Here is a 116,254-nt window from a genome sequence, read left to right on the forward strand (position 1 = left end):
TTCCTTCCTTCCTTCCTTCCTTCCTTCCTTCCTTCCTTCCTTCCTTCTTCTTCTGCAATAAAATTTTTTCATCTTGAAATAAAATGTTTTGAGTTAACCACAATGTATCGTTGTTAGTATCTTTAACTTTTAGTCCTTCTCAATTTAAGATTTGGTCAATTCTGGGATAAAATGTAGTTCCAAGGGAAGCTTGTCACTTCTTAGAAGTCAAGATTGAAAACCAGCATTATAAAACGTTGACAAATGACTCATCTAAAAGAAAAAAATTTACAAGGAGCATGGACTCATTCACACATACATCATGGACTTGTGGCTGCTGTGGTTGACCTAAATTTGCATTCGGGAGTACAGAAAGCATGCAACACAAAGCACCTTCCTGCTCTGGTGTGAGATGGAGGAGGCCCAGGGCAGGGCAGGAGAGCGGAGGGCAGCTCCAGAGTGGTCAACAGCAGCATCAGCTTCTGTTCTGCAGGCACAAATATTTCCCATTTGTGGCGCGTGCAGAGAGAGCTAAATGCATGCAAGGTCCATTTAATGGATCCGGTTTATAAAATTGGCTGCTACTTTCTGACCAGCATTTATTTTGACGGTTGAATGACTTACAGTTCCAATTAAAAGCAGCTAGATGTCTAACTCCAGGACTGCGGCTATAGAAAATAGCATGGCTGTGTGCTGTGTTCATTTGTGCTTGTATTTAAAAGTACATATTCCTCAACTGGAGCTCCCAGGAATTATAGTGAAGCCAAATTTACCCATTTGTGGTTGGGGCAAACTGAGATTTGTTCCCTGCTCTGAGAGGGGAGTGGGCCAGCACTAACTGCACCCACAGCTGTAAGGATCCATGCTGGGGTCACAAAATTCTGCTTTGGTCTGGTCACCCAGACTCCAGAGGGGATCTGTTTTATGAAGAGAGGAGGAAAAGCTCTGTAATTCATAAGAACAGGAGGAAATTTAAAAAAAAAAAAAAAAGTATAAGACCCTGAAATTTCCTTGATAAATAACGGAGATGGAGCAGCTCCAGCGGGCAGAGTGGTGGCAGTTGGTGTAATGCCATTCACAGCACTTTCGGCCACTTCCTCATGCTGCTGCTTCGAGGTGCTGCAGGAGGAGGGCTCTGGTGGTGCAGCCCTGCTGCAATCACAGCACTAAGTCCAATGGTCTTCACTGCAATGCCATGTACTGTACTTTGCTGAAATCAATGGGACATGTAAATGAGCGCAGGCAGAATGCCTTCCACAGGCAGGAACAAAGCAGCAGTGCGATGCTAAGCAAATAAAAGGATCAACTCGCACAGGGTGCACAAAGAGCTGTGACCGCGCAGTGCCACGCGGGTCTGATGCAAAGTGGGATATGAGCAATTTCCTAGCGGCATGGGAGGCGCGAGGGGAGCTTATACAAAGCCAGCAAGGTGTTTGCACGCTTCCAGCAATGAATGTTAGGGGAGAGGCATAAAACAGAGGTTTGTTGGAAACCTCTGTGAGAGGAAAGCAAAATCTTTAATGGGATGGAAGAAAAGAAAGGTTGCATATATACAACTACTGAATAAACAAATTATATGTTGAGTCTAAATGATTAATTGCCCTGAAGAAATATATGGAACGGGCCAAACTGGAGTGCAAAGAAAAAGCATATTTCAAGGACAAGACAAAACCAGACCCTAAAAGAGCCGTGGCTTTCAGAAATCCCCCCCGTGAAATAAATGTCCTCCTAAACACCCACATGTCCCTGACTAAACAAAATTCGAATAATAAAATAAAACAAAAACAGTGACTTCAGGGGGAGAGGAGGGTAAGGAAGAGGGAGGGAGGGAAGAAATACACCAGATAAAGAGAAAATATACAGTGTAATATTTCATCTGCTGATATACCACAGTGAAGCATAAACTAATCCTCATTCATATGGGAATATTCACTCAGAATTTACTTGTGGCTTTGCTACTTTTTCTTGACTAGTGAGATTCCAAGTCTTCTGGAAGACCTGGAAAATTTTAAAACACAAATGTAGATAAGAATTAATTGCGTCAATTCGCCGCTGAGCTGCCAGTTCCTCCCTCTCCTATAAAAATCCCACACCTTGAGCACTGCATACCTTTGTGCATGTATATAATAAAATAAATATGCTTAATGCTATCTTGCAGCTAGGGGTCATATGGATATGGTTATATACATTCTCACACAATACTCATTGCTCGGTTAAGTACAAGGAGAAAATAAAAAGATTTTCTTTGAAGACCAAAAGTCAGACCCAAGGTAACAAAAGTAAAGCGTAATTTACCCTGTAGTTAAAAACCAAAGGAGTCTTTTTACTAGGGTGCTGCTGTTTCTATTCATGCCATTCCAGAAGAATATAAAAGAGACGCTTTGGGATTTTGAAGTAAAAATTCACAACAGTATGTCTTTACTTTTTTTTCCCCTTCAACCAAGACATCTTTTGCTGGAGTCCTTTATCTAGAGCTTTGTATACATATTTTTAATCCTATACAAAAATGATAGGATGTCAAGAAGGATCTATAATAACACCATTTTTTTTATTTCACTTCAAAGACTTGGCAATTTCTGATCCATGTGACATTCACACTCCTTCAGGGTCAAACAACATCTTGCAGCCTTCATAAAATGATTAAATATTTTAAACAGCTCCTGCTTATACCTCCATCGCCCCTCGAGACTGATACTGTTATCGTTTTTGTCAAAGCCAGTTTCCATCCGCATTTGTCATTCCTGCTTGCATTTATGAGTTATCAATCGCCACGTCAAAATGCAAAATAACTGATGTTCTCTGGGCGGGATTGGATGGTCTATCTGGGGCTTTTAATCAATGCTGATTTTTATTTTCCATACCCATACATAAATCTTTACCATTCTGGGCCACATATAATGCGTTTGTACAAAACGCAGTGACAGAAGCAGTAGTTATATTATCAAACATTATACCTTGGGGCTAACTGAGTATCAAGGGCTTTCAAAAGGGAACACTGGGAATTACTGTGCAGGAGAGATGACTGCAGGAGAGAATATAAGGGATTGGTTGTTGCCATTTATAAATCAACATCATGCAAGCTAATCCTTCTCACTTAAATGCAGCCCAAATACTTTTCCTGATACTTTGAAACTCAGCCCTATCTATTTTTTTAAAGCTTGCATAATGCACACAAACAATGGTTATATGCATTTTCTTATTTCTTGAACTTTTCCCTAGGGATGTATATAGAAACTGCGCTGCCGTGTTGTTGTTTTTTTTCTCCCCAAGGTCTACCAGACAGTAAATATCCTCTTTTTAATCATACCTGAATTATCAGAACTCTCTCCAGCCCCGTTTTTTGTGGGTTGTTTGGTGTTTTTTTTTGTTGTTGTTTTGTTTTGTGTGTTTGTGTTTTTCTTCCTTTTTCTTTTTTCTCTTTTTTTTTTTTTTTTTTTTTTTTTTTTTTTTTTTTGCATGAGCAGCTGTAATGAAAGGCAGCATGTTTCATTCATTCAGAGGGTGTCTGTCTGGTTTGCTCAATGAGGATGGCAGCCTAAGGGCCCAGCGCACCAGTGGTATCATGCAGGCTCCAGGGGCCAGGTGGGGACAGCCAGAACCACAGAAGGGCTGGGAGCTGCCCATGGCCATGTACATCTCAGAGCTGAGAGCTGGAAAGTCCTGGGTTGCCTCTGGAGGCTTCCCTGTGCTTGGTGCTGCGAGGGCAGGCCTGTAGCATTGGCATCCTCAGTGAGATAGTGGCTGTGACTGGTGACCAGTGTCTTTTCCTCTTTTGAACTAAGCTTTCTGCCACAGGGCCAAAACCTTCTTATCAAGTTTTTAGCAAAACATTTTTTTTTCTAAATAATACATTCTGTTTTGTGATTCCCCTATTGTGTACACAGGCTTAGAGAAAACGTGCTGATAAGCCTTTTTTTACTGAACTGCTAAAGGACATTCACTGCGGGTATCTCCTGAGGGAAGGTGACCAAAACTCTCCCCATTACAGGCTAATATGTTTTAGTCCTCATTAGCTAGGACAAACAGGAGAGTCTTTGAATTGCTGCTCTACTATCTCAAGGGTCACCTTATTTTATATTTGTGACAAACCACAGTGTTTGCACTATGGTGAAGTAACCTTGATTGCCCATTCCTGCTCTCTGTCAGGGTCAGAGGGGCAAGTGTAATGCAAAAATTAGGTTAAGGTGACTGGAAGAGAGGTCTCTGACAACACTGTGGGAGCCCAGCATTACTTAGGACCCTTTTCCAGTGTGGATAAAACTTTTCCAGGGGAATAAAAGAGAGCAGTAACATATTGAAGCACACTAATATACTGACGCACAAGAAAAGGTACAAAATCAGGAATGTGGTTCAAAGTACATTCTGTTAATCTTTCAGAATATCTGTGCCAAATGCGAGAAGTACCCAGCTGCAAAGCATTCAAATTGCCCTGATTCCGTTCTTCAAATATGAGTAGAATCTTATTGTATCTTACTCTAGTGCATACACACAGCTCCCACAGCCACCTCTTGAAGCTGGAGAAGATCCTGAGGTGGGTGGGGAGGGCACATTCGTTATGCCCCAGGAGTGATGATGAAAATGGTAACAGTGAAGAGGAAGCAGTGAGCAAAATCCTTGCACTTGTTTACGTAGAATGATAGAATGGTTTGGGTTGAAAAGAACCACAATGATCATTGAATTTCAACCCCCCGCTATGTCTAGGGTTACCAATCACTAGACGAGGCTGCTGAGAGCCACATCCAGCCTGGCCTTGAGACCACATAGTGGTCTGAAGTCACAAACATATCTTTTTTGAGTGAAAAAAGTGTAATGAAAATTAAAATATAGTCTAAGAACAAATAGTTTGTAGGACTGAGTAGTGAACAGAAATGAATTATACATGGGTGTTTTATAGAACCATGGAATCATAGAATCACCAAGGCTGGAAAAGACCTCCAAGATCATCCACTCCAACCATTCACCTATCACCAATATTTCCCCACTATACTATATCCCTTAATTAAGGGAAAAGAGGCTATCTTTTCTGTAAGTTTCAGGAGGACTGCTTACTGATACCATCCTTCAGACTTAATGAATAGAAGTCCCTCTGATTATGACACAGTAGCACTCACTATACAGTCAAGTTTTAGGCCTCCATGCAGTAAAGAGTTACAACATTGGCTTATCTGCCCTTGAGAGAGCAAATAGCTACCCAACAACACCAGTGTCTTTTGCACTACACTTCAGCTAGGTGCCAGAACTTGCAGTGAAGCTAGCTTCAAAAATGAGAGTGCTATTATTGGACTGAGATCAGTTTTCAGAAATGCATGTGCAACAGATTTTCCAAGGCAAGACCCACAGAACATTTGTTCAGATGCTTCATTAGTGCACATTTGCTGACAATGTGAAAAAATTAGTGCAAACCAAATGAAGTTCATCATGGAATAAACAGCCTTGCTGATCTGGCACTGAGTAGAAGTGAAGTTATGCAATATCTTGCCTTGAAACTTACTATGTACCTTAGTGTGCAGGTATGAGGCTCAGGAGACTTTCTGTGCTGCCTTGAGAGGCTTTTCAATTGTGGCTTTTTTTGAGAAAGCCCTCTGGCTGGTAGGGCTGCAGAAACTGGAGGGTTTCCTGCAGCTATACTGGGTTAAGGTACCTGCCCAAAGTTGTTGGTCAGTGAGAGCTGGGAGAATATGTATTCCAGATTTGGGCTATTCCCTTCATCTGTCTTATTTATGACTTTTCTTAGCAGCAGCACAACTCTACTAAGTCTCGAAGGTGGTGGGAGAGAAGGTATGCTGCCCAGTGTGTACTGTGCATCTGAAACCACTGTACATGGGGGGAAAACCAGGAGACGCCTCTTGCCCCAAGAAGGGATGGCGATGGGTTGAGCTTTGTTGTGCAGCTCAGGATCCAGCCATACCCACTATGCGGTCCTCTTGGTGTCATTCATTCTCTCTCCAGACCTGTGTTTAGACAAATAATTTAAAAGGGAATTACCACACTTGGGACCCAAATCTAGAGCATCAATTAATTCTGAATAGGACTTATGACTCCTGTAGCCTTCTGAAGTGAATAGCATCTTTCATATAAGAAAACTACTTGGTGTGAATAAGAATATTGGAATTCAGCCTGTACTATTTTGCTTGGATTCCTGGTGTAATCTCGTAAGTTTGTTTAACTTAAGCAGTGAATCTTAACTTTTAAATCAGAACTAAATTCTCTGCACAGATGTATTTAAATACCCTCGGTACTTCTTTTTCTGCTGATGTTTGGGATCATCAGTGTTTTGGCTGTCAATTAATTTGTAATGTATTTTATCTGGCAACTGTGTCTCCTGCACACCTCTCTGACTTGCCCGTGTGAATAGGTGGTTCCCTGGTTCCCTGACTCCTAGCATGTGGTATATTTTTTTTTTGTGGTTTTTTTTTTTTTGATGTCTCATTTTGGCTTCCTATCATCTACAGTGAAAGTCACATTAAATCCACTTCAAATAGCTTCTCTTAGTTTTGGCCTTCAAAAAGATGGATTATTTTGAATAGTTTTAGTAAAAAAGTGCGCTTTCCTCCCCATGATGCATCATGGGTTTCTGAGCAGTAAATTTCCACCTGTGTCGAAGACCAGTGAAGCTACCAGGGTTCTGAGACTTTATGCAAAATACAAGTTATAATGCTACTAGTCATCGTTATGTTTGTCTGCGGGACTTACTATTCAATCACTAATCAGCAGGTGTTACCAAATGCTTATATTTTGTCATTTTAATATTTTAAATTAGTGGCTAATGGAAAAATAATCTGGAACTTCTTCACTATTTCTCCTGCCAAATTCATTTATGAGAAAATTAGTGAGAGCTAAGCCTCAGATTTTTACATATGGAGACTAGGGGTATTAACCTTATTTTTTGCACGTGCATGGTTCATAGGTGCTGAAGACACTAACGACAAACCTAAAGCATTTATGTTTCATTGTCACTTCTCATACATAAATGAAATATGACTCTAAAAATTCTGAGATCAGTCAGTCCAACTAACTTAAGGAAAATATCTCAGTAATTTGCAAGTAGGCGCCAGCCATGACAAGAACTAATTGACCTTCAAACATGTTCTGAGCTGTGTCAGGTCAACATTTTATTTTTCATCTTGGCCACTCTCGAAAAGATAAGATCAAAACTTCCAGGAAACACTTTCAGAAGGAATACTCCTGCCCTCTCTAATACATATGTGTGTGCATAAGAATGTGCTTTGCTTGTGCCTCTGACTTAAGCAGTAAAAAAGATGTTCTATCTTCAATCTTTGGGGAAAACTGTGAGGAGAGTGAGAGGTTTACCAGCTTGAACTGAAGTAACAAATCTCCTTGTTAGACTACCAGCAATTTGTGCTTTTGCTAAAATTTGTAAAATAACAAGATTTTTCTTTACCAAAGAAGCTGATCCATCTTGGGTCATTTAGCAGCTGACAATTTGAGCCATGTAAGCAGCTACAAAAATACATTATCAAAATCTAACTTGAATAGCTGTTCTTATCAGTGGGGATAGCATTTAAATTACTTCATTTTTAAATCCCACTCCTTCCCAAGGTGTGCAAACCTCACTCATGCTAGGGCCCACTCTTCCGAAGAGCATCCCTCGCCCCAAACCCAGCACCTGCCATCCTGCCCCTAGTAAAATAAGTTGGCAGATTAGTGTAAAGGACCTTGATTGTGTTTCCCCCTTCACTTCCCTGGGAGAGAAATGAGACCCAGAGCAGCGCTCTGCTGGTTGCAGTGTGTTTGATGATGTCAGGTTCATGGATTAAATTAGTAAACTTTGCATGCCCTACCCATTTAGGAAGAAATTACAAGGTCTCCAGAGATAATGCTGTGGCCATTCATAGAATCACAAGGTTGGAAAAGACCTGCAAGGTCATCTAGTCCAACCATATTATGATTCCGTATTTAGCCATTTGTAGCTTTTCAGCTCCATAATTAGAAAGAGGATAGTTAAATAGCCACATCAGTCCAAGGAAAGATTTTTTGATTCTCTCTGTTATGTCACTGAAAGCAGTGGCAAGAATAAACCACTGACTGTGTGGCATGAGCCTTAGTGGGTTAGGAAAAGAGAAGACTAGTACTACCTGTAACTTCAGAGGAGGTCTTGGCTCAGTTGTTTCATTACCTTGCATTTAGAATATCATGTACTTGCAAAGTAAACCTAATGACTGACTAAAAATAGCTGATGTACACCAGAATATGAAAGACATTCTACACATTGAGCAACACGACTGTGAGTTGAGAAACAGACTCACTATCTTAATTCATTTTAATTATTATTTATGTAGCAGAAATGCTAAGTCATGGCCTGAACCATTGATTGAGCACCTGGTGAAAAGGCAGGGCCAACTTAAAGGAGCTCAGGTGTATGCAGTACAGCTGAGTGATAAGAAGGGATAGAGCCAAGATCCACCCTTTTCCCAGACCTCATTTAAGGATTGGCAGTAGAGGCACATGTATTTCTCTGGACTTCCCTGTTTATTGAAGGCCTTCTGAAGGTAAGTGCTTTCTCTTTCTTTGTTTCTGTATCTACAGCTTCTGCATTTGGGCTTGTTCTCATTTGATGCAGCCTGGGATTGTGCTTCCCTGCGTCTGTCACTGTGCTTTCTATCATATTTTTGCATTGTAATTTATTAAAATCTACAGTGTAAACCACTCAATCAACCTAAAAAATAGCTTCATTTGCTTTAAAAATAACAGGATTGTAAGTAGAAAGATTAAAATTAATTTGAAATAAAACTTCGCTGATTTTAATCCATGCATGTAAATATAAACTTAAAGAGAAATTTAGGAAAGTGATAAAATACATCTTTGGTTCAGGTGGGCTGGACTGCACATTTCCAATGAGAAGAATTTTTATATATTCAGTAATATTTGTTGTCCAAAAAATAAAATCCTTTGAGGTTCCTAGCATCTGAAATTAAACTCACAAAAACCTAGTCTAAATGCAGGAGAATGATAAGAAGGATATCATATTGAATGCCTCTCCTTTTGCAGGGGAAAAAAGTACCAGCAACGTGTTCCTGGACAGAATGTACTGGGGAAATACTGGCTACATGTACTATGTGACAATTGCAGTCACTTCTACTTGGAAGTGTCAGCACTGCCATACAGAGAGGCACAAGGACCTTACTAAGGTATACAAATGTCTAAGTGAAGACAAATATTACTGTTAAAGCCAAGGTCCAAGCACCTTAAAACTTTAAATATGAAAAATGGAGAGTGTAAAAAAGTAATATGAGAGAACTGTAAAGAGGAGGAAGGGATTGTGCAAGACAGAGGTTCTAGGATAAGGTGAAATAAGTCTGATAGATGTGAAAGTGTCAGTAGCAAGAAAATAGAAGGTAGCCCTGCTTGGCTATATGTATGTGTGTGTTGGGAAGTGTTAAGAAATCTGAGTACAAAATCATGGTAAATCCAATATTTCCTGATCACACAAATTGAAATTCTGAATATGAAATGCAAGCAAATACAGCAAAAGCTGTTATAGACCACTGAGTGCCTGGCTACCACAAAATAGCTGGGATCTCTGTTTCATGGTTCTGAAGACATATCTTGACTTGATCTCATGTGATCAACAAAAGAAAGCAGCCAGTACCTGAGCAGCCTGTGCTCCTAGAGCTTTCTTGTCCCACAGGTATCTTTTTCTGCAGCCGTGGAAAGAATATGACCAAGTCCAACTCAAGATTTCTTCACTATCCAGCAGACAGAACCTTTTTCTTTTTATTTTTCCTGAAATAAATGAAGAGAGAGTTCTGATTTATTTTTTTTTAACACTGTTATAACTAGGGGAGTTTGGTGTATTTGTCAGGTCATGTCGTCTTCCACCTTTAGATGGAAAGAAAAAGAACACAGCCAAACACACTTGGGCAACAAAGTGATAGGAGCAATGAGGCAGTTTAAATAAAATAAAATAAAAAAAAAAAAACCCTTGTTATGACAAGTTACTAAAACCCACAAATGAATGCAGAATTCCGCTATTTAATATAGTGCATGCTGATGTTTAAGCAGGTCTATATCTGTCAAACAAGCCACTTTTCTGAGACTGGCACAGACTGTTCTGCATTTGGTTTCCAGAATCAGCAAATTACATTGGCAGAACAAAGCTGTCATATTTGGTGGTATTTTGTTACATCCATTATCTCACTTAAGTTTAGACATATCTTAGCAAAATCAGATCCCACTTAAAGACTGCCTTATTTTGCAACATTAAACAAAATGACAGCCTGCTTTAAAAAAAGTTCATTAGCAAGCAATGAGTTGGTGGAAAAACTGCATGGCTGCTTCAGAAATGAAGAATGAAAGCCTGAAACATGGTAACCTTTCAGCAGCGGGCCAAGAGCATACATCAGGATTATTTGACTAAACAAGAGTATTAAATGACTTCAATAAACAGAATTAAATAGAATGAAAAGAATCAAGGATTCTTTGAAATTGATTAAAGAGGTGTTACCTCAAGACTGCTGGGAAGAGATGGCACCATGGACCACTTATGCTTCAATATAACCTATATGGGGCAGTCATAAATTGTGATAATGAAAGGTCTTTGTCAGCTGGAAGACAGTAGGTACACAGCAAGATTGATTGCAATCCACCTTTGAAGAGGAAGGTTATGGCATGTCTAGGTACTTCTCTTTGGTTCAGTTTCTCTGAGGTTTTCTGATAGTCAGATTCCTTTGAAAAGTGAAATTCAGTTTTAATTCTTCAGAAGAGTGAACTAGATGTCTACTATCCTGAAATAAAGGTTTGGAGGTGGTAAACTGCCATGCTTCAGTTTAGATTTGCATTTACATGATGGAGCTGTTTTGTTTTTAAACAACTTCCCATTTCCTGGTTACATATTGTTTTTCTCTTCAGAAGGCTAGGCCTGGTCTGGTGATGATGAATAAAGCACCTGACACAGAGGTGATGTGATATCATGGGCTACCTAGTTATGCCCCAAGAACATGGTTTTTAGCTGGAGATGGAACATCACTAACACCTTTCTTATTGCTTGCATTGTGAACATCCAAGATGTCACAAGCCAGTTCTTGTGGTGCATGGTCACATACAGGTGTGCTACGGAGCAGCTTGGGGATATGTGATGGTAAAAGATATACTATGCCTATATAAACCTAGGGAATTACTGCACCAAGTTAATGTTGTCCAGAAAGGTAAACGTCCCAGGCACCACCAGGGGCATTTACCTGAGTACATCCATCCATAAATTCCACCCTGTACCCAGTGACGCAGGTGACTGAGCACAGATAGGGTTGGATTTGTTTGTTTGTTTGTTGTAATAACTTAGCTGCTTTTAACCTCTCAAGGGAAATAGCATTCTTTGAAAAAAAATGTGTGATGCTTCAAAAAGGTTATTTTCAATGTTCTTTTATTCCCTGCATCTTAAATAGTACAAAGAGTTGCAGTGATACTATGGACCTGTAATTATAGGGCTTGGGGGACAGCCTGTCTTTTCTAGTGTTTTGAATTCACTTCTGCTGCAACAATACAGACAAGAAAAGAACTTGCTGGCTAACCCTATCATTTTAATGAAAGTCTCACTTCAGCGTGTGCTTGGAAGAAGGAAGGCTCACAGCTGCTTATGAGAATCATACTCCCCCTGCTCTTGCCACATACACCCGTGGGGGCACACTCTTCAGAAGTTATTTTGTGACTTCTATTGGCATGATGGGGCTCAAGACTTGTTTTAAGGTGGGCAGGTTCCAAGTTGGATATCAGGAAGTATTTCTCCTCAGAGCAGTGAGACAGTGGCACAGCCTGCCCAGGGAGGTGTGGAGTCACTGTCCCCAGAGTTGTCCAAGGAATGTGTGGATGTGGCACTGAGGGGTGAAGTCAGTAGGCATGGTGGGGATGGGCTGACAGTTGGACTGGGTGATCTTAGTGGCCTTTTCCACTCTGAATGATTCTATGACTCTGTGATCTAGGGCTGATGAAAGCAGTTAAGAAAGATTATTCAAAGTTTCTGACAATGTATTTGCAAAAGACTATTAAAAACTGTGCTTGGATATGTATTAGAGGGGGCAAGAGAGAGAATTTTTTTTTTTCAGAAAGTGAATAATGTCATTGTTGATTTAATTAGCAAATTCTAGATGTGCTGACAAAGGAAATTTTCTTGGGAGATGCACTGTGTTGTGTCAGTGGTCTAAATGAATAGGCTGAGCTGAGTTTCTGGTAATAACAGATGAACAACACAACTCGCCAAACCTCAAACAGTGCATAAATCAATTTGCTGGGAATTAACCACTTGCTTTAAAATTAGGGGTTACTTGACAGGGTTTCAGTGATTAGGTTGTCAGGGACCTGTACTTCTAGCTGGGATTTATCTTTCATTGATATAAGTACATCCCCTTACAGGCAAAGGAGTGAGTAGGGATAGCAGTCTGAAGCACCAGGCTGGTTAGGCAGTGTGGTTTTATTCTTTGTAAGTACTAGGCGGCATTTGGAGGTGGACAAAGGAGGGAAGAACAGGGACACTTATCAAAAAGAAAATGTGCTGGCTTTGTGAACTACTAATAATGCCCAGGATATTAGTACCAGAATGGTGAATGAGGGGAAGCATTTCAGAATCCCTGCACATCACATGGCCCTTCCGTGCAATAAGGAGCTTAACAGTTTGTTAAATGAGATGCCGAAAAATGTTCAATTATACAGAGAAATTAATGGAAAGCAGTAAGCCACTTGGAGGTCACTTCATCTTGTGAAAGTTGAGCATTCATGTAGTGTACAGAGCCAGGGCACCATTTTTATGATTAAACTTATATTCCCATATACTTCAAACAATGGCAGATGGTAGACAGAGCAGTGAGATTAGGTACATATGGTAAACGTGGGGGTGGGGGGAGGTATGGGACAGACAAAGCAAAGGATCATAGACTCTGGCGGTCAAATCAGAATGTAAAAGATCAATAAAATGTTCATAGAAATTGGCCTAGGAAATACCAAGGGTCATCTGTCAGGTCTATTTATTGCAGCATTCCTGCTTTATTTTACTTAGCCAGTGGGGAATGTCCATCCCCCTCACTTCCCTTATACTGGTGATCTCTTTCACTGCTCAGGCACACTTAATATCAGAAAATAAGTCTGAAAATTTCCCAGACAGCAATGCAGGATAATCATCTATGCTGTCCCAGTGATGGACTTCAGTTATCATGGTGTCTTGCTGGGCTTCTTTACAATCTGAATCCTCCTCGTGATACTGGCTCCCAAGTCACCATTTTCTCTTAGGATCTCATCTTGGGACACTTGCCTCCCAGTGAAGACACATAAATACACCTTGCTTTCATTTTTGGTGAAATTGGGAGTCTATGCTTAAAATCTTTACTGCTGTGAAATAAAAGCTGATGAAATCAAAGGCAGTCAGTAGAAAATCTTTCAAGACAGTGGATTGCCACTTGCTTACCATTACAGAATTAGTGTCTGGCAAACCCTGAAGCTCCCTTTGGGCTTCCTTGTCCATCTCATCAAGGGGGTTATCCACAGGCAGCTTTGCTTTGATCTCACACTAAAAGTCTTTCTCTTCTCCAGTTCTCTCTTTGTTCTCTTATTCTTCCTTTCAGCTCTCTGACCTGTACAAACCAAACCCAAGTATTTCTGACAATTTGGGTGTGTGCTAGCATTCTTCTTTCTGCTCTCCTTCTCTGATTCTGTTCTGTCGTCATCCACAACTTCTCCCTCATTTTCTCTGCTCCTATCTTTGATCTCATTCCAATATTTATTTCCCTCCTTCCCCCCTGCCCCCCCCCCAACCCCCCAACATGCTGTGTTTCCTCTTTATTTTGTACTTTCTGCTTTTTCTCTTTGATCACTTTCAAGAATGTGATAATTACTTCTAGGTTTTTTTGGCCCCGGATGTTGTACATGCCTTGATATCTAACTTTAGCCCTTTCAGTAACTCATTTTTTAGCTGGGTGGCAGGAGCTAGTTCAGAATCACTAGTTTGCTTTAATTTGAACTCAGAGTCCCCTGTGCACCCCAACCAAGCTGGCTGCAGTGGCAGCTTAGCCAAACCTAGAATCAGCCAGGCAGCCCAGACCTCATCTTTGCTGTGCATTTCACCTCCCATAATGCATTACTCTACATAATGATAGCCTTCATCCAGATGACTCCTGACTAGGTCCTGTTGGAAGCTCCAGTGCACCTACAGCTTTTCAGTCTCAGCAGGAGTTAGAAATGTAATTTCTTTCTATAGCCTCCGTATAAACGTATTTTCTCTTGCTGAGCAGTGAAAAATCTGCCTGCAGTATGAACAAAGCGGTAGCCACTACAATGCAAGTGGTGGATTCTCCCCCTGGTGAAGTCAGTTGGCACAATCAGGGTCACAAAATCACAACCTTTAAAATCATCCTGAGAATGGATATATTCTGTACCACTTTCTGTCCTCGTTATGATCTCTGTCACAGGAACAAGTTATCCCTGAATCTCAGTGTCTGAGATGCTGTCTTCTCATTTTCATCAAATAATCCCTGTTCTTGTGACAAAAGATTGTAAGTAACAGGAACAAAAATGGCCCCAAATGAAGCCATTCTCATGACAAAGACTGTAATGAGAACAGAAAATGGCACAAAATCAATTCATTCTCATGACAACCTTAAGATTGTAATGAGGACAAGAAAAACAGTCTGAAATTTATCAATTCTTGTGACAACCCTGAGACAGTAATGAAAGCAGCAAATGGTACGAAATTGGTCCACTCTCGTGATAGACACTGAAACAAAACCAGAAAATAGCAACACGTTTATCCATCCTTTTGACAACCCTAAGAGTGGAACAAGAACAGAAAAGGTTAGGAAAATTAACCCATTCCTGTCACAAACAATCTGATAAGTGTAATAACCAATTGTCCTTTCCAAATGGCACAATTCAGCCATTTGAGCACTGGCTTCATACTAAACCAGAGGAGTAATTAAGTTTCAAAGTACCTTTGTGCATAGCTCATGTCTGGTTTGGGTATAGAGTAGCAGTGACTCAACCATCCTCGTTAGTGAAGAAAGCATACAAGGTGGGTGCCTCCACCAGTGCTGTTCTCACCAGCACCATTTTATTAATTTAGCATTTCTGTGTTTGTCTGTGGCATCCACAGATCTTAGTAAATGATGGGGGTCCCATTAGAAGCACAGCATCTTCTGTGTTTGTACTCTGTGGCCTTGTGAAGATGTGGGTTCTGATAACACAGGTGAAGAAGTGCACGTATGTGGGCATCGTGCTTATCTGTGTGCTTGTACAGAACATCAGCAGAGACAAATGTACGTGGAGACAGTTTGCCTTCTGTGTGTCAGGCCTGGGCCTGGCTGCACAGAAGAAAATGGAAGAGGGAAGAGGAGGGTTCAGTCAGGGATGTAGGTGAAGATGTAAAGAATATGAGTGTTAATGGGTGAAATGCAATCTGTCTTAACTAACTGGGGAGCAGAGAATTGTCAACAGTTTAAAAAAAAAAAAAAAAAAAAAATTAAAGGACAAAGTTAAAGGCAGATGGGATGAGGCAAAAGCTAATGCTGGAATATAGCTTAATATGAAAGCAGCTATGAGTGAAATGAATGAGGAGAAGGAAATGAGTAAGGAAAGAGAAGGGAGCAGTCTGTGGAATGCTGGCTTTTGAGCACAGAAGGAAAAATGCTGCACAGGAGTCTGATGCACTCACCTGCAAATGGCTACCAGAGGGGAAGAAGCGATGTGTGGCTCTGTGTTTTCTAGACTGAAAGAGAAAAGACAATTCCTCACTGAGTGAAAGAAGCATGATTTCAATGTGAGGGGAGAGGGAAGGGGGGGAAAAAACCAACAACCAACAGCAAACCTCTTTTCTCTCTCTTTTTCCAGCCACTCTAGCTTTATTTTGTGCCTGCAGTTAGCTTGTGAGTGCAAATGATATCATTAAGTTATCCAGCTATCTGACTGCACCCACAAGCTTGGAAGGCTGAATCCTATCATTTGCACCTGGGGTTAATGCACTGGAGTGAATTGTAGGTGCCGAGTAGATTCCAAAGAATTGGAGGCTGAGCTGAGGCCAATATAAAAATATATCCTGAGCATTTAGCTGGCACTCTCCCACCACTTGGATGACACCTGACCTTTGCTTCTGTGCGCGTGTGTTTTTGAGCTGCCCAAGAAGAGAGAAAATCATTTTGAAGCCTCCTGCTATAAAAGTCAGTATCTCCCCGAGTGGACTGACTGTCCTCTGAAAAAGTGTAAATGCTTAACCTTAGTCAAGTAGGCTCAAAGGGCAGCACACTGGCTTGCTGGAGGAGGAACAGAGAGGGAGAAAGTGTCAGCATGTACATATGGGAACTATTCCCTGGCTTTCTCCTGGGCTTTCACTACCTTTTGTGTTCACTCTCCAAATTTAAGGCTTATTGGCACTTGCCCAGGCTATGTGAAAGGCTTCTTGCAACAGACTAAGGTGTGGGTTTCGTTATGGTTCATAGGGAAAATAAAAAAATAATAATAATAAAAAAGCATCTCCACATTAAAGGGAGCGTATGTCTTTAAAAAAAAAAATCCTAAAAAGAAATCAGTTGTTAGAGTTGGTGTTGCCCCAGTGCCAGCTTTATGCCTTCGACTAATGCGTTTCTCCAGGAACAGTCTTTAAATGAGAAGTTACGGCTGCTTTTCTGATTGAAACAAACTAGTGTTGATTGCTGATCAGCCATCTGTAAAGGAGGGCATCTCAGGAAGGATATGAGCTAATGAAAAAATGGACCTGATTTGAAAGTGTGATGTGCTTCATGCCACAGGCCAGTCTGAGTGGCATGAGATTATATCAGTGCAAGTGAGAGGTAGATTGAGAATAAGTAACTTCTGTCTTAAAGATTAAATGGCAAATTTGCTATTAAATGTGAAAGACATAAAATGGAATTAACGCTTTGAGGGTGTTAGCTGTGGTTATATACACTCTGCAAATGGCACTTCTATCCTGTCACTTGCATTGTCAAACGGCACACTCTTCTCATTGCAGCTCAATTAATACTCATCCAGAAGTATCAATTAAAGAAATGAGAAATGAAGTGTTGACCCTTAACAGCCACCCACACATCACCCACTTCACAAGCACATTTCGTGTGGCATTACTTCTCCAAATGACCTTTGTAACTGGTAAAATATTATTGATGAAATCATTAGGTTTCTTGGTAACCAATTGATAATTTTCATCTGGGTTGCTTGGTGCTGATAACATTACCCTTGTTGTAACTAAGAGACAAATGCTGCCGTGGAAGCACACGGGGCTCACTGGGTACTCCTGCATTTTATGCTCTGAATTTCCAAACATCTGAAATGAACAGGCCTGTCAATTTAAAAAACAAACAAACAAAAAAAAACAAACAAAAAAAAAACCAAAAAAACCAACAAACAAACAAACAAAAAAACCCAAAACAATGAAGCATGTAAGTGATTGTAAGTGATAAAGGTAGCTGTTGTGTTATTGTGTGAGGTATGTTATGCTGAACTTCATTATGTTTTGTCTCATTATTACATTGTACCCAGCTGCATGCTCTTGCTTTGTGATATGATATGAAGTGACACAAGTAAAGACTGAGTAGAAATGCTAGATTTGGATTCAAACTAGGATGTGAAATAGAGCAGCCCAAATTTGGAAAGAGTTGGATTGAAGTATTTTGCTTGGGACAAAGGCCAAATGCAAACTTGGCTGTGATATCTGATTAATTTTGAAGAACCCCAAAATGTAAATATATCCAAATTCAAAGTTTTGGGGTCAAAAGCAACTCTAAATGTGAGCACAGATGAACTGAAAGTGTCAAGTGGAGTATCCTCCTGTATTTTAAAGTTTTCTTTTCACCCCTCATTTCTTTTCTTGGTTTTTTTTTTTTTTTTTTTTTTTTTTTTTTTTTTGCCAACAGATTCAACCCTTTCCTGAAATTCTACCTCATACAAATTCCTAGGATATCTGTGGATGGAAATTACTTTTGCTACAGACTTCCTTGCATAGTCAGATCTTTAGTCATTTGATTTTATTTTTTTTTTAATTTTCTTGAATGCTTTTGATTGTGTGGGTGTTGCTGTACATGCCAGTATGCTTTGTGTCAGTTCTTTTCACTGCTCTGCCATTTATGCTTCATACCAATACTTTTCCTTCTAGTGCAGCATCAAATATTTTCCTGTAGATTTTAAAATCATCAATTACGTTGGTTTTTGTTTTATCATGTTTTTACATATACATTTGTATGTAATGCACACACCAAAAAAATAAAAAGAGATGGTAGAACCTGGCTTGGTCTTACCTCAATGGAAGGAAGCTCTCCTTCTGTGACCTTTGTACTGTTGTGCTAAGAGACCATCAGTTTTGCTGGAGGATAGGTTTGCTAAGTCTCCAGTCAAGCCTAAATTGAAGGGCCAATGCATATGTGCTGCATCTTATTATTATGCATATCACCACCAAGGCAGACTGTCATCATTTTCAAACCATAATACTTGCAAGTCAAGACTGTCAAAGCTGCTTAAGGGATTCAGATACCCCATTGCCACATAGCTAAATGGGGCTATTTTGAGATGCTCAGTGATAGTGTTTACTCCAGGGAGTGCATGAGAAAATCCTTATGTGTGTAGAACACACTTTCCAGTGTGGATGCCTTGGTGGAGGGGCCCTGTGTAGAGACAGACACATGAAAATGGAAAGGCCTAACAGTATTCTGCAAAGAAAAAACAACAACAACAGCAACAACAACAAAAAACGTGGTGATGGGCTAGATTTCCAAGCTCTGCTTATTTTGGTAATGCTCAGTTTTCAATCCAACCCAGCTGAAATAGAGAATGACAGATTGCAAAGACACTGATGGTTGAAGTTAAGATTGCTAAACGTGGTTTATGAAAGATTTTCTTGTCAGTTGTTTGGACCTTATCAAGCTTAAACTGTTTATGTGGTGATTTCTGTGCTGAGAATTGCCTTCATTCAATCACGGATGCAAGGGTAGGATAGAAAAGTAAAATAAACTAATAAAAGTAAAACAATGAAGTTGGAACTGGGGAAAACATACAAATAAGACCAGAAACAATGATATACATATTACACTGTGGTTGAAAACTCAAAAGAAGAATGTCAAAAAATGCCAGAAACTGTATCTCCAATCTTAATCATTGCTCTGGTTCCTGTTCTGTATAGCACTCTCTCTATGATATTACTACTTAGGATTTTTCATTTGACAACCTGTGTCTGGTTTATTGAGAAGAGCATCCTGTGCTGTGCTGTGATCTGGACAATGCAGTGGCTGTAGGCAGACACTCTCCTTGCTTACATGTTGTGGAAATGAAAAAGGCTCTTGTGCCTGGGACAGGAAAAGTAGGGGAAGAAAAGGATTGACCGCAGAACTCTACTAAAGGGTTGCATCATGCAGAGTAACTTGATTCTAACCCGGCTTCATTCCCAATTTTTTTCATCTCATAGCAGGCAAGTTGCTTTAGAAAAACACTTCAACAGGGAGGCTGATTTTCTGGGATTGGAGTAAGGTGTTGGAGGTCTGATTGTTAGAGCTGCAGACTTCCTACTGCCACACCTGAGGTCAAGAGGATATCTGCTTTGAACAGAAAAAGTACTGTGAAAGTGCAAAACTCTACAAAATCAGACCACAGCATTTTTAGTTGGAAATCCCAAATTAAATGACACTTCTGAGAATTTTTGTATTAACCTCTGTCTCAGTCTTTATGAATTTAAACCAGAGGCAGTAATTTCACATTTCTTCACAGTATTGTTGTGAAAGTAATTTCTTAACTATGGCAAAAAATCTAAATGACTGTTACAACAATACCACAAGAAGAGGGAGAGAGGAAAACAATAATTTTGTATTCATTGAAGAGCTGGACAACATGTGTAGTTACACACTGAATGTTGTTGAGGATAAAGAGTAATACTGAATAGTAATCTGGTTTGAAGAACCCTGTTCTCCTTGTTTATCGAATAGGGAAGGTACTGTGAAAAAACAAGGCACAATGGTGTAGTTAAGGGCTATGCCATGACACATAAACTGGAAGAGGACAAATGAAGGTTTTCTATTGACATCAATTTTGACTTTTTATCTTCTGTTAATTTTCTTATCAACTTTGGCATTTTTAATGTATTCTTAGATTAAAAAATATATGATTACTGATATTTGAAGATACAGTTAAATACTCACACTTGATATACAATTAGATTTGTATTTACATATGAATAGTTCTGTAAGTGGTGAAGGGAAACTCTTCCATCTGTTGGGAAGAGCAGCCTGTTGGGCTTAGTGTCTTACATACTTAGAGTGTGTGCATAATGACTCAAGGGCAAAATCTAGGGATACTCATCAAGTGAAAAATGGCATCTGTAGAGGATGGAAAATGAAAAATATTTTTTAGTCATTTGACAAATTCTCTCCAACCCACATTTTTTTTTTTTTTTTTTTTTTTTTTTTAATTGAAAGGCTCTGTGTAACTGCTGGTATTGTCTATTACTGGGATGAAGCAGGGAAAGGTAGGCTGACAGATGGATTTGTCTGTATCACAGACATGTTCTATAGCCACCCCTCCAAGAATGAAGGCATAAAAGAATGTGAAGGTGAAACTTAAAATGTGTATGGATGTTCCTTTTATCCAGGAAAGGACAACTAACAAAGCAGGTGGAGCGCAGTATTTTCTTTGCAGGCGTTCTATCAGGTTTATAATGACATAGTTTGGAATAGGAGAGTCACAGTGGACTCCCTTGCTTAACTGTCGTCATCACTTACCATTTGCAAAATGGAAGGCTTTCTGATCCTGTGTCGATGTGCGTGACTCACCCTCAGTGACTCACAGTGAACAGGAGCTCTGTAAAGCAGTTTCAGCTGGAACTCGAGCCCTGTGCACCATGTGGTGTATGAAGTCGAAATGAAGTGGCAAGCTGTCCTTTCCCCTCCGCACCCCGCCTCACCCCTCACCCTCAATCATATGGCCAGAGCTGCTCAGTAAGTGGCTGATCTGGCAGACCAGGAATTTAGAAATTATTCAATAATGCTAATTGATGGGCAGATCAATCCAAGTCCATCTTTCTTTTTTTTTTTTTTGGGTTGCTTCCAAACACAAACCACAAAAGGAATGTTTCCAGTACACATATTGGGTTTACATGACTTGTGGTGGAGGATAGCACTCCTGTGAGACCTGGACGTTTTGAGGACTGTGTGGCTATCTGAGGAGATGCTGAAAGAATTTATTATTCAAGCTGCCCAACTTGCAAATCCAAGTGGGTTTTGCTGTAGAAAGACCCATGCAGTCTGTGTGGGGGGGATACTTGCCTTTAATATCTTTCATCCTTTGTGACATTGCATGCTGGACTACAGATTATAACCACTTTCAGAACAAAGGTTCATGAGGGAAAGAATCAGTTTAGGGAATGGTTGTCTTACCTGTTGAACATGTGAAATTAGGACTGATTGCCACAAGTGGCAGGAAACGAAAGATCTGCAGGTAGGTGCATGAAGAAGACTAATGTCTCAAGGAAGGATTTAGCTGATCTATACTAGAGCTGAATTCTTTAGGTTTACCACATTAAAAAGCTTGTACTCACATCTTACCCACATCACATTACTAGGTCCGGTTGATAACAGAATGGAGGTTCTGGTGAATAGTAGGATGGATACCCAGCTCTCTGGGAATGGTCCCTAATTGTTAAGTGAAATGCTTAATGAGAGACGCACTGTTAAGTGCCTAAAGCTACTTGACTAATAAGAGAATGGTGTTCCTAGCCGTTTTGGAGCCCGTGACCCTGAACTGAAATATCAGTAATGGATATACCACTGACTGCTGGAGAAGGCTCTTCTTTCCAATTTGTACTAATGCGCAAGATTTCTACAATTAGATAAACCCACAGGCAGTCTTCCAGTTAATAAGACTTGTTAGCCAAAAAGGATGTAAGAATGGGCTGAAAACAGAAAAAAAATACAAAAGAAAACAAAAACCTAGGATAAAACTTTGAATTCTCTTTATTCTCCTTGCTGTGTTTGCAACACATCTCCTTCTTCCTTCCCATGCATATAGTAATGAATGAATTGAGTCATAAGAATGCTTGTGGAAACACACTGCTTAAATGGAGAACGGGTATAGCTGCAGACAGCACATAAAAACCTCATAAATAGGAGTATCCTAACCAGCAGTGTGAATGGCTCAGCCAATCTGGAAGCAGAAATGAGGCCACATGATTTGTTTGTTCAGACAAAACTAGCACAGGCAGCTACAAACTGGTGGCGAAGAAGCTGCAGAACAAGAAGTATTAGTATAAATTATTCATTGTGGATCAATTTGAATAATGAGCAAATCTGAGAAAATAATGACCCGTTCACACACAATTTGCATGGAGAAAAAAGCAGCTAAAATTGATAAAATTCTTTGTTACAAATTATTTGCTGTGCACTGGGTGTTGGCATAACATACTCTGAAGCCTGACAGTTCCAGAATAATTAAAATATTAAAATGGCTCCATTTTAATCTTTGATCACATATCTAGATCGCAATGCAGAAATGTCATGTTTACTCATGACTCATAATGAAGAAATGTAGAAATGTCATTATTAGAAGCCCTGTTTTTACTGCATCACGTATCAAAATTCACAGGCAAACCATTACATTTCCTTTTTCATTTTGCAAGCATTTGTTTCCTGGAGGAGCTGAGGCCCACATTCTCAAAACCAGAGGACCTCCTTATACAGGAAATCTGAGCCACCAGATGGCTTTCACTTTCCTGCCACCCACCACCCAATATTTGGGATGGCTCCAAATTTGCTGCCAGATTCTTATTTCTCCCCTTTTGCTCTAGAAGCCTGGCTCCCAATTTTATTGCACCCGGAGACTACTTATGATTGATTTTATAGCATAGACTGAGGAAGAAATGATTAAAAACTTACTGTTTCACCAGTCTTCTGTTGGTGAAGAATTGCCCTCTTCAGCCTTGTTTGATGGCCTTGAGGAATGAGACTGTGTGTGGTCCATTCTATTTAAGTGGGACTAAGGATGTATTGTAGTGGTTGCACTGATGGTGGTGGCATACCCTTCCACTTGCAGCAGTATGCCTGAGATCAGCATAGCGATGAGGTCAGGATGAAGCAGATCGTGACTCAAACCCCAAAAGAGCAGTCTCTGCTCTTCTCTACTGACAGATCTGCTAGTCCAAATGGTTGCCTTCAATACTGTACTCTGCTGGAGCACAGAGAACAATGACAATGTCCAGGATGGGAAAGATCTGAATAAAAACCCATTGCAGGAATGGAAGAAAAAAAAAAAAAAAAAAAAAAAAGATAAGTAACTGAAATTAGGCATGCTCAAGAGAAAGGGAGCAGCAGGTGTTTGCATACCAGCACATCTGTTTAGAAAATACTTCTTTAAATCCAGATTAAATATATAGTTTTGAAGCTTGACCTTTCTAAGTAATTAAAGATTTGCCTGGCATGCCTTTCAGAGATAAGCTGATATAGACAAATGACTAAAATCCTTAGTTTCGGAAGGGCACTATAGTTTTGTTTCTTGTGTTTTTGTTATGCAATTGGATTTGTGCACAAAATACTTCAGAGTTTGGGATCAGGTCACCACTCACCACGGTTCACCACAGTTCACCGTGATGAATGAATTGAAGAATAGCAAAATCCTGGCCTTGTAAGAATGTAGCTGAGTAGATCTAGTGGAAATAAATAGATCTAGAGCACTTGAGAGAACAGAGGAATACCCGTTCTGTCACCCTATTGTCACAGTTTTGTTTTTTGGTTTGGTTGTTTACTTGTTTGTTTTAATGAAGTTTCCCAAGAGGTCATCTGACGAGGAAACATCTTGCAATGAACTGTCAGTTCTCACTACTACTCAAATGAAGCTACAGAATTGAGTCTTGATCTTAACAAAAAGAGGTAGCAGATATTGAGTTTTGAGAAGAAAGTAATCTGCCTAATCAGCTCACTACTGTTTAATATAAAATTGGCTGTATTTTGTCTCTTTTGGCAGGAATTAGCTCTTTTTATCTCTCTCCGTTGGTTCCTCAGCTCTCTTTCTGACCTCTTATAAGCAAGTAAAAGCATCCTTCTGCTCTATAGTTACAAGGTGTAGCAATCACAACAACAACAAAACAAATGGTAATTTGAAATCTGCAACATGCGTTTGCAACAAATTTTGACTTCCTGTGTTTGTGAGGGTTTAGTGTGATAATGATTCTTTATGATGTGAAATCAGTCATTGGTATTAATGATTAATTTTCTTTAATTACTAACAGGTGAAATTACATTGACTAGCAAGTGTCTGTTGAGCTTCTAGGTTTATTATTCTCTTTCTACTGGATCTTGAGTTAGATTTGGATTTGTTATTATTGTTATTTACAGGAACCCTGGGTAGCACACTACCATATGACAGTGAAAATTTCCCACTTCTATTACAGTTGGCAAAAGGCAGTCCTTTCTTATGATAATAATTCACATAAGTACCCTGGCTGAAATGTGATTTTTTTTTTTTTTTTTTTGGCTTTTTGTAAAGTTGGCAAAACATCAACTTTTGCTACTTTTGCTTTCTGCAAGAAATTGTCCTCACAGCTCCACTCAATGATAATTTGTGGCTTCTTACCAGAAAGCTAGATCTGTGTCACTTGTACAAAGGTCAGTGAATTCCAGCTCTAAAACATCTCCAGGAATACAAGCCTGGCAGGAGAGAAGGTATGAAGCCAGATCGCAGTCTATTACAGTTCATTGCTATAGGTTTATTCAAGGACTGCTGAAATGAAAACAAGTAAAACTAGTTTAACTTTTTTTTTTTTTTTTTTTTTTTTTGTAGGCTTACTTTCCTTTCTTGCTCTTTTCCTTGGTATAAAGCAGCTTGTGACCCCCCAGTTGTATGTTATACACAATATGCCTACATCATATTTCGTTGTACTTGATGCATTAAATAATGCTGTGCAGAGAAAACTATGGTAATAATCTTTTCTGGGCTACATAGGAGAAAAGCTGCCTATGTGTCCGCTCTTATGGAAATGCAAATAGAGGAGGTGGAATGAAGAATATTGTTTTCAGATAAAACACTGTAAAATGCTTTTAATAACCCTCGATTCTGATTAAGTGATGTATTTACTGTTAGACTTTCATTACTATTAGAAGAGCTTTTTGAAGGGTCTGGAGCTGGTTTCGTGAGCATGCTGATTCTCTGCTACTAGTGACCCTGTCTTGTAACACTTGAGTTTAAATGTCCATTACTATTTGCATTAACTAATTGTTAATTACAACAGAACAGGGGAAGTGCATAAGACAAGTCATATGAATGCCAAATGAGTATATTAGTGATTGGTGTTATCACAGTGAATACAAAATGATTTCATAATGACTGGGGAAGTAATATATAAAGGAAAGAACTGCTTCCTATTTGATATACTCTCCACAGAACTATAACTTGTTCTTGGACATCATTCAGAAGCTGTGACATAGCCTGGAGGCCTCTAATCCAGTCCTGCAAGGAGCTTGCTCTGAAACGCATTCCACACCCTTGCGGAGTAAGACATGTGTTGGAATTTATTATTTATGGCTCATTGTTATGAGTTGCTGCTATGGCCCAAAGCGTTATAGCTCATACTCAATGCTGTAGAGAGTCTATGCTTTGTAACTTTGAGCCACTGTATTTGAGTCAACACTAAACCTGGAATACTAGAGGAAAGCATTTCACTGGAAGGAGCTTAAAAAGAGTGTTTTTGTGCCTAGATAACTATCTATGTTATCTAGTTACCATAGCCATTCTACTCTATTCTGTGATGGTTACTTTTTGTAGGACATTTATAACGGTAACATTTTAGGACAATGCTGATAAGTTCATGCATAACATCTTGTTATGTGCTCTTCTTTGGGGGACTTTGCCATTGCCAACCCACCATACAATGAACTTCAGTGTTGGGAAACAGGATAGATCTTCAGGAAGTTTGGCACCCGTTTTAACTAGCAATACAAGTACGTAAGATTTGTTGTCACCTGATGTTCTCATAGAACACAAGCATGAAGAAGTGAAGTTAATACTTTTGTTTAAATGTTGTGGAATTTTTGTTTAGTTCTGAGAAGAGTCTTTCACTTGATAAAAATAGAAGTTTAGAATCCTTCAGTCTAACTACCCAAGTGAAACACCAGGTCCTACTCCAATAGAGTTGGAAGAATAAACAGATCAGGTGAGTGAATCAGTCCACAGCACTCTGCAGTCATTTAGAGTCTATTCTTTGGATGAGGCTCTATCCAAAGGCTGAAGTGCTGTGCTGCATACACAGGAATTCATTGTTTTAGGAGAAAGGCCAAACACTAGTAGGCACTGATAAGTGAAGTGGCATGTAGCACAGTGGTGAGTGTCCCTGGCTCTGAATGTTTTGGCGGCAAAGACTATACATTTGCCAATTTTGCATTCAAAGAGTGGATTGATAAAATAATCTGATGAGTCTCTCTCCTCTTTTATTTCTGTGATTTAAGAGGAGGAGGCTGTTTAGTAACCAGTGGGCTCCAGTTCCACTGGAATAAAGACATTAAATGCAATGTTTCTGATAACTACAAATTACCCCATGAGTACAGTAGTTCCTGGGACTTTCTGGTGACCCACCGTGAGAATTAATAAAGATGCCCTTTTATAAAGTGCAGTATTTCTGGCAGTTATTTTTAATGGGTCGTTCTGTGTTAGAAAATCATGCCTGCAAGATTCCCTGGAGTGGCAGTTGGGATGATATTACTTTCAATGAATCACAGCAGCCACCATAAGGGCAGGGCAGTATCTATGGCAGCAGTACCACGCAATGGTGCAACATCAAATGAATGACTCAGCTGGTGACATCTGGCCCCTCTGATCATAACAATTCTGTAGTGTGCAGTACTCCAAAGAGTCCATCCTTCAAGATGATATGCTAGAATGAGGTGGTTTCTTTGTGTTTATCTTGGGTGCCTTCAGGCAGGCATAGGAGATCCTCTGAGAAAAATGCAGGAAGTAATGGAAGTTGGCCTCGTAGGTTCGGTTCTTCATTGGTCAACAATTACTGTGCACCTTAGTGCTGCTGAGCTTGCTTATGGAGGAAAAACATTGCTTTTGGGAGATGTTCCAGTAGGAAGAAAGATGTTGCTGTGGCCTTGAGAAGAGCGATGGAGCATGAAGAAGATTTTTAAGCAAATTTCAGTTTTCTCTTCAAGGCTAGGTTTTAGAAAAGAGAAAGGAAATAATTTTGGATGTTGCTTTACAGCTATGAAATACCATTACTAATTTCCTATTTCATTGGTACCTTCATTATATAAAAAATTTATATATTTTTGTTTGCACAGTACCTTTCATGAAAGAAAGTTTTCTTGATGATACTCGGGTGTTGCAAAGGCAAGAGTGGAACAATCTGTGACAAATAATGAGAGTGAAATGCCAGCCTTTGAAAGGGCTTTGCTTTCCCTACATCGAGTGCTTTAAAAAGCCATCTGCTTACTTGAAATGGCTGCAACACATGGTGCTCTTCCCCAGTCCAATATGTGCTGCAAATTGTAGGCACATGGATCCAGTCAAGGACACAGTGTCTGCCTTAACTTTGGATCTCCTTGCTGTTGTCAGTAAGAGTCTCATCCTTAAACTTGGCTCTTGTGTGTGTTAATTATTTCCTCTTCATGTCCAGCTGGCACAGTGCATCAGCACCTTAAGTTGCTCAATTTGATCTTTGTGCTCATGAACAAGGTAATTAAGCAAGCTACAATTTAAGGAAACGTATTTGCCTTGACTTGTTGCAAGTCTTCAGACAGTGCTCTATCCTAAATCATTTGATAATGTAAGATGCTCTGTGCAGTTTCCCACTTCACTGAGGTTTAGTTCAACAGGTCACAAAATCAGTAATTGATTCTCAGCGTGTCTCTGTTGATTTTATTACAATAATGAGGACCATCTTTTTTCATCTCTGCTAATATGTTACTAAAACTATTGGCTTCTCAGTTTGGTGTCAGGATGACTTTGACAGGTTGTTAGCAACTATATGATGTACAGAACATCACAGAGATGTCTCAAACTGTGTTGCTGCATGCCTTAGAGAGCCTTAGGTGGTCGTGAAATAAGTGAACACACTTCCAAGAAAAAGTTACAGTAAAAACCAAAAATATTCCTCCAGTTTTGATGTCCTAATGAAGAAGTTCTTTATGCCAGCTTGGATTCTTGATCACTGAAGAGTGCTGTGTTTCACAGGAATGGGTGACACTGCAAAGCAAACATGCTGGATTAACCACCGATTAAAATCTCCGGGGAAAAGTTTCCTTATTTCCCAAGGTTCTATTTTTCTTTGTTGCCATTATTGTTTTTTTGAGTAGGAACACTTTATAGTTAAGACATGCACATCTTGAAAGACTTGTATACTCTTTCAGATTGAAAACAGCCAACAAATAATGAGATGAAAGTTTGGAAGGCAGCTCTACAGGATTATCTCTACTGCTTAATTTACCAATTTATCTGCACTATTCCCAGATTCTGGGATTCAAAAAGAAAGCCCAAAACACATCTGCCTGCTAAAACGAATCTACTGACATCAACATTCAGCCTGGGTAGATGTGACATACAGTTTTTGGTTTTAGATTCTCAAGTTATGATAATACTTTTGAGTTTAACAAGCCAAAGCTATACTGATATAGGTAACAAAATGAAGGAGTATATGCACAGCTTCTAGAGTAATGCTGCTGAGAGCAAAAAGAAAAACAATACTACCAAAACCAAGAGCAGCAACAAAAAAAAACCCCACTAATTTGAAAACAAGGAAGAACAAGGCTTATGTCCTTATACACCGAAAGTTTTTATGTACTTGCTACTAATGAAATGGATTCAACAACACAGTATTTTTATGGTCCATTTTATGACCAAGTAATTATATATTTTAGCTGGTCTAAATTAATTGCCATTTTACTGTTTTCTGGTTTAAAGGAAAAAGGTATTTATTAGCACGGTGAGGAAGACTCTCAACCAGAACACAAGCCTTTTATCAGCAAGTGGAATGAAATGAAATAAAGCTTTACTCTTCTTTCCTGCAGGAACATTTTATCTACTTTCTAGTGATATTTCTCTCTCAAAGCCACTTTAGATTTTCATGCTACATACTACTTTAGAAAACAAGTGATCAGCTCGTCTGCACTCCTCACATCCCTCTCTGAGGTAGATGATGTTAGGAGGCTCATGGAGACAGCATTAGATGCAGGCAGGTATTAGCAGACAGATAGCAAGCCTCAGGTGTTGACATGGGTCTCAAATTCAGCAAAACACATAGTGACTATTACAGTCAATGAGAATTTATTGTCTTACAATTAAGCAGGTATATATGTATTGAACTGACAATCTGGATCAAGTCCCAGAGCTGTGAAAGTTTAAAACACCTTACTAAGAACTGTTACTGACTGCTTAGTTTCTATGTCAGACTCTTCCACATGTGACCCGAGGGGAGTGAAGGATGAGCTCATCTAGCACCAATATCTTATCCATCAGTGGAAGGAGCCTGACACTTAGGGGTCTTTTGTTGTTCTTTTTCCCCAGAAGGCTAGTTAGGTAAAAGCATACTCAAACAATTTTACAAGCAGCTTAATAATATAACAAACAAACTGGATGGGGGGGAAAACAGAAGTAGTAGTAGATTACCTCCTATCAGTGGAGATTCAAATGTAAGGAGAGAGTCACGCTGAGTACTTCAGGATCACAGATACCTGATTAGGAAAGAAATGGCTATGTCTTCCAGGCCAATTCCCTGCCAGTGAGAGACTGTTCCCCCCAAATGACATTTTTGCCATGTTTTGCCACCTGCATGTAACCAGGTAGACAGCTTCTACTGCTTTTCTGAGATCTGAAATTGCAATACTGCTCTGGTTTCCCCCTGGGTGTAAACACTGCCATTTAATGAAGATAACAAAGGAGAAGGAAAGCCCAGGTGTGGCATCAGGGAGGAGCCATGAGTGCACTGCACACACGCTTGCTGGGACACTTGGCTCCTGGCAATGCAGCGCCACGTTGTCAATGCTCACACACCTGTGATCCCACCTCATAATGCTCTACTCTCCGCAGTTCTCTCAGCAATAAAAAGACTAAGCAAGAGAAGCACAGCTTTCAAAATACCTCACAGTTTGCTTCAAGTAACTTTAAATCTGATATGATTTTGAAGCTTTTATCCTGCTCCACTTCTTTTAAACCTGAACTTGTACTTTCACAGAGAATTTCTACAAGAGCTTCTCTGAAAATAATGTCTCTTATTATGTTGGTCCACAGCATCAGAGGTGGATGTTGGTGGTACGGCAGGAGAGGTTGAACCTTTCCACCAATATCCCATTACATTTTGTTGCCACGTGACAGATGGCAGCAGAGGGGCAGTCTTACAGAAAGGCATTTGACATGGAAGTGCAGATGGAGCAAAGGCGTGAAACTGAATTCCTCCATGCAGAAAAAATAGTACCCAGTGACATTCACTTGCTGAATGTTTATGGAGACCAAAGAGCGAATGTGAGGTGGTGGGTGTTGCCTTTCAGCAGTGGTTACAGACAAGGCATGTTCCAGATAGCCATGCACAGCTGTCACACCTCAAAATGAAGAGGTCTGAATTAGATCATGTGTACATATCAGCAAATTACAACCAGGAAACCATTTACAGAGCTGAATATTGGCTTCATTGCACTGGAAACAACAGTGGCAACACTGGAACATCACAAAGTTTGCAGCAGGTGGGACCCATGAATGCTTGTACAGGAACAGAAAGAACACTATATGCAGGATAGTCAGAATCTACTGAACTAACATGAGGCTGAAGGTGATACTTTCCCAGATCGCATCATTACTGGTGATGAAATGTGTTGTCGCTACTATGAGCTGGGGTCAAAATGGCAGTCCATGGAGTGGCAACATGTGAATTCATCATTAAAAGTTTAAGATGTAGCTCTCAGTGAGTAAAGCGATGTGCCCCGTTGTACGATCAATGAATATTAAGATGCTACAATTACAAAATAAACAAGAGAGTTTGGCAAAGCAGATAATGATAACAAAAACAGAATAGATAGAAAGCTCACCCTTATCCTGGGCTCACTTAGAAAACTCCAGAAGAGATCCTTCCCCACTGGTAGCCAGCTCTTAAATAGGTCTAGGAGAGGTGGAGCCTGGCTCCACCCCTTCCAGCAGCACAGCTGAATTGCCTTCACCTGTACTCCTCTGGCTGACTCATGGCTTGCCTCAGGTGATCAATCAGAGGTTCAGGCTGTGACTCAGCAGTTCCCATACACTTGTCTTTTGGGACAGGAAAAGGGTGATCCTTCTGGACTTCCTGGACCCTGAACACTCCATCAACTCTGATTGCTATATCTTGATCCTGACTAAGCTGAAGGCTTGAACTTCCACAATCAGGCCAGAAAAGAAGACAACCTTTCTCTTGCAACACAATAAATCCAGACCCTATACCAGTTGGAATACTGTTGAGTACATTGCCAGTCTTGGCTGGACTGTCCTGCCACACCCTTTGCATATCCAGATTTGGTACCTTCTGATTTCCATCTGTATGGATGATGAAAGATGGACTTTGTGGGCAACATTTTGAACATCACTGAAGAAAATGCAGAGCTAATGGTGGTGACTATGTTGAAAAATAATTTTCTGTAGCTGAGAATTTGCTCTTTCAAATAGTGTCATTGGGCTCTTTGTATCCATTAAGTGTCCGTGATAATAAATAGGAGGCATTGCTTTTGGAGTAATCTAAGTAACTTCCATTTTTTTTGTTATCCACATTCCTGTTAGTTTGTAAATAACAGTAGCACTCATTTTCTATACTTTTTTCCTTTGAAAACAAAACAAAACAATACTATGACTACTTTTGGCACTAAGCTTACAAGTCTGAAAGTGCAGTATTTAAATGATCCACGATACATTTGATTTGCAGCTGCATGCAGAGGAAGAAAAAGAGCCTATTTTAAGCTGCTGAAGCAGTCAGTCTTGGTGTTTCAGCTCACCATTATTTTCTCTCCCTAAGCAATGCCTAGTCAGCCACCATCCCAAGAAAGGCAATGCCAGCTTCAGGAAGAGTTATTCTCTGTTAAGTCTTCAGATCTTAAAGGGTGGTGGAAAACTTCACATTCTCCCAGCAGGAGAGCAGGACTCAGTGTAGGTGTAAATCTCTGGCAGCTGATTGTTGGAGCCCACAAGCTGTAACTTGTAAATAATTCACTTAGGCATAGAAAATCTGCATATGAGGATGAAATGTCATTTATAACTCATAGGATATTGGCTTGGCTGAGAACAAGTTTTCAGCTCCTTCATGTCATTAAATACCGCTAAGGAAGAAGGAATATAGATGATGTAAAATAAACTCTGCTTTTTGCTTGTAACTAGAAGAGGATGGCTAACAATAACTACACTGAAAATTAAACTCTCTGGGAGAGGAGGAAGCAGGTATTGTTTTTCTGAAAAGCAGTCAGCTCAGTACAAGTGTTGCAGTTTCTTTACCATTAACTCTGTCAGAACCTCATCCTTCACATTATTCATAGGGCTGGGCTTATAAGGAGACACTGAGCTGGAGGTGAGGTTCTGGAAGGTGCTGAGAATGTTTCTCTTTATTCATTTTTGTGACTTGGAGTGGTTTGCTGAGAGGAAAGATAGACAGAGCACCCCTCACTCAAATTCTGTGTTAGCAGAGGCAAGGTATTTTCACAAGTTGTGTAACATCTTACTTTCTGATATTACTATTACTGTTTTATATTCCTATCTGCAATACACCCTGTTTTTCAGATGTTTGTAATTTTGGCAGACCTTTATTTTTTTTTTTTTCTTCTTTTCTCAATCATTTGCCTAAAGCTTTTCATACCATCCCATGTTGAATGTGTTTGGGAACAAGTTCACCAAAATCCTCAGACAAATCATTGGTTTTATGGAGCAGAAGTAGGGAGAAGTCACTGTCTGAGAAGTCGTTGTTAAAAAAAAATTGGGAAAATGAAGAGCAAGATGAACGTATGGTTGGAAGGGGTGCAGGGAAGGAAATTGAGACTTAGCATTGAAGTAGGGTGCAGCCCTGGTAGTACTTGTGACCTGATAGCTAAATGAAGGATGCTTATTATCAGAGCGCTCGTTCCAAGTGGAATCGTGCCTTCAAAATTCATGGTATTCAGCTCTCTCACTTATCTGAGTTCTGCCTGTATATTGAATGTGGTAGGTATTAATACCCACTTTTCCACTAATTACCCTTTGTCCTCCTGCCATATGCATTGAAAGTAGAGGCAAAGGTATTCATTTTATTTTGGGCTATTCATAGGCTATCTTTAGTTCCTGCTACATTTGCCCTCTGTATCAGCTCCATTTATTCACTCTGTGTTCGCTTTTTATTTAGACAGCTGATGAAATAGCTATTTGTTTTAATCTCTTTTGCAAGGTTTAACTCAGCTTAATTTTCTGGCAAACTTTCCTTTTTGTGGGGAATCATTACTTTACCCCTGTACTGCCTGGCTAAGGAAATAGCTTTATTTGCTGTTCAGACCCTTTTCTCATTCTCTGATTCTGTACTTGACTCTAAGAACACAGTGTGGGATCGCTGCTCGCTTAGATGGGTCTGGAGTCTTTCCTCACAACCCTTTCCTTTGCCTTGCAGCCTGTGTGCTCTGCTATTCAGGTGACTTCCTTAAGTAGTTCATTAATCTCTGAGCACTCACATTTTCCTTCTGAAGACATCTGACAGATAACTCACTTTGAGTGTCTTTCCTAATGAAAACATCCTTGATCTGACAATGCTCTTGGTGCTGAAGATCGGCAGTCAATACTTTGCTTTCTACCTGCCTACCATGCACTCCCTGGCAAGCAGCTTACTCTTCCAGTTTCTGTATCAGCTTTGAAAAGTGGCTCCCTGATCATCCGTCATGGTCAGACATGCTTCTTCATGTGAACCTCACTCTTTTCTTTTTCCTAAGTGGAAATCTGTTTTCTTTTCTGCTCTGGCTCCTTGCTCTCTCCTTTTATAGTACAAGTTTTTTCGCTTTCTTCCTTGGTGCCTCGTCTTTTTCTGCCTGTTCGGGTCTTGCCTTTTATAAATTGTCTCATACAAAATGTCTTGCCTCTACAGATCCTTGTGGTATACCAGCCTGCTTCTGCACACAGCTGTCTTGACTTTCCCCCTGCATTGCTCCAAGCATGAGTTGAGCTTCACTTTTTAGGGAAGGAACAGATTACCCAACCATCTTTCATGAAAAAATCCACTGTGCTCCCTAGTTCCCCAGCTTCCCAAATAAATGTTTGCCTGATTTAAACCTTTGTGTTTGATTGTTACCCATATATCATACAGTGAGAAGAGTCTCTTAACAGACAGACTCCAAAACTGAATGGGTAATGAGTAGCTGCCCATAGACACACACACACACAGTGAGATGTCTGGCTCTCGTTAACTAGTCCTATGCCACCATAAAAAGGAAAGGAAAATGGAAGACAGCAAGATCATAGAATCATAGAATTCTTAGAGATGAAAGGAGCATCTGAAGGCCATCTAGTCCAGCTCCCTTGCAATGAACAGGGACATCCACAGCTAGATCAGGTTGCCCAGGGCCTGATCCAGCCTTACTTTGAAAGTCTCCAGAGATGGGGCATCAATCATGTCACTGGGCAACCTGTTCCAGTGTCTCACCACCCTCACTGTAAACAATTGTTTTCCTTATATCCAACCTAAATCTACCCTCTTTTGAGCTTGAAACCATTTCCCCTTTTTCTGTCACCACAGACCCTGCTGAAGAGTCCTCTTCTCTCCTGTAGCTCCCCTTTAGATTCTGAAAGGCCACTCTCAGGTCCCCTCGGAGCCTTCTCTTCTCCATGCTGAACAGTCCCAGCTCTCTCAGCCTGTTTTCATAGGAGAGGTGTTCAATTCCATGGATCATGTTTTTGGCCCTTCTCTGGATGTCTCTCAACATAGATCAGGATCCCATCTGTGCCAACAGCCACCACTGTTCTTTGCAGTCCTACTATGATTGAAGGTCACAAGAAGGGAGGAGACATTCACTGTTTTGTACTGAAAGACCAGACAGTTTTATCCCTGTCTAGAGGATGGAAAATACATGACAGGTGAGTAAGCAAACAGCTGAAGATAAGGAAGAAGGTGAATGGACTTTCTTGGGGTGGCAGCCTCTGTGGTATCAGTAGTCATGGGTAGGTGCTGTCATACAGACAAACCATACAGCTGCGATTTGTATGTGTGGTAACAAATGGAGGGGGAATGAAAACAAACCATCCAACCCCCCAGAATCTCATGAAACAGGCACTATATCTGCAATGGACTCAGAAGTTAAAAAAAAAAAAAAAAAAAAAAAAAAAAAAAAAAAAAAAGAGAGGAAAAAAAAAAAAGAGAGAGAAAATAAATAAGTTATTAGTAAGTGAGTAAATAAATAAATGTATAAAAAATCACCACTACCCATATCAAAAGAAGAAGAAAAACCCAAAATAACAGTATGAAGAAGAAAAGCTCTCAAAGTAAGGCCTATTAGGGAAACAAGAAGAGGAACTTTTGAAATAAATTCAGAGAAGAAAAAATCATGGAGTAAAGGTAGGCATTAATAAATGAGGAGGAAGATTAAATCAATGATGGTTCTAAATTGGGTAAACTACTGAAATGCATTATAAAAACCTGTTAAAAAAATAAGGAGAAATGGATAATTAAGAAGCAATGACAACTTTGTCAAAGCTATTGATGAAAAGCAGGTAAGAGAATACTTAAAGCATCTGAATATATATACAGATCAGCAGGTGTGCATGCATTTCAGAGTGTTAAGGGAATTAGCTAATGAACTTAAAGAACACTCGCAATTATTTACGGAAAGTTACAGAGTCTGATAGGAAAGTACCAGGGAGCCAGGGGAAAAAAGCAAATGAAATACTGAACTTCTGAAGGTAGAAAGTAAAGCTTAAAAAATGCATCAATCCAGCCACTATGTGTCCAGTTTCTGTGGTGTGTATGTTAAGAGAGAAATCAAACCATAAGCACAATTAACAGCATGGAATTAATATTATGGAGAATAGATCATGCCAGACAAACTTTTTATATAAATTTACAATATTGGGCAAAAGTAGCAAAGGAAAGGCAATGTATCTGAACTCTCCTGAAGCGTGTAGTTATGGGGCTGCCTCAAATCTTACTTGAAGTATGAATTAAAATTGATGTGAATGTCAGCTTTGTCACGTAAACTGAGAGTGAACTGAAGGACCATAAAACAAGGAAAATGATAAATTGTGGTGTTGAGCTATTGGGAGCTGCCTGCAGGGGTGCTGCACAGGCATCTGAGCTAGACATAGCTTTATTTAACATTTTTTATATTGTGGGAATGGGTGGGGGTGGACAAGGTGGAGAGTAGCAGATTGGGTCTCTATTTGGTCTGCACTACTGCAAAGTTGATAAGTAAAAAATAAAGAAATAATAAATAATAAAGTAAATAATAAAGTAATGATAAGGCTTGTAAGTGACAGTCTAGGTGACAGCATGCAGGGGAGAGAAAATACAGCAGTGAATATCTTTGCAGCTGTTCAAATCAGAAGATGCTGCTTTCCAGCCTGGATGCAATACACATGTCCGGAGGATTTTCAGTGTTATCCAAAAAAAAGCAAAACAGGAAGTTATTTCAAAATCTTAAATGAAAATGCTTCATCTTGAAAATGTCAAAGCATTATGCTTTCTTACAGAAAAAAAAGATATGAAGCCAATGCTGTTTGGCTTCCTCAAGAGTCCTTCTGACAAGCTCCAGCGACAGTTTACTTGTATGTAGCACGGTTGAGGCTGCATCAAAAATAGTGTGTACAGTTTGGTACATGTCAATCTAGAAATGTCATCAAGAAATTGGATAGAGTCCAGCACAGAGTAATCCAAATGATTAAGAGTCTGGGGGGGATTCATTTATACAGAAGATTAAGTGAATTATATTTTGATTAGGAGTAGAATTTAACGGTGTGTAAGTATCAGACAGACATCAATACCAAGTAGGGAACAGGATAATTTAGGACAGTCCCAGAGTTTTTGATGCGATGATCAAAAGAAAAATTCGACAGGATATCAAGAAGTTCAGCTGTGATTTTGATTGTATGTTTCCCTCTTTTTGATTTCAGAGTGGACCTCAGAAGTAACAGAGGAAGTCCCTGCTTCTGGAGTTGTCATTGAAGGCAGCATATGGCTCTCCTGCAGTCAGGGATGGATCCTGCAGTGCGATCTAGCCAGCCTTCACACCTCCGATTCCCACAACCCCCACACAGAGGTCACCACTTTCAGCTAGGAGGCTCTGTGCAGTCGCAGTCAGCACCCATTCCCCAGAGTGCTTATCTGGTAAGTTACCTTAACGCAGGTTAATGAGAAGAGCAGCCAGTAAAGGAAATCCCAGGGGCAGGTGGATGGGTGAGGAGCTGCATTAGCTGATCACTAATGTTTATTTCTTTGTAAAAATAAAAAGCCATGAGCTGTAATTGTGTACATCTGCAGTCAGTGCTTGCTCTTGAGGATGAAGACAAAATCATAAGACAGCAAGGTACGAAATGACAAATCCAAGAAGCTGTAGCCATAGCTATCAAAAGCACTGCAACATGCCTTTCTCAAACTCATGTCTGAGAAAATGTTTAATAATTTATTTTTTTCCCAAGATGTACCAGAACAGACCTAAACAGACTTACAGATTCAGAACTGAAAGTGCATGTGGTCTGAAGAAATCTCATATTTAAGGCAAACATTGGTAATAATTAAAGCATAGCTATTGACTTGGAGTCAAAACTTCAGTCATTTCTGCCATCACATGTCCTACTGTATCCATTTCTGAGATGCTGGAGAACTGCCATAATATTCATATTCTAACAACTTACTTAGATAAAAAGAGTGATAGCTGTCCTGTTTCCTTAAACCAGGCACCTCCAACCTGCAGCCTGTGAGCTGCACTCTGCCTGGCCCAGCAAGCAATGTGGCTACCCCCCGTCCTCTACCATCTTAGTGGCCCTGGGCTGGCATCCATTGCTCATCAACAACCAAACGTAGGTGTGCTATTGATGCAGTCTGGGCTGAAACAAGGACACGAGGAGGGCAGTGCTGTGCCGCGCTGACTCAGGTGATGGCAAATAACTGTATGTATTTTGATGCATTGCCTAAGCGCAGTCCTGTGAAAGGTGTGTAACCTTATTTTCCGTTCTGACAAAGGAAATTTGAGAACAGGTTTCAAGATTTCAAAGAAATATATTTAGTTCATCAATGTATTTGAACTCCAGTTTCATTTGACATAAATACATCTTTCAAATGGTACATATGGAGTTGCAATCAGATATTCAATTCAAAAATCTGATCATGTCTCTTTATCAGACTTTTATAGGAGATAATAATCCCTCACTTCACAATCACGCCTTATTCATGTTACCATTTTTAGCAGTACACATATTTGTGAACAAATATTGCCAAGGATGAAGCAAAGGGAGAGTAAAATTTCATCAGACTCTCTGATGAGCACCTTGAGAGCTCACTAAGAGTTGCCACCACTGCTATCACATCAGACTGATGCATTAGCTTCACAAAAACAAATATCCCACTACTTTTATGTTTTTGTTCTCTTCTTTTTTGTTTTGTTTTGTTTTTAAATAAAAGTATTAAAATTAAAATAAATGTTGCTACATACAATAACTATGTTATATATTTCACAAGGGCTGCTCCAAAAGTAGTGCCTCCTATTCTATTATTTTGGCCCACAACATCAGAGGCGAATATTGGTGGTATGGCAGAAAAGGTTGAACCTTCCCACTGTATCCTGCTATATGTTGTTGTCACGAGACAGATGGCAGCAGAGGGGCAGTCTGACACAATGGTATCTGAAATGAAAGTGCACATGAAGCAAAGTTGTGGAGTTAGATTCCTCCATGCAGGAAAAAGTTGCACCCATTGTCATTAATCAGCACTTGTTGAACACTTAATGAGACCAAACAGTGGATGTGAATACAGTGAGGAGGTGATGTGTTTCTGCAGTGATGACAGCATCAGCAGGTCACCTCCGCTGATGAAGATTTTTACAAGCTTGGAATGTGGACACTTGTTCTTTGCTGGTGAAAATGCAGAGCTAACGATGGTAACTATCTTGAAAAATAGTGTTTTAGAACTGCTAATTTGCTCTATCAAGTAGAGTTACTGTGTTCATGTTCTCACTGAACCTGTTGTAGTTTCCATGGAAATAAATAGCAAGCATTACTTTTGGAGCAGTCTATGTATTTGCAGCCCACAGCAATTCTTCTTCATGCAATGTGGCCCAGGCAAGCCAAAAACTTTAAGCCACAGCTTGAAGTGAGATTAATTACAGAATATAAGCCTGTGAACAAAAACGTTCAGCCAGAGCTGTGGGCTTGGTGTTGAAATCTATTTTTATCATCTATATTGGTAGCTGTGAAGCCAGATCTCCTCACTAGAATTAAAGATACCCATTAAAATCAAACAGGAATATTTCCTAATAGCACAGTTCTTAAACATCATCTTTGGTTTAACATTAGCCTAATTCCTACACGTTTATCAGCAACTTATTGAAATGCTGCCTTATTGCTTGTGTGCACCAGTGACAGCTCTGCTGAGAGGGTTGGGCTGTGGTGTGACCTCTCCTTGGTGCATCTCCTGAGGTGCAGAGCCTCCTCCACACTGCACAGTCCTTCTCCTGCAACTTTCAGCTTCCCTGTCCCTGCAGCAGTGGGAACAGGAGGTACAGCAGCTTCACTGCTGATGTAGGGTGGAGGCCCATGCAATGGGAAAGGACTGGCTGAAATCACAGGCCCTGTTTGGTCTCTGGGCAGTGTCCAGTGCACAGTGGTAGGGTAGGTCTTTTCACCACAGCATGACATCCTCCTGTTCACGGGCACTTCCTGCTGCTCAGAAATGCATCCAGCCTTGGAGAAATTCTCCTCAGAAAAGTTGCCTGGATGGAGTACTATAAAAAGGATGTATATTCCAATTTAAAATATGCACAGATCATTCACCGAGGTAGCAACCATCCTTTTTCCCTTCCCCCAAGAAAAAAGTGTAAATCACATCTTCTCAACAAGGCAGGTAGTGAGGATGACAAAATTCTTACATTCTTAAAGTGTTATTGGAGAAAAAATGTCACCTCCATGCATAATTGCATAACTTTACTATCTGTCATTTTCTATCAATCAAAAAAATGTTATACTTGAATTTGAGGACAAACATGTCTAATAAGATTTTAGATTGACAGCTGAATGGCTGTACTCAACCTTATTTTAACTTTATTTTTTTGTTGTTGCTCACTAGATCAACATAGAGAGTATTATACCAAAGTTAAGCGAAACAAATACTCAGATATATTAATCCCTCATGCACACTTTACTTCAAAAAATAGCATTTCTTTCCCTGTAGATTTTGCTAGTCAGCTCCCTTCAGTGTTGCCAGCACTGCAGCAGGAGTCTAATGTTTCTTCCTTTGTGTTTCCAGTGCAGTATTGCCAGATTTTGTCTCAGAGATCAGTGAAGTGTTTGATGACGTGTGCCCAGCAAAAATGCCCCTCTTTTTCCCAGCCTCCCTTGTCCTGGTGCAGGGCTGTGCTGTCCTTTGAGGGAACAGCTTCTTCTGTACTTCTCTCACTGTTGCCTTTTGCCATCCCTCTGCTGATCTTGGTGTTCAGGGTTTTCAATGGTCTCCAGTTTTGCAAATCAGGGGATTTGTTCTTCTTCAGAAGTGAGAATAAGATGATACTTGTATTCCATTCTGATTATTCCATTCTGATTACGGCAGCCCCTTTCCTGTCTCAGTGTATTGCTTTCTGTCTTTGTTGACCTCAGAGTCCTTTTTGACACTCCTGAACATGCCAAGGAACATCTTGCCACCATTGGCCCTTCTCCTTGAAGGTGCTGGTTTTCTACCTTGAGGTTTTCTCTATACCCTTTTTGTCTTTCCCAGACTTCCCATCCCTGAATAAGCTACCAAAAACCTGTTCCTCGGTGCCACAGTTTTCTTCTTTGTGTTCATTTTCAGTTGGTTAAAGTACTTTTCAAACCTAGGATTCATTATTGCTTGGACCTACGTCAGCCTCCAGATGAAATAGCTATGGTCTATCTCTGCTGATCCCTTTGAAAGCCATTGCAAATGCTCTAGGACAGACTGTAAAATGATTAAAAGGGCACCAGGTGCACAACAGAGGTAGATGTCTAATCTTGGCCATCTTCTACAGTTTCTTTCAGTTCTGTGCATGAAGCCATTGTTTCACTCTTCAAAATAAAATACTCGTTGGTGAGGACTATAGGTAAACAAGGGGAAGGAAAGTCTGGTTGCTTTAAGAGAAAAGATGCCTCACTCCAGTCTTCCACAAAGAATATGGTTATTTCTCATTAGAGTACCTCAAAAGAGTACCATGGTGACCTCCATGTACTCATACTGTAAAAGCAGGTCTAGTGTCAGGGATGTCTCTTGCTTCCATGCACATCTGGATGAGCAAGTTGCACTCTACCCCACTTGAGTGGACAGCTCAGGAAGAGGGATCACAGACTTCATTGGGCTGATCCACTTTACTGAAGAAAGAAGCAGAGATAAGACGGAGATTTTGTATCTACACTTGCAATGAGTGTTGTGAAAGCAGTGGGATAAAGATTCCTGGAGTTAAGCTTCATTTAGCTTATTGGCACTGGAAGAACATTGATACTGGAGCAGCCTGGGCCTAGGTATGTAGGAGGCAAAGCATGAGCTTTTATTACGTTCTTCTGTGGTTGCATTCAAGCTGTCCTGAGTATGTCTGAACATGTGGAAATTACACCCCTGATTGCAGCGTAGATCTACAGGTCCCAGCAGTTCCAGGTCTGCTTCAGAGGCAACACCGTACATACAGTGTGTTGCTCACTGCTTGTGGCAAAGCCACAAATGAGTCTCCAGGGATTGTTCTTGGTGAAGCGTCAATACAGGGGAGATGTTTATCTTCTAGTCTCTTTAATGCATCCTTTTTGAGTTTCTGAAATTATTTAGCCTAACTTAATGACAAATGAGCAAGTATTTAAAGGAGCCTTCATATCTGCAAGAATAACCAAGGAGCCAGATGTCAAAATGCGATCAGCCAAAGTCACAATTAAGTGCAACTCAGAGTTTATATAGCCACAATTAATTGCAGGCACAAAACTAGAACTGCAAGGATGCGGTCATTAAAAAAATAAGAAGATTGAGGTGAGACATTCTGAGCATCCATGCTATTATTAAAATTAACAGTAAATACTTATCTTTTTTGCTTTGCAAGATCTTTCACGTTCAATCTCTAAAATCTCTTACAAACTGCAGAGGTACTGTGTCATAATATCCAATGAAAGAAAAAATGCTAAGACTCATAGCAAAGTATAACATCGAATTAGACTTGTTTAGCGCTGATATCACACATACTGCTCTGGCCTGATCTTTTTTAACTGCAGAGAGCAGTCCTTTTGCAAAATTGGAAGAGAGTTTTGATTTTACTGCTACTTCTCTACTGGAGATATTTCTGTTTCCAGATGCTTATCGTTTAGAACCAAGGTCCCACCGTAAAGGGGGACCAAGGTGGGTGGTTTGCTAGGGCCCTTTGCTGGGCAGCCATGTGCAGTAGTGTTGAGGAGGTCTGGCAGGACCACATGTCCCTGGAGGAGCCGTGCTCTGGCTGGACCTTTTCCAAAAACGATTTCCTCTGTTCCCTGCAAGCAGCAATCAGAAATCATCTTCCTCAAAGGCAAAATGTTGTAGAAGTCCATGCACATGGAAAACAGACAGCCTTTATGTTGGTGGAGGTGGAGGGCTGGAAGGGGTCTTGCTTTCTTGTGGTGACTTAAGAAAATACTCCAGCAGCCGCTGTTCCCCTTCTCAGTGGAAAGTATTAGTCCATAGGGCTGTGCTGGCCAGATTTCTCTGCCTGTCAAGCTGCAGGCTCAGCAGCACAGTGGCAGGAGCCCAAGAATTGCTCAGAGCGGCGCGTACCTGCCTGCTTCTGGTCTCGCCCCCAATCGTCCTCTCACCTCATGAATATCCAGAAAGGGCAGATGGAGAGGGTGTCAAAGAGGCCTCGGGGGTGGAGGAGAAGACGGCCACAATCTCCTCCACCAGTGCTCTTGCCCGCCAAGAACGAGTGGCTGCACTGTGCGACATGCAGACGTGGGCAGGTGACCTGCTTTTTCTGCTGACAGCAAGCTGGCTGCAGGCTGCTCATGCAAGTGTCTCCTGTCCCCTGAAGCTGTACCCTTTGTCCCATTACACGGTTTCTGCCAGCTGAGCTAGGGGGAGCAGTAGCCATTGGTGAGCCCCTTGGCCCTCAGTGGAAAGGATGAGCTTTATGCCTGTATTTTGGCAACCTTTTTCTTTCCTTTTTGACCTGTTTTGTTATGATGCTTTGGTCAGAAAGGCTTCTCCATGTCCTGCCTTTTGGCGGTTACAGTGGAATGGCCACCTGCAATGGTGGGGTTTTTTTTTGCTTTTTTGTTTGTTTGTTTGTTTGTTTTGTTTTTTATTTTTATTTTTTTATTTTTTAATCTTTTTTAAAAAAAGAAATCAAACCCATGCAATGTTTATTGTCTTGGCCATTACATCATTAGCCCCATATGTTCTCAGTGTTTGTGTTTCACCACAATGAAGTGGAATTGATACTGGGGAGCAGAAACTGGTGATGCCCCCACTTTGCTAATGAATTGGTAGAAGAAGGGAGTGAGCTGAAGGAGCCTTTTCTCTGTCTAGAACTGCCATCAATTTTAGGTGTGACTGTGTCTGCTAAGCTGCTTCAGCTTAGTGTCGATATTAGTGGAGGATACATAAGGCTGAAATCTTATGACTCTTAATATCAAAAAGCTTTCAATATTGCTCTTAGGACCACACCTGAAATAAGGTCTTGCTATAGCCCACATGCCATAACACTGGATTTCCTTCAATTGAGACGCCAAAATTACATTGCTAAGATATAAGTAGTTTACATAATCCCAGAATGCAACATGGGAAAGATTTCAAAATAAAAATGAATAATAAGATCAACATTTATTGTTTTTTTCCTCCTACGCTGCCACTGAAAATTCCTATCGGTGTGGCTTTATATGAATACTTCTCCAGAAGTAAATTATGAGCAAAATTCAAAGCCACCATAAATTAAATGTGCTTTTCTCCTGCTTTGGTGTACAAGACTTTCCATTAAGCTAGCCCCATATAATATACCTTGGATGTGTTCAAGAAAGCCCTGTAAATTATAGTAAGTATTTAAAATGGTAAGTAGACATTGAAAAAGGCCACATTAGGATTAATGAATGAAAGGGTTGATACTGAAAATGCACTTGTAAATAAATAACATGAAAAGTAAAGATGACACACTGTTAGGTTAGAGTTACAAGTGGGAGTATGATGATAAATCACACAGCGGTTTGTCAAAGCATTGCCTGTGGGGGCACATATTCCTCAGGCCCTCTCTTCCCTTCCTCTAGAGAGAGACCTCTCCCTTTCCATGCTCCCAATTGCATGTCCAGGAGGCTGATCAAACATGCCTAGTTTCACTGCTGCCTTTCTGTGCTTGAAGAACATGTGGCTGGCCAGGAGCGATGTATGCCTCTCACAGTTCTGGCTGGAGGGAGGCAGTACTCGTCACCATCTCTGGCTACTTGGCCTTAGAATTTACCTTCTGTGCTTTGCCAGAATTGCCACTGAACTCAGATATGTTTCATGGACCAGGCACTTGGGTGGATGGTCTCATGCCTACTTTTGTGAGCAGTGAGTTAGGTGATGAGAAGAAAGCAAGGGAAAGCTGAGGGGTTCCCTCCAAGGAAAGATTTCTCCATGTTTTCATTGTTCCAGTGTAAAGTCTGTGTGTACTGACTACAGATACTAATATAGTAGAGCATCTCATTTTGTATCCCTTTCTGTGGCTCTTAGACCAGAAAACATAAATGTGTCAATACTTGCAGATCACTTGGACTGTGAAAAACACCTGCTTACTTATGTTAGGGTTTCCAAGTCTGAGAGAGCAGTATAAGGTCAATAAGCCTTATGTAGCTTGGATCAGAAGTCCACATTAAGATTACCTCTGCTATGAAATGGTAATAATATGACTGTACACAGTCAGATTCTGGCTCCTGGTGACATGGGATGAATCCAAAATGTGATGACTGTAATAGAGCCACTTGGGTTTCAGAGTAGCAGAAGATGGGATCAGGATGTGGCATGTACACTACATGAAGTGATGGGTGGGTACATTTTTATAACCTGATTTTACTTCCCTCCATGGTATTCAATTTTATCCACATCGGTCCATTGAGAAAACAAGGTTCTGCTCTCAGTGAAGTGTTTATGGGCCCGTACAGCCATAGGAATACCTTTTATGTGCCCGTGGCACTTTGAATATCTTTGAATGGGAAAGAATCTTTGTGGGCAAGAATAAATCCACATACTTTTTGGTCTGCCATGCGAGGAAGGGCAGAGCGGCAGTCAGTGCTACCTAAATCTTTGCCAGACCCCAGGGAAGGATTTAAGTTCAGGTTTCCTATTTGAGTAAGCACTAGGAACAAATGGTAACATAAAGGTTAGTAGAAGATTATAAATAGGATAATAAATGGAGAAGGAAGGATTATACTACCACATTAGAAATCATTTGAAGGGAAGGTAGAAACTCTCATGCTTTGCAATAATTTCTGAGTGCCCAGATTGATGGTAATCTATCTGTGTTATTTATTATAGAGATATATGTTTTGATATAATTTTAAAAAACAGCTTGTTAAATTACTGGAGCTACAAATATAGTAGAGCACCAAAATTCTAATAGGCTGAAGTAGGATGTTAATGGTGTAGAAATAAATATTTGCTGTGGCGATGTGTCTGAGCATACCCAATCAGCTGACGGAGGAGGAGAATGTTTCTCATGCGGACAGTATTAGCTTACTAATTTGGCTTATGTTTTTGAATACTCCTGAGTAATTGTTTGATTTCCGCCAGATAAGCCCAGATAACTGATAAAGATGAAGAAGACACAGCCCACGCATGGATAGGCTGCATGCAGAAAGAGTTAAAATTAGCCCATTCACTTTGAGCACTTTATCCAGCTTGGTGCAGTGCATAAAACTGAGAAGTCAAATAGTGTGTAGTAAAAGAGTTGAGTTGGTAGAAAGGAAGTAACGATCTCTGCTCTTTATTGGTCTCCATAACCAGAGTCTGAGAGTTACTCACAGCCACCAGTTTGCACAGTCACACAGTGGTATCCAACCAACGTATGCAGGAGTGTGCACCAACATGTGCCCAAGGTGAGCAACATCCTTTGGGCATGTTGGCCTGGCTGGAGTCCCACCTCATGCAACAGGGGAGAAATGTTAAAGCTATGCCACTGATGGTAGAGGAAGATGTGGACAACAGATGCCCATGACTTAATTATTACACAAGTCATAATGTTGCTGCCTGAAAGCAGTGGGAACTAGCTAAAGAGGATGGCAAGCAAGGACGGAAAAGGAGAGAGCTACAACTGCAGTGGAGAGGGCACTGAGGATTTCGAAAAGATAATCCCCATTATTTGGCTGTCCACACCTCATTTTACCATAGTTTGATTGGGAAGATCTCATTGTAACTTGTGCGTGTTTGTGCCAGGTAACCAGATTGCTCACTGCTTTTGACATGTGCCTGATGTGCCAGGCTGCCCCGGGAGCTGCTGGGCTCTGCTGAGGAGAAGGGCATTCAAAAAGCAGGCTGGGTTCATGGTGCAGAATTCTTCTACATCGTCCATCCCCACAGAGCTCTTGGCAGGTGTCACTTCTCACCGCAGGTACGCTGGTAACACTCCAGCAGCTCTGTGAGTCACCAGGCGACCTCTGCGAAGTTGAGCTCAGCTTTGTATCTGTGCTTTTAAAAGGTTTCCTTTTGTTTAAGAACATGTTTGTTGCTTTTTACCTGTTTCTCCCACTCTCAGGCTTTCAGACTATGAGCTTAGTGTAGCAATCAGGAAATTACTAGCATCAACCTAATTTTAGTATTTGTTCGTGCATTGCAAAGCAACTTGCTACGCAAGAAAAAAAAAGCACACAGTTAAGCAATATTGGTACAATATGTCAGACGTAGCAATATTCTCTGTGATTATCACTCCATACAATTTTCAAAGCAATGATGAATTGTGACAGATCCTCCTCTGAAGCATAGTGTATGAAATCAGTGGAGGTATATCAGCTTACATCAGCTGAGGATCTGGGCTACAGTTCCAGTTTTCTGCTGGCACCTTTTCACAACAGAAGACCACCTGAGATGAACTGAGAGGTAACCTCTCTAAGGTGCTCTATGCTCTGTGCGAGAAACCCTGGGAGTGTTTCGAGCTCTCTTGGATAAAGAGCTGCAGCCACTGAGTCTTGAAAAGGAATATGTATCTGGGAAGTCTGGCATAAATATAGGAAACTCTTCCCCCTTTTTTACTGGGGAGTCCTCGGTCAGCTACTGAGTTTATGAACTGGCACATAAAAAAGCTTTCAGTAATGATGGCAGTGGGAAGCAGAATGTCATAGAATCATAGAATGGCTTAGGTTGGAAGAGACCTGATAGATCATTCAACTTCACACAAACAATTTAACTAGAAGGGTACTCCAGCACAGTCTCAAACATTTTGTCACAGATAATTATAATGGCAGTGCAATTGCAGTAACATGGGACCCATTACAGTGCCATGGGTGCTGCTTAAGCTTTACAGGGAGAGATCACCATCTTCTGTGTGTGAATAGCGGTGTGTGGGGATTAGCAAAGTGTGAATTAGCGCAGTTCTGCTGACTGGCTAAAAAGATGCATATCCCTTTTTCTTGACATTTAGAGGCGAAGAGGAGTTAATTCAGAAAGGACCAAGTTTCTGACACTTTTAATAATAAAGTAACACTTCAGAATGATAGTGTGAGATGAACGATTTGTAATGACCAGTGTAACAATGTGAGAGAGGCGTGCCATGAGCTTCTCTCTCTGTTAATATGTCTGAGACTGTTCAGAGTTACCATCCTTTAGGAGCTTTCCTAGGCATTTCTTGTTATTTATACGTGTCTTTTTCCAAATCTGCCAAAAATGCTGTTTAAAAAGACCACACAGAGAACTGATCTACCTTACACAAATGTCTAGTGGGAAATAGTCATGTAAATTTTGATTTACTGAATGCACAAAAGAGGGAGGCCACCACCTAAGAAATGGATGACAGCATCTGAAAGTGGTTCCAGCATTTTAAAAGCAATTATGGGGGGGTAGATTTATGCATGAAACCTGCTCTGTACATTAACTAAATTTGTGAGTTTAATCACTGGAAGGAGAAAACCAGCTATGAAAGACCCAAAGTAACAAGTCATTGTAGATATTCCCTTGAGGACGTAATTTGTGTCAGTGTACACAGACAGGACTGCGCATATGTGTCACAAAAGTGACAAAGGAAAAAAGTGAGCATCCTAAAAAAGCAAATATGGGAGAATGCTGGAATCTGTGGCTTCCCAAATAAAGAAAATAAAGCTGTGACTATGTGAAGATTTCTTAGCATGGGAATGGCAAAGGAGTAACACATTCTTCACTCCAGTGGAAATTAATGGAGCATGCATTCCTCATTCTCAGTCTATTTGAGGCTGCAACGGGGGATATCACATCTGGCAAAACTACTTTGAGTCATGTTATACCACTTATAACATCATCTGGACCTTAGGAAACAGTTTTCTGAAAATAAGGAATGCTGTACAGTACCTGACATTAGCCTTGTTGAAAGGTACTGATAAGTTGCAGAGGCCTAAGAAATTAAGGGCCACATTTACATGGAATTTTCCTGCACTTTATTACAGTCAATTCCCTGTTTTTGTAATTTTAACAGCCCTTTTCCCTTCAGTGCCTTCCCCAGAGCAAGCAGGGGGTGCCTGTTTGTGAAAAGGGAACAAATCCATCTGAAAGGAGAGCATTTGGGACAACCACAGAAAAACCACGTGCCCAGAAACTTTACAAAATCTGATATAAATTGAGAGCATTCATTATTAATAGAAATACTATTTTCAAACTATGTCGCGCTTTCATCTCCAAGGATTTCACATGCTACAGTCCTGATACTGTGTTTGTAGTCCTAATTCCCACAGTTAGCTTTATCAGATCTGATGGAATTAGTGGTGTGAGGACGATGCACGCTTTGTAAAGCTGTGCAGAACTTGGCCACAGACACAGACAGCTTTTTAAAAACTTAACTCCTTCTGGAATGGAGAGGATTGTCCTCCAGTTTTTCTATATATTCTAGTATACAGCATTGCCTTATTGGAAGGAGGTGTTTTGCAGCACATGGATGGCGATGTTTTTCAAAAGCACAATACGACACTAGCACTGGTCACAGAGGAGACGAGCCCTGCTTTGTTAGGACCCACAAGTGAAACTTGCATGCAGCATGTGCAGGGTTCACATTCTCCTTCTCGTTCCTGCTCCACAGCAAGTGTGAAATGGCAGCATTCTGATGTCCAGCAGCATCTGAATTAACACGGGCAGAGCCAGTAGTTCAGGAAGCACTCAGAGCTGGCTGGAGTTCATAAGCCGAGCTGATGGGAGGCTAGAAATGCAAAAGAGAGGAGGAAAGTCTTCACAACCACAGTTGCAGATACGGGCACCCCTATACATGGAGGCCTTTCAAAAAAACGCCTGTACACAAACATTCTCTTGGGATTGTTCATCATCTAACATCAGTTAGCTTAAGAATCCCAGGGAGGTGATCACAGCCTAATGCAAAAACACTGGTGTTAATGTATCTGTGTGTGTGTGTGTAGGGATAAAAAGATTTCCAATTGCTCTGTTCAGTCAAGAGATCAGTGGCCTCTATAGAAGGTTATATAGAGTGGCATGAAGCTTACTGCCCAACGTAAACCTATGCCCTTGTTTAAAATGTACGGAGAAGCTCATTTCTGCATTAGAAATACAATGTGCAGATTTTATTTTTTGATGTTTAGCTGTTTCCAACAGTGGTTATAAAAAGTCCCCAGTGCCCCATCCTGCACCCATGATTATAAAAATATTTAAAGTTACAGAATGGATATATGGCTGGGCAGACACATATTTTGATTTATGTTATACTATGGCTTAGGCACACATTTGAAGGCAAGGTTTTTGGCTGACAACAGCATCACAGTAACAGTCTTCTGGTCATATATTATAGTGCTGACCCCTGAAAATTATCAAGGTTTAACACAAGGCTATAATATAGGGTTTCTGAAAACTCTACATAAACAATAGACAACACAAAAAGTCATATTGCTATTTATGTGCCATCAAATCACATTAGGAGGGATTTGACCACATAAATAGTAAAATGACTTTTTGGGAATATGGAAATTAAAGCAAAATGTTTCAAATAGAAACCATAATTTATAGGAAAAAAATCACAAATATCCAACCATGTTATGTAAGTAGAAGAGTAAGAGGCAAAAAGAAAAAGGAAGACTTCCTGGAACCTTTTCAATATACTTTTGTGCAAGGTTTTTTTTTGTTTTTTTTTTTTTTTAATGCACCCAATCAAGGATGCATCCTGTCATGTCATATCATTATTACCTATATTTACCGTATTATATTTTGTGCTACGTGGGAGTTGACTGATATCTATGTTGTCAGCTGTTTGCCAGCTGTTTGCTCCTGGGATGAGAGGGGTGAATTTTAGCTTCTCAGAATCATCGAAATAAACAGCATCATTTCTCTTTGTTCTTTCTTTGCTGTGTGAAAATGATTTGAGAATAGGGAAACTTCCCAGTCCCAGAATCTCACCCCCAGGATTTTCTTGAATCAGATGTGAATGCATAGCAATATTTATTTGCTTCTCGTTATTTGGTGATGCCAATGAAAGCCGTAGATTAAGTGATGATAATAATTGTGGCAATTATGGAATATTTGGAGCGTAATGAGTGCTTTAATGATGAGTGTGAAAGCAAGGAGACACTCCAAAGAAAAGTTAATTACCCAAAGGACCTAGTTGAAGTTGATGGGTTTTTGCCCTTGATCTTTGTGTGGATTGGACTGTACATGGGCAGGAGGTCTATACCTTGTCCCACTAGCCATACACTTGGAAGAAAAATTAAGTCACTACCAGTGCTGGCAGTTCCTACTCCATGTTTTGGGAGGTGAAGGTGAGGAAGGGGTTGTGATATGTCTGGTGCATTGGATGATGGAATTTCTCCCCTATGATCCTTGCTCAGAAAAGGCCTAACACACTGCTTACCATGAAACGTGTGAGCAGTGCTACCCACTAAAAGTGAATTTGCCTCGTGGGATGTGAATGGAACTATTCATTTGCTTAATGTTTATGACAAGCCTCAGTGGTTTTCTGGAGAGATGGTCAATATTTTTACCCTGTGTTTTTAAGAAAAAAGTCGTTTTTATTCCAAGATAGCAATAAACAGTGAATTTTTGGAAGATTAAAGCATCAAGGAGACTTTACATGTCACAATTTTGAATGCACATTTCCCTTTGAAGTCAACAGAACATGTGTGTGCAGAAGGACAGAGATATAGGGCAGCAAAATTTCATGACGTTGTGCCTTAGGAGCCACAAGCAACAGGGGTTATCCAGAATCATTACATGAGCTTTTAAAGCAAAAGTTGCCTGGAAAAGCTGAAGAGAGTGGAAGGCCTATAGATGAGGATCAAGAGTCAATCTAGAGGCGAGAGTCAGTTCCAAAACCAGGGAGATGTGATTTAATGAAGAGCTATGCAGAGACTGAGTGAGAGTTTGCCAAGGGCAGGTGAGCAGACAGACCAGGAGCACAGAATCTTAGAGTCTGCTGCCTCTGGGAAATCTGTTGAATCAAGAAGGCTATGATTATTTTACACCTTGGATTATTTGTGTTTGCTCAAGCAAGAAAACTATTTAGCTATTTACTTGCTTGCCAAAAGAAAACAATTAGCTAGCATTCTTAGAGATGTTCTTAAATGTGAACATTATTTTTGTTTAGCAAAACATTGCTTTTATTTATCAACCTCATCTGGGAGACCCACAAGTACTTTGGATCAGAGCTCTTTGTGTTTTTTTTTCTCTCCATGTGAGCTACATCTGGAAAAATGCTAAACATCAAGCGAGAAGTGCTCAGTACTTACCCACACTGCCTGGCACCTCTATGAAAGTGCGATGGACAGGGATAAAGACTGGAAAGATGAACTATTCCCTTTGGGTAACAATTTCAAAATAGTAATCGCTTATTTACACTCTTATTTACACATTTTACTTATTCCTTCATTTTCTACCAACCTCCTAAAAACGCTGCTTTGCCCTTGCTGGTTTCCCTGTTAGGAATGGCATCAGCAGCAGTATCTGGGTTTGGAGGATGAGTGTGCAGGAAGGGGAAGGAGAAGAGATGACAGCCTCTAGCCAGCACACTTCTGCAACACGGCTGCTAGCTCACCACATCACACTTTTTTTATTTTCCTGCTAATTACAGGAAAAGTGATTTATTAATATTTGTGCAATGGTAACTTCTCAGCTCACCCACAGCCTTTTCTAATCTAGCCAATTATTTTCAGTATTACTATTAAGCACTGACTTTAATTAATGGGGTGCAGAAGTTTAAAGCATATGGGGCTGCTTTTCTTGTTCTGGGAACAAGAAGGAGTTTAAAAATCCTGTGGATATGCTTCTCAATGCTGCACTTAAACTCTGTTTCTGGAAATGCTACATACAAGTTGTCACATTTTCTTCAGCTTGACATAGAATTCTGTGACGTGTCACATCAAATAGCAACAATCATGAAATTTTTAGGGATGTGTCACTTTTGAGATACATACTTTTTTGCTTTGATCCATCGTGGCTCAATTGGAAGATAAAATAATCACTTCAATTTCTTTCTACTTTTTTATATAAAAAACATATAATAAAATATATATAATTTAAAAAATTTCAAAGCATTTGTTCTGATTCCACCCTTTTAACAGGAAACTGCAAATTGAGTTGCGATGATCTTTTTCTTCTGCTAGAAAGGCAGCATTGTCTATGGAATGCTTATGTTGGGACAGTACCCAGAGTGCTATCCCAGCCTCAGGAAATCAGAATGATGTTGGCTATCAACGCTCTGTGGAGCAGTGTAGCCTGAATAAAACCTTAGCTATCTTTAAGTGACCAGAGAGTTGCCCTCCCAGCAAACTGCTCCTCCCATTAGCAACATGTGATGCGAAAAGCATGCTGGCTTTGCTCGCATCTCGCACTTCATGTCTCCACCTTTCCCTCCCTTTCTGCTTCTCTCCCTCCTGGACGAGGCACGGTGAGCATAGTGTGTGGCAAAGTCTTCCTCTAGCACAGCACTCCCCTCACTGCCCCACTCCCCACTGCTGGATTGCTTGCAGGGCCACACATCTTCCAGGGGCTGGAGTATAGCTGCGTAAGAGTGGTGAGCGCAGCCCTCCGTCCCTGTCTGCAGGCCGATCCATCAGCAGGACGGCTACTGCTGAGAGGAATTTCTCCCAGGCAGGATGAACCTCCTGTGACTCCCCTCCTCACCATCGCTCAGCCTTCAGCTGAACTCTTGCTCACCCCCTGACCCCCGCTTCAACTCCTGCATGCATCAAGATGTCAACAGGGAACAAGACTTCTCTTCGTCACCCTGGCTTTGCTCCCAGCCCTGCATAGCCCATCCCATCCTATCCCACATCGATGATTGTCCCTAGATGCCCCTCTGCTGTGAGGGACACAGCTGACCCCAGCCCTGCAACATCACCTCCTCCTTCAACCCACCCAAAAGGATCATGTGCTGAATATTGATGGGAAATTCATGGCACACTGGAGGCTGCTGCCCCCTATCAAACAATTCAGTGTGTCAGTGTCCTCATGGCCTGACCCCTGGGGGCTCTCCCATGGAGGTCCTGTGATTACACTTTGCCTATGCCTGGCAGTAAATGCAAATGTAAATTTGGATATTAGGAAAATTTTCTCCTCAGAAAGGGTGTGTTCAAACATTGGAACAGGCTGCCTTGGAGGTATCAAAGAAACATGCAGATGTGGCATGTGGGATGTAGTTTAGTGAGCATGATGGGGCTGGGACTAAAAGGTTGGACTAGATGATCTTAGAGGTCTTTTCCTGCCTTAACAATTTTATGATTCTATGATTCAATCTTCAGGGTAGCTCTGGGAGATGGTTTGATGTTCCTTGCCATGATGTAGGAGCGAGTGGCGGCCTCTGCTTGATGCGACTAGAAGTCATTGCCAACTTGGTGAAACATGCTGCCATCCCTGGGGCACATTATAAGGCAGCAGAGGATGCTGATTCCTTTTCTCAAGTTCTTTGGTCTGACTATATAGTGCTGGGGACAAAGTTAAGGATATAAAAGACCAAGGGCAGTAGCTGAACCTTTGTGTTTTACTTTTTCTAATTCCTTTCTTCTATATTTTTTTTTCCCAAGGAAAATTTCAATGTGCTCATCTGCCGGGTCCTCAGGGACTTACATGCTCCTGCAATTTATTACACTGTCTCTAGGCAGAGCTACCACAACCCTATCAGAGAATTACTTAAGGAGTTACTTAGGTCCAGGTGGCCGTTTGAGAACTTATATCAAGTACTTACATCACCTTCTTTTTTTTTAGTTAAATGTAGGCCCCTTCCTTTGGCTCATTTCGCCTTTTATCAGAGCATAATTTAACCACTGGTCACTGAAGGCAAAAAGGCACATAAATAAGCTTCAGAATATACCTGAAAACTGCTGGGAAGAGGCAAGAAACAGTACTTTCTTCTGAAAACCAGCGTGCTCCTGAGTGACTCTTGTAACTTCTGCTGTCCAGATTTGGACAAAGGAGTTCCTAAGAAGAAGAAAATAACATGAGAAGAAGCAGCAGCAACGTCAAGGCAAAGAGAAAAAGTGTTTGCTCAGAGAAGAAGGGAGAAAATTTGTGCTTTAGCTCTTTGGATACATTCAATGCTGTATTCAGAGTCAGGCAGGAAATAGAAATATTGAGAATGGATGAGCCACAGCTTCCTGGATCAAACAGAGGAGTGCTCTGGTTCTCCAGTGCTGTCTCTGCACTGTGCACTTGTTTTAGGTTTATGCTGCAGTGAAATGGGTGTTTTAGAGCTTTGGGTGTTCTTTTAAATATGAAGTGAGGTAAATCTCCCTTACTTCAGTATACTGGAACTCTGGTGGGAATCACATTCTGGGGGACAGGAGGTAGAGGCACTTCCTTCTTCTTGTGTCATCCTCAGTAGAAATCAGCTTGCATTTACCTTGGAACACTTTAAGGCAAATCAAAAACTGGTGATGGCTGCCATGAAAAGATTGCCCTGTAAACTGCAGCAGTCTGGGAGCTGATTGACAAGCAGCTTAGACATCCGGACCCTGGGAGCAGGGAAGGCAGTTGAGGCTGCCAACCTTTTCAGCTTGTCCCATGGTAAAGCTGACCAGCTCATCCTAGGCCTGCAAATTTGAAAAATGTTATGTAGATCCATAAACTCTGGTAATAGCTGTCTTATGACTTCAGCTGAATAGTAACTGGGAGGTTTGAAATGTTTGAAAACTTTTCTTTGCTCACATTCTCCATGAGTAGAATGGATGTCTTATATCAGTTTTCATTTTCCCCCTATCATTTGGTGGAATTAAAGCAATGAGCATGTCAGGTTCCTGTAAGACATAAAATTATGCTGCTGTTTTTTTCCAAGGAAGCTGTAAGCATTGTACAAACTTGACAGCTAACACTGTGTGATGCTGTAAGCCAGTAACCTTTAAACTCAGTAAACCTAGGTTTAGCTTTTGGAGGTACGGAGCTCACAATAATATGAGATATTTGTTTTCCTAGAAAACAATCACATACATTACAAAATGTATAATTTAGCAAAAACTGGTCTTGGTTCTTCAGAAGGTAGAGGACATTAGCAGGAGTATCTGGGATAGAGTGGAACACAATGTCTACAAAAATGCTACTTTTCAGTAAGTATTGATCAAGTACTGAATTCAAGAAGTATCTCAGCTTTTTCTGCTTAGTAGCTGATGTGCAACAGTGCTTCCTTCTGTGTCTCAAGAGCCAGCCTGAGGAGAGTATAACCTTGGAACACTACGTGTCCTCTTCTTGGCATAAACACATATCAGTACATTAGGATTCATCTTCAGATGTACCATAGCCACTTCTCAAAGACCTGCTGTGAAAGCTATCTTTCATTTAATCCACTTAGTAGTAATAGTCAAGAAATTGCTCCTGATGATCCTGACCCACATCAGCAGGATCAGTTTCATTTCTGACATGGGATTTGCACACACACCTTCCTGTGCCATGGCTGCAGCACTTCATCAGCATGTCAGGGTGATGTGAGATGCCTTTAGTAAGATGGCTGTGCATCTCAGGGCTGGCTGAAGTGATGTGGGACTGGTTGCCATCCTACTGTGAATACGCTAGTGTCTCAGAAATACATGCATATGCATGTGTTATATCAGAGGAAGAAAGGGCTCATAAAATAGTTTAAAATAATCCTTTGGAGACAGATCTAGGAAAAAAAAAAAATCTGTGTTGACTGAAATAGCTGGAGCCCACTTCCGTTTTTGGGGTCTTGAGGCAAAACTGGATTGAAACAGCAAAAAACATTGTGCATAAAAATAATTTTCTTAGAGTAATGAGTGAAATGATAAGAGGCAAGCTATGGTACGTTGATCACACTAGTGAAAGAACATCTTATGGGTGCATAAAATTGACCTTTCCTCTTCCCATTTTTACTCAAAATATGCTTTTTTTCATGGGTAAACTCTGCTCCTTCATTACGATCTCCTATCACCAGTGTCTTCTTATTATCAGGTAAAGAGCAAACTGAGCGATATTGCCTTTTCCCTTCTTCAGCTACTATCAAAACAGTGCAACAACCCCAGTCACAAACTCAAGAGTCTTTTGACAGCAGCAATTAAGCAGCTTAATTAATGAGTGAATAAAAATGATAATATTTACTGAATGGGAGCATCCTGTTTTGCATTTTTATTCAAACTGTGCACCTGAAGAATACCACTGAGTATACTACCTCCTTCCCTTATGCTTGCATGCTCTGTTCTTTCTTTCTATTTTTTTTCCCCTGCACTTTTGCAAACACCCAAAAGCTATTGCATGTGTAGGCATGGGCATGTGCTCAGGCATTGGAAGTAAGTCCTTTCCAGCCCACTGAGGGGAACACAGTGCTGTCTTTGCTCTAATTCTGACTAACCCTTACAATGTGGCTCATATTTAAGGAACAATTTCCACGGTACATTTGTAAGCCTGAACTTTACATCAGAGTAGGTGATTAATTACTGATGAAGGGCTAATAAAACATTAATGCATTTTGTAATTAACAAACCTTGGGATGACAATTCTCTCCGCCCACTTTCTCCACATGGCTCATATGTGTGTTTACAGACTTCTGTTCTCCCATATTCCTTATTTTTCTGTTAATCTGTGCAAACTCCATACATTACATGCATGCGTATAAATATATATTTTAGTCTACGTGGATTTTCTCAATGAAATATATAACCCAACTCAAGTACGAGTAAAGCCCCATACATAATTATTTTGGAATGACAGACAGTGAATTCCTTAGCTATTATTTTTGACGACCCTGTCATGGATGCCAGGCATATATTGTGGTAAGAGCCTGAGAAACTTGGGAAAACCCACCTGGGGAGCAAACTCCTTTTTTCTTTATGGAAAAGTTCCCCAAGTGACAGGCCTGCAATCCTGGGTGAGCTTAATTAAAGTCAATAGAGAAAACTAAAGCATTCAAAATTGCTGCCTTTTGGGCTCCCCCACTCTTCTTTTTCTTCATTTGCTGACACTTTTAAGGGGAAAGTGCATTTTAAATTCCTTATTTGGGGCTTGGGGCTCAGTTCATCACATTCCCCTTCTGTTCTGCATCCTACATTAAATCTCTCTGGCACTTCAAAGTCTTGTTTCCCATGATTTATGGCTAACTAATGCAGGTGCACTGGGCCTCCTGTGAGGTGCTGAATGCCCTTTTTGACATCAGTATTAACGAATGAAGTTTTGGCATGCAAAACCAGGTAAGGCATGTAACCTAAGATTATGGTTAGGGAAACTGAGGCACTTGAGAAGACAGAAACGAAATCAAAAGATGAATATAACTTTGCCTGACTCCCAGAGCTCTACCATATTTATTAAAACTTGTAGGATAGGATCTGCTTAGACAATCTGTCTCCTTCCTTGTTTTTCTCTAATACCTGCTGAACCCAGGCCTTGCATCCTCATTCTTACCCCATTCTTTTTCCTCTCCTGCTGCAGTTCCCCATCACAGTTTGGAGACATGCAGAAGCAGTGGAGCTGGGGGATACGATGATGAATCAAAATGCCTTTGTGTAACAGGATCTTGACCATCTGCTGCACCTGCCATTTCAATCCCTTGTCTGGTTTGAATCACACACTTCCAAATGTCACAGCCACCACCAGGCCTGAAGCTTGGATTAGTTCTTGAGCTTGTAATGCTTGCTGTTGAAATTAATGGTTAAATGCCTACTGGTTTCGGTGAGAGAAGGGCTCATCAACTGATAGCTACCATCACCTTCATTATGGACCCTGTCTTTCCAGGCAAAGCTCATTGGAATGGTGTCAGTAACCGCAATGGGACTGGGACTGAGGTGTCTGTGACAAACTACCTTTGGGGTTAGCTTCTGGAATAAAATCTTCATTTACCATCCTCTGGTAATGAGGTGGCCATATGATATGAGCAAAGGCATTTTTATTAGTGTCTAACCCTAGGTATACTAATTGAGGTTTGTGGATTAGAAAAGCACTTTAAACATTTCAAGTGATCAAAAGCTCTGATGGTAAGGATGGGTGTCAGAAACTCCCTGATTCTGATTGTTAGTCCTACGTCACTTACAATATTCACGATGTGCTAATCCAGGCTGCTTGTACATTTATTGGAGAGGGAGCTATACAGGAGGATGGTAGTAATTACATATTCTCTCCTCCACAGCACTCAGAAACATAAGAAATGGGCTACGTCAAGAGCAGAGAAAAGTCCAGTTACAGATGTACACTTATGTAGGGTTAAAAGCAGGGCTGCCAGACCTGGATCTGGAAGAGGCTGCGGTGGGGAACTGCACTCCTACTCACAATGGTAAGGGCTCCCTGGGATCTCAATTCTGCAGACAACCCTTCCACCTCTGTTTTGGGCTTTTAGGCTCTCCAAGAGCAGCAGATCTGGTCCCAAACCATTTCTGTCTCAGAGGCAAAGAGAGTGCTTCGTCCCTTCTCTGCTCCTCCTTACCACACTCCCTCGGCAAACAGCTCAAGCACTCTGCTTCCCTCCTGAAGGAAGGATATAAACGCTGAAAAGGTTAAGTGTGCTGCCTTATGAGTTGGGCTGTTGTGAAATTTACACTCATTAGCTTCTCCGGGTGGCCATCGGGAATTTAATTAATATCCTTGACATGGGTTGTTGTAAGAGATATCATGGCTTCCAGATGCCCATGACTGAGAGACAAAGATTGCACTTGTGAAGACTGACAGCTTTCAGGAGTACACAGAGGCTTTGTACTCTGTCTCGCAAGAAGAAAGACAGCTCTGGTTGCCACCTTCTTCCTGTGGGAAAAAAGGAAGAAAAAAAGCAGCAGCCTTTTTGCAGGTAGCCTCTCTCATGACAGTAACATCACGTCTGTTTCTGCCCTTGTCAACACATCTCACTGTCCACAATCACTCATCATCTCTAGACAGACAGCACTGGAGGAGATCATCAATTGCCAATGCAATTCAGCAGATACACTTCATAAATTTTAATTACATTCCCACTGAAAATGAATGGTCAGAAAATATAAAACATCTGCCATCCAGATCATTTACATTTTTCGTACAATAAATCATCAGCAACATCCAAAACAATGGATTAAATCATGTGGAGTGTGATAGGTCAAGAAAGAAGGAAAGGCACCCATTGTGTGATTGCTGTTTGGACCAAAGCCATTACACGGTGTACAGTATCAAGGAAAATAAAAACATTAAAAAATAGTAGCCGTTTGGACTTGTCCTCATAAATAAAAGATCCCTGGTCTCAGATAGACCCCGTTAATGGATCTATTACTGCGTCTATGGAAAAATGAGGGCTTGTTTAAGTAAAAGAATATTTAGTTAATTGAGATGGAAGAAAATGAGCATTTATCAATTGAGTGGCTGGGCTATTTAGATTGTAAATAGAATAGAGAAGTGATGTCAGTGGAATATAATCTGTTAATCAAGTTTGACTAACATCATGACTGTTAAAATACCACAAACTGCTTTTTCTTTAGTAAAGTGGCATGAAATCCTAATGTGAGATCACCACATTTTATTCAGTCTATTTTACATGGCAAGCTTCAGACTATGTGCTTGGCAAGCCAGGCATGGGATTCAAAAGTGGATCCTCTAACATGCATTCAGTAGGGAAGTCATCCATAGTGGAATGGGTGCAGTGATATTCGGTGAGCTTGGCCCCAGGTTTTAAGGGATCTGCATTCAGCTCCCCTTTCCCTTCCAGCTCTTGAGCTGCTGGAGGAGCAGCAAGACTGTATTTCTTTCCATGAGAGTATGAGGGCATGAGGTAACATAGAGCCACAAACACAGTAAATTGGTGCTTATACTTTCTGGTATAATGATTTCCTCAACTCTGAAGAAATTTACATTCCTCGTACTCTTGAAAGCATTGGGATATCTTAGTCCTGAGTTGTAGCTGCTTTCTGTTGTTCGATATTATGTGTAAGATCTTTTCTTGAGCAGTGATACCATCTACATCTCACCTTGTGCTGCATTTTCCCCCAAGCGATGCTCTCTCCAGCAATCCTTCTTGCTTCTTGTTCTGTTACCAAACCTGAGACTTTGTCTTCTCTGCCTTGAGCCATTCTCAGTTTCTAAAAACTGAAAGTGATTTTGGCTTAAGGCTTGTTTGTTTGTTTGTCTTTTAAATAGTACCGATACAAACGCATGAACATCCACATAGAAAGCGAACTGCAAACACACTCAATCACAAGTTGGTGGATGTGGTGTGTCCTCATCCCTAGAGTAGATGAGAGATTAGGGTGTTTGTTAACCTCAGTATCTTTCCTGTTGAACGAAACGGGTGGAAATCAGGTATACACCGAGCAAATGTTTATTTTGACTGGAAGCCCTGTCACTTTGTGTATTTATGTGAAATAGAGAGATGTATGCTTAGCCTGAGGAGGTATCTGCACTCTTCAAAAAAAGGCCATTGATGAATGGCTGTAAAAGCTATACTTTTATCTATTTTATGTTCTTCTAATGCTGCTAAATTGTTGTATATTAGGTTAAAAAATAGTTCATTCTGATGTTACATCTTGAGCATGTCTCGCAATGGTATGTGCAATATAAGCCTCTTTCATTTGACGATTTACTGCTGCTAAAAGGAAATAAAAATCCTCATAACGTATGAGAGAACAATGTAGCGGAGAGATTTTTCAAGGTATTCAGCTTGAAATTTTAGGCTTGAAATAGGAAAAACATCATTTTAATTCAACATATCTGCATATTTTAATTCAGTTACACAAATATCAGAGGGAAAGAGGTACCAATTTTTTTTCTCATAGAGATGTTTTACTTCATACTAAACTCCTTTACAACAACAGTAATTACTGAAAAATATCATAGAAGTGCTGCAGCACATGTTATTATTATTAGTTACTATTTATATGGTGACACATATTGCTCTACAGACAAATAAAAACAATGTGGCTTTCCCTCTCTCACAGCTATGGTTTATGGGGCTTTTTACTCAGATTTGGACAGCTTGTTTGGATATAACAAGTCGTTTTGCCAAAGTCTATTCCTTTTACCCCAATTCCCACACTGAAGAGGGATTATTTTTTTAAAACCACAAAGATTTTGCACATCTTTGTGTCTCATCTCCCTGCTCCCACCACTCCATCACTTTCTCCTTCCACCTCTGTTGTGATCTCAGTCCCTTTATTGCCATACTCATATCTGCTCCTTCAAGGTCTGGCAGCGAAAATATCAAGCCACAGTGCAAAGTTTCCAGTATCTCCACCCAGACTGGAAGCAAAACGCACCAGCAGGCCAGTTTACACACTGTTTCCAGGTTTGTGTCTCACTGATGCTCACAGGCAGATAAGCGACAGCCCATCGAACTCATCCCTTTCTTATGGATTTACTCTGCCAACGTGCAGTTCCCACATCATGCACCTGGACTTTCACAGGAGCAAACAGTGAAAACAAACCATGAATGCTAGTCATGTTGGCCAAACATACTGATGGGAAGTATAGTCATGCTCTTGAGGGAGTGCCAGGTGTTGCTAAGTACCAGTCTATCAGAGCTTCCTTACATGTCAGATCTCAGGAAGACAAAATGGGGCCTATGTTCCCCTAAGTTCAACCAGCAACAAGCAAATAGACTTAGGAAATTTGTCCAGCCCTAAAGGTGACTTCTACACATGTCTTAGTGTGTCTACAGCATCACATACCTACTGCAATAATGACAGAGAATAGAGAAAAAATTCATAAAGTATGTAGGTACCTCAACTGCCACTTGGGAAGAATACATTTGACTATGGTAGGATACCTAGAATTTCCTGAGATGGCTTTTGTGGTGATGATGAGATTTGGATGAAATGTACTCTTCCTCATCCCCAGTACTATCTACATGTCCCAGAACAGTATAAGGCCTCTCTGGCCAGGTTTCTCCTGGGTAAAACTGAGCTGAATGAAGCCCTGACCTCCAGGAGCCTGCTGAATGCATAGAACCCCATAGGGGACACCTGGCTCAGGAGCCAGGCTGCAGCCAGTCCCGTAATGCAGGTGCTGGAGATGTGCAGAGCCAGTCCCAGCTGTTTTGCTGTACATTCCTGCTCCTATTGGTCTCTACAACTAATGCAGGCACAGCCACCATAGCTGCACAGCTCGTCCCAGAGCAGACTGTATGTGCACATGTATATGGATCTCTGTCATGTAGACATGTGTGCGTGTGCACATGTGTGTGCGCGTGTAATTCATCATTTTTGTGTGATACACCAAAAATAATGTATGAGCTCCCTCTGCTGCTTTATACAAAGAAATTAATCAAGAAAATTGCTTGCAAAGCTGAGAGCGTTTTATTCATATCTTGCTGATAAAGCTGTATGTGCAAGTAGTACTAAAAATAATAGCATATTATGCTTGCAAAGCACTTGTCCAAACATTAAACAATTAAATAAACAAAAGATTCTGTGTTGGCTTCATTGCCTCATAACTCCAAGTATACATATTGTTATTGAATGAAAGGTGTCAATATTTGGGGCAAAATACTTGAATTTCTGACTTCCGAGGAGACATGATTAAAAGGTGATGATCTATCGAGAGGTAAAATATATACAGTATTAAATGCAACCAGATCTTTTTTTCTTCCTAACACGAAAAAATCTTTTTAAAACGTGTAACGGTGATATATTATTGAGTGTTAATAGTTTTTGGATGTCCTTTCCATTTTGTTAAATGAGCCTTATGTAGTTAAACAATGTGACATAAGATACTTCTTGAAGTTTATCTGAACTTGTATGACTCCTAGCAAGAAAAATCAGATAAATTTGGTGATGAAAACAAAGCCTTGCTAAAGAATGTGCTTCTCAAGGCTTAAAAAAAGATCTAGCATGTATTGTAATATTTTCTTCCTTGTATTCTCTTCATAATCCCATTGCTGTTAGAAATGGTTCACGAGAGGGATCTGAAATATCTTATCATTTTCTATATTGGAAAGTGTAATTTTGATAAATTGACTTGCAAACAAGTTATTTCCTGAAGGGACAAAATGAAAAGGGTAGTTCTATGAATATTTTTAGAGAAATGCTCCAATTAGAGCTGGATGAAAAAGTTGCAGCCAATTTTTCACCCTGAAAAATACAGATTTAGTTAAACGGGAAAAGTGATGCATTTCTATCAATTCATCGGATTGGTTTGAATGACTTCTGAAAGATTTTTTTGACATTTTGAATTACAGAATAATAGACTGAAGGTACCCCTTGAGTCCTCTGATCCCAATCTAAATTAAAGTGTCTCAGTGTTGCTTAAGTGGATGCTTTTCTCCAAAAATGTATTTCATTAAAAAAAAAAAAAAAGAAAGAAGAAAAAAGATATGTAGAAAAACCTCCCAGAGAAGATGGATGTTTCAAGTCACAGCAGACAGAATCTGACACAAAGCAATGCTTGCCTTTGCCTTTCATTTTGCAGAGAATTCAAAAAATATTTAACCAAAAAATAAACCAAAACAAAATTATTGTCAGAGCTGTCAAGGAACAATCAGGCATATGTGCAAGGCTACTTGAAGTCTTGACCTGAGCTGAGAGTGAGAGACAGTGAGAAACCAGTGAGACAGCAAGAGATGTCTGATGGCACCAAACACGTGGGCTGCACCAAACCCCCATTTGAGCTTGTTACATATCAATGCTTGTGTGAAACTGCACAAACTGGAAAAGGGGATAAATTTCAGCAGTGTCAAGTTCTATTCGGAAAATCTTCATTATTTTGACTACTTTGGCACTTTGACTTTTTCCCCTGCCTTTTGGGCTGTTGTCTGTTTATGTTTCTCACAATGCATTTGTTTAACAATTATTAGCTGCTTTGTCCATGTATGGGCCAAGTGGGACCGTTACCTTTTCCCACCATGTACTTTCACCCCATATACTCCAGCTGTCCCACAACAGATATATAACTGAAAGACAGTTCACTGCATCCTCTTCAAGTGTTTGTCTTTATCTGGTTTGTCATAATTTTTAAACATCTGTAACTTGTTTCTCTATGTGCATACAAAACATAGACAATTGATACTAAATCAGACTAACAATCTAGCTATTTGTATTTTCTCCATGACTTGTATTTTCTTATTTGTATTTGCTGATGACTTGGCAAAGACAGGTGGCATTTGAGATTTTTTTTAATTTTTTTTTTTTTTAATTAAGTCTTGCTCCAGTGGGACTACCAGAAAACTGTCCTGATTAAGAGCTGAGCTGTGATTTTGACATCTGCTATGTAATAAGTACAATATAATACAACAGAGTTCTTTTCTGTGCCTTGGTTGCTGTGTAATGTTACTGTCCTGCCTTGCACCACACGTATTAAGCAGGCAGCATTGAAAATTGGTTCACTCTTCATAAAAAAATGTGCTTGAGTAAACCCTCCTTATTTGTCCATGTTTACCAGCCCTTTGTACCACAGCAATCTCTCTGTGAACATTTCTGATACTTCAGCCTCTATTCTGCTTCCATTACTGCACCAAATTTGGGTCTAATAAACACACTATTCAGTGGTGTAGCTATAATTATCCAATCTGCAGGCTTTGCACATATAGGAGCTGATGAATCAGATATTCTAACATAGGGCCTGATGTCTCTTCTGGCAACTTCACCACCTCAGTAGTTTGTGTTTTTCAGTTTTAAATTGGTAACATTAAATGTCTTTAATAGCTTATTACTGGAATCCTTTACACGACAGAGATGTGGTGAATACAAATAGAGTACTTGACAAATCAGAGGCTGTGATGGTTGGCAGATCCCATTGGCAATTTAGTAATGTGCTCGGGATCACAGATATTAGATTTGGAAAGCATGCATTAGGTGAAATCCCGGCTACAATGAAGTTAATGACAGAACTTCTGTTGACTGCAAAGGGGCCAGCTGCATTAACACTGTTGTATTTTTCCACCATCCAGTATTGATCATAGCAGTCCAGTCTGTGTGCAGTTTTGTAGGAAGCTCCCTGAATCCAGGCAATGAGGCTTGGGAGGAAAGTATGTAACTATGAGCTTTATTGATTGCTGTATTCACTTACCACTGGCCAAACTCCCATGGCCCTGCCTCTGTGCTTATTCAGAATTTACAGAGAAGTTTCTTCCTGTTTTGTAATTCTGGTCAGGAATCCAGAAGAATGTGCTTAGGACATTTCTAAGCACAACCTAAATTGGATCAGGGATCTCGTAAGATCCAGAATGACTTCCACTGATCTTCTAAAACATTTCCAGCAAGCAAAGTAGGCTTATTTAAGGTTGTGTGTGGGATCAATAGGCTCCTTCTAAAACCCTGAATTGGAATGTCTTCCATTGTCCCCAGAAATACAAATTAACCTCTAAAGGAGCAATGGATTATTCCTCCTGAAATAAGGAGGCAATGATTGATGGAGACTGTCCTGCTGAATGGAAACTGGAGACCAGTCTACAGTCACAAGCCCTTGAGGAGGAAAGCTACCAACAGCTTCAAAATCTTCCCTTGCATGTTACCTGTGCACTAACGCTTTCTGCTGATAAAATCCTGAGGAACGTGCATAATTTCAAGTCCTTCCACTGTCTTTCAAACAGTAACTAAAAACAAAAAAATCCAAGGTGATAATTGCCTCAATAGAAACCTTTCAAAGCCAAGTGTAAATGAATGCTGTGAATTACACACTTTTTCCCCCATGTGTCTCACAGACCTGAACTCTGAGGATCAATCAGTTGCACGCAGGAGTCATGACCCTGCTCTCATTGCACTAAGGAACTGTTGTCTCACTGCATGCTCTGACCTTCAGTGTGAACCTGGTAATATTACTACTTGTGGGTCTATCAACAACAAGCCCTCTGTGGTCCCAACGTGCTTAAGAAAACTTAATTCCTCTTGTTCCAAATGTAGAAATCTCTTTTGTGCCAATTACCCTTTGACACTGCTATTTAAACCTTCTTTTCCACACACTTGTCCCATAAACACTGCTCCCTTCACAAGGAAAGTGGTTAGCAATAGCCATGAAAGCTAGTGCAAAAATGTTTTCTCTTGACTTTTCCATTTTTGAATGACCACTAAATGCATGTCACTGCCTTTTAGAAAGCTGCACACAGTGGCTGGATAGCTGACTTCTTCATGACTTAATCTACAACTGTCTTGTAGGCTTACAAGACAGGTTGTAAATGCTTTATTGTCCCCATGGTAGCATTAGATCTTCCTATGAATCTATGGGTGAAATCAGATTCCTAGAAATCACTGTTCAAGAATGTCTTGCTATTGACTGCCTCAGTGTTTAGTGGCAGTCTCAGAGAAACCCCCACTCTGTCTACACTAATCTTGGAAATACACATTTCAGTTATTCCTACATTTGCAAGCTGAAATCCCATCCACCAAAAAGGAGATGATGCCTTGCCAAAACAGTGTTCAGACATAGCAGCAGCAGCATTATTAACATCAGAGTTGTTCTGTTTGCTAATTCTGCAGGAGCACTGGGGCAATGCACATATGTCTGTTAACAGCCATTTGCCGGTGAACTATCCATTGGGGGCCAGAAAATAGAAATCTGGTCTGGAGCACACTGGAGCATGAGAGGATACTTGGCCTTCTCCACTCCAGTTCTGCACTTTGTCTACTGCTCTGTTCTCTTATTGAGCAAATAAATAAATTGGCCATTGCTTCCTATTGTAAGGTCCTGGTGACTGCTCTGTCTGAGTGGCAGGCTGCCCCACCAGCAGGCAGCTGAGTGGCACAGTTTAGGCTGTTTGTCTGCAAAGTGAGCAGGCTGGTGGCCCTAGGACACGGGAACTGTGAGGGAGCTGAAGGGAAATAAACATAATTGATGATAGCTGATAGCTTCACAGCCTGGAGGCCTTTCACAGGATCATCCAAGGCACAAATGCCACTTCTGGTTCTTCAAAAAGGCAGAATTAGCTTAAAAGTGATAGAAACTGACATTGTAAGGGGTAGTTGAGGGAGACTGAGCTTTGTTGCTGGCTCCTGTGCTTCTCTGGGGCTGCAAGGATTTCTCTACCTCCTTCTTAGCCATGATTTCTGCACTTTGCTACAACTCTCCGGGTTACACAGAGATCTTCAGGGCACAACCTCTGCCTCCTGGCTCATGCTCAGCATAGCTCCCATTGAGGCGCTCCAGCAGCAAAGAGCCCATGGCTGTGCCTTGGCTGTGTCTGCAATATGGAGCAAACTGGGGTCCCATTTTGTGCTTGAGGCAGCCACCCTGCAAACGAGTGGCCCTGTTCATCTCACCTCTTCTGTGGTCTGAATGGCAGTGGGGCTCCTTTCTGGATCGATGCAGGCAAAGAGAGGGGAGAGCTGCTGTAGTTAAGAACATGCTGTGACCAGCTGACCTGGCCTAAAGCTTTCTGCTCTAGAAAAAAAAACAAAAACAAAAACAAAAACCAACATTCACTGTCTGCTTTTTCTTTTCCTCTGGCCATTCTGCAAGAATTTATGTTTTTGCTTTCTAACTGAAAGTTAGCATTCTGAGTACTAGCAGCCTGCCAAAGCCATCCCCCCTCACTGCAGAGGGTACAGGCTGGAGTGGATGGATGTGGGTGAAGGGCTGTAGGACTGTGTTCACTTTTCAAGGTTGCCTGGTTCTCTTTCCCTGGGTGTTTCAACCACATCCCATGGACTTGCTCAAATAAGCAACAGTAAATTTCTTTCCCTCGTGAAACGTGAATTTCCTTCACTGAAATGTGTATTTCAAATGGCACTGGTGAACCCATACACCAAATTTACTGCTACATAGCTGTTATAGGCACACAGCAAGAAGGGTGGTTTTTACCTACACACCCTAAGTATCACAGGTGGCAATATTTGCCATCTAACCAGAAACAAAGAATGAGAAATCCCCAGCCAAAAAGAAATACATGTACAGTGAAAAGAGCAGGTATACAGCCTATCCACCCTAATGGTATGGAGTGGAGTTCTTTTTTCTATGCCAAATAATGACAGTTAAGTTTCAACGGTCTTTGATATCTCTGTTTCTATCATTTAAATTTCAAAGGACTGACTTGAGTTGTCTGTTACTAAGTTAGAAGTTATAGTGTTTTAGTTTGAGTAGTTTTGTTAATTTTAGGTGAAAAATGACTTCTTATTCTCCCATGGTTAGTGCCTTGGTAGTCACATCCTGAACAGCTTGCTCTCTGCTGGCTCATTTCGAACACTTATTTCCAGTGCTAGGTGGGCTTCTGGGTCAAAGCCTACAGAGCTGTGTGTGAATCAGTAGAGAATCAAAGATGATGTTTGTTGTGTTTTTTTTTTTTTTTCTCTCTATATCTCTGCTCTGCTTTATATCTGGAAAATCAAATATAACAGTTTAATCAAAAAGGAAGTGTGAAACAATATAAAAAATACTGTCTAGCTTTTGCACAAATAAAGAATAAATGAAACAGAAGCATATTCATCAAAATCCAAGTCAGCACTGAAATAAAGTTGGCCCCTGTTGGTATATGCAGCATAAAGGGGGAAAAAATAAGTGGGGAGTAAAGCACTTATAAAAAAGATATATATGTATTTTTTTTTGTGAAATAACTATTTCAGAATATAATAGCAGTAATGCACTCTGTGTATAAATGTTATGGAGGGACAACTTAGGGTTTAAAAGAGGTATTTTTCTTTCTCTGTAAAGAGGACAGCTTTTGCTAGAATTTAGGAGTGGGACATAAGCCCGGATAATTTTGGGGGGCTGAATTATTAGCATCCAATGTGGCCAACAGTAACAGGGCAGATGGACACTTTAAGGGCCTGGCAAGACAGCAGGCCACTCTTGGTAATAAAGAGATGCAAAAGGACCGGGAATCCACCCAGGGGACTGGGAATCCACCCAGGGGCTCCAAGCCAACAACCTTAAATAAATCTCCAGGCAGAAGGAGCGTTGGAAACATTAAAAAAAGAAAGAAAGAAAAAAAAAAGAGCAAGGCAACGTAGACCGCAACGGGACAATCAGTAGAAGCATTCACTCTGAAGTGTCTAAAGGAAACCATTGCCTATTTTTTTATTCTATTGTTTTTCTCTGTTGCTCTTTTTCTTAGCTTAGGTTTGGGTAAAAGCTATTCAGGAGTCTCCCCTGGAATAACTACAGTGCTTGGCACTGCAGCCTGGCAGTGAGTCAGTGTGCCCTACAGAGGGTCCCTAAGAGGTGACCTGATTCTTACTCAGATCAGCTACCTCTCCCTTAGTTACATTGCACCTCCATCATACAGAGCTCTCATATTCTATATTCCCATTGTGCCAGACAGCATCTATGGAGGTTAAAAAACATTTGAATTCCTCACGTGAAAGAACCAATCCAAAAATAGACTCACACAGGTGATGCACAGGTGATCTTTGTTATGCTGTCATTTGAAACAGAAGTTTCAAAACTGTTGGGAAAATTAAAAGATGATCTCTTCAGCTAAATTACCTCTGGATGCACATTTGGCTTTGCTTTATCATGGAGTGTCGGGGTGCTATTAAGAAGGACTCTAGGAATTTTCATTGTTTATGATTTGTACTGGTCTTGTCCTTCAGGATCAGAAGCTTTTTGGATTGGGGTGTACATTGTTTTGAATGAAAGCATGGATCCACTGAAGCTCATAAAATTCTGCCACGGTTTTATTTACGCCATCTGTGTAAAATTGCTTGAAAGAAAATGATTTCTGGACAACAGAAGAATAAGGCTGTAAAGGCTAATTCAGACTTGCTTTGCGTATTGTCCAAGAAACACACCTCAAAGAAAATCGTTACCAAGGTGCAAGGCAGGAAAGAGGAGAAGCTCCTCGGTTCCTTTCACTCCTTTTCCACTAAGTTTTTATCACTACCAGATTTTATGGGGAAAAAAAAAAAAGTTCTGGAAAAAAAACTGGAACCCCAGCTTCCTCTTGGTCTTAAGGGGGAGCCTGAGGAAAGTCACAGAGCATTTCACATAAATGCTTAATAAAACCACTTTTGAGTTCCATTCGGTCGTTGGGGTTACAGAAACTCCAGTTTACTATGGCTGGGAGGAGGCCAATGAGTGGATCACACTGCCAAGTGGCAGTGGTTTTGGTACTGGTAAAGATCCGTCAAGAATTTTCAGTTCAAGTGTACTTCAAGCCTTGTGAAGACTTTGCTTTTTTTATCTGGTTTTCCAATGAGGCCCCTCTTTGAATGCAATCTAACCTCTGGTGTCAAAGGTATGTGATCTTTTCAACACAGAATGCAAAACTACCTTTCTTCATACCGACCTTTTTATCCAGAAAGGAGAGAGATCCAAGATCTTCTGCTAAGAATGTTGTTCAGGTAAAAGTAGGGAAACAGATGCCCAAAGTACCAAGGAAAGCAGAATAAGAACCCAACCCCAGGATACTCCAAAAAGGTAAATTACTTCATCTAAATTCTCTTTAATCTACAACAGAGGCCATTCGCACCTACTTCCTATGATGAGTCCCCTTGCCTCTATTCTCTGTTTATTTTGTTTTGCCTTTTGTTTTGGCAGGCCTGCATATCCTGGATGATTTTTTACCATAATCACTGGAAAGATTTGAGCTGGAGAGCAATTGTCTGCAGAATGCTGTTAGCTGGGAGATTAATCTGGATAACTTGAAGTGTCTTGACTGGAGATTTTAGAATTGGCACATTCTATTTTCAACATATAAACCTATTCTGATACTTATACAGAGACATAAAATATAGGAGCAATGTTTAATATATTTACTTTCATAGGACAGCTACATGTATCCTGAAACTGAAGCTCTTATCTTTGTTTTCTTTACTTGTTATCCAGTAATATGTAAATTATTGATTACATGCACTCAGGCTTAGCAAATCTTGCATTCGGATGTACCTTTTTAATGACTGAAATAGTGATTTTTTTAAGAGTCTGTGGGTAGTAACATTAATTGGCATTCAGAACTGAAGAACTGCTTTAACCCACCTACTAAACAAATATGTCTGTCATGATGCTGTCGTGGTTACCTTTGATGTAAAATCACATTTTTATTGAGCAAGAATGGAGGGGCAATGCTATTTGGAAGGAAGAGTTCGGGTGACAGTGACACTGATTTGTAAGATCAGGTTCTGACATATTGTTGCTGCTACTTTCACTTTCATGGAGTTGCTTAGATGCAGCTGAAATGGACTCAGAATGTGGTTTACAAAGGACTTAAGAGTGTTCCTCATCTGACTGCCAAAGAAAGAAAGCAAGGGAGAAGGGAGGATCCTCCAAGACAGTAGTGTGTTTGCTAAGAAAGAAACAGAGAAAGGTAAAGAGAATGGAAAGTTTAGATGAAGTTGGAAGAACTGCATAAACGAAGTTCCATTCAAGGTTAGAAGTGTGGTCTTCAACATCACCCCCACGCTGGCTCAAAGTCAAATTAAATAATGAATGTTTTCCTTGACCTTGTGCTACTTTTGCAATGTGTTATACGATATGTTCAAAAGTTAAACTGGCCCTTAATAATACTTCTCAGTTTGGTGTTATTGTTGGAGTACCACATATACCGTAATCCTCCTGGTCTCAGACAAAACTGTCAGTGTTTTCAGGGCAGGTTTCACCAAATTGTCCAAAGAAAGCTTGTGAACAGAGACTCATTTCAGAACAGTACTACACATTCTCAATGCTTGCTGAAATAGTAGCTGAAATGGCTTGGAAAGATCACTGCAGTGGTGTGTGGAGGTATGTCATCATTGCTTATTTTCATCAGCTTGGAAATCCAATGAGATCACTGAGAAGCAGCAAGAAAGGAGTGACACTGTTCAGTGGGAAGCAATGGACTTGAATTCCTTCAGGTAAAGAGGAAAACGTGCATGTTTTGCTCTTGGAATCAGCGAGTTCATATTCTGCTTCCAGAAAACAGGAATAGGCCGACACTATGAAAGAGATGCAACTGTGAGCTCAGAAGTCTTTTAGGTCAACATAAATAGAACCTGTCTATGCTTTTAGGTATGAACATACTAAATTTTTATAATTTCATAAATACTATAATGAACCAAATCAATGCTCTAGCCAGGTTATGACCATTTTTAAAGAAAAAGATTGTTGTGATCAAAAGGGGGAGTGCAGAGATACTATGCCGTATGATAGCAAGGAAGGCCGAAGGTAAGTTTTCTACTTCCCCAGGTGCTGGGCAATGGGTAGCCTCTTGGGAAAGTAGAAAGGAGAGTGAAGAAGATACTGCACTTGAGAATCTTCTTAAATTTTTCTATCATTTTCATTCGTGAAGAAAAGAAGGAATTTTCCCAGCCTCATCTGCTGGAGAGTACAAAGTATTTCTCTTAATGCAGGAGGATTGCTGTCATGCACTGCACAGTACTTTTTATTTATTTGTACTTTGCCTCCTTTCTCCAAATGAACTTGCCATCTAAACTCCAAGCAGATCTCTTGTTTTTGAAAATTCTGTGTAAAGTGTAGAATTTGGAAGAGCTCTTGAAGATACAGATAGATATGATAAAGCATTCATGTTTCAAACAAGTAATGTTGGAGTATGAATAGAGCACTACAGAAAAGAACAGAGAGTGAGGAGGAGGGGAGGAGAGCTCAGTCTTGTCAGAAAGCCACAAGACCTTTGAATTATTACACTGAAAATTGAAACTGCTTTATCAAAATTGATGGAAGTGCCATGTAAGGTTGTTCTCCCCTGTACCTTATTTCCAAAGTTTGCTCTTTGAAATGTGTTTATCTGTAATTCAAACCTAGAGGTCTGACTCTGAGTGACCTCGAGTTATTTTTTTAAGCAGCCTCTATTTACGTGACTCTATGCACGATGACCCTTTGGGCACTGAAAGACATACTGATGTGCTTTGAAATCAAAATGAATACATCCTCCTTTCTTTCCACCCCTCTCCATATGGTACGTCCTGGAAATTTGTCTTTTCTTTAAGTCTAAGAAAATAGTACAGAAAAAATGACTTGTTATTGTTAGGGGAATGCATAATTCTATTGGCATAGCTACAGTACTTTGCACAGTATTAAAGTATATATGCATGTGTATACAGATTCATGCATATACTATCTATACATACTATGTTGTATGAGAACACTTCAGCAAAATCATTACAATTTGTCATATATTGTCCCCTCCACCACTATTTGAAGATGAAAGTTTTCAATATTAATGCTACGAAGTGGGTATTATGTTGATTTATGCTAATCGGTTCTATAGATGCTGTCATATTATATTGTTAAGTGATGACATGGGTGAAATATGTTGCTTCCAATATTAAAAGCCCACAAGTGCTGGTGCAAAAACAGCAGGGGAGCCACCCACCTCTGCAGTCTCCATGATCTCTTTGATGCAGTTGGGAGTCTGGGACTTCTTCAGGTTTCCTTTGTATTCATCTGTCCTTTAGGCGCAGTTTACTACAGAGAGATTACAAAGGTATAAACAATGAGACATTCTTCAGTGAATGCATTCCAGTTCATTACTGTCTGACTAGGAGAGGACCCGTTAGAGTGGCCTTACAGAATACTGGCAACCCAACCTAGGAGAATGGCCATTCTTGCACCAAATGATAGAGTAAGAAACCTCTGTGACAGACAGCAATTTCTGTGCCATAACAGAGAGAACTACCAGTGTCCATAAGAGGTTGCCTAGCTTCTCTCTAGGTGAGGAGGAGTGCAGACATTGCTCAGCGACCTTTTAACATTCACAAGAGTGGGACTACTCAAAGGAACTTCAAAGGAAGTAAGAGGATAGAGAAGGGTAATGTTTAGCTTCTCCTCCTTTGAAGCATTGGCATGACAATTATTATTATTATTGATAACAGCATTTTGCTGTAAGTTGAAATTAGATGTATTGGTGTTCTTGTGTAGGTACAGCCAATGACCACTGCTCTATACCTGCTATTGGTTAAGGAAAGATTGTTATTTTCAGTTCAACTCTGAAAGAGGAATTTAATGAAATGGAAATGAGTTATTTTGCATTCACCTTTTGTGTGGTTTTGTGTTTGCCATGTCACGTATCTGAGTGCATGTAAGACTTTCACAGGATGAGTACAACCTGACTGGCACAGATGACTTTCACTGACCAGAGTGTTTTGTTTGTATTTGTCTGTTTGTGTTAATTACCAGAACATGGAGAGCACATTAGTTTCTGGTGAGTGTAAACAGAATCAGCTGACTTTCAACAAAGCAGACATAAAATGTTACTATATTTTAAAATAATTACTTAGGTCAAGCTGTACTGTGGCTAAAATAACATAACCTTCACCTACCTACCTGTTGTGAAATTTAACCTCAAAGGATAGATTCTAGCTGGGTAATTTCACTTCCAAGATACTCTAGATTTATTATCTAAGCCCAGCCTGAACTCAGTTCACTGCTTTTGATCACTATATTAGTTTATCTGAAAAGCCTCTAAAACAAAAGGAACATAGACAGAACAGAAACAGAGGATACAGAGAACACAGTGATACAAGCCTTTCTTGCTAAAGAAAGTTGCCCTGAAGAAGTAGTAATAGATCAAACACTCTTCATCTCGAGGCACGTCTATGGTAATAGAAGTTAACATTAGTCCATTCTTCTTATTGACATATTGTTTGTTTAAAAAGTAAACTCAGTTTGACTCATAGACCGTAATGATCAATTTGTAACATACAGTGGAAAAATCTTAAAAGCTTCTGGCTTGGGAGCCTTCATAGCATTGGCTCAGTACAAGGGAGAGCTGCAAGGAGGTGCAGTGAGAAAAAATTGCAGCTACTGAAGCACAGAGGAGGAAACACTGAGAACTTTTCAGGAGCTTATAAGAGAACTGATTTTTGTTTTCCCCATTACTTCATTTCTGAAATTGATATGTTGCAAGAATCATAGATTCATAGTCATAGAATTATAGAATGGCTAAAGTTGGAAAGGACCTTACAGAACATCTGGTTCCAACTCGCCTGCCAAGGACAGAGGCACCTTTCATCAGATCAGCCTTCCCAGGACCCCGTCCAACCTAGTCTTGAATGCCTTCAAAGATGGGGTATCCACAGCTTCTCTGGGTAGACTGTTCCAGCACTTTACCATCCTCTGAGTAAAAGAATTATTTCTAATAGCTAACCTAAAATGCCCCTCCCCTGGACTCACTCCAGCAGCTGCACATCTTTCTTGTGCTGGAGTCCCCATGCCTGGATGCAGTCCTCTAGATGGGATCTTATTAGGGAAGACTAGAGGGGGACAATTCCCTCCCTCACCCTGCTGTCTGCCGCCCTTCTTTTGATGAAAACTGAAGATACTGTTGGCTTTCTGGGCTGCAAGCACACACTGCTGGCTCATGTTCAAGATAAAAAATTCTGCAGGACTGCTCTCAATTAGATTTTCTTCCAGTCTGTAGATGTATCTGGGATTGTCCCAGCTGAAGTGTAACACCTTGTACTTGGACTTGTTGAATCTCATTAGGTTCACTTGGGCCCAGATTTCAAGTTTTCTATTCTGTCAACTGCACCTCTCAGTTTGGTGTCATCCGCAAACTTACTGAGTACACTCAATCCCACTGTCTATGCCATTGATTAAGATGTTGAAAAGAACCATTCCCAAGATAGAACCCTGCAGGACACCACCCATGATCTGCCTCCACCTGCACATAGATCCATTGACCAAAACCCTCTGGCTACAGTCACCAATCAATTCTTTATCCACCAATTAGTCCAGCCTTCAAAATATTTGACATGTCTTCAATTTAGAGATAAGGACTGGTTCAGGACCATGTCAGTGGCCTTGCACAAGTCCAGATAAATGATATCGGTGGTCCTTCCTTTATCCACCAGGGCTGTGACTCCATTATAGAAGGCCACCAGTCTGGTCAGGTAATCTGCTCTTTGTGAAACCATGCTTGCTGTCTTGGATCACCTCTTCATCTCGTGTGCTTTAACATCTCTTCCAGAAGTATTTGTTCCATGATCCCCATGCACAGAGGTGAGGCTCACTGACCTGTAGGTCCCTGGGTCTTCCTTTCACTCTTTCTTGAAAATGGGAGTGATATTTCCCTTTTCCACTCACTGAGGACTTTACCTGGCAGCCATGCCTTTTCAAATATGATGGAGAGTGGTTTAGCAACCACATCAGCCAGCTCCCGCAGGACCCTGTGATGCATGTCTGCTCCATAGACTGGTATACATTCAGCCTCATGAGGTGCTCTTGGACAGAGATCCTGATATGTTTCTTACTGTGGAAGACCATGTTGGGAGCTACTCCCTCTAGTTTGTGGTATAATGATATAGGGTAAGTGAGACCATTTCACTGATTAATTCCTAAACAGCCTTGGATGAATGTAAGACATCTGCTCACTTCCTAAATATAGGGTAGTGGTAGAAATGCCCTCATGCAGGACCAACAGACTGCTGCTGTCTTTAGCTGCATACATATTTCTCCCCTGTACCCTGATTACTTTGATGTTTAGATTTTGGCAGTTCCTAAGATCTAGGTGGCATCCTGTTTTTAGCTAATTTCTGGAATTCTCCATGAAAATGATCAGGGGTGAAGTGAGGATTGGTAGTAAATGATACTATAATGATCCTTAGCTACCATGGAAAGAATTGTCTTGAATTCTCTTTTTGGATTCTCTTTTTGCCTGAGGCTTTTGACACCTTTGGCTATGCACATGTGTGTGAATGCATGGGAAAGTGTATATGCTTGAATGTGTAAGTGTGTGTCTGTGTATGTGAATAAATGAGAGTACATTTTTCTACTTACATTTTCTCACACAAAAGGGAAAAAACAATTTTTCTTGACAAAAGAAGTAGTAGCAGTGTTCAGAAAGGGAACACCATCTTACCCAGAAAATAACAGAGTGTTTGTGGTGATTGCTGTTATTGAAGTAGTTTACTAAGTATACAAAATAGTCCAATAGAGCAAATTCAAAGTCAGTACTTTTCAGGAAAAATGAAATTTGTGTGGGGAAAAAAAAGAATTTACAAAGTCAAAGTGCTCTATAATATTCTTTTCCTATCCCTCAGCTCAATTTTCTGATAATCCCCAGTATTCACTGAATCAAAGGGTTACTGCTGATTGTTTTGATGATAAATTGCCTGCAGTGCATGTGGGACTAATTATGAGATGGAGCATTTCATTCTGCCACCTGTATAAACTAAACTTTAGACAGGCACAATAAGGGAAGTGTTCACAACAACACAACATTTGGAAAGGCTGCAGACCTTCTCCCCTCTTCCCTCCCCCTATTGTCACTAAAGAAAGGAGAGCTGGATATAGAGTACATAAAAAGAAAGCATGAGGGAATAGTAGTATGGGAATAAGGATGAAATCAACCTGGAGGATCTACAGAAAGGGAGAAATGAGGATCAGGGAGAAAAAAAACGAGAAGGGTAACATGCCCATAGAGAAGGAGAGATCAAAGGGAGGAAAAGACCTGAAAGCAATAAGATTGTTTTGGAACATGAGACGGAGATGCTGAGGCTCAGAAAGTTGTGGCCTGGGGAGTAGATGCTCAGTAGGTACAAAAAAGAAGCTAAGAAGAAAGAAAGAAAATCTGGGTCAGACCCTCCTTGGTGACTGAGGGCTGCTAGATATAGTTAGGAAAAGTGAAACACAGGGTGAACTGTGACCTTCTCTGAACTCCTGGCATGGCCTTGACATAAGCATCATGATCCACATGAGGCCAGAAAGGATGCCACAGGCACATTTTGCCTAATCTCTTGCTTCTTGTAGGGGGTTGTGGTGTGAAGTTGCTGTTAACATTCTTCAGTGACAAGTTTACTATGTTCATAGGAGAAGAACTCCAAATCATTATGAGCCATTATCAACACATTGACTCACTAAAGCCTCTTTTTGGCCTTGTAGTTCTCAAACAATTTAAGTGTCTTGTTGTCAAGGTGTTTATTTTGTTACATCATACAGGGGCATCACTGAAATATCAGCAATATCACTTTGTGATATGCTTCTCATCTCCCAGAACAGGTGTTTGTGACCTCATCTGTGTTTCTTCAGTTCACTTTTTCCTACCTGACTGCAATCCTAACACAAAGACATTATTTCAAAGAGAAACGTGCACATGCATAGCTACTTTTCTTCTTGAAAGCCACTGGTAAAGTCATAATATTTGCATTAAACCTTTCTATAGCACCATACATACAAGAGACAGCATTTCCAGAAATGTAGACTACAGCTTTTTTGTTACTTTCCTGAGGACAAGATCATAGTGAGTTGAATGTCAACCAGACCTCCTCTAAAAACTCCTGAATGCATTAATCTTAACCAAACTGAATTCACATCTTTGGGGATACAAATACTCTACAGAGTTTGAATACCCTGCAGAGCTTACGTACTTATGTACTGGATAAAAGAAAGACACATCAGCCCTCCCACAAAAGACAGGTCGAAGAGTGAATGCATCTATATCCTTGGGATCCAGAGAACAGACTCAGGAAAAAAAGTAGAAGGAGATAGCTCTAAGAGTACAAAAATATGTTGGAATGTCCTGCTTATGTCTAAGCTTCTACTGTGACTTGAACCTTGTCAAATATCACTAACTATGAACTTGAGGCTCAAAGGCACAGAAGAAACTTTTATAAGTTTCACTGGCAATGGAACAACACTGAGTTTTTCTTCTGCCATCCACCTGCCCAGTTAGCTAGCCAGACACATGGTTATACTTTGGAAAATCACAACCATTTTTCAGTTTTCTGACACCATAACACACTGTAATTCTGCCTCTGACTTTCCTCATGCATAGCATTGGTTCATGAACTATGAGGAGTGCCAAGAAAAAAACAAACCTGCAGAAGCAGATGGTTGGTAGACAAGTCTGAAATCCTGATCATGCTTTGTTATTATGATACTTAATTTCAGATTTGATTTGAAGGACTTTGTCTACAGATCTGACAGAAATCTAGATGTCTTCAAGTAGAAAACTGTATTGCATGTGTCTCTAAGTGGAGCATAAACATTGCTTCCAATTGAGGGTTGAGCTTGGAGGTGTGAAGCAAAGCAGGCTGCTGCTCCTTGGACACAGAATGTACTGAGAGACACAGACCTGCAAACTGAGGAGTGAGAGAAAAAATGAAAATAACATTGGTGCAGAACATTTTCTATGAAGGGAGATCTACAATGGTGGATAGATAAGTTTTTTGATCCTTATGCATTGAAGAGTAAACATTTAGATCATATATTATGCCAGAGATAGTGTGCTCCACTGTAGCAACAGGAATTACTTATCCTTTCTCTCTCTGTTGTATCTGTGTTTGTTTTTATTTTTATTTTTTTTAATTCTGTAACCTTTATGGAAAGTCCTTGAGCCCTCTAGGACCTGGAACCTTCCAGAATCCTGAATCCAACCACCTCTCCAATGCCCTCATTTACATTTTACCTTTGTATCCAATAAAAACAGAAAAGTGTGGTAGCACTGAAGTTAAATAAGCCACCTACTTACAGCTACAACCAACAAATTTGTTTAAAGATGCATTACTACTTTTCTTGAGGGATAATTTAGACTATGTATCAAAAGGAAAATCAATACTTTTTTCAATTACAAATAATTGCCTGTTTCATTCCTTTCCACTTTTTTATTTATTTTCTCTTCAAAACATTTCTACAGAGGGTGTCTTTTGTCTGAAGTCTAAACTAGTAATGCTTTCAACACAGAATTAAGTGAAGCATCCTGGGAAGCCTTACCATTTGGTGGCTTCAAAGGCTATTCACACTTCACAGAAGATTAAGTCTGTCTAAGCAATGTCCAGGCCAAAACTTTTCAGACATCTGAGACAGAGTAAGGGAATTAGAGGACGGAAAACAAACAAACAAGCAAACAAACAACTGAATAACATTCTGTTTTCATAATTTCTACTCAGCAGGTATAAATGAGAAACAATTATTATTCATAATATTTCATTCAGTAAAATTGGTGCTCTTTTTCAGTTATTTTAGTGATACAGAAGTATGTCTTGGAGTATAGGAGAGGAACAGTAACCAAAGAAACAGTTATTTCCTCACCAAAAAAAAAAATCATGCTTCTAAGTAGCATTCCATGATGCTAAAGCTAGAAATAGATGAAAACCTGAGGGAATTTGTGTAATGTTCTGTATTTCCCATATCCTTTATTTGAATCTTGTCTTCATATACTTGGCTTGAGACTATCCGCAACTCTTTTTCAGATTTTTTGCTTTTGGTAACTTTAAGCATTATCAGTGTCATTAAAGCACTATGACCTTGTACATGAATTTCCTGGGATCATACTTCACTACAATTGAGATCTACACTTTTCTTTGGAATAATTTTATCAAAGTCAACTTCTAACGATTTAGGAGAACTCATAACAGGAGCATAGTGGGTATTCACTATGACTATGACTATTCACTATTGACTATGGCAACATCTAGTCTGGACAAGCCGGGGTTCAAAGTTGTATAATCAATAGATATCAAGATATATCACAATATAATTGCATAATTAATAGATATCAAGATGTTATAATCACAATATAACCAAGAGAGTTAGGCAAAGTAGACAACAATAACAAAAAGGAGAGTAAATGGAAGAGCTTACCCTTCAGCTGGGCTCACCACAAAACACCAAAAGAGGTGATCTCCAGAAGAAAACCTTCCCCACTGGGAGCCAGCTCTTAAATAGGTCTAGGAGGGGTGCAGCCTGGCTTCACCCCTTCCGGCAGCACAGCTGAATTGCCTTCACCTGTGCTCCTCTGGCTGACTCATGGCTCGCCTCAGGTGATCAATCAGAGGTTCAGGCCGTGGCTCAGCAGTTCCCATACAAAAGTCCATCTGGTCACATGGCTATCATTACAAGACTGAATCTTTTAAGAGGAATTAGAGGAACCACTTGTTCTGATTGTAATATAGATGCATTATAAAGTTGGTTGATATAATTCTTACATAATTTGCAGCATGAACATACTAAAAGCTGTTGAGTTCCTGAAGATGGTTTGGAACATAACATTTCATTGAAGCTCAAAGACAAGTTCGCCCAAGAACAGGCAAGCTTGGTCCTCTGAAACTCCATGGGATTTCTGTCAGAGATTTTGTGAGCAGGGGACGTGACCAACTCCATCTTCCTATGGGAAGTTTTCTCTATGCATACTTCCTTTGAGAAAAAAACATGAGTTTATTGTGCCTTGGCCTCACTGGCAATTTGTGTAGTTCCTGTCTGCCAGTGAGCTTCCTGATGTGTATACAGTAGCAATCATTTTGTGTTAAAGGATCAGTTCAGTAAGGGGAAAACCGCCCTTCAACATTTTTAAGCCTTAATGTCTTGCATTTCCTGACTGCACTTTTACCTTTATATTTAGTTCTAATGAAGGATTAATAGGTGGTAAAGGCACATTCTTCCACATTCTTCTTACTTTCATAGAGAAAGGTGGGTGGGAGTGGGAAGCTAAGGAAATCTCAATGAAAATGCACACAGTTTGGGAAGTAAGTTGTTTCTTTGACCATTCTAGTTACTACTTCATACTCTGAAAACTATTTGAAATGATAACAGGGAGACCACTAAAAAATGGATACTGAATAGGAGGCAGGAGTTGTTATATGCTAAAAAGGGTATTTCATAATACAGAGCTACTGATGGTTTTAGATTCTCCCAAATGTGCACATTAATGATACCATAAACAAGTGCCAAACTAAAAGTGTTGAAAAAGGACAGAAAACAATCCATTCATCTCCTGTCAAGGTTAAATTCTGCTTTTCAAGAATAGATCACGGCGTATGTAAACTTTCTCATGGACAAACAGGATGTGAATGTGCCCATTCACTAGATAGATTTTTACTGTAAAGTAGCAGTAGCTTCTTCTAGTGCTTTTCTTTTTTTTTTTTTTTTTTTCATAAACAGCGGAGGTTGTTATAGCACCAGTGCTGCAAAGCATTTAAGAATGTGCTGAAGTGTTTCACAATGCAACAAAGCCCATAGCACATGCTTTATCTTAAACGTGTGCTCAACTCCCATTGCAAACATCAATGTTTAAACATGTGTCTACATGGTTTGCTGTACCAGAGCTCCGGGCACAATTCATTGTCCTTTGAAGCCAATGGGAATCTTTCCAGTCCTTTCAGTAGATATCCCATCAAGTAATAAATCTCAAATGTTAAATAATCAAACCAGAGAATAAAAAGAAATCTGTAAAAGGTAGTCACTGACTGCATTCAAATAACAAATATATATATATATATATTATATATATACGTATATTATATATATATATATATATATAAAGCAGGATGTGGTCACAGCTATTCCAAAAGCAGACACAAAGAAAGACAATGTTCACTCAATAAAGTCTTTGTTCAGTTATGCATCCAGCATGTTTTTTCTCCCAAACTATAAGCCCCTATTTACATAATTTTTTGATGCTGCAGTTCGTTGTGTCCCTGATTCAGCAAATTACTTAAACAGGTGCTTCACTTTGTACATCTGTAAGTCCAAAACTTAAAGTGGATCCACATGCACTGGGAGCCTGTTGATAAACTAGAGCATAGAAGATGGACTCAACTGCATTTCAGATCATATCCAGAAATGACTATCCAGAGGAGGAGTTCCATATATATTATTTTACAGCCTGTAACTTCTCACAGACGATTCTGAGAAGCATTTGCACAAAGTTGAAGTTATTTAAAAAAGGGGGAGAAAAATGCAAGTCAGAAAAACGTCTGATTGCACTTATTTGTCTGTACATATACACATATATAGGTTTTTAGACAAAAACAAAACTCGTTTAAGTCATGATAACAAAGCTGCTTTGTTTATTGGAGTTTTGTCTGCTTCTTTGAAATCATGTAGTCATGCCATCAAATGCAATGGACTACTTAGAGAGTGCCAGAGTATTGTTTTGGATGGCAGCAAATATAATAGAGAAGAAGTTCAGATTGAAACAAATTTTTCAAACTGGGTGAAACCAGTACTTAGGGTTTGCAGATTTGATACACATTTCTCAAGCACAATATGCTTTTTATTATAATATAGAAAGTGTTAATACAACAGAAAAATTTGTGTTATAATGCAGTGCTTTTCTTGTTGTATTACTTAATATCTATATCACATTAGAAAACTCCACGGTGCCTTTATTTTATTGACACATTAAGGTTACATTAACCTTCAATGTGACAATACTACATTCTTGACAGAGAAGGCATGACAACAACCCACTTAACTATTTTAAGGCTGAAACAAAGAGAGTCATACTGATGACTTAGTCCTTGAAATTTCATCACCAGATAACCACAGCAATGTTCTCCTCACTTCTGCTGGCACATCTTTCTTTCATCTTACTGACAGAGAAGAGATGTGAATTGCCCAGGAGGCCTGGCCATGGTGGTGGGACAACCCTCATGGGATACACTATGGAATAAATAGGGCAGAACGGACTTAGAATATCAGCATAGCTCCAAGCCTTTCCTGGTCATTCAACAATTAACTGGTACCCTTAGCTTACATAGGACATTGATTGTTAGTTGCATACATATTATAAGCAAATTCTAGTTAAAAATATTAAGGTAATTGTGTCTTTCTTTGTGCACCAGAAGTGATTTTCCCTTCCATGTAACAAATTGGATATGTGCTCAGAAATCTACACTATATAGTTTCCAAGCATTCCTCTTGCATCATCTAGCTAAAGCATTTACTTAACATTTCAAGTAAAAGAGTTGCCTTAACAGTGGGGCAATAATGGCCTGAGGTTAGCCACACTAGCATATACCTTCAGCACTGGACAATGCTTCATCTTCTCTGGTCTGCAAAATGGGGATGGAGACACATAACACACAGAGAGCTGATGATGCATGAAATACTACAAAAATGAAGTGCAATATAAAGGCCAAGTCATTTTATAATTGTTTTCTGACTAAAACTGAGTTAGAGTCTTAGTGACAGAGCAGTGAAGTATACATTCGCATAGATTATAGCATGGCATGCTAACATAGCAAGATGTTGGTAAAAGCAAACTGATATTCCTAATCAGTCAACTTTATTAACCTCGTATAAGTGAACACAGTGAGTAGATATTGCCTTTCCTTTGTATTTTGTTAGCAACCTGCTATTGCCGTCATAACACATTATGAGCAAAACTGCACTGCAGATAAAACATCTGTTTTGAAAAAGCAGGTGTATGGCAATTTCAGAACCAAACCCCAAATCCTAATTAAAGGTTGCTATTCTCATTTAACAAGAAAGTGTTGCTGAAAGTTAACCACAGTATAACAGTAGCATACGGATACACACATTCCTCTGATTAGCATCAGTCACCTAGTAAACAAGTGAATCCACAACCTGCACAAGTCTGTTACTGGATTTGCTTTTCCCGTTTCTTAGTAATAAATTGTAATATGGTAAAAAATATCACATTTTAAGCAATTAGGAAAACGGTGATACACACCTTTCACACCCACAAAACTGATATTTGTAAGTGAAATGCTAACCATTTCATTGTTTCTAGCCACATTTCCCATTTACACCAATCTAAATCTTGAATTAATTAATCTTTTTGTTGATCTTGGCTTTATTAATGGCTGTTCTAAGATCAATGGAAGGTTCTGCTGCTGCTATAAAGTATTTGGTTTCTCTTGTCCAACTTGACAGGAGGAGAGAGTGTTTGGACCTTCTAGTAATTAAATCTATTTCAAAAGGCTTATTTGGCTGTTTTAGAAACATGATTAATAATACGGTTTCTTAAAAAAGTAATTAGGAGAACTAGTGAATTCAGAGAAGCCAAATACTTTCCTCTGAGTTTCATTTGGATCTAAAAGGTTAAGAAAATATAGACCCTGGTCTGAAAAGCATAAATCATAAAGCATATTTCTTTCAGTTTTCTTGAAAGACAGGGAAACCTGGGGACAGCTGCACTGAAGTCATCTTCCATTAAGCCTCTTTGCTCTTTGCTGCAAAGTCAGTGAGACCTTGGAGATAAAGGCAGTTAGAACAGAAAGTTGAAGAGATCTTGAAAGTAGATACTGATGCTATGATAGACAAGAAGCCCAGAAATTATAAATTATTCTTCTATTTCTCCTTCTATAACAACGTGAGACGTTTTATACAAAGGGCCCAAACCCACAAAAACTACAGTGTTCTACTTGCAGAGAGATTTGAATCAGCGCATAGCAAAAGCTGCTCCTCAGTCCTTAAAAATGATCCAGTGGAAGACTTACATCATGCAATTATATGTAAATGCGGTTCAAGTATTTCATGCATCCTGAAAACACTTCTATCCTCTCCTACAGCTCATAAAGCTCCCATCTCCAAACTCACTCCTTCCACACAAACACATACACATTCAGAGTATGAATTTAGAACTATTTTTTCTCATGGTTAATTCTTAGTATTATTTGCCGCTTAAATCTACTAAAGATCACTTCATAGTCCTCATTGAGACTCCTTGTCTATGTAAACAAACAGAAGAAACAAAGTCAAGCTCTTTCAATCTTCTGTTAGTCTTCCTACTCCCAACTGCTCTACCAGTCGATGGGAGCAAGACAGACTAGGGTATTTACAAATAGGATTTAAAGAAACAGTGTCTCACTGATAACTGCATTTTAACAAATTCCAGTAAATATATTATTGAGCTGATTGCTTAAGAACTCCTACATCTTTCTTGTAAATTCTCCTCGACATGCATGTGCAACAGGAAGACATACCTTTCTAATCCTTGTTTAATGCGAGCCAGAGGTGTGATTCTTGTTGTGCCTAGTGCTGTACAAACACCAAAGACAAGCACAGTCTGATTTTGAATTTCTCACAAATGATCATTATTTCTTTAAGAGGTAAGCATCATTTTTATTTGCTTGAATGAACTGAAAACATGCATATTCAATGTACTGGGAATTATAGTTTGAAATGTCAGGACTGATGGAATAAGGGAAAAGGATAAATGTTCCTGTTAACTACTTTACCATGTGCAAGTGAACAAAATAGAGCAGAAATTACTTCTCCAAAATGATGTAGGGTGTGCCAGACTTTATGGCAAAACATAAGACTTGTGGCTATTATGTTTCTTTATTGCTCTGAATCACAAGAAAATGAAGGGCATGAAATATTTTGTTGGTGCTTTACTTATGGGTGATTCAGTCCAAAATATGATACACTTTTTTTGTCTTGTTTTTAGTTTGTAAATTGTCATTTGACTGGTTTTAGAAAAAAATATTCTTCAAGACTAAAACTACTTGCAACATTCAGTGTTAGCAAAGAGTGAGCTGGGTTGCAAACTACATAAGATTTTTTGGAAAACAACATGACAAGCTTTGTGGCCTGCAGCTTTTCGAGCTAGCTGTCCTTCCATCAACAAACAGCCTGCCAAAATGGGGTTCACTTTTTCCAAAATGCCCTAGATAACCTATCTGATATTGGCAGGACACACTGCTGGACAGTTGGCTATGATTCAAGAAATTTTATCGCTGTTGTGCTTTGAAGACTAATACTAATAATACAGTGGACGTTTTAGCAATTCTTTCTTAAATTTCCTTGAATATCGTGAATTCAAATCACATGATCGAAACTTCATTGCTAATAAATTCAAGATCTACTAAGGGAAATCTGAAAGGATAATTTGGAATACAGGCCACTGTATACTGCAGCCCAGCTAAACATACTTGTTTTTCCTTTTCTACCAAGAAGCTGCATTGTCAGTAGCAATAATATATATATAGCATATAAACATATATGTTCATAATATATAACTCCTTTAGGGAAAGAAAGGTCCCAGCAGAGGAATTTGCACTCTTTTGTTAGTCTCAGGGAATCAAAAAATATGGTGTAGGCTTTGCCAGCACATGAAATTCCAGAAGTTTTCTGTTCACTTTCAGGTACAAAGCAGTCAAGGTTGCAAAAGCAGAGGGATGCAGAGGTGAGTTCTTCTGTTGACAGTCACTGAAGAAAAATTAGCTGAATGCTTTCAGGGTGAATTTTCAGTCAAACTGAATTTTGTCTCACAGTCTATTTGTATTTCTATCATAATCTGGCACTGCTAAAAATCTCAGCTATACTGAAGACTGCTATTGTTATAATACACAAACAGTATGGGTTATTTTAATGGACATATTGCCTTAAACTGAATTTTCGCCATCTGTTCTGCCCCTAATTTTGAATGCAAAAAGAACATATTTCACAATTACATCTGTAAGTAATGATATAAGTAATTTAAATGCATGTATATGTTCACACAATGCAGCAGACATCTGGGATATTTTTTTCTTTCAGGCACGAATCAAGGGAAGAAATCTACTAACTCCTCAAACAGCACTTCCCCTCTTCCCATCATTTAATGAAGCCATTTCATCGTGGGCATAGACTTTCCAATAAGCTAATTTTACTGTGTTTATGAGTTCAAAGATTCTCCAATGAGCAGACACACAAACTCATTTTTGCCATGTTTTCCTTGTCTTCATCTAAATACACTGTGGACTGAATGGCAGATGCAAGACAGTAGATCAATCAGTTTCAGTAGATGTTCAGGAGACAGGTCAGACTGTGTGGACCAGGTTGTGCTCCCAGCTTTTCTTTCATACCTTTCATTTTCAGCAGGCTTTTGCAAAAGTGTCCTTCTGCAGGTGAATCCAGGGATAATTGAGATGCAGGCTGCCTGGTCAGAGAGTGAGTCTCACCAAGACAGAAACATTTTGGTTCCTATTGCAAATGTCCACTTTCAGATATTCAACTTTGGCTTTAGTGGCATTTTTTCAGGAATGTTTGCTGGACAATGGTCATGGGATGCGAATTCCATCACTCAAAGTCATGTTATTCAGTACAGCTAAATGCTGACCAAATTTCTTGAGCTTGCAAAGAGATCTATTTAATGAGATTTTCAGAAGAATAGAACAAAAGTAAACAAAAAGCCCTTTTTGAAAGTATAATTTGGATAAAAGTTGATTTATTTATTTATTTTTTTTAAGGAAATCACAAAATCTGTCAACTTTTACAGGGTTTTGAAGGGTAGTGGAGTGGTGTCCTTCCTATTTACATGCATTCAGTGTACCCGTATGTACCTATTCACATTCAAGGATTATCAACTCCAGTAGCAAACTAAACTGAGATGCTAAAAGAAGTCACACTAGCAGAAATAAGTTGTTACTATAAATTCCTAGACAAATTTTTTAGCAGGGAATTTACTCCTGCTTTTTAGTCCAAATTGCTAATAGGGATTAGAGAGGCTTTTATTTTATCTATTATAACTGCTTTTTTATACTGATGCACACTTACTACTACTACTACTAGCATTTTGCAACCTATGAAAAAAATAGGAGCAATGGATTGGAATATGAATATATTGGAATACAGTACTTACATTGTATTTTGATAGTGTTCTCTACGATTGTGCTCTTCAGACCACACTGCATTTCTCACTTTTTAACTGATAACATCTTTTTGATGTAAAGAGGTGATAGCTAGAAACAACAAAATGCTGTCCCTAAAAGCTTATAGAGTTGAGAATGATGGAGAAAAATTATCAGTGAATATTTAGGTAAGGCAAATGGAGTCATGCATTTGGAAAATTGGGACTGTGCTGAAAATATTAGACATTCAGATTTTCTTATACTATTGTCTTCTGAATTGTGTTTAATTTTAGCAACTGGATCTTTTCTCTATGGACGTCAAAGAGTTTTTATGCATGTCACCACATGTAAGATGTAGTCAGACAGTAACTGCCTGGTTATTGTAAAGGAAGGGAGAAATGCTGCAACTAGCTCTGCTATGGGCCATGTCTAGCTAATATATGGTGATGCAGCCCAGTCAGCACAAAGGCAATGGAAAAAATGTACCTACATAGTGCTCTCCATCTCTCTATAATTACATGGGACTCAAATATGCCTGTAGACTAATATTTGGTAGCAAGTTTGGAGCATGTACTGTTAAGAGAGTCAGGAAGAGTCCTTCAAACTGAAGAGATGGCTGTCATCTGTTGTAGAAAGAGAATTTTTTAAAGGATTAAACAGAAGAACTTGCAAGGCAACTCCAGACTAAATGGATAGGTCGCAGTGTAAACAATATATATATATTTTTAATCATAACACTGCAAAGAGAAAAGAAAAAAACCTGGTTCTTAAGACCCTTTAGTATCTAAAACCCATAAAATTATTAAGGATGGAATGAAAAACTGACATCTTGAGTTCTACGGAGTTGGTTGCCTCCTACTTGTAACACCAGATGACATTTCTTTGCAGGGCACTAATATTAACAAACAAAATCCATAGCTCTTGGCTTCTGAACAATGAAAACAGTTTCAAAGAGCTGATGAATTAGTTTTCCTGGGGGAGGAGAGCAGCTGTATTCCTCATTGAACACCTTTTTGGTTTGTTCTTTGTAACTTTTCCGAAGGGTGTATACGAACAGAATTTCAAAGCAAGTGGTAAAATAAGGTCATACTTTGGAGGAAGAAGGAAAACAAAAAGTAGAAAGCAAAGGAAGAAAAACAAAAATAAGATAGAAAAATCAAATAGAAGGAAAAAAAAAAAAAACAATGAAGAATGATAATTGTAAAAAAGTGGCAAATAAAGAGGGTGGAGTAGATGAGATTCTCTGCCATTCTGCAACTTCACTGCTGGTTTGGTATGCAGAATCAAGACTGTAAGAATTGAGCATAATTGCATTAGTTTACTAATTAAACAGTCGCTGCAAACACCTAATACAAACAAGTCCAAAAATTAAGCAAGACAATGGGAAGAAAGCATCCTCTTAAAACAGAATGGTACTGTAATAAGAATTGGCTACCTGAACATCATCAACTTCCTGGAGAGAGCTGGAGGCTTACATGCTGAGCCACCCACTAAAATGAACATATAAAACTTCAGATCCAAAGATTTTGAATGTTCTGATGCTGAAGTGCAACTTTGATCTGAAATTGTGGTTGAGACTCTTGTTTAGTGAAATCTCCATTCCCTAGATTTGTCAGAGACTTTGATGTCTTTTAATATTCTTAAGCACATAACCTCTAAACAAAGAGACATGGAGTTGAAGGAGGAGGAGATTTTGTTTAAAAAATAGAGAACTGGGAATATAAAAGAATAAAACTCAGTTATTTCTTTTAGTATTAATTATCTATAGAATGAAACCTTTATGGCAGATGTGCCAGCCAACTCTCTCATCATCAATTTCAAGACTTCAATCAGTGGATGACTCACAGTTAGTGAAAGAAAAATTGTTCCAGGTACATAAGAAGAGCATAAATATTATGTTTCACTTGGTATCATAATTAACTGCATGCTTCAGATATTTCTTTCATGTCTGCTTTCTCAATAGGTAATATAATTTACTGTTAATAGGATTAAAATGTCTTTAAAAAAGTAAATACTTCATTGGTTTAAGAATGCTTTCTGTTTGTTTTGTGCAGATACATATTTGGTTACAGGCATAGTATTTATACCTCAGTGTAGAAAATAATGAATATTAAGATAATACATATAGTCCACAAGCAAATGTATTTTCTCTCTTGCTTAACATAATTATAAAAAAAAAACCAACACTTTTCTCTCAATTCATGAAAAAGAATTTCGAGGTCTCAAACCAAAAACATTTTTAATCAATTCATACTAAGAAAAAAATTACATATTATAGTGTCAAGACACAAATGTTTGGGCTAGGAATGTTAACAGTAGCAATGCAGAAACTCCGAAAGTCAGAAGTGTCTTTTGAACATCACTTTCTGAATTGAAAGTCAAAAAAGAAAACTAACAGCTATTATTCAAGCAAAAGGAATTCTGTCAGATGGGATATCAGCTACTTCTCGTTTTAACATCTAAATATACACCTACCCAGAAAACAGAACTGGGAAGATACAGGAAGGGAAAACAAAGAAAAGAGATGGAAGGGTGAAAACAGTTTTAAAAAGGTAATTAACAACGTGAACTTTAGATTTCAAAACTCAGCTAATGAGCACATGAATGCTGAATGCTGAATTCTTGTTGCATTCTTGTTCAAAAATATATTTTTAAATATTTATTATACATGATTTTTTCCTCTAATTTTTCTTGAATTTCCACTAATTTTCATGATGGTTGTCTCAAGTAAAATTTCTCTGGCTGATATCAGAGTAAGCAAAAGGAAAAGTAGATTTGAAATCCCATTATTCTATAAAATGTATAGCTTTCTTTGTACATAAAAAGAATTTTTATTACATAGGTGGTATCATTACATCTGTGAGCTACTTAGTATAGATATCTGCCTGGAAGAGATTTGGTCTCCCTGTTCATTGCAGCAAGCAGAATTTGGCATAAACATTTGGATGTACTCACTTAACTGCTGATCCATCTATTGAAGTTTCATTAGGGAGCCATGTGCATTTGCAAAGGATGAATGGTTTCATTAGCACTGAGACTAATAAACTTATAAAAGTTAATAATGTGAATATGTTTGATTTGGAATTATGCACATAGACATTAAGAATCACAAAAAGGCACGCTTAATAATACCCAGTTTTTTCTAGTCTTTCACAGCTGGGGCATTTTCTACTTTTCTGAGACCTTTTAACAGAAAACACACATTGATTTTTTTCATGTGGTCCTACGATATTATCAACAGGTTCTAGTATTACATCAGGACTTTGATCTAAAAGCACAAATTTTAACTCTTCTAAATATTACCTCCCACATTGCTTGATGTAGGCTTTTGGATTCATTATTAGGGCAAATTTTAATAGAAGAAACCAAGTATATCAAAATTGTGTTACAGCTGAAGTTCATGCATTCTGAAGTGTCTTTAAAAGCAGAGGTCATAGGTAGGCTTAACATAGTCGTTTCTCTGAAGACTCATAGAGAATTGTCTACAATGAGATAACCTCTATATTCAAAACCCAGAAAAACATGGCTCTTGCATCAGTCCCTTGGCAAGCTTAGTTCCTAGTGTTTAAGTTATGTAGCACATTTTGTATACCTTTTCTCCCACCAGAAGAAGGAAATCTGTTTAGCTTTCCTTTCTCCCTAGCTTGCTTTCCTGATAACAATGTTACCTGATCGTCTCACTCTGCTACACTCTCTGCATTCTTATTTTCATCTCTGAATATTCATGATGAGGTCTGAATAATCAGCTCTCACCCTAGGAGCCTTGCTTGGCAGCTGATCTCTAATGGTTGTCTCCCAAACTTCTAGACATATACCCTTCTCTTTTTTATTTTTTTTTTATGTGAAAAATTAATTAACAGTTAGTGAAGTTACTCAATTACAGGGTGAAAGTAATTAAATATGGTGCAGAAACTGCCACGTTAGGGCCAGAGCTGATTTAACAGTGTCAGTGCAGGATGACACCAAAGTGGTTATGATGTTTCCAGGACTTCAGTTCCTTTCTGAATTTACTTTATGGGTCCCTGAGCCATCTGTGAACATTATCTCTCTTCCTTCCCCGGAAGTTTCAGCAGAGACAAACCCAATGAGAATGATCCTTCCCAGCCTGGCCAAGCTATTTTTCCACAGCTTTCCAACATTATAATTGCAGAAGTCAATCTCACTGCTTCCTCATCATCCATCTCTTTAGGGAAACTATTAGTAATTGCACGACTTCTGATATATATATCTGCCCCCTCTCCTTGTGACCTAGAATGAGACCATAGCAGCTTATAGCACAGAGGGCACTGAATGCTTTGGGGAAGAAAAAATGACAAGCATGGGCATCTGGCAGGCTCTGAATCGAAGACATATAGTTAGAGACTCTCTGTGTTGCCAATAACTTGAGACACCATCTATTCCCTTTCATCACTTTCTTTCTATTAGAGAGAGAACTCATCTATGACAAATCTATCAGTGGCTCCATTCTTAGGCTTAACTAATAGCAGGGTTGCAGCTGCAAGAATTATAAATACATCTGTTTTTGTGCTGCCTGGTACAACACTGTATCTATTATGATGATCTGACGTACATCCTAACATCTCCTTCAGGTGCTGGCACATCATTTACAATAATCCCAGGTAACTGATGTTGTGACACATCTCCTGCATGTGTGCTAGGTTCCTGTTAAATGACCACAAAGTGAGCAACTAAGGGAAAATATCAGAAAAGAGCAAGACCAAATTCAGACCTTCTGTAAGCGGGTGCAGCTCCACAGGCATGACATATTGCAGCTTGCAGGACAACATGGGGGTTTGACCTGCAGTGGTATGTACTCTTCTCATATAATTTTTCCCAGCTAGACAAAAACCAATACTCCCACTCTGCTGTAATTAATAGAAAGTCTGCTGGGTTGAATAGCTGTCGCCTAAATTATCCTCCCAGCCCTCGGTTATTTGCCACCAAGAAGCAGTAGAGATACAAGGCATTGTGCTAAACAAGACATACACTGAGAAATTCTGGGGTCAGTTCTGAAATGAAGCCAAGGAATTACTGAACTCAAGTTTCAGCTTGGACTGAAGGGAATGTGAAATGTTTTCCTAAAATTAACAGCAAGAAAAAATGCCATTGTATTCACTGCCTTGACCCACAGCTGAAGTCTTTATTTCAGAGGCAAATGGCCTGATCTAGCCTAAACTGGAAAAGGAATAAGAATGGTTTCCTATTTCCAAAAGGTCTTGAAAGTTGAAAGATATATGAAAAGTCCAAGAACTAACAGATCCAAGATAAATTCCTTCCTCTGTCTGAAGGCAATCCCCAGCTTGGGTATGTGTACTGCCATACCATCCTGTTGACACTTTTCCACTTCATATGAATAAATAGACCAGTTAGTCATATTTGAAAAATAAAGACACTTTTGGCATACAAGCTCTTATTTCAAGACCCAAAGAAAGACTTGCACGTCTGAGTGCAGATCTCAGGGATTTTTCAATCCTGACACCTGGAATGGTTAGAAAGCAAGATAGCTTCTGAAAATCCCTCTACCATCAACTCCTTGGTGGGTAAACGACTGTGAAGAAGAGCAGGCAGTGCTGAAGGCAAGGTGAGGGTGAAGGCAGGGGCCAAAGAAAGGTAGTGTCGGCCCAGCTGTATGTCTGCACCATGGGTCTAGACAAGGAAATGGGTGGGGCACGAGTTGGTAAGTGACAATTTCTAATTAAATCTGGAAGTAAGTGGTTTGAAAATTTTAAGAAATTCCTAAAATTAACTGAATCAAATTTGTTGCTGAGATTTTTCAGGGCTCACAGTTCAGGGGAATTAAAGTAGATTTTCTTGGTGGCTGCTGCCAAAGCGGCTTTTCTGTCAACCTGCCAATCCCTTGTCCAAGGTCAAAGAGCTAGTTCTCAGTAAAACAGCTGTAAATTTATTTCTAATTTGACAAACTGCATTTTTATTTTATCTCATTCTCAGGAACAGGTGAAAAAAAAAATTAGATGAAGCAGTAGAAAAGCAACTTCCCAAAAGTATATCAACAGAATTTCTCCCTAGAAAGGCAGCTGATACCATTTCAGCACAGGGGCAAAATTATAAGCAATAAAATCAGAATTTTACATTGAGAAAAACTGAACAACTTTTGCTGTAGGCAAACCTTTCAGATCTATCAATAATACAGCTAAATACAAATTGACAGATGATATCAGAGTGGTCTTATTAACAAGATAATTAGATGATGCATAATCATACTAAAAAAACCTCTCCTTTAGTATGTTTATTATATCACCTGCATTTTTGTTTACCATCTACCTAATTCAGCTTGTTGCCACTTTCGTATACCTCAGAATTTCTCAGACAGATTGATACCACATTGAATATGAACTGTTAGGAAAGGTGCTATCAGAGTTTCTGGGCAAAATCTTGCCCACATGTGTGCAAACCCCTCTTGGTTTTAGTGAAGTTTCACACACATAACTGAGACCAGGATCTGGTCCTTAACATGATGGCATTTCTTCTGTACAGCACAGCAGGTTAATAATAAAATGGCATCTCTTTTTTTTTTTTTTTTTTAAGAAATAACTGCTATGGCTTTGGATCAGGTGTTAATTATTCCCAGTAAGATTTGGTGGATAACTAGTGATGCAGATATCAAACCACCCACTCCCTTTGTAGATGAAGGGAAAGTATCAGGAGGATTTCTGCTGAAGTATTCATCACATCTCAAGTCTCAAATTGTCCAAACCATTCAATTATAACACTTCACTCAATGCACGTCAGCATGTCTGGCACTGTGTTCCAGGCACGAGTTGAGCTGGATTTCTCAAAGAGGCAGACGTTGGCTTGTCCCCTTGAGGAACAACAGAAACAGAGTCTATTGGCTCAAAGTTGAGACTGATTTCTGGATCACTACCTGGCAACTGTGGGAACTATTGCAGCTCTCTAACTTTGTAGCCTCCAGACTCAGCTCATGCATACACATGTAAAAGGTTAAGACTTCCAGTGGTAACAGCACAAGCACACTCTTTGCCACCAAATAAATAGGTAAAACACTGAACTGGTGATGACATGATAAACAGGCTCTAGGGATTTGGGTCCTATCAGTACAGATCTAACCCATGCTCACCATCATCTCTCTGTAACTGTAAATGGAAGCAATGCCCAGAAGAGGAGACAAAATCCTTTGAGTCCTTAGAGGGCTATGTGAGATTTTGTTGTTAGCTGCAGAGATGCAATACATCACTGTCAGGAAGCAGTAACCCTGGATTATGGTCACTGATAATAAAAAAGGCTTTCAGAGGAAGGTGATGGACACTGTGCCTATTATGTGGTAGAGGGAAAAAAAAAAGGATAGCTGGAGAACTTTTACACAAATGGGAACGCTCACATCTTCTAAAAAACTGTGAATTTACAGAAGGCTGGGGGGTGACCTCGTTGCAGCCTTTCAATACCTAAAGGGAGCCTACAGAGGGGAGGGGAATCAACTCTTTGAAAGGGTTGATATGTGTAGGATGAGGGGAAATGGTTTTAAGTTGAGGAAGAGGAGATTTAGGTCGGACATCAGGGGGAAATTCTTTATTCAGAGAGTGGTGAGGTACTGGAACAGGCTGCCCAGAAGGTTGTGGATGCCCCATCCTCGGAGGTGTTCAAGGACAGGTTGGATGGGGCCCTGGGCAGCCTGGTCTGGTATTAAACGTGGAGGTTGGTGGCCCTGCATGTGGCAGGGGGTTGGAGATTCATGATCCTTGAGGTCCCTTCCAACCCTGCCTATTCTGTGATTCTGTGATTCTGTGAATTTGCTTTCTGTGCTGACATGGAATGTACACATTCCCAGAGCTGGGAATGTGGAACAAGAAGGCTGCTCACAGGTTTACAGTGGTAATGTTCAATTTGATGTATCAATATAGTTCTGCTTGCACAGGCAATAATGAGCTCAAGATCATAAAGCTCTTATCAGCAACCCTGTTTAACTTTAAATGTAGCTCAGACGATTCTGGCTCCTCTTTACTCTTGCTTCAGACTGTTTTGACTTGATGCTGTGGAATTGCATTGGTGAAAATTAGCAAGGTCAGTAAATATAATTCAGAAGAATATTTCTAAAACTCTTAGCAGAATCCAGCCAACATCAGAGTCTGTCTTTGTGAGCTCCACTTGCAGTATGGCCGTGTTTCTGCACCATCTCCCTTGGGTTCAGTGGGAATCCTACTGGTGAAAGTACTTTGCCAATTAAAAATCAGAGGCAAAAAATAGTTATTGAGAAGTCTTGTATCCAAAGACTTTCCAACTTGGGATTTGTATTAGCAAATGAGCTAATATGCAGGCAGGTAATTCTAGCAGAGGGCTTCTTCCTCTGGCATCCACGAAATAATACAGTCCATAAAAGGTAAGTCTGGGATTTTCAAGAAATTTTTAGTCATACACACAGATACAGAGATGAATCTGCAGGACTTCTAAAACAACAAAGCATGCTTGCATCCTGCCCCTTGCGTGAACAGAGACTTTCAGTTCTGCCTGCCCATACCTGCGGAGATGAGCACTGAGTGATTTAAGAGCACGTATCCCATGAAGACAGAATCACACCCAATAAGCTCAACAGCATTTGTATCCATTTGCAGACAGCTCAAAACCAGTTGCTGGTCTGACCTAGTTGTCAGGCAACGTGCAAAATGGTGCCTAACACTAAGACTGTGTTTGTTAGCATGCATTTGTGCTGCTGGGGAATTTGGTGTGCCTGGTTTACCAGCGTGACAGCCTAAAATGGTGTGTTTTTAATTAGGAGGAAAAATAGAAGACAACAGACATCTGAGGGACATTCTGTTGAGAGCTGAATTGATGATGAAAAGCTTTCAGTTTTTGAAACTGTTCAATAGCCAGGTGTTTTCTAGTGTGGTTATTTAGTGCATTCCACTGCAGTGTGTCAGTATTACTTAGCACTATCACATTTACATCAAGTCGAATGCTGTAATGCAGAGAATATCACCATAAGGAATGAAATGTGTCAGCCTGCATAGAAGGATTTCTGGGAAATATTTGCCTTTCAAAAATCCTGCGCCTTTTATACAAATTCTTCTCACATGTTCGCTACCCAAAAATTCACAGGTAATTACAATGGGATGAATAATCCACATTAATCAGGTAAGCAGGTATTTGAGATCCAGCACATCTCCTATCAGACAATGCACACGAAAATACAGTAATTGAAGCTGCTGAGAGAATTCCCCACTGACAATGTCTATGTAAATCCACTGTAAAGAATAATTCTACGATTATGTAAAATTTGCACAAGTCCTTTTATCTTTAAAAGAATGCTGCACTCTATTTCGCTTAGCGCACCAATCTGAAGGCCCTCAGAGTCAGAAGCGAATTGTCACATGGTCCAATCCTGAAGAGTTCACAGAGGCAAAGTCATTGCTGATCTAATACTGGCAACTGCTGTTTAGTTCAGCTCTCATCTTCCTGGAGCTCTCTGTAACTGGATGAAGAGGTCCAGGGGACTACATGCATGAGGAGAGGCTGAGATCCCTGTGTTGGCTCAGTGCAGAGCAGAGGACATGAAGGGATGCATGATGGCGGCTGCAGCTCCTCACAGGGAGCGGAGGAGCAGCACTGAGCCCGAGGGAATGGCATGGAGCTGTGTCAGGGTAGGGGCAGCTGGGGGTCAGGGAGAGGGTCTGCACCACAGGGCGGTGGGCATGAAATGGGATGCACAGGGCTGTGGGCACAGCACTGAACTGATGGAATTCAAGCAGCGTTTGGACACCGCTCTCAGACATAGAGATTTGAATATTGGTTATGCTGTGTGGAGTCAGGAGTTGGACTCAATGATCCTTATGGGTTCTTTCCAACTTGGGATATCCTGTGGTTTTATGATTCTAAATGTGAGGCCAGTCCAAAAAGTGCCATTCTCTGGCTGGCACCCAGCACATTGGAGCTGCTCAGGTGAGTTTGCATGTTAAAACCACACAATTCTATTGCCACTGCTCCTGCAAGTCCTTGCAAAAGGCCACACTTCACTCTCAGCGTGAGCTTGTCATTAGAGCTGCCAGTGGCAGGAGGAGAACATTGCCTCTTCTTTGAGACTGGGACAACAGCTGATTCTGTCTCAGGAGGCTGTGCCAATAAACTAAATATAAAGCTAATAAAACAAGTCACAATTTAGTTAAAAGGCACATGAACAATACCCAGAGAGGCTCTCACTCATCATCCCAAACTTGCCATTTTAATATATGCTTGTTATAACAGTGCATATTTGTTAGTGAATGTCACATGAACTTGAATTGGTGATCATCCAATAGACCTTGTGTGAGCTATTGTGTGATATTTCATCTGGCCGAGGTCTAAAAATGGTGCATGGTTTCTTGAAATAAATTAGAAAATATTCTAGCAGTGTTTGATCACAGGCATGCAGCAATTAAAAATTAAAAAGATAAGCAATGAGAACTGAAAAAAATCATATCTCTTTCATGTGTTTTTAACAACCATTTTGGCTATATGTTATAGTGAAGATATAACTGTACAAGAGGGAAAAGCAGCAGTGCTGTAATTGTAGCTGAAGTTTCTTTTGTAAATCAGGGAACTGTCCTGGATGTACATTGATAGGCATCAAAAGATGGATACCTCATCAGACTTCAGGTTTGTGAATTAAAATAAAAAAAAAACAAAGAAAGACAAAAGTAATGAGGTAGACATACTACTCTTAGAATAATACCTGGTAATAGCACAAAGTGTTAAATGACTTGTGCCAAATGACAGAATCTGGCCAGAGAGAGGGAACCTGGATTCACTGACCTATGTAGGGACAAGCTCATGCACAGTCAGGTCCCACATTTCCACAGTGATGTTCTGTATGCTTCAGCTCATTGCTAGCAGGGCAAGGACAACAAACAAAGCCCTGAAAATCCTGAGTTGTGTAACAGAGCTATCTCACCTGCCTTTCGTCAGAGCCTGGCTGCTGGGATGTTGGTACATAACAGCAGCAGCATCGACGGCATCTCTAGCTTCATGTCTTTGAATTAAGTATATGTAATGACATATCACTGCAGCAATGCTTGAACGATACGAGGCATGTGATAACCTCCTGGTCCAGCGCCTATTCTGTTGAGGCAGCGCTGGCTGCACTGTATGCTTGCTGTAATGCCATCCATGTGCTCTCAGAAACAATCATCAGGACTGTTACAGTCAGAAAAGCCTGCCACAGCCAGCAGTGACAAAATCACAAAATAGAATTAGCATACTTTTATTGTATTTTTGAAAATTTCTTCCCTTTTTTCATTCTTTTTCCTTTCTCCATTCCCTACTCCTCAGCAGCCTGTGCCTTTTCATCTTCCAGCCGGCTGTAGTGATCCTCTGGGAAAGAGAATCTTTCCACACACACAGCACCTGCTTCCCTCTCCCCCGCAACAAATAAATACCCTCTAGCCCTTTAGATTTCTCTAGGATCATCAAGCATGGTTTCAACTTTAACCTGACAATGTATTTTTACAGGTATTCTTAGGTAAAGTTAGCATCTGTGTGCATGTGTGTATGCACATAGTATTTCTGCCTGCTGCCCCAGACAAAGCCAGCTCTGTATCGTGTGCTTAGCAGCTTCCCTGCAATGACTGCAATGCCCCTGAAGTGCTCAGGCATCGTAAAACCTTCACATCACAGATGGGCGGATTTCTGAGACAAGAGTAGGTCCTCTAGTGTGTAAGACTCAGTCTGGGCCTCATTCTAATGCATTATTACAACTATTGCACCTATCAATGGCATTGGATTTGTAAAAAAAGCATTTAGCTTCTGCTGTGACAGTCAGATATCTCTCTTTATTTTTTCCTCTATGAAAATGCTACTAGTTTTGTCCTGTGTTTCCCAGCCTACTTTCTGACACTAATTTTCTCTTATCATCCTCTCGCCCTCTCACCGAATTGTTCTACAGTCCTTTCGCGGGGACTTATCCATGAGGATCCTTGCTTGTATCTGTACTGCTTTTAAATTTCAGCTTTCCCTTTTACTCTGCTCTATTTCCATATGTCATTTTCCTTTTCTGCCTGTCTGGGAGTTGCTGTACCTAACTCTGTAAAGCATTATCTCTCCATCTCTCTAAAGTGTTTTGTGGTACTTTGTGTGAAGGATGGCATATAAAAATAAATTGTATTGCACTGTATTTTTGGACTGGCATCTAATCTTTACTGAGCTCATTCAGCCCATTTCTGAAAAACATTGGATCTTAAAGACTCTTCTGATCCAATGAATCTTGATGACTTTTCTGATCCTAGAAAAAGACTCCCTAATTTTCAAGTCATCTCCTGACACTAACACAAAGATAGGAGTAAGGAGAGTGGATTGAAAAATAGGGTTTGGCAGAAAAATATTCCTGGAACTCTTCCTTGTCTGTCACGTGTCTTACCCTCACCTCTGCCCTCCACCCCACATTTTACTTGCAAATGTCCACCGGTATGAGTGCTCAGGCGGGGGGAGTGGGAAGTGGGCTGATGGCATGCTGCACTTGTAGCGAAACAATCCAACAGCTTGCTTATGCATCTATTTGGCTTAGGATAGAAAATTAGAACAGCTTTAATCTGCTAGCAGCATCAAGCGGGGAAGCACTCCCTGGAGTGAAAGCGTTAGGAGTATCACAGCAGGGGCTGATGAGAGACAGCCTGCTGCGGTCTCACAGCAAGGCAGTGGCACTCGATGCGCAAAAAGCTGGGGTGCTAAGGAGGACCCAGGTGACCTGATGGGAAATGATAGGGGAGAAGGAATCTGCCTTTGTACTGGGCTCCTCTGCAACAGAAAAAATGCTTTCAAAGACGTAAACCCACAATAACATCTTTACTTCCCCTTCCACACCTTTCAAACTATATCATTTCAAAAATTTGCTCTTTACATTACAAACTACAGTGTATGTGAACCCTCCTACTTCCACATGCAGCCCATTTTAATTCAGAAACCTTCTGCACAGGAATAGTCATGGCCGTACATGAAGTGGTCAGAATTTGTCCTCAGCTAGAAGATTCAATGAGCAGCAGCCATGCCTTTGCACTTTTATGCAAAGCACAGATATATTTGCTTTCTAGTAAATAACTCAATTCATAAAAAATGAAAGGGCAAGCCCTGAACTACTAAGAAAAAAGGTATGGTGTAGAGATTGTCGTTATTTGCCTCAAGTCTCCTGAATTGTGCAGGACTGACCAAATGGCTGCATGTCTGTGGGGAATAGTTAGTCATGGCTCTCTGTAAAATCAGCTGATTCAAGAAATCTGGTGCCCTAGAATGTCCTTCTGCATGACCTACTTGTTGATTTGTTCTTTGGCACCCATAGAATGATTGCACATGCTGTCCAGCACTTCTGGAAAATAATCCTATCCGTAATTTTACCCCAGTGAGAAACTTGACTGTACTCTGTGAATGCATGTGTGAACATAAAGGTAGATGTAGCACATGCCTTTACAAGGTGAGAGCTAGGACTTGTGGAGACAGTAAGAAATACTAACAGCTTCTAAAAAAGAAAGGAACGCTGATGTTTGCAATACCAGATATATGCTAGTTGAACACTTTGGAGTTAAGACCCAATGGCAAGAAGTATCTGTGGTTTTTAATCAGTATTTTTTTCTTTCTTTTTTTTTTTTTTTTTTTTTTGCCCCCATATCTCTATTAAGCTTTTTTTTTCTTTCTTTGTTTTTTAATGTATTTAGACAAACAAACTTATTTACAGCAGTAAAACTCAGGTGCGAATCATGGTTCCCATCCGAAGTTGGTTATTAACCAGCTGATGTATATTTTTGTAGTTTTATACGCTGTTTCCTCCAACTTACTTGGAGCCACAGTTTCTCAGCTTGTGTTTTTGTCTCTTGGGAACATCCCAATGGTCAAGAGTCTTACCAGTCTGCATTGCTTTCTGTGGATGTGAAAATCTGGATTCAGGCATGAATGTTTCCTAATCATTTTATGTTCTTGTGAATATCAGACCTCAACATCAGCTTGCATATAGTGTGCAGCAGTACTAACTTACTTTGTTCAACCTCAGAAAGGACTAATATGTCCTCTTTCTTCCTGGAAGTTGTCCAAAATTATGCTAGTATTTCTCAGTCTCTTTTCTCCTCACTTTTCAACAGATGACAACTATTTCCTCCTCATCTAGTTATTTGAAACTGAACTTGAAAATGAAAAGACTATCTGTTTCTAAAACCTTTCTCAGCAAAACACATGAGGTCTCTGATGACAAACAGCAATTCATTGTTTATGCAAATCTCTGAGGGTGAGTTGGGAGGTGGAATGTTCGCTGACTGTAAGCTAGAAGCATGAGATGATTTCTGATAACCTGTATGAGCCGGTGAGCACCAAACTAGCATGTAGGGAAGAACGTGTATGCATATGCAAGTAGAAAATGCAAATTATATCACTTCCATCAAAATGTCCTGAGGTCTACTTGGCTTAAAGCAGTTAGAAACCACTGCTGGTTTATTATAGCTATAGACTTTCTCTTTGCTTCTCAGTGGAGTCAACATGGATTGTCTGGACTTAGCATAAACCTCTGCAAGTATACTCTGCAAGTAAAACTGAATAGCTGTAGAAAAGCATCTCTTGTATGAGTGTACTTAATGCAAGATAAACTGTATGGTGTGGGGTAGGTTCAGCATCTTCAAAAATGGTTAAGTACACTCTAAAACTGAAAGGCTTCTGGATACAGCCACGGCCACTGCTACATGCTGCTAAGCATGCTGGAGCAAGTGTAGTCCAAGTGGTTGGAGGACTCTTGAAAACTACCCTCAGGCATTTCTCCTTCATGCAATATATTCATATTAGATCTAGGAAAAAACAGATAGGCCAAACTTGTCTGTTCCTGATCACTGGATGGGTAATGCTGGGAGAAACTATGGCAAGGCTAAGATCCAGCAGAGTCTTCCTGGTCCCAAGTCTTTGTGAATGCATTCAGAGATGCACTTCAGCATCCCATGGTGATGTTGTCATTGTGCTTTCATTGAAATCTCTCCAACACCACTCTAGTCATCAAAATAATGTCCTTTTCTAAGGGTGTGCTTTTAAATATTTTAACAGTTCTCGTGCAGTATTTCTAAATATTAATGCCACAGAAGACATAGTTCATCCTTCTCCCTGTATCGGAGTGAGTAAATAATACTCTCCACTAACGTAATATAAAATCATTTAGAACGGCAGAATGTCATTGTGCTTCACATAAGGATTTTCTGAACAGTTTTAGTACTGAAAAGTAAATACAAAATGGAAGAGTTCTTGCTTAAATTGTTCCTCACTTTGCAAGAGACTAGGGATAACTACTTTTTACCTCATTTCTAAAAGTGCAAAAGCTGTCACAGGAGTTCTACATCATAATGACATTAAATTAATATGCAATTAGTACCATCAGGAAAAGGTGATTGTTTTTTCTTAATCTGCACTGATGACCCTACATGCTGAAATACTTTATAGCAATAGTAAACTTCTACTTTAATAGAATCTTTATACAGCTTCCCTTCTTCAGTCAATTAATTTTAACCGGTTGATTTGTAAGGAGACCTAAATCAAGCCAGGCTTCCATGTGTAAGTTTCTAAACTTTCTCACTAAAAATTCTTGCACTCTCGAATAACCAAAACAAAGTATTTGTATTGTAGTTTATATGTTTACAATAACTATGAACCGCTTTTCTTCTTTTGTTTGCCATGTCTTATCGATCTTATGAACTTTTATATTATATTTCAATGGTACTGCATTTACATGCTTATAAATTTCGTACTTTAATAAAGGTTGTAAAAACAACAGACCAAGTGATATATCAAAAAGCATTTAGGAGTTTTTGTAGAAGATAAAATGTGAAATCAATTAGGCACAGCTCTTCAAATATCTTCTCTACCTAGCATCTACTGATGCCAATAGGAAGACTTGCATTCACCTTCAGAATCTGATCTTAATGCTCTGAAGTCAGTAGAAAGACTTGTGTTGATGTCAATGAGCTATGGTTCAGGCTGTCATTGCTGGAGAGTAATAAATTCAACCGAACAGATGTGTTGGAATCGGGAGACCAAGCATCTATAAGGACCTTTCCATCTGGTTCTCCATGGTAGATATCCCTTCATCTTATCTCTTTCACACAAGGAACATCAGCAATATCCATGGTTGTCAAGTTGTACTTTGTTTTATGACTCCTTTGTAGAGTGGTTCATATGCTAAAGCCAGACTGAAACTAAACGTGTGTTTGACTTCACTCCGCAATTTGAGAGTGTGAGTCCCCAATCAAGCATCACCTTCAAAACTGTTATTGAGTAATTAATCTATAATTCATAGTGCAACTGGCAAACAAATAGGTTTAACAAAGGAATTTGCAGTTACATGTCCAGAAAACAGTGCATGATTTATTATTTTAGTTAGAGCTAAAAGGAAATCATCTTTGATCTCATAGTTGGAATAGGAACTGCTTTTGAGCTAAAATAGACCTTCTTATCATTTTCTTCCAGTAAAGAACTAAAACCTACAGCAGAAAATAATTAAAAAACGCTGAAGGCTGCAGCAAATTTGGTTGAGGATGGACAAGTGCTGAATGATTTATTATTTTCTAGGGCACTGTTATATCTCGATCTATTGTTATTATTATTAATATTGACTTTATGCTTTGAAAGAGGCAAAACTTCAGCTCCAAAAGTCTAGAGTGGAAGCCAACCATCTGATAAGTATCACAACATCCCACTTTGGTGAAAGTCACAGTGAAACACTTCTCCCAGTTTGTGGATGTAGTCAGTTGGTTTCTATATTTTCTAGAGCTGCCTATGGCAGACAGAGAGTGGTTTCAATGTTGGATTAAATTAATGAATAGGAAAGAGCTGTATATATAATGATTAGTACTATCTGAGAGGACCTAAGTCTGATTCTATTCAGGCTGGACCGTGAATAGAACAGCAGACGATGGGGTGCTCCTCTGGTTAAAACATCTAAAATTTATGGACAATCCCTGCAACTAATTGTGTGATAATATCATATGGGATTCATTCAGTTCTAATAAGCAGGTTCCTTGGTAGCCTTTGTCTCTCGATCGAAAATTCTGCCTGAGTTGCAACGTGTCACCTCTTTTAAGTGAAAGAAATCATATGTTTTGCTTGGGCATTAGCACATCACATGGGGTCTTTTTTATTTACTTTTACATACAACACTTACATTAGAAACCACATGAAATGTGAGACAGAGAAGTTGTCAGCCTTACTCAAATTGTAGAAGGCAGGTTAAAATATTATCTGAGTCAGAGAAAGGTATGGAAGGAGCCACAGTAAATCATTAGCTGGAGTAGTAATTAACCTTGGTATTTACTTGAGATCTCATGCAGCTACACTGACCTGCATTTAATTTTGCATTTGTGATCCTTAAAGTTGTGGAGTTATTACATTTTCCCTTTTTTATTTGCTCCTATGTGGAATGGGGCCCTACACTATAGCTAATTTTTATCAGACCACCTCTGTTAAGCAAATACTGTATAATGATTAGGGAAATGGTAAATGTGTTAGCCCTCTCCAGCAGTCATTTAAGATCATTGTGGTTTCCATGTTTGTTGACACTAGCACAGTGAAGACAGTCATAAACGTAGAAGTAACTTAAAAATTAAGTTATCTAGTGATGCAATCAGCTGAATGTTCAAAGCAGATCTGCTAAATCTGAGGCATTCAGGACAAGATTGTTCTTATTCGCTTTTGTTCACTTGAGTTTTCTCAGTCCAAACTACATGTTGCACATTATGCTTTCCTGTTACAATAGAAGCAAGGCTTACTGAGATGATTAGGACCTTGCTTCACTTAATGGGTAATATATACAAGGCAACAGACACTAAGAAAGCCCAGCCAGTGACAGGAGTTCCAATCATGATTTCATTTAACATAAACTGATGACATCCAAAAAGTGCTCTTAGTCAGTACCACTGGTGAAAAATCCTTTAGAGCTAAAATTCAAGGACCTTTTTCATCCTATTTGTGTGGCTTGCGGAATTGTAGAGAAAAGAAAGGAATTTGGCTATCAGCTGGATTTCATTTCACAACCTTTATATCCCAGCCTGAGTAGTCACAACCAAGAAATCCATTAGGAATTCATGGCCTGTAGAGCTTGACTGTTCAACTGACAACATTTATCATGAGCTCTTTGCAAAATCATATGAGATTTCGTAACAGGTGTCCACTTCGCACAGGTCATCACCACAGTGGCCTGTGTCAAAATCCATTATACAGTAGCTGAAAGCTATACATACGTGTTGCCAGCTACCTCCTTTTGCTATGTGTGGTGGAATGCAGTGAGAAATAAGCAGAAGTCACAAAGTTTATGTCTGAACTTTCTTCTGGTTCTGAATTCCCCTTCCCCCCCCCCCCCCCCCCTCGAGTTGAAAAGGAGATGGAAGTATTGAATGAAAATTCAGGGAACCTTCAGATTTGCTACAAAGAGGGAAACAAAGAACCATGAGCATAGGTTTTAATAAAAGTCCAACAAATTTTATTATTATTTAGAGGCCACTTTTAAACAAAACATAACCATCTAAAATTCCACTTACTCTTCCTGAATTTTGTACCAGTTTTGTAGGTTGGGCTGTTTTGATGTGTAGTGAATCTCTTGTCTGACAATTCCTACTGTCCCCATTGATTGTAAAATCATTGCTCCTGGGAAAACAAAGTTTATATGTTGATAAGTGGTGAAGGGAAGAATAGGGCTGTGATGAGAAAGTATAGCTACTCTTCTCACTTCTCTCTCATGCTCTATCTCTCTCTAAGCAGAATAATTCACATTCTTGCAATTTAGAGAAAAGTTTCTAAATCCTCTATTTGGGAACATATTTCAGTTTCTCCTGGGAGCTAAAAGCAGTTTGCTGCGCAATGCTTCAGACTCTCACAATGACTGATTTTCTACTTCCTTCTCTTGGGGTAGAATCAATGACGTTAGGGTAGGTTCCAAAAAAATTTATTGGAATAGGAAAAAAAAAAAGACAAAAATAGTTGAACCCATTTAATAGCCATGATATCATTTTACTGGCTTCCTCTCTCTGCAGGGCATATGTCAATGGTTGATTTTGTGCTTGGAGACCCAAAGGAAAGGTCTGTAAAGACTTTTTACATCAAAAAGAGCACCCCAGAGACAGCTGTCCCTGATGATATTAACTGAAAAGACACTTGCAAACAGGGTGATGAAAAGCTCTAAAGAATGGTGGAAAGTGACTAGGCTGAATGTCACCTTGAGACAGGGAAAAAGATTCCTAGAATTGGGAGAAAAAGCATGAATTATTTCTATGAAAGACAATGCGATAATATTTTTAAATAATATTGGAAATCGTTCCTATTGCATTGAGTTTCTTAAAAACTGAATGATTTACAATGTCTTAGCTTAAAATCAGAATGTAAACAGTATTCAGTATCTTAAGAAGGAACATTAATTCATTTGTTTCAGGTTCTTAAAACACACATGCAGGCTTTGTTCTGCCTGCATGAGGAAATCATCTGCTAAATTAGCAAACAGTACTTGCTCTGCCAAATCCAGTTTTCACATCTTAACTTCTTCTAGTGATGTTCTTTCCTACTTGGACCTGCATCAGCTCATGTTTCCACAAAAGCAAAAGAAATGCATTTTGGAATATACTGTGGCATTCAAAAGACTTGGGCTTTCTTAGAACAATAATATCCCTGAGTAAATGTTTTCTACCAACATTCCATGTTAAAGTCAGAACTCTACATATCCGAGAAGATCAGATGAAACTAATTAACATGAAATTGAGTGAAGAAAAAGAGACACCTATCAAAACTCAGAGATAAAAGAAAATTCCTCTTACGAATGCTGGATATTAAGGAGAGGTTAATTTTGGTGATTTGCTAATTTCTGAGTCCTAACAAAAGTATTTTTTTCTTATGACACAGAGAGAAATGAGTCCTTCCATTATTCTACCTCAGGGTCGTGGTTTCATTTTTTTTGGCATGTCTCAAATTAAATATTATTTCTGAAAACAAGCCTATTGACAGATCTACTCACATAGCTTGATGTATTTTATGCCAATGAATGTGACATTTAAAACAAAATTATTTTGAAAATTCAAGCCTTCAACAAAAGAAGTAAAAAAATCCACAGAAAAACACTTTATTGCAGGTATAAAGTTCTTCTGCTTCTCACTATTCGTACTACCTCCTATGGCCATGATGTTAGAAGGTGTCAGTGTTCCCTGCTATGCTGACATCATAGGGCTAGGGTGGTGACACACTGCCCATTCACCTGCTGGAAGAAGCACCTTCATGCTGTGCAATTCCTCCTACCTGAGAAAGAAAAGTTTTTCCATACTTTCAGTGTGCAGAGGCAGTCAATTTGAATAGCTATAGTTCTTCAGCGTAGAACAAAAAAAGAAGAGAAGAACCAAAAATAGTATCTACTCTGAGAGCATGCAGGTTTTGCTGCTTCTACAGCACACTGTATCAACACTGCTCCACAAAATGGCAGCTGGCTGGCAGACAGTAGCTTCTGAGAAAGGTGACGTGATACTCCCTGGAAAATTAAACAGCTGCCATGGAGCTACACATCCTGCCGTGCTGGCTCCCAGAATGTAGTCTCGGGGTGGGGTGAGGTAGGGGTGTGTGCTGTGGTTCAGGGCTGGATAGCCTCAAGGACATCTGCTTGGGAACGGAAGGAGATATTGAGCTGGGATGGCATCAGGTAGCTGCTGCCCTGAACTCTTACAGCCTGGTGCATTGAGAACAATGCATTTTATATACTCCAGCACCTGAACAAAGTAAAATTAGTAATAAACTACCACTAGTTTGCTGTTTCAAACATCTTCCACCTTATACATATTCTTTTAAAGCAAAACAAGCCATAACTTTTACCCTTTTGGAGGAGAAGGAAATGTAAGGGCAAGGAAGGGAAAGATGATAAAATTTTCATTTTTATGTTTTAATTCAATATAATGGTTCTGTTTCAAGCTTTAGGCCAATTGCTTGTTCAAAGTGGAAAATGGCCCAAATCTCACAAATGACCATGAACTTTAAAGGCCTGTGATGCTGAGGAACTGTTACAGATTTTATTCAGCATAATCTTACTTTCTTTCGTGCCACTGTGTCTTCATACCTTTGTGGGGTGCAGCTCCCAGTGTGAAAATCTGAATTGAGTAAATATACCTAAAAAGTGTGCAAGAATGTTTCAAATTTCTGGGCAAAAAAACCATCACCACCACCACCAAAAAAAAAAAAAAAAAAAAAAAGCAGAGCGACATGCTATATAGCCAGATGATCAACACACAGTTTTTCTTTGATTGAGAAGTCCCAGAGAAAAGATGAAATTTCACTTGGGTAAAAAATAAAATAAATCATTTTTTAAAAAGGCCCTGGCTCTCAGAAAATCTGCCCTTAATTTAGCTGAGAATAAGGATTCCTCCTCTTCAAATGGATGGAGTATGGTAAATTTGCTACTGTGAGAAGAAGGTTGTGTAAGATATTATCTACCAGGTTATATATTCTCTTCTAAAAAAACCTTACAGTGTCTCCTTAAGTGCAGACAGAGGTAGCCAGCAGACAGTGTACAACATGTGTAACTCTGGGCACTGAGAACTTTGTGAGTCTGCCAAAAACTCATCTCATTAGTGTGCTTTGCAGCTGTAGAACAACCGTTTGGCTGAAATGATGTAGGCTGAATATAAAACCACGTCCTGGAGGTGAAAGGCCCGGTTGAGGGAGTATGCTGGAACACCGTGCACCAGAATGATGTCCTAGGAATTCCCTGGCCAGGGCAAGAAAATTCATCTGCACATCTTGATACCCAGGTTTGACAGGAAAAGGTATATTCTCTGCAGTGAGATCTTTCTTTGCAGCCAGCTCAATCCTGGAACCGTTAGGCTGGAGCAGTACATCTTTTATACATAACGCTCACAGACCTGATATACTTGCGTCAGGAAGGAAATTAAGACAGCTGCCTGTCCCGCAGGAGCACAAATTAAATGCTGAAGCCCAATACATTTATGCAATGTTTTATACACCTCCAAAACACAAAAGCTGTCAAGTCACAATTTTGGTGTTTTTTGAGTTGTTTCTTATACACTGTCAGGGCTTCATGCACTGTTCTTTACATTTAAAGAAAGCAACACAGACTGATTTCTGACATGCACCCTCCTATCACATCTATCAGTGCAGTACAGTGAGTGTTAAATGAATGTCACCACAGAGCCTCTCTCTCTCTCTCTCAAGTTTTAAATTTCCCTTGCTAGTGTAAAACTTAATGAAAGCCCTGGAGTATACAATAGCATTTTGAAAACAGGAATTTGTGACTGCTGTGAATCATCACTCACAGCAGGGACCCAGAAATGTGAATTGTGGGAGGAACAAGCTCAGTCCCCCTCTCTTTTTTACTGGGAATTTATTACAGGCGTGTCATTATTTACAATGCACCATTCACATCCTCTAAAGAGCCAATAAACTGGCTGCTGAATATGCATTTTGCTCTGTGGTGAACACAGATGTTTCTAGCTAATATCCATTTCATTTAATTTCTTTTCTTTAAAAAAAAAAAAAAAATCTATCTTGCTATTTCTGTAGCAGCTGGGTAACTATTTGCCAGTCTTCGGTTTGGGAATCACTCCTCATATTTATTATAGTTGGTGCCATTTGTGTTGCTAAAAGTGCAGGTCTGTCCACATTACCATTCTCTATCTGTATTTGCAAGGATACCGAATGCAGTTGCTAGAATTTTCTCACAGTTTAAAGAAAATGACGCTTGAGGTTTCACCACAGGTTCAAATTTCACTAATGATATGTGGTAAAAATAATGTCAGATGTTTTTATGTTGCGAGAGCACGTTAGAAGCCACTGGTGCTGGAGGGGGATTTGTTTTGTTTTTGCATTCCTGCAATATATTGTTGATTCACAACTGACAGGTCGGTGGTCATTAATTTGCACTCCCTTCATGTATTAATACAAGAAGGCATAGGGAATTATGGCAAACTGCAGAAGGTTTGGAAGTTCAACTCAGATAATCAGTCCCAACTTTAGATACTTATCTCTGCTAGCAGTATCCCTTGGGAATGCAAAACTGGTCTGCCAGTTCTGTGAATAAAGGCTCTCCTGAGATTTCAGTTTCCTGCATCTTGTCTGACTGGAATTTGAAAGTTCAAAGGTAGCCAATAAATACATTTCTGATTATCATCATCATTTTTATTCATAGTCTGATAGCGTTTTTTTTAAACCCTCACGAGAACTGTGTTTTCACCCAGTGTGAATGCAGATAATGGCTGAGGAGGTGGCAAAGAGGGGCTCGAGTTTTATCCAAATCAGATTGTTCAAATGAGATTGCTATTCTATAAATTCCTCCCCTCCTTGTGGTATGGAAGGCAGTGTTATTGGGAATAACCAGATGGCTGGTTACAGATGGTGTTATACATTCTATCTTCAATTAGCTCTTGAAGAAGTGCTTATTGTTAGCGGTGGTGCAGTTCTTCCTCAACAAAAATGCTACCACTAAGACCTGTCTTGCCTGAACATCTCTGAAGAGCAAAGCACTTTTGGACATGAGGGTGTGAGAGAGACATGTCAAAAGTACTCCCATGGGAAAGTATTGCAGACCTAATGTAGGTGGATGATCTATGAGGGAGCACCTCCCTGATTTTGTCCCAGTGAGAGAAATAAATTATTACTTGAGTCTACACAATGGGAAGTGGAGCAAATCTGTGCAAAAGCACAAGGGAATGAAGATAGCAAAGTTTGTGAGGCTTTGCTCTCCTCCTCCCGGTCCTGCCCCTCCACGTCTACTTGCATGGTCACTTCTGTCCTCTGGTAAAGCCTGTGTATCACTGTGGTGTGGTTGGGAACCGGCAGGAAGACTAGAGATGTCACGCAGCGTGCTCAAATTTCTGACTCACAGTAAGGACATCTGCATAAATTAACGTGAGGCAATTCTGCTCAGGACAGCATGCTAAGAGACACTGCCAGTATGTCAAAGAGATGAACCCACAGCCCACATTGTACTGGTAGAAAAATCTGTTTCGAGTGTAAGTGGCATATTCTCCTTGTAGCGAGCTGAAGTCACTTCCTTTGTTGAATCAAAATCTCGTCTTTTTGGGGGGTCATTCCATTTGTAAAAACCCACACCAGAACTTCCTGCTATTTCCATGTATGCTCATGTATGAAAAGCGTATGTGGAAAGGACCTGAGTCAACTACTGTATTGGACTGAGTTCTTAGCTCCTGAAAAAAAAGCCTGGCAAAACCATTAACTCCAGTGGTTGCACAACAGTAGCAAGATGCTAGTCAGTGAAAAAATAGATCTTTTGCATCTGTAAGACTATTGTACAATGCATAACAAACTAGTATTTATTTCCAATAAAAGAAAAACAGATTTGTGTTCCATCAAAGTATGAAATAATCAGACAGATCCTGAAGGTATCAGACAGACTGGAAAGAGTCAGTTCCTCTTTTAAAAAAGAGGTGGAAATCCCACAGTGTCACAGGCAGCTAGACCAGATGCTGAGACCTGCCAATATCTGTTAGCAGAAGCAAGGCAGATGCAGTGACTGATCCATTATGTGGCCAAAATCTCCATGTAAGCAAATGTCCATGCCTGTGTGTGGAGTTATCCCATAGCGGGGCTTGGGCTCCCTCTCACTCTTCACAGTGACAAACTGCCCCTGGTCCTTCCAACCTACTAACATCTATGGGGCCTTTTAAAAACCTTTTTTCAAAGGTGCTTAATTATAGACTTCAATCACAGTAAATAACCAGGTGTGAAAATTAAATATTATCCATGCAGAACAATCTCTAAATATGTATTTAAATGACAATAAAAGTTTTACAAGTCCCCTGACACTTGTATAATATGGCGTAATGGTTTCCATCATCCCACAGGCCCAGAGTGTGGTGCACCATAACTGCCAGGCCCACATCCCAATCAGGCTGTGCCCCCCAAGAAGGAGGAGGGAGCTGAGCCCTGACACTATTGAACCCTCACTCAACAGAAAGCAGGCATCCAGATTGTCCCAGAAAAACGGACATATGGTGAGCTGCTGTCCAGAAGAGTCTTACAGCAGGTAGAAAGTATGGAGTGAATTATAGCTCTGAAGCAGTGCTCTGTAATATCAATAAAGATATGCCTTTAGGCTCCTATAAACCCTGTCCAGACAGTAAATAACCCCATACTCACAGTCCTGGTAGCCAGGAGCTGGGGGTGCCATGCTTACTTTCATTCTTCTGTTGGAGGCCCCGGGGTATGGATCCCTTCACTGCTTTGGCACAAAGTGGAAAGCATGTTTGTAAACCCCATTCCTTCATTAAAAAAAGGCATGCTACACTTCCCTTTTATGTTTTCTTTAATCTTATTTTTCACTCTGCTTCCCTAGACTTCAGGATGACCTTCTCAACCTTCATGGCAGTGGAGCTCTTTAAGGGTTTTCTGAAACTGCATTATCTATCTATCTATTTATCTATCTATCTATTTGCCCCTAACCCCATAGTTCAGCTTCCTCTGTTCGTAAAGAAACTGATTTGGGGAATTTTTGGATCTTGCTTATGAGCAAGCAACCATTTCCATGCTTTTCCTATGGTAATACTTAACAATCTCATGCCTTCTTCCAGTACGGTCTTTCCCCTGCAGCACTCACTCTCAAATCTGCCATTTTGTACTTTCATCTCTGCATTATTCCTGAACATGGCTTTCACCAGGCCACAGGCAAATGGGACTAGCATGGAGAACAGGATTTGAAGTTCAACACAATCAGACAGGTAACAGTGTTTAGTAGATAAAAGGGACAGAGGTGGCAAATCTTTCTACTTGCCTAAATCAGTGCAAGCCTTGTACCATTCATAGTAGCCCCATGCTCAATTCTGTTCTCAGTGCCATGCATTTTGTCAGTTTTCTATCCCTTTTTGTTACTCTCCTGTGCTTTTCTTCTCAAAAACCATCCCACATAAAGCCTACAATGCCTCCAAAGGAGAGACGAAACTAGCACTAGAGAAACAGACTATGGTAACCCATGTTTCTGGTTTTATTCCTATTTAGGAAGGCTTTCTTGCTTTGCCTCTATTTTTATTCAGTAAATAATGGGAGTAGAGTTATAAAGTCAGTAAAACTGTTCCTTTTAGACAACTGCCTAAAGGCCATACCCAAGCCCACTGAAATCAATGGAAATATTTCCATTAACTTCAGTGGACTTTGGAATAGTTTCTAAATACTTATTCATATAGCAGACAACTGCCCTTTCAGGTAGCTAATACACATTTCACAATCTTCCTTGAGGGCTCTGCAAACCAAAGCAATGAAAAAGAATTAAAACAAGTTTACATAAGATTAAGATTAGATACACTGCTCTTTCAGTACCACTAATTCAAAGGCGGCAGTCTATGCTCTGGGCACAGTATGGGACATCCTTGCTTTGTGTAGTGGGAATGAAGCATGAGGGATTGATTTAGCACCAGTTTCCACTCTGAATTTCTTGTTCTCTTTGTCCGTTTACTGATACATGTGGATATGGGATATACATGTGTATGCAGTATCTATGATATGGTAGAAGATCACATTTGTGTTTTTCATCTCTCGACCTGTCAGTGGATTAAATAGAAATTAAAATACACTGGCACTTTCTTCAAAGGAAAAAGCAGTTTTTCTCCATAGATCTTCATTGCATCACATTGGATTATATTGTTCTATACAATTAGAGAGTGCCAACAACACTTCCTACGAATGAGCCCTGGCTCATTTTATTCCCTGGGGCCAGTAATGTTCAATAAGTCCAAAGCACACGGCTTAACCAGTGCCCTCCAGCTTGTGCACAGTAGTATTGCCAATAATTTATAAAAAAGGTTGTAAGAGAATATGTGGATGGGATGTGTGCATGTGGTGTGTATGCCACAGTAGGAGCATGTTCCATATAGACAGGGGTCGTCCAGCTCAATACACTGGAGCTGCACTTAACTCAGCATCTCTCTGAAGCAGAACCAGGCACAAACCCTAATTAAACCCAGGGTGTGAATCCCTGGAGGGCAGTCATAGAAGGGTCTGTGTACTAATCCAGCTCGTGCTGACTAACAGCAGTGCTGCACAATCGCTGCCGGATGAATATATTCTTCTGGCAGCTGCATGCAAACAGCAGTCTTTGTGATTCTGATGACTTTTCATTTTTATGACACTGTGTTTTAGCTTCAGGTGTGAGTGTAAGACTCCCAGTTAAGTGGCTGTTCTGATTATTTTAAGTAGTCACTAATCAAAATGCTGAGCAGAGGGGGCTAGGGGACAAGGGGGGAAAGGAATGGAGAGAGGAGATGCAAAGGAATGTGTGAGGGTTACAAGGGGAGGGAGGAGGGCTTTGCATCTGATTTTCCTAAGCAGGGCAATTTCTTTAGTGAGGAAGGTGAGCCTGTCACTACTTGGCCCCTGTCTGCTGCAAGTACTTTAACTTCTGAGCAACCTGAATGATGGTTACAGGGAGGGGGAAATGGCTGGAAGGTTTCTAGCAGCAACAGCAAAAGCAACAGCAGAAGAATACATTGTGAAAAATCAGTTTTAATAAAGCCCCAGCACTGACCTCAGAAACATAAGTATTTATATTATTGACTTCTGTATGAGGTTATTTGTTAAAAAGGGGGGGGCCCAGGGGGGGAAGAAAGAAAAGGAAGTATTTCTGTTCTGGTCTTGG

At 39.8% G+C, this 116,254-nt stretch overlaps 2 long non-coding RNA genes across 4 annotated transcripts; one reads left to right on the plus strand and one right to left on the minus strand.

Annotated features, from left to right (window-relative positions):
* The first annotated feature begins 8,422 nt into the window (after positions 1-8,422).
* Positions 8,423-72,380, plus strand: LOC122155235. Its single transcript, XR_006167187.1, has 4 exons — positions 8,423-8,489; positions 8,989-9,128; positions 37,006-37,219; positions 70,982-72,380. It is a non-coding gene; the product is annotated as an uncharacterized LOC122155235 (long non-coding RNA).
* On the minus strand, positions 25,972-31,004 carry LOC122155234. Of its 3 annotated transcripts, none has more exons than XR_006167186.1 (3): positions 30,966-31,004; positions 27,234-28,134; positions 25,972-27,102 (listed from the first exon to the last, which is right to left on the minus strand). It is a non-coding gene; the product is annotated as an uncharacterized LOC122155234 (long non-coding RNA). The 3 variants fall into 3 exon arrangements; XR_006167185.1 differs by adding an exon at positions 29,554-29,618 and having other exon boundaries at positions 25,972-28,134; positions 30,966-30,991; XR_006167184.1 differs by having other exon boundaries at positions 25,972-28,134.
* Positions 72,381-116,254: the final 43,874 nt, after the last annotated feature.

The sequence above is a fragment of the Centrocercus urophasianus genome, unplaced genomic scaffold (assembly GCF_019232065.1).
Source record: "Centrocercus urophasianus isolate 14NV4802_14NV808 unplaced genomic scaffold, USGS_Curo_1.0 seq_11, whole genome shotgun sequence".
Lineage (NCBI taxonomy): Eukaryota > Metazoa > Chordata > Aves > Galliformes > Phasianidae > Centrocercus > Centrocercus urophasianus.